The 144179-nt window shown below is 38.1% G+C and overlaps 1 protein-coding gene across 1 annotated transcript; it reads left to right on the forward strand.

Annotated features, from left to right (window-relative positions):
• Positions 1 to 11877: 11877 nt before the first annotated feature.
• On the forward strand, positions 11878 to 112478 carry LOC111169479 (centromere protein V-like protein 3). The gene is given in 6 exon segments (XM_089904928.1): positions 11878 to 11974; positions 23890 to 24171; positions 111641 to 111757; positions 111760 to 111812; positions 111815 to 111948; positions 111950 to 112478. Coding segments are annotated over 6 exon segments (1212 nt in total).
• The last annotated feature ends 31701 nt before the right edge of the window (positions 112479 to 144179 follow it).

Here is a 144179-nt window from a genome sequence, read left to right on the forward strand (position 1 = left end):
CCAAAAATGGGCCGAAGACCTAAATAGACATTTCTCCAAAGGAGATATACAGACTGCCAACAAACACTTGAAAGAATGCTCAACATCATTAATCATTAGAGAAATGCAAATCAAAACTACAATGAGATATTATCTCACACAAGTCAGAATGGCCATCATCAAGAAATCTAGAAACAATAAATGCTGGATAGGGTGTGGAGAAAAGGGAACACTCTTGCACTTCTGGTGGGAATGTGAATTGGTACAGCCACTATGGAGAACAATATGGATGTTCCTTAAAAAACTACAAATAGAACTACCATATGACCCAGCAATCCCACTACTGGGCATATACTCTGAGAAAACCATAATCCAAAAGCAGTCATGTACCAAAATGTTCATTGCAGCTCTATTTACAATAGCCCAGAGATGGAAGTAACCTAAGTGTCCATCATTGGATGAATGGATAAAGAAGATGTGGCCTATATATAAAATGGAATATTACCCAGCCATAAAAAGAAAAGAAATTGAGCTATTTGTAGTGAGGTGGATGGATCTAGAGTCTTTCATACAGAGTGAAGTAAGTCAGGAAGATTAAGAAAAATACTGTATCCTAACACATATATATGGAATTTAAGAGAAATAATGTCATGTGGAACCTAGGTGCAAGACAGGAATAAAGACACAGACCTACTAGAGAATGGACTTGAGCATATGGGGAAGGGGAAGGGTGAGCTGTGACAAAGCAAGAGAGAGGCATGGACATATATACACTACCAAATGTAAGGTAGATAGCTAGTGGGAAGCAGCTGCATAGCACAGGGAGATCAGCTCGGTGCTTTGTGACCGCCTGGAGGGATGGGATAGGGAGGGTGGGAGGGAGGGAGACGCAAGAGGGAAGCAATACAGGAACATATGTATATGTATATGATTCACTTTGTTATAAAGTGTAAACTAACACACCATTGTAAAGCAATTATACTCTAATAAAGATGTAAAAAAAAAAGAAGAAGATGTGGCACATATATACAATGGAATATTGCTCAGCCATAAAAAGAAACGAAATTATTTGTAGTGAGGCGGATGGACCTAGAGTCTGTCATACAGAGTGAAGTAAGTCAGAAAGAGAAAAACAAATATCATATGCTAACACACACACACACACACACACATACACACACACACACATATATATGGAATCTAGAAAAAAATTGTTCTGAAAATCCGAGTTGCAGGATAGACATAAAAAATGGACTTGAGGACATGAGGTGGGGGGTGCGAAGCTGGAGCAAAGTGAGTGTAGCATCGACATATATGCACTACCGAATATAAAATATTTGGCTGGTGGGAAGCAGCATAGCACAGAGAGATCATCTCGGTGCTTTGCAATGACCTAGAGGGGTGCGATAGGGAGGATTGGAGGGAGACTCAAGAGGGAGGCAATATGTGGACGTGTATTCATATGACTGATTCTCTTTGTTGTGCAACAGAAACTAACACAGTATTATGAAGCAATTATACTCCAATAAACATCTGTTAAAACAAAATATATTTGTTTATTTTTTTAACCAGACATAACACAGTCTCTTTATTTCTAAATGAAGAAACTCCAGCAGTTGGCAGTCCCCAACCTCCACCCTCAACCTCAGGATCAAATGTAGAGAATTTTCACTTTATCTCCTCAGGCTTGTTTTGCCTGCACTTTCATTATTTATTCAGTGTCCTGGTGCTTCCTTTTTGCTTTCATATAAAAATATGGGGACCTGATCTAGAGCTTCAGTCAGCCTTTTGAAAACAGCCCCAATGCAGGGGAAGTCACCTTCAGAAAGGGTGTGGAAATCTATTTACAACTCTCTAGAGTGTAATTCTGGACCATAGGGAAAAATATCCTTCTGCCCTTTGCAGCTAAAAAATTTAATGCACCACAGCTGTCTTTCCCACTCAGAGGCAAGATACCGCCTCCAGCTGAAAATCTGGATTCTGAAGAGAAAGACTTATAGGAAAATTAATCACAAAGAGGAGATTTTCTCCAAAGCACTCACCTTTGAGTTCTGAGTGTCTAGTTGTGTGTGTGTGTGTGTGTATGAGTATGTAGACATGTGTATGCATGAATACATATTTGCAGGAGTGTATATAAGTAAATAAATATATGTAGAGTGAATTAAGTGTGTGCAAGTATGCATACATGCGTATATAAATGTGTGTGAATGTGTTTGTATGTGTGGGAGTGTATGTAAGTGTATGTGTATACGTGTTGGTGTGTGTTCACATATGTGAGATTATGAGTGAGTGTGTGAATGTATGGGAGTTCATGTTTGTGCACGTTGTGTGTGTGACAGCATTTGTATCAGTGTGAGTGTGTTTACTAGTGTGTGTGGGGGGGTGTTTTTTAAATTAATTTTTATTGGATTATAGTTGCTTCACAATGTTTTGTTAGTTTCAGCTGTACTTCAAAGTGAATCAGCTACAAGTATATATATATATATATCCCCTCTTTTTTGGACTTCCTTCCCATTTAAGTCACAACAGAGCATTGAGTAGAGTTCCCTGTGCTATACAGTAGGTTCTCATTAGTTATCTATTTTATACATAGTAGTGTATATATGCCAATCCCAACCTCCCAGTTCATCCCACCCCCACCTTCCCCCCCAGTAGCCATATGTCCATTCTCTATGCCTGTGTCTCTATTTATGCTTTGCAAGTAAGTTCATCTGTATCATTTTTCTAGATTCCACATATAAGTGATATTATACGATATTTGTCTTTCTGTTTCTGACTTAACTTCACTCAGTATGACAATCTCTAGTTTCATCCATGTTGGTGCAAATGACACAATTTCATTCCTTTCTATGGCTGAGTAATATTCCATTGTATATATGTACCACATCTTCTTTATCCATTCCTCTGTTGATGGACATTTAGGTTGTTTCCATGTCCTGGCTATTGTAAATAGTGCTGCAATGAACATTGGGGTGTATGTATCTTTTTGAGTTATTGTTTTCTCTGGGTATATGCCCAGGAGTGGGATTTCTGGGTCATATGGTAGTTCTATTTCAGTTTTTTAAGGAACCTCCATACTGTTCTTCTAGTAAGTCCTTATAAGATACTTGGTATGCAAAGATTTTCTCCCATTCCACAAGTTGCCTTTCCTTTGTTGATGGTTTCCTTCCCAGTACAGAATCATTTCAATCTGATGTAGTCCAACCTGCTTATTTTTGCTTGTGTTGCCTTTGCTTTTGGTGTCAAATACAAAAAATCACTGACAAGATCATTGTCAAGGAGTTTATCCCCTATGTTTTGTTCTAGGAGCTTTATGGTTTTAGGTCTTACTTTTAAATCTTTAATCCATATTACACTGATTTTTGTGTATGGTATAAAATGGGTCCATTTTCATTCTTTTGCATGGAGATGTCTGATTTTCCAAACACCATTTACTGAAGAGCGTATCCTTTCACCTTTGTGTAGTCTTGATGATTTTGTCAAAAATTAATTGAACATATAGGCGTTTATTGGGTGACTATTTTGTTTTATTGATCCATGTATCTGTTTTTATGCCAATGCAATACTGTTTTACTTACTATACCTCTGTAATATACTTTGAAATCAGATGTTATGCCTCCAGCTTTCCTCTTTTTTCTCAAGATTGCTTTAGCTATTTGAGGCCTATTTTGTGTGTGTGTGTTTTTAATTTTATAATTGTCTCGTGTTTCTGTTAAAAATGGCACTTTAAATTTGATAGGGATTTCAGTGACTCTCAAGGTCATTTTAGGTAGTATGGATATTTCAACAATATTAATTCTTCTGACCTATGAACATGGGACATTTTTCCATTTATTTGTGTCTTCTTCCATTTCTCTCATCAATGTTTTATATTTTTCAGTATACAGATTTTTCACCTCCTTGATTACATTTATTTCTAAGTATTTAATTGTTTCTGATGATATTGGAAATGGGATTGTTTTCTTAATTTCTCTGATAGCTCATTGCTAGTGTATAGAAACACAACTGATTTTTGTATATTGGCTTTGTATCCTACAACTTTACTGAATTTGTTTACTAGTTCTAACAGTTTTGCCCCTTCAGATGCCTAATGCAGGCTAATTAAAAGGCTGACCTTCAGGATGCTGCTGGGAAAGTCAGGACATTAAATATGCGGTCTAGCTGCTATCAAGGAAAACCTGAGAGCTGGATGTTTGTGCCTTCTCTGCTGAGATGGAGGGAAGAGTTGCTGGGGGTGCCTGTGTGCCATGTAGAAATGTCTCTTTGTTTTGAGTGATCCTGGTAGATTCCTGAATGTCAATCCCTGTTGGCTCCCCAAGCTAGGTGATTTGTGAGCCAGTCACTCAGGTGACATCCATAACTTGTGGGATGCTAGATGTATGGACAAGTTCCCTCTTGGGAGAAACTGGAGACTTGGTTTTACTGTGAGTGAGCCAGAGGAAGGAGGTGCCCACCAGCTCTTTTAGGAGGATCCTAGTCAGCTCTCAGTTTCAGGCTGACTAGAAGCCAGGTTCTCAGTCACTAGTTGGGAAATGATGAAATCAAATCCCTGCCAGGGAGAAAGAAGGAAATGGGCATTTTTGCCTGCTCCCTCTGCAATGAGCCCCAATATAGTTGGGACTGCGGGGATAGCCCTGGGACATGCTCATGCACCCATTTAAAAACGGTCTCTTTGTTTACTATGGTCCTGTGAGATTCATGAATGCCAAGCTCTGTCATGTCTCGGACAAGGTGATCTGCATGCCCATCTCTCAGATACCGGCCTTTGTTGTGGTATGTGTTGTCCAACCCCTCTGCTCCTCAAGGAGAAACTGGGAGTTGGGGATTCCTTACCAACTGTAAGGTGCTGTGCTGGGGGGATGCCTTATGGTGAATAAGTGTCTCAGCCTTTCTTACCTATTTCTATGTGGGTATTTTTTTAGTCACCCAATGTGTAGGGGTCACTTAACTAGTTTCTGGACTTCTCACAGAGGGAATTGATCTACATGTAGGTATATTCAGTTTGTCCATAGAAAGAGGAAAATATGGGAGCCTTCTATCCCACCATCTTGATTATGTCCCCCTCAAAGTATTTTCTAATTTCCAATATTTCTAATTTTATAGTTTAGGGCAATGATACTATTACAAGTGATAATGTAATGGTGGTTACATGAGACTATGCTTTTGTCAATTTCCATAGTAATTTACAGCACAAAAATTGAGACTTAATGTATGCAAAATTTAAACATAGTATTAACAATAACAGGGGATATCAGCAGGATGGAATGCAGAATGTAAAAAAGTAACCTAACCATAATTCAAATGTATAGAAATATTACACTAAAGGGGGGAGGGAAAGAGTGCTAATGTAAGTACCTGTGGAAATGAAAGAAGTTTGAAAATCTAAACAGAAAAGAAAATTTACATATGCAATACACTCGAGTGGACAACTTTTCTGCCTATGGTTGTATAGGTTTAAAAAACTGATACCAGGGAGGGGGAAGATGGTGGAAGAGTAAGACGTGGAGATCACCTTCATCCCCACAGATACACCAGAAATACATCTACACATAGAACAACTCCTACAGAACACCTACTGAATGCTGGCAGAAGACCTCAGACCTCCCAAAAGATAAGAAACTCCCCATGTACCTGGGTAGGGCAAAAGAAAAAGAGGAAAAACAGAGACAAAAGAATAGGGACGGGATCTGCACCAGTGGGAGGGAGCTGTGAAGGAAGAAAGGTTTCCACACACTAGAAGCCCTTTTGCGAGCGGAGACTGCGAGGGGCAAAGGGGGGAAGCTTCAGAGCCGCGGAGGAGAGCACAGCAACAGGGGTGCGGAGGGCAAAGCGGAGAGATTCTCGCACAGAGGATCGGTGCATCCCTTCTGGGGAGACTGTGCAGCCGGCCACCGCCAGGGTCCTGTGATCCAGGGAAAATTTCCAAGGGAGAACGCACGGCATGCCTCAGGCTGGTGAAACGCCCTGCCAGCCTCTGTCACCACAGGCTCACCCCACATCTGCACCCCTCCTTCCCCCCGGCCTGAGTAAGCCAGAGCCCCCGAGTCACCTGCTCCTTTAACCCTGTCCTGTCTGAGCAAAGAACAGACACCCTCCACCGACCTACATGCAGAGACGGGGCCAAAGCCAAAGCTGAGCCTCGGGAGCTATGTGAACAAAGAAGAGAAAGAAAAATCTCTCCCAGCAGCCTCAGAAGCAGCGGATTAAAGCTCCAGAATCAACTTGATGTACCCTGCAACTGTGGAATACATGAATAGACAACGAACCATCCCAAATTGAGGAGGTGGACTTTGAGAGCAAGATTTATTATTTTTCCCCTTTTCCTCTTTTGGTGAGTGTGTATTTGTATGCTTCTGTGTGAGATTTTGTCAGTATAGCTTTGCTTTCACCATTTGTTCTAGGGTTCTATCCATCTGTGCTTTTGTTGTTGTTTTCTGTTTGTTTTTTTCGTTAAAATTTTTTTCTTTATTAATAATTATTTTTTATTTTAATAACTTTATTTTATTTTATCTTTATTTTACTTTATTTTATCCTCTTTCTTTCGTTCTTCCTTTCTTTCTACTTTTTCTCCCTTTAATTCTGAGGTGTGTGCATGAAAGGCTCTTGGTGCTGCAGCCAGGAGTCAGTGCTGTGACTCTGAGGTGGGAGAGCCAACTTCAGGACACTGGTCCACAAGAGACCTCCCAGCTCCACATAATATCAAATAGCTAAAATCTCCCAGAGATCTCCATCTCAACACCAACGCCCAGCTTCATTCAATGACCAGCAAGCTACAGTGCTGGACACCCTATGTCAAACAATTAGCAAGAGAGGAACACAACTCCACCCATTAGCAGACAGGCTGCCTAAAATCATAATAAATCCACAGACACCCAAAAACACACCAACATATGTGGACCTCCCCACCAGAAAGACAAGATCCAGCCTCATCCACCAGAACACAGGCGCTAGTCCTCTCCACCAGGAAGCCTCCACAACCCACTGAAACAACTTAAGCCACTGGGGACAGACACCAAAAACAACAGGAACTATGAACCTGCAGCCTGCAAAAAGGAGATCCCAAACACAGTAAGATAAGAAAAATGAGAAGACAGAAAAGCACACAGCAGATGAAGGAGCAAGATAAAAACCCACCACACCTAACAAATGAAGAGGAAATAGGCAGTCTACCCGAATAAGAATTCAGAATAATAATAGTAAAGATGATCCAAAATCCTGGAAATAGAGTAGAGAAAAAGAAAGAAACATTTAACAAGGACCTAGAAGAACTAAAGAGGAAACAAGCGATGATGAACAACACTATAAATGAAATGAAAAATACTCTAGATGGGATCAATAGCAGAATAACAGGCAGGAGAACGGATAAGTGACCTGGAAGATAAAATATTGGAAATAACTACTGCAGAGCAGAATAAAGAAAAAAGAATGAAAAGAACTGAGGACAGTCTCAGAGACCTCTGGGATAATGTTAAATGCACCAACATTCGAAGTATAGGGGTTCCAGAATAAGAAGAGAAAAAGAAAGGGACTGAGAACATATTTGAAGGGATTATAGCTGAAAACTTCCCTAATATTTAATAAAGTCCAGGAAGCACAGAGAGTCCAATACAGGATAAATCCAAGGAGAAACACGCCAAGATACATATTAATCAAACTGTCAAAAATTAAATACAAATAAAGCATATTAAAAGCAGCAAAGGAAAAATAACACACAAGGTTACACCTTACACACCTTACACAATAACACCATAAGGTTAACAGCTGATATTTCAGCAGATACTCTGCAAACCAGAAGGGACTGGAAGGACATATTTACAGTGATGAAGGAGAAAAACCTACAACCAAGATTATTCTACCCAGCAAGGATCTCATTCAGATTTGATGGAGAAATTAAAACCTTTACAGACAAGCAAAAGCTGAGAGAGTTCAGCACCACCAAACCAGCTTTACAACAAATGCTAAAGGAACTTCACTAGGCAAGAAACACAAGAGAAGGAAAAGATCAACAATAACGAACCCAAAACAAAATAAGAAAATGGGAATAGGAACATACATATCGATAATTACCTTAAATGTAAATGGACTAAATGCTCCCACCAAAAGACACAGATTGGCTGAATTGATACAGAAACAAGACCCATATATATGCTGTCTACAAGAGACCCACTTCAGACCTAGAGACACATACAGACTGAAAGTAAGGGGATGGAAAATGTATTCCATGAAAATGGAAACCAAAAGAAGCCTGGAGTAGCAATTCTCATATCAGACAAAATAGACTTTAAAATAAAGACTATTAGAAGAGACAAAGAAGGACACTACATAATGATCAAGGGATTGACCCAAGAAGAAGATATAACAATTGTAAATATTTCTGCACCCAAAATAGGAGCACCTCAATACATAAGGCAAATACTAACAGCCATAAAAGGGAAAATCAACAGTAACACATTCATAGTAGGGGATTTTAACACCCCACTTTCACCAACAGACAGATCATCCAAAATGAAAATAAGTAAGGAAACACAAGCTTTAAATTATACATTAAACAAGATGGACTTAATTGATATTTATAGGACATTCCATCCAAAAACAACAGAATACACATTTTTCTCAAGTGCTCATGGAACATTCTCCAGGATAGATCATATCTTGGGTCACAAATCAAGCCTTAGTAAAATTGAAATTGTATCAAGTATCTTTTCCGACCACAACGCTATGAGACTAGATATCAATTACAGGAAGAGATCTGTACAAAATACAAACCCATGGAGGCTAAACAATACATTACTTAATAACAAAGTGATCACTGAAGAGAACAAAGAGGAAATAAAAAAAATACCTAGAAACAAATGACAATGGAGACAAGACGACCCAAAACCTATGGGATGAAGCAAAAGCAGTTCTGAGAGAAGTTTGTAGCAAAGCAATCCTACCTTAAGAAACAGGAAACATCTCGAATAAACAAGCTAACCTTGCACCTAAATTAATTAGAGAAAGAAGAACAAAAAACCCCAAAGTTAGCAGAAGGAAAGAAATCATAAAGATCAGATCAGAAATAAATGAAAAAGAAATGAAGGAAATGATAGCAAAAATCAATAAAACTAAAAGCTGGTTCTTTGAGAAGATAAACAAAATTGATAAAACATTAGCCAGACTCATCAAGGAAAAAAGGGAGACGATTCAAATCAACAGAATTAGACATGAAAAAGGAGAAGTAACAACTGACACTGCAGAAATACAAAAGATCATGAGAGATTACTACAAGCGACTCTATGCCAATAAAATGGACAACCTGGAAGAAATGGACAAATTCATTGAAATGCACAACCTGTCAAGACTGAATCAGGAAGAAATAGAAAATATGAACAGACAAATCAGAAGCACTGAAATTGAAACTGATAAAAAAATCTTCCAACAAACAAAAGCCCAGGACCAGATGGCTTCACAGGTGAATTCTATCAAATATTTAGAGAAGAGCTAACACCTATCCTCAAAATCTTCAAAAATATAGCAGAGGGAGGAACACTCCCAAGCTCATTCCACGAGGCCACCATCACCCTGATACCAAAACCAGACAAAGATGTCACAAAGAAAGAAAACCACAGGCCAATATAGCTGATCAACATAGATTCAGAAATCTTCAACAGAATACTAGGAAACAGAATCCAACAGCATATTAAAAGGATCATACAACATGATCAAGTGGGTTTTATTCCAGGAATGCCAGGATTCTTCAACATATGCAAATGAATCAACGTGATACACCATATTAACAAATTGAAGGAGAAAAACCATATGATCATCTCAATAGATGCAGAGAAAGCTTTTGACAAAATTCAACACCCATTTATGATAAAAACCCTACAGAAAGTAGGCATAGAGGGAACTTTCCTCAACATAATAAAGGCTATATATGACAAACCCACAGCCAACATCATCCTCAATGGTGAAAAACTGAAAGCATTTCCACTAAGATCAGGAACAAGACAAGGTTGCCCACTCTCACCACTCTTATTCAACATAGTTTTGGAAGTTTTAGCCACAGCAATCAGAGAAGAAAAGGAAATAAAAGGAATCCAAAACGGAAAAGAAGAGTAAAGCTGTCAGCGTTTGCAGATGACATGATACTATACATACAGAATCCTAAAGATGCTACCAGAAAACTACTAGAGCTAATCAATGAATTTGGTAAAGTAGCAGGATACAAAATTAATGCACAGAAATCGTTTGCATTCCTATACACTAATGATGAAAAATCTGAAAGTGAAATCAAGAAAACACTCCCATTTACCATTGCAACACAAAGAATAAAATATCTAGGAATAAGCCTACCTAAGGAGACAAAAGACCTGTATGCGGAAAATTATAAGACACTGATGGAAGAAATTAAAGATGATACAAATAGATGGAGAGATATACCATGTTCTTGGATTGGAAGAATCAACATTGTGAAAATGACTCTACTAACTAAAGCAATCTACAGAGTGAATGCAATCCCTATCCAGCTACCACTGGCATTTTTCACAGAACTAGAACAAAAATTTTCGCAATTTGTATGGAAACACAAAAGACCCCGAATAGCCAAAGCAATCTTGAGAATGAAAAATGGAGCTGGAAAAAGCAGGGTCCCTGACTTCAGACTGTACTACAAAGCTACAGTAATCAAGACGGTATGGTACCGGCACAAAAACAGAAATATAGATCAATGGAACAGGATAGAAAGCCCAGAGATAAATCCACGCACATATGCTCACCTTATTTTTGATAAAGGAGGACGGAATGTACAGTGGAGAAAGGACTACCATAGAACTACCATAGACCCATAGAACTACTAGAATAGAACTACCATATGACCCAGCAATCCCACTACTGGACATATACCCTGAGAAAACCATAATTCCAAAAGTGTCACCTACCAAAATATTCATTGCAGCTCTATTTACAATAGCCAGGAGATGGAAACAACCTAATTGTCCATCATTGGATGAATGGATAAAGAAGATGTGGCACATATATACAATGGAATATAACTCAGCCATAAAAAGAAATGAAATCGAGTTATTTTTAGTTAGGTGGATGGACCTAGAGTCTGTCATACAGAGTGAAGTAAGTCAGAAATAGAAAGACAAATACCATGTGCTAACAAATATATATGGAATTTAAGAAAAAAGTGTCATGAAGAACCTAGGGGTAAGATGGGAATAAAGACACAGACCTACTAGAGAATGGACTTGAGCATATGGGGAGGGGGAAGTGTAAGCTGTGACAAAGTGAGAGAGTAGCATGGACATATATACACTACCAAACGTAAAATAGATAGCTGGTGGGAAGCAGCCGCATAGCACAGGGAGATCAGCTCGGTGCCCTCTGACCCCCTGGATCAGTGGGATAGGGAGGGTGGGAGAGAGGGAGACGCAAGAGGGAGGATATATGGTAACATATGTATATGTATAACTGATTCACTTTGTTATAAAGCTGACACTAACATGCCATTGTAAAGCAATTATACTCCAATAAAGATGTAAAAAAAAAACTGATACCTTTATGCATGTGCAGTGAAATTGGACAATCAGTAAATGGATTGTGGATGGTGAGGTGCAGACATCTTACTGCTGGTTGGGAGATTACAGATAATAAAGGGGCAGAGGCAAGAATGATCCATGAAATAATAGATTAGGGTTGGTGACATCAGTATGAACTCAGATTAATATATAGATTGATGCTTCCATATAGATATATTTATAGAAATGTACATATACATGAGCTAATATACACACATATATTTCCTTGTTTTGTCAGCTAAGAGGGAGTAGAAGCCAGTTTATCCTACTAGCATCACCAACACCTGTTGCATAGATATTGGTTTCTAATATCATTTCCTAATGAAAGGAAACAATGTTCCTTGGAGAACTGGCTGATTCTAGGGACCTGAAAGTTTGGAAGATGAGACTGGAACTTATGCAAGATGAAAATGTGCAAGAGGAGTCTGAAAGTAAGGCATTGTTCTAAAAGAAACCCAATGCAAGAGGGAAGAGATATGGGGACATATGTATATGATTCACTTTGTTATAAAGCAGAAACTGACACATCATTGTATAGCAATTATACTGTAATAAAGATGTTTAAAAAAGACAAAACAAATTTTTTAATTTAAAAATTAAAAAAAAAAGAAATCCAAATATACCAAAGGGACCTAGGAGCCAACTGGAAGTGCTCTCAATGGCCAAAACTGGAATGATTTAAGGAAAAAACAAAAACCAAACAGAAAGAGAAATTACAGAATATTGGCATATAGGCCAAATCTTTTTTAAAATCCTCTATGATATTAATTAGTTAATTTGTTAATAAATAAGGAAATATAGGTAGGTATTTCATGCAGAAGAATTCCATATAATTTATATATATGCTCTGCCTTGGTGGAAATATGCATAGCACTCCACCAGTTAAGTGCCATTTTTTCTTTATGACTTCCTTCCAAAGAGTAAAGTGTGAAAAAGGGTAATAAGAGTCACTTTACATTGGAGAAACCTGAAAAACACTATTTCAGCCAGGTGATTAGGATCAGCTTCAACACTTAAAAATTATTTTATTATGTATTTATATGATTTGATGAAAATGGCATTTTACCTCTGTGGGTTTTGTTCCATAACTTATAACACCAGTTTAATCATGAGGAAAACATCAGACAAATCCCAGATGAATGATATTCTACAAAAGATCTTACCTGTAACCCTCTAAACTGGCAAGGTCATCCAAAACAAGGGAAGTCTGAGAAACCATCACAACCAAGAGGAGCCTAAAGTGACCTGACAACTAAATGCAGTATGGTAGGCTGGATGGGATGCTGGAACAGAAAAGAGACATTAGATAAAGATTTTAAAAATCTGAATAAAGTGTAGACTTTAGCTTTTTCTGCCTCTCAGCATGGAGCAGTTGGGGCCACAGCAGCACCAGATAAAACAAGCAGGCAACTAGCACCTCAAAGTCTCTGAAAATTATATTTTCTTAGAAACCAGAGCCTCAAAAAAGAGGCCAGGATCTGCATGCTAAACCTAAACTAGGTGACCGTCTTCTAAAATAAAATATTTAAGTTGGCTCCAAAGACTCCTATCATAATGGCCAAAGAATCCGGGTTACAACAGAAAACAACTCATGATAGCAAGAACCAGGAAAATCACAACTTGAATGAGGAAATATAATCAAGTAGAACCAACAAAGAGATAAGTCAGATGTTGCAATTACCTGACAAATATTTTAGAGCACCCATAATAAAAATGCTTTAATAAACAATTACAAATTATCTTGAAACAGCTGAAAAATGGAAATCTCAGAGGTAAACAGAGGTTATAAAAACCAAAAAGAAACTATGGAACTGAAAAAAAGAACAGCAACAAATTTTGAAACATTGCTGGCTGGGCTCAAAAGTAAAGTGCTGATTATAGAAGTTAGCATTACTGTACTTGAGGATTGATCAATAGAATTTACCCAATCTGAGCAAGAGGGAGGTAATAAACTGGAAAATAAATGAACAGACCCTGCCTCAGGGAATTTTAGGACAATAACAAAAGTTCCAAAATTCCATATAGTCAGAATCCCAGAAAAAAAGACAGTGGAGATGAAAAAGTGTAATAAGAAATGATGGCTCAAAATGTCAAAAATTTAGTGAAAAAATATAAACCATGAGAGTCTAGAAATTGAGTGAACCATATATATGACAAAGCTAAATAAATCTACACCAGTCTAGACTAAATCTACATCATAGTCAATCTTTTATAACTGAAGGCAAAAAAAAATGCAAGCCGTGATACCAAAATGGGGCATTGATTACAAGGGAACACCAATTTTAGTGACAGCAAATTTCTCATCTGATTAATAGGGGCAAGTAAGAAGTGTCATGACATTTTTTAAGTGTTCAAAAAAAGCACTGTCAACTATTAATTTTGTATCCAGTAACACTACACTTGAATTTAGGAGAAATCAAGACATTCTCAAGCAAAGAAAACTAAAGAGATTTTATCACTAGAAGATCTATGCTGAAAGAACAGATAAAGTAGGTGCTTAAAACAAAAGAAAATGACAAAGGGAGGACTTGGAGAGAATGAAAAAGGAATAAAGTGTGTAGAAAGAGCATATATATGGGACATAAAATAGTCTATCATTTTCCTCACAAGTTGTAGAAATCATATTATATGATTAAAACAAAAAACATAAAAACATCAGATAATCTAGATGATTTTGTTTAAAAGTGGGGGAAAAGGGCTTCTCTGGTGGCACAGTGGTTAAGAATCCACTTGCTAATGCAGGGGACACGGGTTTGAGCCCTCATCTGGGAAGATCCCACATGCCGCAGAGCAACTAAGCCCGTGCACCACAGCTACTGAGCCCGTATGCCACAACTACTGAAGCTCACGTGCCTAGAACCCATGCTCCACAACAAGAGAAGCCACTGCAATGAGAAGCCCATGCACCAAAATGAACAGTAGTCCCATGTGGCAACAACTAGAGAAAGCCCATGTGCAACAACAAAGACCTAACACAGCCAAAAATATATAAAATAAAATAAATAATTTTTTTAAAATAAATAAATAAAAATGGGAAAGGAAAAGGAACCTAAATGGGACTGAGGTCTCATTACTCAAAGTGATGAAACTTGATACCAGTGAACCCTGGTAAGTCACATATGTATACTGAAAATCCCAGAGCAATCAATGAGAAAATTTTACAAATCAAAACACTTAAAAACACTATAAAGAGAGAGAAGACAGCACAAGTGAGAAGAACTACAATCCTTCAGTGTGTGGAACAAAAACCACATTCACAGAAAGATAGACAAGATAAAAAGGCAGAGGGCTATGTACCAGGTGAAGGAACATGATAAAAACCCCAGAAAAACAACTAAATGAAGTGGAGATAAGCAACCTTCCAGAAAAACAATTTAGAATAATGATAGTGAAGATGATCCAGAACCTAGGCAAAAGAATGGAGGCAAAGGTCGAGAAGATGCAGGAAATATTTAACAAAGACCTAGAAGAATTAATGGAAAAACAAACAGAGATGAATAACACAATAACTGAAATGAAAAACACACTAGAAGGAATCAATAGCAGAATAACTGAGGCAGAAGAATGGATAAGTGACCAGAAGACAGAATGGTGGAATTCACTGCTGCAGAACAGAATAAAGAAGAAAGAATGGAAAGAAATGAAGAGAGCCTAAGAGACCTCTGGGACAACATTAAACATACCAACATTCACATTATAGGGGTCTGAGAAGGAGAAGAGAGAACGGACCCAAGAAAATATTTGAAGAGATTATAGTCGAAAACTTCCTTAACATGGGAAAGGAAATAGCCAGCCAAGTACAGGAAGTGCACAGAGTCCCATACAGGATAAACCCAAAGAGAAACATGCCAAGACACATAGTAATCAAGTTGGCAAAAATTAAAGACAAAGACAAATTATTGAAAGCAGCAAGAGAAAAACAACACATAACATACAAGGGAACTCCCATAAGGTTAACACCTGATTTCTCAGCAGAAACTGTACAAGCCAGAAGGGAGTGGCATGACTTACTTAAAATGATGAAAGGGAAGAACCTACAACCAAGATTACTCTACCTGGCAAGGATGTCATTCAGATATGATGGAGAAATCAAAAGCTTTACAGAAAAGCAAAAGCTAAGAGAATTCAGCACCACCAAACCAGCTCTAAAACAAACGCTAAAAGAACTTCTCTAAGTGGGAAACACAACAGAAGAAAAGGACCTACAAAAACAAACCCAAAACAATTAAGAAAATGGTAATAGGAACACACATATCAATAACTACCTTAAATGTAAATGGATAAAAAGCTCCAAGCAAAAGACACAGACTGGCTGAATGGATACAAAAACAAGACCCATATATACGCTGTCTACAAGAGACCCACTTCAGACCTAGGGACACATACAGACTGAAAGTGAGTGGATGGAAAAAGTTATTCCATACAAATGGAAATCAAAAGAAAGCTGGAGTAGCAATACTTATATCAGATAAAATAGACTTTAAAATAAAGAATGTTATAAGAGACAAGGAAGGACATTACATAATGATCAAGGGATCAACCCAAGAAGAAGATGTAGCAATTATAAATATATATGCACCCAACATAGGAGCACCTCAATACATAAGGCAACTGCTAACAGCTATAAAAGAGGAAATCAACAACAACACAATAATAGTGGGGGACTTTAACACCTCACTTACACCAATGGACAGATCATCCAAACAGAAAATTAATAAGGAAACACAAGCTTTAAATTACACAATAGACCAGGTAGATTTAATTGATATTTATAAGACATTCCATCCAAAAACAGCAGATGACACTTTCTTCTCAAGTGTGCATGGAACATTCTCCAGGATAGATCACATCATATGTCACAAATCAAGCCTCAGTAAATTTAAGAAATTTGAAATCAAGTCAAGCACCTTTGGAGGCTAAACAATACATTATTAAATAAACAAGAGATCACTGAAGAAATCAAAGAGGAAATAAAAAAATACCTAGAGACAAATGACAATGAAAACATGAGGATCCAAAACCTATGGGATGCAGCAAAAGCAGTTCTAAGAGGGAAGTTTATAGCAATACAATCCTACCTCAAGAAACAAAAAGCATCTCAAATAAAAAACCTAACCTTACACCTAAAGCAATTAGAGAAAGAAGAATAAAATAATCCCAAAGTTTGCAGAAGGAAAGAAATCATAAAAATCAGATCAGAAATAAATGAAAAAGAAATGAAGGAAACGATAGCAAAGATCAATAAAACTAAAAGCTGGTTCTTTGAGAAGATAAACAAAATTGATAAACCATTAGCCAGACTCATCAAGTAAAAGAGGGAGAGGACTCAAATCCATAAAATTAGAAATGAAAAAGGAGAAGTTACAACAGAGACCACAGAAATACAAAGCATCCTAAGAGACTACTACAAGCAACCCTATGCCAATAAAATGGACAACCTGGAAGAAATGGACAAATTCTTAGAAAGGTATAGCCTTCCAAGACTGAACCAGAAAGAAATAGAAAATATGAACAGACCAAACACAAGTAATTAAATTGAAATAGTGATTAAAAATATTCCAACAAACAGAAATCCAGGACCAGAAGGCTTCACAGGTGAATTCTATCAAACACTTAGAGAAGGGCTAACACCCATCCTTCTCAAACTCTTCCAAAAAACTGCAGAGGAAGGAACACACCCAAACTAATTTTATGAGGTCACCATCACCCTGACACCAAAGCCAGACAAAGATACTACAAAAAAAATTACAGACCTATATCACTGATGAATATAGATGCAAAAATCATCTACGAAATACTAGCAAACAGAATCCAACATATTACAAGGATCATACAGCATGATCAAGTGGGATTAATCCCAGGGATGCAAGGATTCTTCATTACACGGAAATCAATCAATGTGATACACCATGTTAACAAATTGAAGAAGAAAACTATCTCAATAGATGCAGAAAAAGCTTTTGACAAAATTCAACATCCATTTATGATAAAAACTCTCCAGAAAGTGAGCATACAGGGAACCTATCTCAACATAATAAAGGCCATATACGAGAAACCCACAGCAAAAATCATTCTCAATGGTGAAAAACTGAAAGCATTTCCTCTAAGATCAGGAACAAGACAAGGATGTCCACTCTCACCACTATTATTCAACATAGTTTTGAAAGTCATAGACACGGCAATCAGAGAAGAATAAGAAATAAAAGGAATCCAAATTGGAAAAGAAGAAGTAAAACTGTCACTGTTTGCAGATGACATGCTACTATACATAGAGAATCCTAAAGATGCTACCAGAAAATTACTAGAGCTAATCAATGAATTTGGTAAAGTTGCAGGATACAAAATGAATGCACAGAAATCTCTTGCATTCCTACTAATGATGAAAAATCTGAAAGAGAAATTATCGAAACACTCTCATTTACCACTGCAACAAAAAGAATAAACAACCTAGGAATAGGGCTTCCCTGGTGGCGCAGTGGTTGAGGGTCCGCCTGCCGATTCAGGGGACACGGTTTCATGCCTCGGTCCGGGAAGATCCCACATGCCACGGAGCAGCTTGCCCGTGAGCCATGGCCACTGAGCCTGCGCGTCCGGAGCCTGTGCTCCACAACGGGAGAGGCCACAACAGTGAGAGGCCCATGTACCACAAAAATCAAAACAAAACAAAACAAAAAAACCTAAGAATAAACCTATCTAGGGAGACAAAAGATGTGTATTCAGAAAACTATAAGACACTAATGAAAGAAATTATAGATGACACAAACAGACCGGGAGATATACCATGTTCTTGGACTGGAAGAATCAATATTGTGAAAATGACTGTACTACTCAAAGTAATCTACAGATTCAATGGAATCCCTATCAAATTACCAATGGCATTTTTTTACAGAACTAGAACAAAAAATCTTAAAATTTGTATAGACACACAAAAGACCCAGAATTTCCAAAGTGGTCTTGAGGGAAGAAAATGGAACTGGAGGAATCAGACTCCCTGACTTCAGACTATACTACAAAGCTACAGTAACCAAGACAATATGGTACTTGCACAAAGAGAGAAATATAGATCAATGGAAGAGGATAGAAAGCCCAGAGTTAAACCTACGCACCTATGGTCAACTTGTCTATGACAAAGGAGGCAAGAATATACAATGGAGAAAAGACAGCCTCTTCAATAAGTGGTGCTGGGAAAACTGGACAGCTACATGTAAAAGAATGAAATTAGAACACTCCCTAACCCCATACACAAAAATAAACTCAAAATGGATTAGAGACTTAAATGTAGGACTGGACACTATAAAACTCTTAGAGGAAAACATAGGAAGAACACTCTTTGACATAAATCACTGTAAGGACTTTTTTGATCCACCTCATAGAGTATTGGAATTAAAAACAAAAATAAACAAATGGGGTCTAATGAAACTTAAAAGCTTTTGCTCAGCAAAGGAAAGTACAAACAAGGTGAAAAGACAATTCTCAGAATGGGAGAAAATATGTGCAAACGAATCAATGGACAAAGGATTAATCTCCAAAATATATAAACAGCTCATGCAGCTTACTATTAAAAAAAAAACAACCCAATCCAAAAATGGGCAGAAGACCTAAATAGACATTTCTCCAAAGAAGACATACAGATGGCCAAGAAGCACATGAAAAGCTGCTCAACATCACTAATTATTAGAGAAATGCAAATCAAAACTACAATATCACCTCACACCAGTTAGGATGGGCATCATCAGAAAACCTACTAACAACAAATGCTGGAGAGGGTGTGGAGAAAAGGGGACACTCTTGCACTGTTGGTGGGAATGTAAATTGATACAGCCACTATGGAGAACAGCATGGAGGTTCCTTAAAGAACTAAAAATAGAATTACCATATGACCCAGCAATACCACTACTGGGCATGTGCCCAGAGAAAACCATAATTCCAAAAGACACATGCACCCCAAAGTTCATTGCAGCACTATTTACAATAGACAGGACATGGAAGCAACCTAAATTCCCATCTACAGACGAATGGATAAAGAAGATGTGGTACATATACACAGTGGAATATTCATCAGCCATAAAAAGGAACAAAATTGGGTCATTTGTAGAGATGTGGAATGATCTAGAGACCGTTATACAGAGTGAAGTAAGCCAGAAAGAGAAAAACAAATATCGTATATTAATGCATATGTGTGGAACCTAGAAAAATGGTACAGATGAACTTGTTTGCAGAGCAGAAATTGAGACACAGATGTAGAGAACATACGAATGGACACCAAGGAGGGAAAGTCATGGTGGTGGTGGTGGGGTGGAGTGATGAATTGGGAGATTGTATTGAAATATATACACTAACATGTATAAAATGGATAACTTATCAGAACCTATTGTGTAAAAAAAATAAATTAAATTCAAAAGAAAAAAATGATCAGGAGACATATTATGTCATTATGTGGATTTTGAATGTTTGATAAAACTCTATAGGACTACTTACTTCAGTGAGGTGACTTTTGCAAAAGAACATTTATCACTGTTCTGATTTTTCATGATCTAGTCATGTTTTCCACTTCTCATGTCAATTTTGAATGTTCATTTTTTAATTAAGAATATTATCCATTTTTAAATAGTCATTTCTCCAAAGAAGATATACAGACTGCCAACAAACACAGAAAAGAATGCTCAGCATCATTAATCATTAGAGAAATGCAAATCAAAACTACAATGAGATATCATCTCACACCAGTCAGAATGGCCATCATCAAAAAATCTAGAAACAATAAATGCTGGAGAGGGTGTGGAGAAAAGGGAACACTCTTGCACTGCTGGTGAGAATGTGAATTGGTACAGCCACTACGGAGAACAGTATGGAGGTTCCTTAAAAATCTAAAAATAGAACTACCATATGACCCAGCAATTCCACTACTGGACATACACCCTGAAAAAACGATAATTCAAAAAGGGTCATTACCAAAATGTTCATTGCAGCTCTATTTACAATAGCCAGGAGATGGAAACAACCTAAGTTGTTCATCCATCAGATGAATGGATAAAGAAGATGTGGCACATATATGCAATGGAATATTACTCAGCCATAAAAAGAAATGAAATTGAGCTATTTGTAATGAGGTGGATGGACCTAGAGTCTGTCATACAGAGTGAAGTCAGAAAGAGAAAGACAAATACCGTATGCTAACACATATATATGGAATTTAGGGGGAAAAAATGTCATGAAGAACCTAGAGGTAAGACGGGAATAAAGACACAGACCTACTAGAGAATGGACTTGAGGATATGGGGAGGGGGAAGGGTAAGCTGTGACAAAGTGCGAGAGTGGCATGGACATATATACACTACCAAACGTAAAATAGATAGCTAGTGGGAAGCAGCCGCATAGCACAGGGAGATCAGCTCGGTGCTTTGTGACCACCTAGAGGGGTGGGATAGGGCAGGTGGGAGGGAGGGATATGCAAGAGGAAAGAGATATGGGAACATATGTATGTATGGCTGATTCACTTTGTTATAGAGCAGAAACTAACACACCATTGTAAAGCAATAATACTCCAATAAAAATGTAAAAAAATATCAATTTTACCTATATTTTCAAGTTTACTGGCAGATGAAAAAGAAGTGCTCTTTTATTTCCCAGAACTCATGGGATTTTTAACATATGTATTATCATTGATTTCAAATTTCATTGCAGTCTGATCCAATAACATAGCTTTTATATATCAGTTCTGTAAAATTGTTCGGAATTCTTTTATGATCTCTACATGGTCAGTTTTAAAATTTGTGTTTGATACAAGTACATTTTCTATTGAGGTATAAAATTCCACTTTTTAAATCATTTTATCCAAATGTTATTGTTGCTTATTTTTATATGCATGTCTCAAAAGTTCTGAAAGGACTGTATAATATCTCAAAATTATAGGTATTTTTCTGTATCCTTTCAATTTTTACTTTACCTCAAGGATATAACATTGCTTTTATGTACATGTCACTTAAAATGACATCTCTTGTTGCATAATATGGGAGAGGGAGAAACCTAATACGTGGTCATAAAAAGTGTTGGGTGGGAGGGAAAAAATGACAGCATCATCCCTGGTTTAGTATACGAGTGTTTATCATGTATTATTGAGTTTATAAAAGATGTAATAGAATTAGCCTACCTTCTGCAATAGTTAACATTCTGGGCTTAGAGGACAACATTAATCCTGAAATCGATTTCAAAATAAATATAAAGCCATTAAAAAACACTATAAAAAGTCAATATGGAGTAGTTTTCAAAGTAAAGCACAGAAAGGCAAGAAACGTGGAACAGTTGAGTGAGATACAAGGGAAACAAAAAATAAAATAAAACAAAATAAATTGCCAGACATAAACACTAGCATACCAATAGTTACAATAAGGTAAATTGACTAAATGAATCAATTAAAAGGTAGATATTTGCTGTATCAGTAAGACACACAACCTAACATTACAATATTTATATGAAAATCATTTCAATTTCAATGATATAGGTAAATTAAACATAAAAAGGATAGAAAATGTCATATCATGTAAACATTAATCATAAAACAGGTGTGTTTGTCAGGTCTGTCCACTGTAATGTTACCTTCCCCCCCTTTCCATACTGTACCCTTTGGGAAGAATGACTATGGGCAGTCCACACTTAAGGAGTGAAGACTTATGCTCTACCACCTTGAGGGCAGAGTATTTACATAAAATATTTCATATTCTAATGTACAAGAGATTTGTCTCTCTCCATTTTTTAATTTATTCAGTCATTATTTCTATCAGTATGGACTCATGGAGTTTTTATACTTTGAATTACAATAATCCAACACTATTTTTTAAACATCTTTATTGGAGTATAATTGCTTTAAAATGGTGTTTTAGTTTCTGCTTTATAACAAAGTGAATCAGCTATACATATACATATATCCCCATATCCCCTCCCTCTTGCATCTCCCTCCCACCCTCTTTCTCCCACCCCTCTAGGTGGTCACAAAGTACTGAAATGATCTCCCTGTGCTATGTGGCTGCTTCCCACTAGCTATCTATTTTACATTTGGTAGTATGTATATGTCCATGCCACTCTCTCACTTTGTCCCAGCTTACCCTTCCCCCTCCCCATGTCCTCAAGTCCTTTGTTTGGTTGCTTAAATTTCTATTTGGGCCATAAAGATAAAACAAAACAAAAAGCAGGAGTATCTATATTAATTACATAATGTAGACTTCATTGCAAAGAAAATTAGTAGAGATCAAAAAAAAAACATTATATAATAATAAAGGAATCAATCCTCCAAAAAGTCTTTCCTGATCCTATCCACTCCTTCTATTAGTGTGTATGGGTCTTTCTCTGTGTTCCAGACCCACCTGTCCTTACCCCTGTCCGAGCAAACATCATGCTATTTTGGTAATTATATATTTTTATAACTGACCCTAATAGATTGTAAGTGCTTTGGAAAGCCTTATCCATCTCCACATCATCAGACTCCAACATGGTACCTGGTGCCCAGCAGGTGATCAGTAAATTATTGCCTTACTGAGGTAGAAGATAGTTAGGCCCCAGGCTGAGCAGCTGCAACTGGTTTCCTGCTGCCCTGAGACCAAAAATAGGCACAAATGAGATGACTGGCCAAAGACAACCCAGAAAACTATCCCCATATGAGCAACTTAAGCTGACCCTATTACACACAACTCACTCCAAATTCACCTGTGTGCTCTTCCATAAGTACTTTGCTTCTAATAACTGTTGTCTCTATTTCACAATCTTGGTCTCTTTGCTGAATTCTTTCTTCAAAGAGTACAATGATTGGGGTCCTTCTTCCAGCCATCTCACTGGCGGAATCATTACAACTGAAATTCAAGCAGTAAACGTTGTTTCTCTTTTTTTAATTGAAGTATAGTTGATTTACAATATTATGTTAGTTTCAGATGTACAGCAAAGTGATTCAGTTATACATATATATACATATTTTTTCAGATTCTTTTCCATTTTAACTTATTACAAGATATTGATTGTAGTTCCCCATGCTATAAAGTAAATACTTGCGTTTTTTTTAAATCTGTTTTATGTATAGTGGTGTGTATCTGTAAACCCTATACTCCTAATTTATTCTTTCCTCCCTTTCCCCTTTCGTGACCCTAAGTTTTTTTTCTATGTCTGTGTGTCTATTTCTGCTTTGTAAATAAATTCATTTGCATTAGTTTTTTGATTCCACATATAAGTGATATCATATAATATTAGTCTTTCTGTCTCTGACTTGCTTTACTCAGTATGATCATCTCTAGGTCCAGTCAAGTTGATGAAAATGGCAATATTTCATTCTTTTTTATGGCTGAGTAATATTCCTGTGCAGGAAGAATCAGTACCAGACACTTCCTCATCCCAGCATCATGCTTCATCCTCCTCCTGGGTTCTGAGAGCATCACCAGGCATGGATCCCTCGCACACAGGGTGCTGCACAGCTTCTGCAACCGTTGCAGGGTGCAGAGTTTCCACGCATCAGTCTCTGACCCCAGAGTTTACGGCATCACCCTGCACTGCCTGTACGCGGGCACCGTGTGCAGCATGGTCGTTGAAGAGGTCATCGTTAGAGATGTGGGGGAGGAGGCCATGAAGGAGCACAAAGTCATCCAGAGTGGGTCCATCAAGTGAGCCCCTGCCTCTCTTCCTGAGGAGGGGCAGGCACTGCGTCCACAACACACCTGAATCAGAAGGGAACCACCTCAGTGCTTGTCAAAGACAGTGTGTGAAAGAGGTCTGTTTCTGGACTAGTGAACCCATGATGTTGCTCCAAGCTTCTACCCCTTCCCTGCCAGTATTTTTCAAGGGACTTGCTCATAATAATAATAATAATAACAAAAAACCCTAGCATGAATTTGTCTGGATACAATGATAATAATTTTCCAGTCCAATCAGCAAGTAGTGGCTCTACTTTTTCAAGTCATCTTTTACATCACCCAGTTCTCACAAATCACTTGCAGATTGTTCATATGTACTGTACAGTTATGGCGCTATTGTGAACAGGATTCTCTTTAGCAGTTGCATCTGGTACATAGGACCTCTACATCTAAATGGTTTCCTAAACATTTTTAGGATGTTTTCTATTGCTTGTCCCTGTGTGTGTTCTAGGTAGGCAATCACATTTTTGCTACTTAGAAATAGGCTTTATTTCCAGCTATATTGTTTATTTAATGTGTTTTATATAGTATGTTTAAGATTAATTAGTGTTACATACCTCGTTGTACTTATTTTTCAAATGATGTTGCTATTTTGCTTGGTTTTGTTTTGGAATCTGTCTCTGGGTAGGGGGACAAGGAGATGGAAGGGTGAGAGAGATGTCTGTGGACTGTGTGTCCTGTTTGATGTTCTGAAATTCTTGTACATGTGTTAAGTATTCAAAAATTAGTAAATACTTTAAAAATGAGATTAGGTATTTTGATTTATATACAATAGGGCTTGTCTATGGGAATGGTTGGTTGTTGAATGTATTTGGTCTCAGATTATTTGAGAAAATGGTGGTGTCCAGATCCTCTAAATTCTTGAAAAGGAGAAATAGCAGAATGTTTACAGATTCAAACTCTGGGGCAGACTACCTGTGTTTGAATCCAGGCACTGCTACCTACTAGTTAAATGACATGTCAAGTTGCTTAAACTCTGTATTCCTCAACTTTATCTTCTGTAAATAGTGTTAACAACTAACAGTTTTGTCTTCAGGGTAGCATAGTACTTTGTACTTACTAAGTTGTTAATGAATGCTTGTTTTCTTTTTTCCACTGATTTAAAATCTCAAAACCTCCTACTATCAAGTCATCCCATAATGTAGGAGCATCTCCATGATAGCTGAGATTTAGCCATAATATTTACACTATCTCATGCTGGGTTAATATTTAGAGCAGAAGGCACGATGATACTAGGTGAAAGTAATTAATATGGCAATATTTTTAAATCCTAGATCCAGACAGAAATCAGGAGGAGGCAATTGTTTCCATAAAGATCATTTAGAGGGCAACAAGGAGGTACTCTCAGAAAAACTGAAAGGAAATAAGATTTTTCTCTACATGTGAAACACAAAAATCAGAGCAAAGATATTCAAATTTTCTTTAAGGAATTAAACATATTCACAGTGTGATTGCATGTATAAAAATATTTTTGAAAACAAGCAATACTAAACTGTATTGTTTAGGTGTATATATGGTTGGACAACTCTAATGAAATGCAAAGAAATAATTTAAACAAGGATCTGATTAGGGCTTAAGTCTATGGAGGAGGGATGGCTTTATGACTTGAGTGGGGAACATGTCATATATTTCTGTTACTCTTGCTATATAACAAACTACCCCAAACTTAGTCCACACACACAAAAAAAAACCCATTTTATTTTATGCTTGGAGTTTCAGAGTAAGTAATTCAGAAAGAGCATAGTGGATATGACTTGTTTCATATGATGTCTGTGGCCTCAGTGGGAAAAAAACAAATGGCTGGGGGCTGGAACCATCTGAAGGCTCATTCATTTGCATGGCTGGCACCTGTATTGAGAACACTGGAAGACTAGGACTGAAAAATAGAGTGCCTTCATATTACGTCTCAGTGTATTGTGGCTCCTTCACAGCATGACAGGCTTCACAGTAGTCAGGCTGCATATTTCATAATTCAGGCTCCAAAAAGGACCGTTCCAGTAAATGAGGTAGATGTGGCATCACTTTGTATGATCAACGCTCAAAAGTCACGTCACATCACTTCTGTCACACTCTATGAATTACAAGTGAGTCACAAGCCCTTTCAGATTCAAGTAGAGGAATTAGACTTCATTTCTTAAGGCAGAGAGGTGGTAACTTTTATAAGAGCATGAGAGGTGGAAGATATCGTTGTGGCCATCTTTGGAAAATCCAGTCATTCACAGTGGGCTTTTAGGTAGCTCTTTATGTTTTATTCAGCTGTTTTCTGTATAATTATTTAACGGTTCACAGAGAGTTTAGGTACAATTAGTGTATGATTTAATTAACAATATAAAAAAGGGTGATTCTGACTCTAATCTCAGAGCAAGATCAAGACCAGGCTAAATGTATTACTAGAGTTACAGAGATAATATGACAGCCAGAAGGAGGCTGCTTGGTTAGGCCTAAAGGAAACCTTGGAAATGCCCATATAAGAACAGTCCAGGGTAGAAAAATTCTTGTCCAGAGGATTATAAATATTCCTCATCTCACTGGAAAAGTTTAACCTATTACTACTTGGACCTATTGAACTATCTTGACATGATTTCACTGAATGACACTTACTCTGTCCTTTCTAAGTGTTCATTCACTCCAAAAATATTTACTGAGTGTTTATCATGTACTAAATAGAATGTTAGAAGGACTCAAGGCTATGGGAAAAAAGTGGAGATAGATAAAGATGCTCAAGTACCAATGCTTAGGGTAAATATTAAATGAGTGTTGGGTTAGACAAACTTAGTAAGTCCATAATGACCACAAAGAAAAATATCTATAGAATACACACAAAAGGAAATGAGAAGGAAATGAAAGTATGTCACTACAAAAAAATAAAATAAACATAAAGGAAGGCAATACAGCCAGAAATCAGAGACATTAAAAGCTATAAGATGCACAGAAAACAATTAACAAAATGGCAATTCTAAGTCCTTCTTTATCAGTAATTCTTAAAATGTTAATGGATTACACTTGTCAATCAAAAGACATATTGGCAGAATGAATTTTAAAAGAGGATTCAACTATATGCTGTCTACAAGTGATTCACTTTAGCTCTAAGAATATCTACAGGTTGAAAGTAAAATGATTGAAGAAGATATTCCATGCAAGTAGTAAATCAAAGAGAGCATGGGTGGCTATATTAATATCAGATAAAATATACTTTATGTCAAAAACTATCACAAAAGACAAAGAGGGACATTATGTAATTATAAAAGGGTCAGTTTGCCAAGAAGGTGTAACAATTTTAAATATACATATATCAAAGACCAGAGCTATTAATATATGAGGCAAATAATGACAGAATTGAAGGGATAAATAGGCAGCTTTTTAATAATAGTAGGATATTTAAGTACCCATCTTTCAATAATGGATAGTTCCAACAGGCAAAAAATCAATAAGGAAACAGAGACCTTGAATAAAACTATAGACCAATTGGACCTAATAGTCATATACAGAACATTCCACCACCAACACCAGAATACACATTTTTATGAAGTTTACATGGAACAGTTCTCGAGGATAGACTATATGTTAGTCCCCAAAACAAGTCTTAGTAAATTTTAAAAGATTAAACTCATACAAATTATCTTTTCCAATCACAATGGAATGAAACTATAAGTCAATAGCAGAAGGAAAACATGAAAATTCACAAATATGTGGAAATTAAATACTACACACTTAAACAAATGGGTCAAAGAAGAAATCACAAGGAAAATTAGCAAATACCTTGAAACAAATGAAAACAAAAATACAGCATAGAAAAACACAGATTGGGGTAAAAGTAGTGGTAAGAGGGAAATTTATAGTTATAAATACATCCATTAAAAAAGAGGAAAGATCTCAAATCAACAACCGAACTTTACACTTTATGGAACTAGAAAAATAAGGAAAAATTACATCTGAAACTAGCAGGATGAAGGAAATAACAAAGATTAGAGAAGAGAGAAATGACTAGATAATCAACAGAACCAAGTGTCGGTTCTCTGGAAAGATCAACAAAATTGACAAATTTTTAACCAGATTGACTATGATAAAAAGAACACTCAAATAATTAAAATCAGAAAAGAAAGAGGGCACATTTCAACCTATTTTGCAGAAATAAAAAGTACTATAAAAGAATACTATAAAGAACTGTACACCAAAAAACTGGATAATCTAGATGCAACAGATAAATTCTTAAAAATACACAACCTATAAAGTCTGAATCATGAAGAAATAGAAAATCTGAACAGATGAATAACTGGCAATGAGATTGAATCAGTGATAGAAAATCTCCCAACACAGAAAAACCCAGGACCAATGGCTTCATTGGTGAATTCTACCAAACATTTAAAGAAGAATTAACATGAATCCTCCTCAAACACTTGCCCAAAAAAATGGAAGAGAAGGGAACATTTCCAACTTCATTATATGAGGCCCGCAGTACCCTGACACCACAGCTAAAGACATTACAAGAAAAGAAAATGACAGATCAATATGTCTCATGAATATTAATGTAAAAATACAGAATAATATACAAGCAAATAGAGTTCAACAGCACATTAAAATGATTATACACCATGAACAAGTAGGATTGATTCCTGGAATGCAAGGATGTTTCAATATAGGAAAATAAATCAAAGTAATTCACCACATTGAGAGAATGAAGAAAAAATTACCACATAATAATATCAATTATACAGAAAAATCATTTGAGTAAATCAATACTTCATAATAAAAGCACTCAACAAACCAGGAACAGAAGGAAACTACCTCAACATTTTAAAGGTCATATATGAAAAGCCCACAGCTACGATCATACTCAATGATGAAAGACTGAAATCTTGGCCCCCTAAGATCAGGAACAAGATCAAGAGGACTGCTTTTATCACTTCTATTTAACATAGTACTGGAACTCCTAGCCATAGCAATTTTGTAAGAAAAAAAAGGCATCCAAATTAGAAAGGAAGAAGTAAAATTATCTGTTTGTTGATAACATGATCTTATATGTACAAAACTCAAGATTCCACAAAAAATTATTAGCACTAACCAATAAATTTATCAAAATTGCAGGATATAAAATAACTCTCAAAAAACTATTATGTTTCTAATACACTAACAATAAAAAAAATCTAAAAAAGAAATCAAGAAAACAATCCTATTTACAATATAGCATCAAAAATAACAAAATATTAAGAAAAAAATTACCAAGGAGCCGAAAAACTGGTACACTGAAAACACAAAGCATTGCTGGAAGAAATTAAAGAAGCACACACAAAAAATGGAAAGACTTCCATATTCATGAATTGGAGGACAATATTATTAAGATATCAATACTATCTAATGTGATCTAAAGATTTAACACAATCGCTATCAAACTCCTAATGGCAATTTTTTGCAGAAATAGAAAAATCCATGCTAAAATTCATGTGGAATCTCAGGGGACTCCAAATAGCCAAAACATTGTTTAAAAAAGACCAAATTTGGATGACCCACAATTTCTGATTTCAAAGTTTACTACAAAGCTACAATAGTCAAATCAGTGTGATACTGGCATAAAGACAGACATATTGACCAATGGAATAGAATGGAGACTCCAGAAATAAACCTGAGTCTATTTGGTCAAGTCACTTTCAACAAGTGTGCCAAGACCATTCAATAGGGAAAGGGGTGTCTTTTAAACAAATGGTTCTTGGAAAATTCAATACTCCCATGCAAAAGAATGAAAAATGTGTCTTACCTTACACAAAAAAATAACTCAAAATGGATCAATGACCTAAGGATAAAAGATAAAACTATAAAACTCTAAGATGAAAACATATGGGAAAATCTTCATAACACTAGATTTGGAAATGATTTTTTTTAACATCTTTATTGGAGTATAACCGCTTTACATTGTTGGGTTAGATTCTGCTGTATAACAAAGTAAATCAGCTATATGCATATGTATATCCCCATATCCCCTCCCTCTTCCATCTCCTTCACACCCTCCTTACCCCACCCATCTAGGTGGTCACAAACCAGCAAGCTGATCTCCCTGTGCCATGCAACTGCTTCCCACTAGCTATCTATTTTACATTTGGCAGTGTATATATGACAATGCTACTCTCTCATTCGTCCCAGCTTATTCTTCCTCCTCACCATCTCCTCAAGTCTTTTCTCTACATCTGTGTCTTTATTCCCGTCCTGCCCTTAGGATCATCAGAACCTTTTTTTTTTTTTTAGATTCCATATATATATGTTAGCATAAAATATTTGTTTTTCTCTTTCTGACTTACTTCACTTTCTATGACAGACTCCATGTCCATCCACCTCATAACAAATAACTCAACTTCGTTTCCTTTTATGGCTGAGTAATATTCCATTGTATATATGTGCCACAGCTTCTTTATCCATTCATCTGTTGATGGACATTTAGGTTGCTTCCATGTCCTGGCTATTGTAGATAGATCTGCAATGAACATTTTGGTACATGACTCTTTTTGAATTATGGTTTTCTCAGGGTATACACCCAGTAGTGGTGTTGCTGGGTCGTATGGCAGTTCTATTTTTAGTTTTTTAAGGAACCTCCATACTGTCCTCCATAGTGGCTGTATCAATTTACATTCCACAAACAGTGCAAGAGGGTTCCTTTTTCTCCACACCCTCTCCACCATTTATTGTTTGTAGATGTTTTGACAATGGCCATTCTGACTGGTGTGAGGTGATACCTCATTGTAGCATGGATATGAATTTCTTTAATGATTAGTGATGTTGAGCATCTTTTCATGTGTTCTGTTGTCAATCTGCATATCTTTTTTGGAGAAATGTCTATTTAGATCTTCCACCCTTTTTTGGGCTGGGATGTTTGTTTTTGTGATATTGAGCTGCATGAGCTGCTTGTATATTTTGGAAATTAATCCTTTGTCAGTTGCTTCATTTGCAAATATTTTCTCCCATTCTGAGGGCTTTCTTTTCGTCTTGTTTATGGTTTCCTTTGCTGTGCAAAAGCTTTTAAGTTTCATAAAGTCCCATTTGTTTATTTTTTTAATTTCCTTTTCTCTAAGATGTAGGTAAAAAAGAATCTTGCTGTGATTTATGTCATAGAGCGTTCTGCCTATGTTTTCTGCTAAGAGTTTGGTAGTGTCTGGCCTTACATTTAGGTCTTTAATCCAGTTTGAGTTTATTTTTTTGTATGGTGTTAGGGAGTGTTCTCATTTCATTCTTTTACATGTAGCTGTCTAGTTTTCCCAGCACCACTTATTGAAGAGGCTGTCTTTTCTCCATTGTATATTCTTGTCTCCTTTATCAAAGATAAGAGACCATATGTGCATTGGATTATCTCTGGGCTTTGTATCCTGTTCCATTAATCTATATTTCTGTTTTTGTGCCTGTATCATACGATTTTGATTACTGTAGCTTTGTAGTATAGTCTGAAGACAGGGAGCCGGATTCCTCAAGCTCTGTTTTTCTTTCAGAAGAATGCTTTTGCTACTCGTGGTCTTTTGTGTTTCCACACTAATTGTGAAATATTTTGTTCTAGTTCTTTGAAAAATGCCATTGGTAGTTTGATAGGGATTGCATTGAATCTGTAGATTGCTTCGGGTACTATAGTCATTTTCACAATGTTGATTCCTCCAATCCATCTGTTTGTATCATATTGAATTTCTTTCATTAGTGTCTTATAGTTTTCTGCATATAGGTCTTTTTTCTGCTTAGGTAGGTTTATTCCTAGATATTTTATTCTTTTTATTGCAATGGTAAATGGGAGTGTTTCCTTAAATTCTCTTTCAGATTTTTCATCATTAATGTATAAGAATGCAAGAGACTTCTGGGCATTAATTTTGTGTCTTGCTAGTCTACCAAATTCATTGATTAGCTCTCGTAGTTTTCTGGTAGCATCTTTAGGATTCTCTATATATAGTATCATGTCATCTACAAACAGCGAGAGTTTTATTTCTTCTTTTTGTATTTGGATTCCTTTCATTTCTTTTTCATCTCTGTTGGCTATAGCTAAACCTTCCAAAACTATGTTGAATAATAGTGGTGAGAGTGGCATCCTTGTCTTGTTCCTGATTTTAGGGGAAATGATTTCAGTTTTTCAACATGGAGAATGATGTTGGCGGTGGGGTGTCATATATGGCCTTTATTATATTGAGGTAGGTTCCCTCTATGCCTCCTTTCTGAAGAGTTTTTATCATAAATGGGTGTTGAATTTTGTCAAAAGATTTTTCTGCATGTATTGAGATGATCATATGGTTTTTATCCTTCAATTTGCTTAATATGGTGTATCATATTGTTTCATTTGCATGTATTGAAGAATCCTTGTATTCCTGGGATAAACGCCAGTTGATCATGGTGTATGATCCTTTTAATGTGTTGTTGGATTTTGTTTGCTAGCATTTTCTTGAGGATTTTTGCATCTATGTTCGTCAGAGATATTGGCCTGTAGTTTTCTTTTGTTGTGACATCTTTTCTGGTTTTTGTATCAGGGTGATGGTGGTCTCATAGAATGAGTTGGTGACTGTTTCTCCCTCTGCTATATTTTGAAGAGTTTGAGAAGGATAGGTGTTAGCACTTCTCTAAATACTTGAGAGAATTTGCCTGTGAAGCCATCTGGTCTTAAGCTTTTGTTTGTTGGAAGATTTTTAATCACAGTTTCATTTTCAGTGGTTCTGATTGGTCTGTTTATGTTTTCTCTTTCTTCCTGGTTCAGTCTCAGAAAGTTGTGCTTTTTAGGATTTTGTCCATTTCCTCCAAGTTGTCCATTTTATTGGCATATAGTTGCTTGTAGTAATCTCTCATGATCCTCTGTATTTCTACAGTGTCAGTTGTTACTTCTCCATTTCAGTATCTAATTCTGTTGATCTGAGTGCTCTCACTTGTTTTCTTGTTGAGTCTGGCTAATGGTTTATCAATTTTATCTTCTCAAAAAGCCAGCTTTTACTTTCATGGATATTTGTTATTGTATCCTTCATTTCTTTTACATTTATTTCTGATCTGATCTTTATGATTTTTTTCCTTCTGCTAACTTTGAGGTTTTTTGTTCTTCATTCTCTAATTGCTTCAGGTGTAAGGTTAGGTTGTTTATTTGAGATTTTTCTTGTTTCTTGACGTAGGATTGCATTGCTATAAACTTCCCTCTTAGAACTGCTTTTGCTGCATCCTGTAGGTTTTCAGTCATCGTGTTTCCATTGCCATTTGTTTTTAGGTATTTTTTGATTTCCTCTTTGATTTCTTCAGTGATCTCTTGGTTATTTATTAGCGTATTGTTTAGCCTCCATATGTTTCGGTGTTCTACACTTTTTTTCCTGTAATTGATATCTAGTCTCATAGTGCTATGGTCGGAAAAGATACTTGATACAATTTCAATTTTCCTAAATTTACCGAGGCTTGATTTGTGACCCAAGATATGGTTTATCCTGGAGAATATTCCATGAGCTCTTGAGAAGAAAGTGTATTCTGTTGTTTTTGGATGGAATGTCCTATAAATATCTGTTAAGTCCATCTTGTTTAATGTGTTGTTAAAGTTTGTGTTTCCTTATTTATTTTCATTTTGGATGACCTGTCCATTGGTGAAAGTGGTGTGTTACAGTCCCCTACTATTATTTTGTTACTGTTGATTTCCCCTTTATGGTTGTTAGTATTTGCTTTATGTATTCAGGTGCTCCTATGTTGGGTGCATAAATATTTACAATTGTTATATCTTCTTGGATTGACCCCTTGATCATTATGTAGTGTCCTTTTTGTCTTTTGTAATAGTCTTTATTTTAAAGTCTATTTTGTCTGATATGAGAATTGCTACTCCAGCTTTCTTTTGATTTCCATTTGCATGGAATACCTTTTTCCATCTCCTCATTCTCAGTCTGTATGTGTCTCTAGGGCTGAAGTGCGTCTCTTGTAGACAACATATATACGGGTCTTGTTTTTGTATCCATTCAGCCAATCTATGTCTTTTGGTTGGAGTATTTAATACATTTACATTTAAGGTCATTATTGATATGTATGTTCCTATTACCATTTTCTTAATTGTTTTGGGTTTGTTATTGTAGGTCTTTTCCTTCTCTTGTGTTTCTTGCCTAGAGAAGTTCCTTTAGCATTTATTGTAATGCTGGTTTGGTGTTGCTGAATTCTCTTAGCTTTTTCTTCTTTGTAAAGGTTTTAATCTCTCCATCGAATTTGAATGAGATCCTTGCTGGGTAGAGTAATCTTGGTTGTAGGTTTTTCCCTTTCCTCATTTTAAATATGTCCTGCCACTCCCTTCTGGTTTGCAGAGTTTCTGCTGAAAGTTCAGCTCTTAACCTTATAGGGATTCCCTTGTATGTTATTTGTTGTTTTTCCCTTGCTGCTTTTACTATTTTTTCTTTGTATTTAATTTTTTATAATTTGATTCATATGTGTCTTGGCATGTTTCTCTTTGGGTTTATCCTGTATGGTACTCTCTGTGCTTCCTGGACTTGCTTGACTAATTCCTTTCCCATGTTAGGGAAGTTTTGGAGTATAATCTCTTCAAATATTTTCTCAGCCCCTTTCTTTTTCTCTTCTTCTTCTGGGTCCCCTATAATTCGAATGTTGGTGTGTTTAATATTGTCCCAGAGGTCTCTGAGACTGTCCTCAATTCTTTTCATTCTTCTTTTCTTTTTTATTCTGCCCCCTGGCAGTTATTTCCACCATTTTATCTTCTAGCTCACCTATCTGTTCTTCTGCCTCAGTTATTTTGTTATTGATTCCTTCTAGAGCATTTTTAATTTCAGTAATTGTGTTGTTCATCATTATTTGTTTGCTGTTTAGTTCTTCTATATCCTTGTCAAATGTTTCTTGTATTTTCTCCATTCTATTTTCGAGATTTTGGATCATATTTTATATTATTACTGTGAATTCTTTTTCAGGTAGGTTGCTTATTTTGTCTTCATTTATTTGGCCTTGCATGTTTTTACCTTGCTCCTTAGTCTGTAACATATTTTTTTCATTTCACTTTTTTATTGTTGGGTGGTGCTGTATTCCTGTCTTTCTTACTGGTTTTTTGGCTTGAGTCATCCAGTACTGGAATTTGCAGGCAGTTGGACAGAGCTAGGTCTTGGTGCTGAGATGAGGACCTCTATGAGGACTCACTCCGATTGATATTCCCTGGGGTCTGAGTTGCTCTGTTAGTCCAGCAGTTTGAACTTTGTGCTCCCACCATGGGAGCTCAGCCCAACCTCGAGCTTGGGAACCAAGACCACAAAAGTTTTGTGGCATGGTAAAAAAAAAAAAGTAATAAAGAAAGAAAAAAAGAGCACTACAATATTAAAGAATAAAAAACAAAATAAAATTAGAAAGATAAAAATTATTTTAGGAAAAATAAAACTATAATTGAAACAACTGCAACAAGGTAAAATAAAACCACAATAGAAAAAATAAAATAAAAGTGGGAGGGGGACAAACCAAAAGGAGAGAACAATAACAAAGTATAAATAATAAATTAAAATTAGAAAAATAAAAGATTTATTAGGAAAAATAAAAATATAAAAGAATCAACATCAATTAATCAACAAGGTAAAACAAAACCCCAATCTAAAATAAGAAAGAAGAAAAGAAAAGAAAATAGCCTTGGCTGTTTTGGCTTAGTTTAGGTGTGGGTGGAACTTAGGCAGGGGCTGGGTTTAGGGTGGGGTGAGACCTAGGTGCATGGGTAGGAGATGTTTGAGTGTGGGGCAGGGCCTAGGAGGGATGATGTTCAAGCATGGGGCGGGTCTCTGCCTAGGACCTGCGTGGAAGGGGAGAGGCAGCACATTGAAAGGTGGGCCTCCAGATTGTGGAGTTCCAGAGTTTGGAGGTAGGGCCCTGAGTGAAGGTGTGTGGGTAGGGTTTAGGCCTAACTCATTCAAGGGGGTCTCCAAGTGTAGAGGGAGGGCACTGGGTGGGGGTGGTTCTTCACAGCAGGAGGGAGGCCGTGAGGGCAAAGGAATAGGCGCGAGAGCCCAACAGGCTTCCTGGTGCCTAAGTGGACAGGGAAAGCACTGGCCCCATTCCCTTCCATTCCTTCATGCCCCTCCCCCACTGTCTCCCCTGGGCTCTCCCCCATCACCCTGGACCCCTAACCATGGGTGGATCCCACTGGGTGTAGGGACTCCTCTCCTCCCCCAGCCACCCCTCAGGGGTGCCAGTCCCAGAGGTCCAGTCTTTACTTTTGCTCTCCCTTTCCTCCCTCTCACTCCCTCAGGACCCACGCAGCTGGAGGGGGCATAGGTGGGCAGAGGATCAGGCCCAGGATCTCACCAGGTTCCCGGGGGCCCAAGTGGGCAGGGGAAACCTGGCCATGCTCCCTTTTGATCCTCTGCCCTCCCAGTGGTCTCCCAATTTCCCCCCTTTAGGCGTGGGATCCCTTCCCCACCCCCAGCCGCCCCTCAGGGATACCAGTCCCATCCCACCTCCACTTCTCCTCCCCCTTCACTCCCCCCACACCCCATGTCTTACCCAGTCACTGGGGGTTCCTCCCAACCCCTTAGGTGTCCGTGGTCTCCCTCCAGTGCCTGGTAGGTGCCCTAATTGTGAGGAGACGTGAATTCCAAGTCCTTCTAGTATATCATCTTTGGCTGACTGTCAGAAATGATTTCTTGAATATGACACCAAAAGCACAGGCAACAAAAATAAAAATAGATAAATTGGGCTACATCAAAACTAAACCTCTGTGCATCATAGGACACAATCAACAAGGTGAGAAACCAACCTATGGAATGGAATAAAATATTTCTAAATCATGTATCTGTTAAGGATAATATCCAGAATATATAAAGAACTCCCAGACCTCCTACAATAACAATAGCAACAAAAACCAAACAACCTGGACCTAAGACTTGAAGAAACCTTGATCTAGCAGATGTCAGTTGTAGAAGATGTGAATGCTTCTCCACCAAGCAGAAAACCAAAGGAAGTATGCTAAGAGGCAGTGGTCTAGTGGAAGGTAGATGGGCAAACTGGCTGGAGCACCATAAAGAAGACAGAAGGAGAAAGGAAAACCAGATTGGAGGGACTCAATGATTCTTCTCCAAGGTATTTCTAAATGGGCTTAGGAGATTAACATGCTTAATTTCCAGAATGTTTCTGCAGTGATTTAGTTGTAAGGATGATCCTAGTTGGAGACAAGGTGGTGTAGTAGGACGTGAGCTCACCGATTCTTACGAAAACACCAAAATCACAACTAACTGCTGAACAATGATCCACAAAACATGCTGGAACCTACCAAAAAAGAGAACCTTCTTCCAAAGACAAAGACGAAGCCACAATGACTTGGTAGCAGGGGTGCAATTGCAATAAAATCAAATCCCAGACCCACCGGTTGGGTGACCCACAAACTGGAAAATAATTATACCACAGAAGTTCTCCCACAGGAATGAAAGTTCTGAGCCCCACGTCAGGCTCCCCAGCCTGGGGTTCTGGCAACAGGAGGAGGAGCCCCCAGAGAATTTGGCTTTGAAAGCCAGCAGGGTTTGATTGCAGGAATTCCACAGGACTGCGGGGAAAAGAAATTCCACGTTTGGAGGGCACACAGGGTCTTGTGCACACCAGAACCCAGGGAAAAAAACAGTATGACCTCATTAGAGAATGGGCCAGACCTACTTGCTAGTATTGGGGGGGTCTCCTGTTGAGGCAGGGAGTGGCTGTGGCTCATTGTGGTGATAGACTGGAAACAGCAGTTCCAGAGAGTATTCATTGGCATGAGCCTTCCTGGAGGCCACCATTTTCTTAACAAGACCTGGCCCCACCCAACAGCCTGCAGGCCCCAGTGCTGGGATGCCTCTGGCCAAACAACTGACAGGGTGGGAACCCAGCCCCACCCATAAGCAGACAGGCTGCTTAAAGTCTTCCTGAACCCACAGGCCTCTAGGCATGCCCTTTGGCACAGCCCTGCCTACCAGAGGGACTACACCCAGCTCCATCCACCATTGGGCAGGTCCAGTCCTTCCCACCAGGAAGCTTGCACATGCTTCTTAGACAACCTCATCCACCAGGGGGACAGAGAGTGGAAGTAAGAAAAACTACAACCCTGCAGCCTGTGGAATAGAAACTGCAATCACAGAAAGTTAGACAAAATGAGACATCAGAGGAATATGTCCCAGATGAAGGAACAAAATAAAAACCCTAGAAGAACAACTAAGTGAAGTGGAGATAAGCAATCTACCTGAAAAAGAATTCATAGTAATGATAGTAAAGATGATCCAAGATCTCGGAAAAACAATGGGGGCACAGATCAAGTAGATACAAGAAATGTTTAACAAAGACCTCAAAGAACTAAAGAACAAACAAACCGAGATGAACAATACAATAACTGAAATGAAAAATACACTAGAAGGAATCAATAGCAGAATAACTGAGGCAGAAGAACGCATAAGTGAACTGAAAGAATGGTAGAAATCACTGTCACAGAACAGAATAAAGAAAAAATAATGAAAAGAAATGAGGACAGTCTAAGAGACTTCTGGGACAACATTAAAGGCACCAACATTCCCATTATAGGGGTCCCAGTAGGGGAAGAGAGAAAGGAAGGTCCTGATAAAATATCTGAAGAGATAATAGCTGAAAGCTTACCTAACATGGGAAAGGAAACAGTCACCAAAGTTCAGAAAGCACAGAGACTCCCAGGCAGGATGAACCCAAAGAAGAACATGTCAAGACACTTATTTAGTAAAAAAATTGACAAAAATTAAAGACAAAGAAAAAATACTAAAAGCAACAAGGGAAAAATGACAACATATAAAGGAACTCCCATAAGATTATCAGCTGATTTCTCAGCAGAAACTCTGCAGGCCAGAAGGGAGTTGCATGATATACTTAAAGTGATGAAAGAGAAGAATCTACAACAAAGAATACACTACCCAGCAAGGCCCTCATTAAGATTTGATTGAGAAATCAAAAGCTTTACAGACAAGCAAAAGCTAAGAAAATTTAGCACCACCAGACAAGCTTGGTAACAAATGCTAAAGGAACTTCTCTAGGTGGAAAAGAAAATGCCACAACTAGAAAAAAGAAAATTACGAATGGAAAAGCTCTCTAGTAAAGGCAAACAAATGTAAATGTCAGACATAATCCACACAAAAATATGATATAAAAACCAGCAATTGTGAAAAGAGGAGTGCACAAATGCAGGATATTGGAAATGCATTTGAAAATAAAAGACGAGCGACTTAAAACAATCTTGTGTATATATAGTCCACTTTATCAAAACCTCATGGTAACCACAAACAAAAACTCTACAATAGATAAACACACACAAAAAGTAAAAGGAAACAAAACAACACTAAAGTTATTTACCAATTCACAAGAGAAGAGAAAAAAAAGGAAGGGAAGAAAAAAGACCTGCAAAAACAAAAACAAAACAATTGACAAAATGGCAATAAGAACATACATATTGATAATTACCTTAAACATAAATGGATTAAATCCTCCAACCAAAAGACATATACTGGTTGAATGGATACAACAACAACACCCATATACATGCTGTCTACAAGAGACCAACTTCAGATCTAGGGACACATACAGACTGAAACTGAGGGGATGGAAAAATGTATTCCATGTAAATGAAAATCTAAAGAAAGCTCGAGTAGTAACACTCATTCAGACAAAATAAACTTTCAAAACAAAGACTGTTACAGGAGACAAAGAAAGACACTACATAATGATCAAGGGATCATTCCAAGAAGAATATATAACAATTGTAAATATATATGCACCCAAAATAGGAGCACCTCAATATATAAGTCAAATACAGCCATAAAGATAGAAATCAACAATGACACAATAATAGTGGGGGAATTTAACACCCCAGTTTCATCAATGGACAGATCATCCAGACAGAAGATCAATAAGGAAATACAGACATTATATGACACAATAGACCAGATGGACTTAATTGATATTTATAGAGCATTTCATCAAAAAGCAGTAGAATACACATTCTTCTCAACTGCACATGGAACATTCTCCAGGATTTATCACATCTTGGGCCACAAGACGAGCCTCAGTAAATGTAAGAAAACTGAAATCATATCAAGCATCTTTTCTGACACAACACTATGAAATTAGAAATAGACTACAAGATAAAAGTGTAAAAAACACAAACACATTGAGGCTAAAAAAAAATATGCTACTAAAACACCAGTGGATCACTGAAGAAATCAAAGAGGAAATCAAAAGACACCTAGAGACAAATAAAAACGAAAGCAGGCTGAGACAAAACCTATGCGAGGCAGCACAAGCACTTCTAAGTGGGAAGTTTATAGCAAAGAAAAACTTAACTCAGGAAACAAGAAAAATCTCAAATAAACAGCCTAACCTGATACCTAAAGCAACCAGAGAAAGAAGAACAAACAAAACCCAAAGTTAGTAGAAGGAAAGAAACAAAAAAATCAGAGCAGAAATAAATGACATAGAGATGAAGAAAACAATCCCAAAAAATCAATGAAAGTAAAAGCTGGTTCTTTGAGAAGATAAACAAAATTGATAAACATTTAACCAGACCCACCAAGAAAAAATGGAGAGGACTCAAATCAATAAAATTAGAAATGAAAAGGGAGAAGTTACAACAGACACTGCAGAAATACAAAGGATCATAAGAGACTACTACAAGAAACTATATGCCAATAAAATGGAAAACCTAGAAGAAATGGACAAATTCTTAGAAAGCTAGAAGCTCCCAAGACTGAACCAGGAAGAAAGAGAAAATATGAACAAGCCAATCACAGGTACTGAAATTCAAACTGTGATTAAAAACTCCCAACAAACAAAGGTCCAGGACCAGATGGCTTCACAGGTGAATTTGATCAAGCATTTAGAGAAGAGTTAACACCTACCCTTCTGAAATTCTTCCAAAAAACTACAGAGGAAGGAACACTCCCAAGCTCATCCAATGAGGCCGCCATCACATGATACCAAAAACAGATAAAGATAACACAAAAAAAGAAAATTATAAGCCAATATTACTGATGAACATAGATGCAAAAATCCTCAATAAAATACTAGCAGTCTGAATCCAACAGCACATTAAAAGGATCATACATCAGAATCAATGGGATTTATTCCAGGGACACAAGTATTTTTCAATATCTGCAAATCAAACAGTGTGATACACTTCATCAACAAATTGAAGAATAACAACCATATGATCTTCTCAATAGATACAGAAAATGCTTTTTGATAAAATTCAACATACATTTATGATAAAAACTCTCCAGAAAGTGGACATAGAGGGAACATACTTCAACATAATAAAAGCCATACATGACAAATCCACAGCAAACATCATTCTCAATGGTGAAAAACTGACAGCATTTCCTCTAAGATCAGGAACAAACAAGGATGTCCATTCTTGCCACTACTATTCAACATACTTTTGGAAGTCCTAGCTATGGCTATCAGAGAAAAAAAAGAAATAAAAAATATCCAAATTGGCAAAGAATAAGTAAAACTGTCACTACTTGCAAATAACATGATACTATATATAGAAAACCCTAAAGATGCTACCAGAAAACTGTTAGAGCTCATCAACGAATTTGGTAAAGTTGCAGGATAAAAAATTAATACACAGAAATCTCTTGCATTCCTATAACAAACAACAAAAGATCAGAAAGAGAAGCTAAGGAAACAATCCCATTTACCATTACATCAAAAAGAATAAAATACCTAGGAATACACCTACCTAAGGAGGCAAAAGAACTGTACTAAGAAAACTGTAAGATACTGTTGAAAGAAATCAAAGATGACACAAACAGCTGGAGAGACATACCATGTCCTTGGATTGGAAGAATCGATATTGTGAAAATGACTGTACTACCCAAAGCAATCTACAGATTCAATGCAATCCCTATCAAATTACCAATGGCATTTTTCACAGAATTAGAACAAAAAATTTTACAATTTGTGTGAAAACACAAAAGACCCCGAATAGCTAATGCAATCTTAAGAAAGAAAGATGGAGCTGGAAGAATCAGACTCCCTGACTTCAGACTATACTACAAAGCTACAGTAATCAGAAAAGTAGTATCATACTGGCACAAAAACAGAAATATAGATCAGTGGAACAGGATAGAAAGTCCAGAAGTAAACCCACGCATATATGGTCACCTTATCTTTGATAAAGGAGGCAAGAGTACACAATGGAGAAAAGGCAGCCTCTTCAATAATGGTTCTGGGAAAACTGGACAGCTACATGTTAAAAAGTGAAATTAGAACACTCCCTAACACCATACACAAAAATAAACTCAAAATGGACTAAAGACCTAAATGTAAAGCCAGACACTATAAAACTCTTAGAGGAAAACATAGGCAGAACACTCTATGACCTAAATCACAGCAAGATCCTTTTTGACCCACCTCCTAGAGAAATGGAAATAAAAGCAAAAATAAACAAATGGGACCTAATGAAACTTAAAAGCTTTAAGGAAACCATAAGCAAGATGAAAAGACAACCCTCAGAATGGGAGAAAGTACTTGCAAATGAATCAAAGCACAAAGGATTAATTTCCAAAATATATAAACAGCTCATGCAGCTCAGTATCAAAAAAAAGACCTAAATAGACATTTCTCCAAAGAAAACACACAGATGGCCATGAGCCACATGAATAGATTCTCAACATCACTAATTATTAGAGAAATTAAAATCAAAACTACAATGAGTTGTCACCTTATGTCAGTTAGAATGGGCATCATCAACAAATCTACAAACAACAAATGCTGGAGAGGTTGTGGAGAAAAGGGAACCCTCTTGCACTGTTGGTGGGAATGTAAATTGATACAGCCACTATGGAGAATCATATCGAGGTTCCTCAAAAAAGTAAACATAGAATTACCATATGACCCAGCAATCCCACTCCTGGGCATAGGCCCAGACAAAACCATAATTCAAAAAGACACATGCACCCCAATGTTCATTGCAGCACTATTTACAATAGCCAGGTCATGGAAGCAACCTAAATGTCCATCGACAGACAAATAGTTGAAGAAAATGTGGTACATATATACAATGGAATATTACTCAGCCATAAAAAGTAACAAAATAATGCCTTTTGCAACAATATAGCTAGACCGAGAGATTGTCATACTGAGTGAAGTAAGTCATAGAAAGAAAGACAAATATATATCATATCACCTACATGTGGCATCTTAAAAAAGGGTACAAATGAACTTATCTACAAAGAGTTATGGATGTAGAAAACAAACTTATGGTTATGAGAGGGTAATAGCAGGGGGAGGAATAAGTTGAAAGACTGGGATTGACATATACACACTACTATATATAAAACAGATAACCAATAAGGACCTACTGTATAGCACAAGGAACTCTACTCAATACTCTGTAATTGCCTATTGGGAAAAGAATCTAAAAAAGAGTGGATATATGCATATGTACAACTGATTCACTTTGCTCTACATCTGTGACTAACACAACATTGTAAATCAACTATACTCCAATAAAAAATTTTTAAAAAAGAATATTAAGAGGATTGAGTAATCATAGAGATGAGAGAAACTAGGTAAGCCCCATGAGCAATATACATGTTAGGAGAGTGAAAATGTTTACAGCCTGATACTAAAGAAGTTGTTTTACAGATTCAAATAGATCACTGCAGGAGACAAGGGGTATTTTTTTTTTCTTTTAACGGTTGGTGCTAGGATGTAGGGCTGCTGACTGGATTTCAATGTCACCTTTGCTGACAGTGTTGAATTGAGTCATTAGAGGAGCATGTTCATTGCCTGTCTGTTGAGGTTCTTGGGGTCTGGCTAGTGAGATAAGATTGAAAGATGTAATAGACTTCACAGGGTCATTTAGTGTTTATTTCCTCTCTTTTTTCGGTTCTAAATATACACATATAAACATCGTTTGGATTGTTTTCTTGGAGAAGAGTACCTTTTGAGATGCATCTGATGATTAACTTTATCTGTCATCATAAGAGGGGAAGGGCAAGATGCCCTTTCTATCCACTAACAAGTTCTTTGCCATTTGAAGAGAAAGTGAAGTCTCTCATCTTACAAGCTCAGTGGTGCTACTTACTGCCTGAGCCACTGGAGCAAAAGAATGCAGCAAGTGAAAACATTTCCTCAGATCACAGCAGCCAGGACAAGAGCATTACAGGGTAATTAACTCAGATCTGTTACTGTATCTAGTGTGTGAATTCTTTTAACTTATTACTAACTGTGATATTGTGTAACATTGGGGAAGGGAAAGTACAAAATGCAACCTGGCAAAAAATATTAAAAATAAAATAGAAACATATACAAGCAAATGAGAAGGGATTTATAGTTGATAAAAATCTGGATTAACTTTCAGAAGCACATTGTATTCCTTCCAGTTCTAGATATTTGTAACTTGGAGGCTGTGGCACATCACTCAAGGACATGAGAAAAACAAAAATAGGAGAATTATGAAGCATAATGTTATTGGCATTTTAGATTAACATTTCATGTTTTGTTCATATAATAAATAATATTCATATTCACTCTAATACATTTTCTATATGAAGTGCTGAGCAAATAACTTCATTTTCCAAGTATTTATAAATACAAGATTATCTTCCATAAAGTTAGATCATTCTTAAAAATAAATGACACATTTCATTACACGATATTTTATTAACTGAGCATCCTTTACGATTCCATTTGTCAGGCAAGATGAATTTGAATTGCTATGGTATAAATTGTATATCAGAAACTTACTTGTTAACTTACATTGTTCATGGGGGGGTCTGTATTTTGTTTACTTGATCACAAATAGATATTATCTTTAAGAAGAAAACTTACAAATTCAGGTGAATAATAATTAAACGTAATGGTTAAGAAGCTGAAAATTCTCTGTGAATCAAATGCAATTTCCAGGAACAGACAAAGGATTCATCCCCAAAATATACAAGCAGTTCATGCAGCTCAATATCAAAAAAACAAACAACCGAATCCAAAAATGGACAGACGACCTAAATATACAATTCTTCAAAGAAGATATACAGATTGCCAACAAACACATGAAACGATTCTCAATATCACTAATCATTATAGAAAGGCAAATCAAAACCACAATGAGGTATCACCTCAAACCAGTCAGAATGGCCATCATCAAAATATCTACAAAAAATAAATGCTGGAGAGGGTGTGAAGAAAAGGGAACATTTTTCCACTGCTGGTGGGAATGTAAATTGATACAGCCACAATGGAGAACAGTATGGACATTACTTAAAAAACTAAAAATAGAACTACCATGTGACCCAGCAATCTAACTACTGGGCATATACCCTGAGAAAACCATAATTCAAAAAGAGTCATGTACTCCAATGTTCATTGCAGCTCTATTTACAATAGCCAGGACATCGAAGCAACCTAAGTGTCCATTGACAGATGAATGGATAAAGAAGATGTGGCACATATATATAATGGAATATTACTCAGCCATAAAAAGAAACGAAATTGAGTTATATGTAGTGAGGTGGATGGACGTAGAGTCTGTCATACAGAGTGAAGTAAGTCAGAAAGAGAAAAACAAATACCGTATGCTAACACATATATATGGAATCTAAAAAAATAAAAAAGGTTCTGATGAACCTAGGGGTAGGACAGGAGTAAAGATGCAGATGTAGAGAGTGGACTTGAGGACATAGGGAGGAGTAAAGGTAAGCTGGGATGAAGTGAGAGAGTAGCACTGACATATATACACTACCAAATGTAAAATACATAGCTAGTGGGAAGCAGCTACACAGAACAGGGTGGTCAGCTCGGTGCTTTGTGACCACTTAGAAGAGTGGGATCCGGAAGGTGGGAGGAAGATGCAAGAGGGAGGGGATATGAGTATATACGTATACATATAGCTGATTTACTTTGTTATACAGCAGAAATTAACACAACATTGTAAAGCAACTATACTCCAGTAAAGATGTTAAAAAAAAATAAAAACAAATGCAATTTCCATTTGTTGGAAAGGAAAGACTTATACTGGTGACATGCTTACACAAAAATACATTATATTTTAAATTACTACCAGATGCATTACAGAAAATGCTGCAGAAGTAGATGGATTTCACATGTTTTATACATATTAGAATTACATTAAAATTAGTTATATTAACTTAAAAAAGGGAGAGAGCTTAAATCAGTAAAATTAGAAATGAAAAGGAGAAGTTAAAATGGACACCGCAGAACTACAAAGGATCATAAGAGATTACTACAAGCAACTATATGCCAATAAAATGGACAATCTAGAGGAAATGGACAAATTCTTAGAGAAGTACAAGCTCCCAAGACTGAACAACGAAGAAATAGAGAGTATGAACAGACCAATCACGAGTACTGAAATTGAAACTGTGATTTAAAAACTCCCAACAAACAAAAGTCCAGGACCAGACACCTTCACAGGTGAATTCAATCAAACAATAAGAGACGAGGTAACATCTATGCTTCTGAAACTGTTCCAAAAAATTGCAGAGGAAAGGACACTTCCAAGCTCATTCTATGAGGCCATCACCCTGATACCAAAACCAGAAAAAGATACCATACAAAAAAGAAAATTAAAGACCAATATCACTGAAGAACACAGATGCAGAAATCTTCAACAAACTACTAGCAATCCGAATCCAACAGCACATAAAAAGGATCATAAAACATTATCAAGTGGGATATATCCCAGTGATGCAAAGATTCTTCAATATTCACAAATCAATCTGTGTGATACAACACATCAACAAACTGAAGAATAACAACCATATGATCACCTCGATACATGCAGAAAAAGCTTTTGACAAAATTCAACATCCATTTATGATAAAAAAAAAATCTCCAGAAAGTGGGCATAGAGGGAACATACATCAACATAATACGGACCATATATCACAAATCCACAGGTAATATCACACTCAACAGGGAAAAGCTGAAAGCATTTCCTCTAAGATGAGGAACAAGACAAGGATGTCCACTCTCACCACTATTATTCAACATAGTTTTGGAAGTCCTAGCCATGTCAATCAGAGAAGAAAAAGAAATAAAAAGAATAGAAATTGGAAAAGAAGTAAAACCGTCACCGTTTACAGATGACATAATACTATACATAGAGAATCCTAACGATGCTACCAGAAAACTTCTAGAGCCAATCAATGAATTTGGTAAAGTAGAAGGATACAATATTAATGAACAGGAATCCCTTGCATTCCTATACACTAATGATGAAAAATCTGAAAGTGAAATTAAGAAAACACTCCCATTTACCATTGCAACGAAAAGAATAATCTATCTAGCACTAAACCTACCTAAGGAGACAAAAAAACTGAATGCAGAAAATTATAAGACACTGATGAAACAAATTACAGATGATACAAACAGATGGAGAGATATACCATGTTCTTGGATTGGAAGAATGAACATTGTGAAAATGACTCTACTACCCAAAGCAATCTTCAGATTCAATGCAATCTCTATCAAACTACCACTCGCATTTTTCACAGAACTAGAACAAAAAATTTCACAATTTGTATGGAAACACAAAAGACCCCGAATAGCCAAAGCAAACTTGAGAACGAAAAATGGAGCTGGAGGAATCAGGCTCCCTGACTTCAGACTATACTACAAAGCTACAGTAATCAAGACAGTATGGTACTGGCACAAAAACAGAAATATAGATCAATGGAACAGGATAGAAAGCCCAGAGATAAACCCACACACGTATGGTCACCTTATCTTTGATAAAGGAGGCAGGAATGTACAGTGGAGAAAGGACAGCCTCTTCAATAAGTGGCTCTGGGAAAACTGGAGAGGTACATCTAAAAGTATGAGATTAGATAACTCCCTAACACCATACAAAAAAATAAGCTCAAAATGGATTAAAGACCTAAATATAAGGCAAGACACCATCAAACTCTTAGAGGAAAACATAGGCAGACCACTCTATAACATAAACCGTGGCAAGATCCTTTTTGACCCACCTCCTAGAGAAGTGGGAATAAAATCAAACATAAACAAATGGGACCTAATGAAACTTAAAAGCTTTTGCACAGCTAAGGAAGCCATAAACAAGACACAAAGACAACCCTCAGAATGGGAGAAAATATTTGCAAATGAAGAAGCTAACAAAGGGTTAATCTCCATAATTTACAAGTAGCTCATGCACTATGGCAAACAGTATGGAAGTTCCTTAGAAAACTACAAATAGAACTGCCATATGACCCAGCAATCCCACTACTGGGCATATACACTGAGAAAACAATAATTCAAAAAGAGTCATGTACCAAAATGTTCATTGCAGTTCTATTTACAATAGCCAGGAGATGGAGGCAATCTAAGTGTCCATCAACAGATGAATGGATAAAGACGACGTGGCACATATATACAATGGAATATTACACAGCCATAAAAAGAAACGAAATTGAGTTATTTGTAGTGAGGTGGATGCACCTACAGTCTGTCATACAGAGTGAAGGCAGAAAGAGCAAAACAAATAACGTATGCGAACACATATATATGGAATCCAAGAAAAAAAAAGGTCATGAAAAACCTAGGGGTAACACGAGAATAAAGACACAGACCTACTAGAGAATGGACTTGAAGATATGAGGAGGGAAGGGTAAGCTGTGACAAAGTGAGAGAGTGGCATGGACATATATACACTACCAAACGTAAAATAGATAGCTAGAGGGAAGCAGCCGCATAGCACAGGGATATCAGCTCGGTGCTTTGTGACTGCCTGGAGAGGTGGGATAGGGAGGGTGGGAGGGAGGGAGATGAAAGGGGGAAGAGATATGGGAACATATGTATATGTATAACTGATTCACTTTGTTATAAAGCAGAAACTAACACACCATTGTAAAGCAATTATCCTCCAATAAAGATGTTATTTACAAACAAACAAACACATCCAAAAATGGGCAGAAAAACTAAATAGACATTTCTCAAAAAAGGATATACGGATTGCCAACAGACACATGAAAGAATGCTCAATATCATTAATCATTAGAGAAATGCAAATTAAAACTACAATGAGATAACATCTCACACCGGTGAGAATGGCCATCATCAAAAATTTACAAACAATAAATGCTGGAGAGGGTGTGGAAAAAAGGGAACCCTCTTTCACTGTTGGTGTAAATGTAAGTTGATACAGCCACTATCAAGAACAGTATGGAAGTTCCTTAAAAAAATAAAACTAGAACTACCATACGACCCAGCAATCCCACTACTGGGCATGTACCCTGAGAAAACAATAATTCAAAAAGAGTCATGTACCAAAATGTTCATTGCAGCTCTATTTACAATAGTCAGGACATGGAAGCAAACCTAAGTGTCCATCTGCAGATGTATGGATAAAGAAGGTGTGGCACATATATACAATGGAATATTACTCAGCCATAAAAAGGAATTAAACTGAGTTGTTTGTAGTGAACTGGATAGACCTAAAGACTGTCATACAGAGTCAAGTAAGTCGGAAAAAGAAAAACAAACACCATACGCTAACACATATATATGGAATCTAAAATAAAATAAAAGGTCATGAAGAATGTAGGGGCAAGACGGGAGTAAAGATGCAGACCTACTAGAGAATGGCCTTGAGGATACAGGGAGGGGGAAGGGTAAGTTGTGACAAAGTGAGAGAGTGGCATGGTCCTATATACACTACCAAACGTAAAATAGATAGCTAGTGGGGAGCAGCCACATAGCACAGGGAGATCAGCGTGGTGCTTTGTGACCAGCTAGAGGGTGGGATAGGGAGTGTGGGAGGGAGGGAAATGCAAGAGGGAAGAGATATGCTGACATATGTATATGTATAACTGATTCACTTTGTTATAAGGCAGAAACTAACACACCATTGTAAAGCAATTATACTCCAATAAAGATGTTTTAAGAAAAAGAAAAAAGAAAATAAAAAGTACTATATTGGACTTCCCTGGTGATGCAGTGGTTAAGAGTCTGCCTGCCAATGCAGGGGAAAAAATTAGTCATTTTAACTCAAAAAAATGGGAGAGGCCTCAAATCTTTAAAATAGAAATGAAAAGGGAAAGTTAAAACGAACACCGCAGAAGTACAAAGCATCGTAAGAGGCTACTACAAGCAACTATATGCCAATAAAATGGACAACCTAGAGCAAACGGACAAATTCTTAGAAAGGTACAAGCTCCCAAGACTGAACAAGGAAGAAACAGAGAGTATGAACAGCTCATTCATAAGTACTGAAATTGAAACTGTGATTTAAAAACTCCCAACAAACAGAAGTCCAGGACCAGATGGCTACACAGGCAAATTCAAACAAACATTTAGAGAAGAGATAACATGTATCCTTCTGAAACTGTTCCAAAATAATTGCAGAGGAAGGAACACTCCCAACAAAATTCTATGAGGCCATCACCCTGATATCAACACAAAGATACGACACAAAAAAGAAAATTACAGGCCAATATCATTGATGAACACAGATGCAGAAATCCTCAACAAAATACTAGCAATCCAAATCCAACAGCACATTAAAAGGATCATAAACCATGATCAAGTGGGATTTACCCCAGGGTTGCAAGGATTCTTCAATATCCACAAATCAATCTGTGTGATACACCACATCCACAAACTGAAGAATAAAACCATATGATCATCTCGGTACATGCAGAAAAAGCTTTTGAAAAAATTCAACATCAATTTATGATAAAAACTCTCCAGAAAGTGGGCATAGAAGGAACATACGTCAACATAATACGGACCATATATCACAAATCCACAGGTAACATCATACTCAACAGGGAAAAGCTGAAAGCATTTCCACTAAGATGAGGAACAAGACAAGGATGTCCAGTCTCACCACTATTATTCAACATAGTTTTGGAAGTCCTAGCCATGTCGGTCAGAGAAGAAAAAGAAATAAAAGGAATAGAAATTGGAAAAGAAGTAAAACTGTCACCGTTTGCAGATGACATGATACTATATATAGAGAATCCTAACGATGCTACCAAAAAACTTCTAGAACTAATCAGTGAATTTGGTAAAGTAGCAGGATACAAAATTAATGCACAGAAATCTCTTGCATTCTTATACACTAATGATGAAAAATCTGAAAGCGAAATTAAGAAAACACTCCCATTTACCATTGCAAACAAAGAATAAACTATCTATCAATAAACCTACCTAAGGAGACAAAAAACCTGTATGCAGAAAATTATAAGACACTGATGAAACAACTTACAGATGATACAAACAGATGGAGAGATATTCCATGTTCTTGCATAAGAAGAATCTACATGGTGAAAATGACTCTACTAGCCAAAGCAAACTAAAGATTCAATGCAATCCCTATCAAACTACCACTGGCATTTTGCACAGAACTAGAACAAAAAATTTTCACAATTTGTATGGAAACACAAAAGACCCCGAATAGCCAAAGGAATCTTGAGAACGGAACAGGAAGAATCAGGCTCCCTGACTTCATACTATACTACAAAGCTACAGTAATCAAGACAGTATGGTACTGACACAGAAACAGAAATATAGATCAATGGAACAGGATAGAAAGCACAGAGATAAACCCACACACATATGGTTACCTTATCTTTGATAAAGGAGGCAAGAATACACAGTGCAGAAAAGACAGCCTCTTCAATAAGTGGTGCTGGGAAAAATGGACAGCTACATGTAAAAGAATGAAATTAGAACACTCCCTAACACCATACAAAAAAATAAACTCAAAATGGATTAAAGACTTAATATAAGGCCAGACACCATCAAACTCTTAAAGGAAAACATAGGCAGAATACTCTATGACATAAATCACGGCAAGATCCTTTTTGACCCACCACCTAGAGAAATGGAAATAAAAGCATAAATAAACAAATGGGGCCTTAAAAGCATTTGCACAGCACAGGAAGCCATAAAAAAGACAACCCTCAGAATGGGAGAAAATATTTGCAAATGAAGCAACAGACAAAGGGTTAATCTCCATAATTTACAAGCAGCTCATGCACTATAGAGAACACTATGGAAGTTCCTTAGAAAATTACAAATAGAACTACCATACAACAGAGCAATCCCACTATTGGGCATATAAACGGAGAAAACCATAATTCAAAAAGAGTCATGTACCAAAACGTTCATTGCAGCTCTATTTACGATAGCCAGGAGATGGAATCAATCTAAGTGTCAATCAACAGATGAATAGATAAAGAAGATGTGGCACGTATATACAATGGAATATTACTCAGCCATAAAAATAAACGAAATTGGGCTATTTGTAGTGAGGTGGATGGACCTAGAGTCTGTCATACAGAGTGAAGTAAGGCAGAAAGAGAAAAATAAATACTGTATGCTAACACATATATATATGGAATCTAAGAAAAAAAGAAGGTCATGAGGAACCTAGGGGTAATATGGGAATAAAGACACAGACCTACTAGAGAATGGACTTGAAGATATGGGGAGGGGGAAGGGTAAGCTGTGACAAAGTGAGAGAGTGGCATGGACATATATACACTACCAAACGTAAAATAGATAGCTAGAGGGAAGCAGCCGCATAGCACAGGGAGATCGGCTCAGTGCTTTGTGACCACCTAGAGGGGTGGCATAGGGAGAGTGGGAGGGAGGAAGACACAAGAGGGAAGAGATATAGGAACATATGTATCGGTATAACTGATTCACTTTGTTATAAAGCAGCAACTAACACACCATTGTAAAGCAATTATACTCCCATAAAGATGTTAAAAACAAATAACCACATCCAAGAATGGGCAGAAGACCTAAATAGACATTTCTCCAAAGAAGATACACAGATGTCAACAGACACATGAAAGAATGCTCAACATCATGAATCATTAGAGAAATGCAAATCAAAACTACAATGAGATAACATCTCACACCAGTCAGAATGGCCATCATCAAAAAATATACAAACGGGAAATGCTGGAGAGGGTGTGGAGAAAAGGGAACCCTTTTGCACTGTTGTTGGGAATGTAAATTGATACAGCCACTCTCGAGAACAGTATGGATGTTCCTTAAAAAAATAAAAATAGAACTACCATACGACCCAGCAATCCCACTACTGGGCATGTACCCTGAGAAAACCATAATTCAAAAAGAGTCATGTACCAAAATGTTCATTGCCACTCTATTTACAATAGCCAGGACATGGAATAACATATGTGTCCATCTGCAGATGTATGGATAAAGAAGGTGTGGCACATATTACTCAGCCATAAAAAGGAACGAAACTGAGTTTTGTAGTGAGGTGGATGGACCTGGAGACTGTCATACAGAGTGAAGTAAGTCAGAAAGAGAAAAACAAATACCGTATGCTAACACACATATATGGACTCTAAAAAAAAAATGGTCATGAAGAATGTAGGGGCAAGACAGGAATAAAGATGCAGACCTACTAGAGAATGGACTTGAGGATACAGGGAGTGGGAAGGGTAAGCTGGGATAAAGTGAGAAAGTGGCATGGACATATATACACTACCACATGTAAAAGAAATAGCTAGTGGAGAACAACCGCATAGCACAGGGAGATCAGCGTGGTGCTTTGTGACCACCTAGATGGTGGGATAGGGAAGGTGGGAGGGAGGGAGATGCAAGAGGGAAGAGATATGGGGACATATGTATATGTATAACTGATTCACTTTGTTATAAAGCAGAAACTAACACACCATTGTAAAGCAATTATACTCCAATAAATTGTTTAAAAAAAAGAAAAAAGAAAATAAAAAGTACTATATCGGACTTCCCTGGTGACGCAGTTGTAAAGAGTCAGCCTGCCAATGCAGGGGAAAAAGAAAATTAGTTATTTTAACTTTAAAAAATGGGAAAGGGCTCAAATCAGTAAAACTAGTTATGAAAAGAAGTTAAAATGGACACCGCAGAAGTACAAAGCATCGTAAGAGACTACTACAAGCAACTATATGCCAATAAAATGGACAACCTAGTGGAAACGGACAAATTCTTAGAAAGGTACAACCTCCGAAGCCTGAACAAGGAAGAAACAGAGAGTATAAACAGCCCAATCACAAGTCCTGAAATTGAAACTGTGATTTAAAAACTCCCAACAAGCAAAATCTAGGACCAGACGGCTTCACAGGCAAATTCAAACAAACATTTAGAGAAGAGATAACATCTATCCTTCTGAAACTGTTCCAAAATAATTGCAGAGGAAGGAACACTCCCAACCACATTCTATGAGGCCATCACCCTGATATCAACACAGACAAAGATACGACACAACAAAGAAAATTACAGGCCAATATCACTGATGAACACAGATGCAGAAATCCTCAACAAAATACTAGCAATCCGAATCCAACAGCACATTAAAAGGATCATAAACCATGATCTAGTGGGATTTATCCCAGGGATGCAAGGATTCTTCAATATCCACAAATCAATCTGTGTGATACACCACATCCACAAACTGAAGAATAAAAACCATATGATCATCTCGATACATGCAGAAAAAGTTTTTGACAAAATTCAACATCCATTTATGATAAAAACTCTCCAGAAGGGCTTCCCTGGTGGCGCAGTGGTTGGGAGTCCGCCTGCCGATGCAGGGGGGCGGGTTTGTGCCCTGGTCCGGGAGGATCCCGCATGCCGTGGAGCGGCTGGGCCCGAGGGCCATGACCGCTTGGCATGCACGTCCGGAGCCTGTGCTCCGCGGTGGGAGAGGCTACAACGGTGAGAGTCCCGCATACCGCAAAAAAAAAGAAAAAAGAAAAAAGACTCTCCAGAAAGTAGGCACAGAGGGAACATACGTCAGCATAATAAAGGCCTTATATGACAAACCCACAGGTAACATCATACTCAACAGGGAAAAGCTGAAATCATTTCCTCTAAGCTGAGGAACACGACAAGGACTTACACTCTCACCACTATTTTTCAACATAGTTTTGGAAGTCCTAGCCATGCAATCAGAGAAAAAAAAGAAATAAAAGGAATAGAAATCGGAAAAGAAAAAGCAAAACTGTCACCGTTTGCAGATAAGATGATACTATACATAGAGAATCCTAAACATGCTACCAGAAAACTGGTAGAGCTCATCAATGAATTTGGTAAAGTTGCGGGACACAAAATTAATATACAGAAATCAGTTGCATTTCTATACATTACCAATGAAAGATCAGAAACAGAAATTAAAGAAACAATCCCATTTACCATTACATCAAAAAGAATAAAATACCTAGGAATAAACTGCCTAAGGAGGGTTTGTAGTAAGTTTTGAAACCAGGAAGTGTGAGGCTTCCAAATTTGATCTTATTTTTCACCTGTGAATATGATGTTAACTGTGAGTTTGTCATATATGGCATGTATTACATTGAAGTATGTTTCCTCTATGCCCACCTTCGGGAGAATTTTTATCATAAATGGATGTTGAATTTTGTCAAAAGCTTTTTTGCATCAATTGAGATGATCATATGGTTTTTATTCTTCAGTTTGTTGATGTGGTGTATCACACAGGTTGACTTGTGGATACTGAAGAACCCTTGCATCCCTGCAATAAATCCCATTTGATCATGGTGTATGATCCTTTTAATGTATTTTTGGAGTTGGTTTGCTAGCATTTTGTTGAGAATTTTTGCATCTATGTTCATCAGTGATATTGGCCTGTAGTTTTCTTTTGATGTGAGATCTTTGGCTGGTTTTGGTATCATATATGACTTTTATACTTATGCTTCTATTTCTATAGAACACATATCCATGTGTTAGATTACTGAGTCAAGGGGTGTGTGTGTGTTTGGGGGTTTTATTTTTTGTTTTTATTTATTTATTGGCTGCTCTGGGTCTTAGTTGCAGCATGTGGGATCTAGTTCCCTGAACAGGGATCAAAACTGGACCCCCTGCATTGGGGGCATGGGGTCTTAACTGCAGCACTACCAGGGAAGTCCCCATGTATAGTTTTTTTTTAGTACATCTTTAATGGAGTATAATTGCTTCACAATACCGTGTTAGTTTCTGTTGCACAGCAAAGTGAATCAGCCATATGCATACAAATGTCCCCATATCCCCTCCCTTTTGAGCCTCCCTTCAATCCTCCCTATCCCACCCCTCTAGGTCATCGCAAAGCACCGAGCCAATCTCCCTGTGCTATGCTGCTGCTTCCCACCAGCCAGCTATTTTACATTAGGCAGTGTATATACGTCAATGCTACTCTCACTTCTCCCCAGCTTCGCTCACTCACCTCATGTCCTCAAGTCCATTCTGTATGTCTACCTCTTTATTCCTGCCCTGCAACTAGGTTCATCAGCACCTTTTTTTTTAGATTCCATATATATGTGTTAACATATGGTATTTGTTCTTCTCTTTCTGACTTACTTCACTCTGTATGACAGACTCTAGGTCCATCCATCTCACTACAAATAACTCAGTTTCATTTGTTTTTATGGCTGAGTAATATTCCATTGTATATATGTGCCACATCTTCTTTATCCATTCATCTGTCGATGGACACTTAGGTTGCATCCATGTCCTGACTATCGTAAATAGAGCTGCAATGAACATTGTGGTGCATGTCTCTTTTTGAATTATGGTTTTCTCAGGGTATATGCCCAGTAGTGGGATTGCTGTGTAATACGGTAGTTTTATTTTTAGTTTTGTAAGGAAGCTTCATACTGTTTTCCATAGTGGTAGTATCAATTTACATTCCCACCAACAGTGTAGGAGGGTTCCCTTTTGATCACACTCTTTCCAGTATTTATTGTTTCTAGCTTTTTTGATAATGGCCATTCTGACCGGTGTGAGGTGATATCACATTGCAATTTTGATTTGCATTTCTCTAATAATTAGTGATGCTGAGCATCTTTTCATGTGCCTCTTGTCCATATGTATGTCTTCCTTGATGAAATGTCTATTAGGTCTTCCAACCATTTTTTAACTGGATTGTTTGGTTTTTTGATATTGAGCTCCTTGAGCTGTTTGTATATTTTGGAGATTAATCCTTTGTCTGTGTTTCATTTGAAAATATTTTCTCCCATTCTGAGGGTTGTCTTTTTGTCTTGTTTATGGCTTCCTTTGCTGTGCAAATGCTTGTAAGTTTAATTAGTCCCATTTGTTTATTTTTGTTTTTATTTATGTTACTCTAGGAGATGGGTCAAAAAAGATCTTCCTGTGGTTTATGTCAGAGTGTTTCTCCTATGTTTACCTCTAAAAGTTTTATAGTGTCTGTTCTTACATTTATGTCTTTAATTCATTTTGAGTTTATTTTTGTGTATGGTGTTAGGTAGTGTTCTAAGCTCATTCTTTTACATGTAGCTGTCCAGTTTTCCCAGCATCACTTATTGAAGAGGCTGTCTTTTCTCCGTTGTATGTTCTTGACTCCTTTGTCATAAATTAGGTGCCCATATGTGTGTGGGTATATCTCTGGGCATTCTATCCTGTTCCATTGACCTGTATTTCTGTTTTTGTGCCAGTACCATACTGTCTTGTTTACTGTAGCTTTGTGATATAGTTTGAAGTCAGGGAGCCTGATTCCTCCAACTCAGTTTTTCTTTCTCAAGATTGTTTTGGCTATTCGGGGTCTTTTGTGTTTCCATATGAATTGTAAGAATTTTTGTTCTAATTCTGTGAAGAATGCCATTAGTAGTTTGATAGGGGTGCATTGAATCTGTATATTGCTTTGGGAAGTATAGTCATTTTCACATATTGATTCTTCTAAACCAAGAACATGGTATATTTCTGCACCTGTCTATGTCATCTTTGATTTCTTTCATCAGTGTTTTATAGTTTTCTGAGCACAAGTTTTTCGCCTCCTTAAGCAGGGTTATTCCTAGCTATTTTATTCTTTTTGTTGCAATGGTAAATGGGAGTGTTTCCTAAATTTCTCTTTCTGATTTTTCATTGTTGGTATATAGGAATGCCAGAGATTTCTGTGCATTAATTTTGTATTCTGCAACCTTACCAAATTCATTGATTAGTTCTAGTAGTTTTCTGGTGGAATCTTTAGGATTTTCCATGTATGGTATCATGTCATTGGCAGATAGTGAGAGTTTTACTTCTTCTTTTACAATTTGTAATCCTTTTATTTCTTTTTCTTCTCTGATTGCCATAGCTAGGACTTCCAAAATTATGTTGAATAATAGTGGTGTGATTGGACATCCTTGTCTTCTCCTGATCCTAGTGGAAATGCTTTCAGTTTTTCACCATTGAGTATGATGCTTGCTGTGGCTTTGTCATTTATGGCCTTTATTATGTGGAGATAGATTCCCTCTATGCCCATATTCTGGAGAGTTTTTATCATAAATCAGTGGCGAATTTTGTCAAAATCTTTTCCAGCATCTATTGAGATGATCATATGGTTTTATTCATTAATTTGTTAATATCGTGTATCACATTGATTGGTTTGCATATATTGAAGAATCCTTGTGTCCCTAGGAGAAATCCAACTTGATCATGGTGTATGATACTTTTAATGTGCTCTTGGATCCTGTTTGCTAGTATTTTGTTCAGGATTTTGCATCTATGCTCGTCAGTGTTATTAGTCTATAATTTTCTTTTTTGTGTGTGATATATTTTTCTGGTTTTGGTATCAGGGTGATGGTGGCGTCATAGAATGAATTTGAGAGTGTGTCTCCCTCTGCAATTATTTGAAAGAGTTTGAGAAGGATCAGTGTTAGCGCTTCTCTAGATATTTGATACAATTCACCTGTGCAGCCATCTGGTCCTGGACTTTTGTTTGTTGGACAATTTTTAATTATTGTTTCAATTTCATTACTTGTGATAGGGCTGTTTATATTTTCTAATTCTTCCTGGATCAACCTTGGAAAATTGTACCTTTCCACGAATTTGTCTATTTCTCCGTGCATGTCCATTTTATTGGAATATAGTTGTTTTTTGTAGTCACTTATAATCCTTTGTATTTCTGCAGTATCAGTTGTGATTTCTCCTTTTTCATTTCTAATTTTATTGATTTGTTTCCTCTCCCTTTTTTTCTTGATGAGTCTGGCTAAGGGTTTATCAATTTTGTTTATCTTCTCAGAGAACCAGCTTTTAGTTTTATTGATCTTTGCTACCTATTGTTTTCTTCATTTCTATTTCATTTATTTCTGATCTGATATTTATTATTTCTTTCCTTCTACTGACTTTGGGTTTTATTTGTTCTTCTTTCTCTAGTTGTTTTAAGTGTAGGGTTAGATTGTTTATTTGACATTTTTCTTGTTTCTTGAGGTGAGATTGAATTGCTATAAACTTCCCTCTTAGAACGGTTTTCTGCATTCCATAGGTTTTGGGTCACGTTTTTTCATTGTCATTTGTTTCTATGTGTTTTTTTTTACACCTTTATCGGAGTATAATTGTTTTACAATGGTGAGTTAGTCTCTGCTTTATAACAAATTGAATCATTTATACATATACATATGTTCCCATATCTCCTCCTTCTTTCATCTCCCTCCCTCCCACACTTGCTAACCCACCCATCCAGGTGGTCACAAAGCATCGAGCTGATCTCCATGTGCTATGCAGCTGCTTCCCACTAGCAACCTATTTTACGTTTGGTAGTGTATATATGTCCATGGCACTCTCTCACTTTGTCAAAGCTTACCCTTCCCCCTCCCCATATCCTCAATTCCATTCTCTAGTAGGTCTGTGTTTTATTACAGTCTTACCCATAGGTTCTTCATGACATTTTTTTCCTTATACTCCATATACATGTGTTAGCATATGGTATTTGTCTTTCTCTTTGTGACTTAATTCACTCTTATGACAGTCTCTAGGTACATCCATCTCACTACAAAGAACTCAGTATCGTTTCTTTTAATGGCTGAGCAATATTCCATTGTATATATGTGCCACATCTTCGTTATCCTTTCATCCGATGATGGACACTTAGGTTGTTTCCATCTCCTGGCTATTGTAAATAGAGCTGCAATGAATATTTTGGTACATAACTATTTTTGAATTATGGTTTTCTCAGGGTATATGTCCAGTAGTGGGATTGCTGGGTCATATGGTAGTTTTTTTTTTTTTTTTAGGGAACCTCCATACTGTTCTCCATAGTGGCTGTACCAATTCACATTCCCACCAGCAGTGCAAGAGTGTTCCCTTTTCGCCACATCCTCTACAGCATTTTTTGTTTCTAGATTTTTTGATGATGGCCATTCTTACCAGTGTGAGATGATATTTCATTGTAGTTTTTATTTGCATTTCTCTAATGATTATTGATGTTGAGCATTCTTTCATGTGTTTGTTGGCAATCTGTATATCTTCCTTGGAGTAATATCTATTTAGATCTTCTGCCCATTTTTGGATTGGGTTTTTTTTTGTTATTGAGTTGCATGAGCTGCTTATAAATTTTGGAGATTAATCGTTTGTCAGTTGCTTCATTTGAAAATATTTCTCCCATCCGGAGGGTTGTCTTTTGGTCTTGTTTATGGTTTCCTTTTTTGTGCAAAAGCTTTGAAGTTTCATTAGGTCCCATTTGTTTATTTTTGTTGTTATTTCCGTTTCTCTAGGAGGTGGGTCAAAAAGGATCCTTCTGTGATTTATGTCATAGAGCATTCTGCCTACGTTTTCCTTTAAGAGTTTGATAGTTTCGGGCCTTACTTTTAGGTCTTTAATCCATCTTGAGCTTATTTTTGTGTATAGTGTTAGGGAGTGTTCTAATCTCATACTTTTACATATACCTCTCCAGTTTTCCCAGCACCACTTTTTGAAGAGGCTGTCCATTCTCAACTGTGCATTCCTGCCTCCTTTATCAAAGATAAGGTGACCATATGTGCGTGGGTTTATCTCTGGGTTTATCTCTGTTCCATTTATCTATATTTCTGTTTTTGTGCCGGTACAATACTGTCTTGATTACTGTAGCATTGTAGTATACTCTGAAGTCAGGGAGCCTGATTTCTCGAGCTCCATTTTTAGGTCTCAAGATTGCTCTGGCTATTCGGGGTCTTTTGTGTTTCCATACAAATTGTGAAATTTTTTGTTCTAGTTCTGTGAAAAATGCCAGTGGTAGTTTAATAGGGATTGCATTGAATCTGTACATTGCTTTGGGTAGTAGAGTCCTTTTCACAATGTTGATTCTTCCAATCCAAGAACATGGTATATCTCTCCATCTATTTGTATCATCTCTAATTTCTTTCATCAGTGTCTTATAATTTTCTGCATATATGTCTTTTGTCTCCTTAGGTAGCTTTATTCCTAGATATTTTATTCATTTTGTTGCAATGGTAAATGGGAGTGTTTTCTTGATTTCACTTTCAGATTTTTCATCATTAGTGTATAGGAATGCCAGAGATTTCTGTGCATTAATTTTGTATCCTGTTACTTTACCAAATTCATTGATTAGCTCTTGTAGTTTTATGGTAGCATCTTTAGGATTCTCTATGTATAGTATCATGTCATCTGCAAAGAGTGACAGCTTTACTTCTTCTTTTCTGATTTGGATTCCTTTTATTTCCTTTTCTTCTCTGATCGCTGTGGCTAAAACTTCCAAAAGTATGTTGAATAAGAGTGATGAGGTGGGCAACCTTTTGTTGTTCCTGATCTTAGTGGAAATGCTTTCAGTTTTTCACCATTGAGGACGATGTTGGCTGTGGGTTTGTCATTTATGGCCTTTATTATGTTGAGGAAAGTTCCCTCTGTGCCTACTTTCTGCAGGGTTTTTGTCATAAATGGGTGTTGAATTTTCTCAAAAGCTTTCTCTGCATCTTTTGAGATGATCATATGGTGTTTGTCCTTCAATTTGTTGATATGGTGTATCACGTTGATTGATTTGTGTATATTGAAGAATCCTTGCATTTCTGGAATAAACCCCACTTGATCATGGTGTATGATCCTTTTAATGTGCTGTTGGATTCTGTTTGCTAGTATTGTGTTGAGGATTTTTGCATCTATGTTCATCAGAGATATTGGCCTGGAGTTTTCTTTCTTTGTGACGTCCTTGTCTGGTTTTGGTATCGGGGTGATGATGGCCTCGTAGAATGAGTTTGGGAGTGCTCCACCCTCTGCTATATTTTGGAAGAGTTTGAGAAGGATAGATTTTAGCTCTTCTCTAAATGTTTGATAGAATTCGCCTGTGAAGCCATCTGGTCCTGGGCTTTTGCTTGTTGGAAGATTTTTAATAACAGTTTCGATTTCAGTGCTTGTGATTGGTCTGTTCATATTTTCTATTTCTTCCTTATTCAGTCTTGGCAGGTTGTGTATTTCTAAGAATTTGTCCATTTCTTCTAGGTTGTCCATTTTATTGGCATAGAGTTGCTTGTAGTAATCTCTCATGATCCTTTGTATTTCTGCAGTGTCATTTGTTACTTCTCCTTTTTCAATTCTAATTCTATTGATTTGAGTCTTCTCCCTATTTTTCTTCATGAGTCTGGGTAATGGTTTCTCAATTTTGTTTATCTTCTCAAAGACCTAGCTTTTAGTTTTATTTATCTTTGCTAACGTTTCCTTCATTTATTTCTGATCTGATCTTTATGATTGCATTCCTTCTGCTAACTTTGGGTTCTTTTGTTCTTCTTTCTCTAGTTGCTTTAGGAGCAAGGTTACGTGGTTTATTCGAGATGTTTCCTCTTTCTTAAGTTAAGATTGTATTGCTATAAACTTCCCTCTTATAACTGCTTTTGCTGCATCCCATAGGTCTTGGGTCGTCGTGTCTCCATTGTCATTTGTTTCTAGGTATTTTTTTATTTCCTCTGATTTTCTCAGTGATCACTTCGTTACTAAGTAGTGTATTGTTTAGCCTCAATGTGTTTGTATTTTTTACAGATCTTTTCCTGTAATTGATATCTAGTCTCATGGCGTTATGGTCAGAAAAGATACTTGATACGATTTCAATTTTCTTAAATTTACTAAGGCTTGATTTGTGACCCAAGATATGATATATCCTGGAGAATGTTCCATAAGCACTTGAGAAAAATGTGTATTCTGTTGTTTTTGGATGGAATGTCCTATAAGTATCAATTAAGTCCATCTTGTTAAATGTATCATTTAAAGCTTGTGATTCCTTATTTATTTTCATTTTGGATGATCTGTCCATTGGTGATAGTTGGGTGTTGAAGTCCCCTACAATGAATGTGTTACTGTCGATTTCCTCTTTTATGGCTGTTAGTATTTGCCTTATGTATTTTTTTTAATCTAAAGAAAAAATTGCATTTAATAGGGGAAAAATTCTAATTCAGATAACTACGGATTTAACATGCCCATTTTGACAAAACATTTTGGAAAATGTGGTTTTCATTAAATGCTAAGCAGGAATATAACAGATGCTTACATTTTTTTTTATATCTCTATTAGAGTACAATTGCCCTACAATGGTGTGTTATTCTCCGCCCCACAACAAAGTGAATCAGCCACACATATACACACGGTCCCATATCTCCTGCCTCCTGCGTCCCCCCCTCCCTCCCCATCTCACCCTTCCAGGGGGTCACAAAGAACTGAGCTGATCTCCTGGAGCTATGCGGCTGCTTACCACTAGCTATCTACCCCACGCCCGGTAGTGCACACATGTCCATGTCCCTCCCTCGCTTTGTCACAGGTTAACATTCCCCCCCCTATATCCTCAGGTCCATTCTCTAGTAGGTCTGTGTCTTTATTCCTATCTTACCCCTACGTTCTTCATGGCATTTTTTTCCTTAAATTCCATATATATGTGTTAGCATACGGTATTTGTCATTGTCTTTTTGACTTACTTCACTCTGTATGACAGTCTCTAGTTCTATCCACCTCACTACAAATAGCACAATTTCATTTCTTTTTATGGCTGAGTAATATTCCATTGTATATATGTGCCACGTCTTCTTTATCCATTCATCCAAAGATGGACACTTAGTTTGTTTCCATCTCTGTGTTATTGTAAATAAAGCTGCAATGAACATTTTGGGACATGACTCTTTTTGAATTATGGTTTTCTCAGTGTATATACCCAGTAGTAGGATTGGTGGGTCATATGTTAGTTCTGTTTTTAGTGTTTCAAGGAACCTCCATACTGTTCTCCACAGTGGCTCTATCAGTTTGCATTCCCACCAACAGTGCAAGAGGATTCGCTTTTCTCCACACCCTCTCCAGCATTTATTGTTTCTAGATTTTTTGATGATGGCCATTCTGACAGGTGTGAGATGATATATCATTGTACTTTAGATTTGCATTTTTCTAAAGATTAATGATGTTGAGCATTCTTTCATGTGTTTGCTGGCAGTCTGTATATCTTCTTTGGAGAAATGTCTATTTAGGTCCTCTGGCCATTTTTGGAATGGGTTGTTTGATTTTTTGTTATTGAGCTGCATGAGTTGCTTATAAATTTTGGAGATTAATCCTTTGTCAGTTACTTCATTTGTAAATATTTTCTCCCATTTTGTCTTTTGGTCTTGTTTATGGTTTCCTTTGTTGTGCAAAAGCTTTGAGGTTTCATTAGGTCCCATTTGTTTATTTTTGTTTCTACTTCCATTTCTCTAGGAGGGGGGTCAAAAAGAATGTTGCTGTGATTTACGTCATAGAGTGATCTGCCTATGTTTTCCTCAAAGAGTTTGATAGTTTCTGGCCTTACATTTAGGTCTTCAATCCATTTTGAGCTTATTTTTGTGTATGGTGTTAGGGAGTGATCTAATCTCATAGTTTTACATGTACCTCTCCAGTTTTCCCAGAGCCACTTATTGAAGAGGCTGTCTGTTCTCCACTGTACATTCCTGCCTCCTTTATCAAAGATAAGTTGACCATATGTGCGTGGGTTTATCTCTAGGCTTTCTATCCTGTTCCATTGATTTATCTTTCTGATTTTGTGCCAGTACCATAATGTCTTGATTACTGTAGCTTTGTAGTATAGTCTGAAGTCAGGGACCCTGATTCCTCCAGCTCCATTTTTCGTTTTCAAGATTGCTTTGGCTATTCAGGGTCTTTTGTGTTTCCATACAAATTGTGAAATTTTTTGTTCTAGTTCTGTGAAAAATGCCAGTGGTAGTTTGATAGGGATTGCATTGAATCTGTACATTGCTTTGGGTAGTAGAGTCATTTTCACAATGTTGATTCTTGCAATCCAAGAACATGGTATTTCTCTCCATCTATTTGTATCATCTGCAATTTGTTTCATCAGTGTCTTATAATTTTCTGCATTCAGTTTTTTTGTCTCCTTAGGTAAGTTTATTCCTAGATATTTTATTCTTTTTCTTGCAGTGGTAAATGGGAATGTTTTCTTAATTCCAGTTTCAGATTTTTCATCATTAGTGTATAGGAATGCCAGAGATTTCTGTGCATTATTTTTTTATCCTGCTACTTTACCAAATTCATTGATTAGCTCTAGTAGTTTTATGGTAGCATCTTTAGGATTCTCTATGTATAGTATCATGTCATCTGCAAAGAGTGACAGCTTTACTTCTTCTTTTCTGATTTGGATTCCTTTTATTTCCTTTTCTTCTCTGATTGCTGTGGTGAAAACTTCCAAACTGTGTTGCAATACAGTGGTGAGAGTGGGCCAACTTGTCTTGTTCTTGATCTTAGTGGAAATGCTTTCAGTTTTTCACCATTGAGGATGATGTTGGCTGTGGGTTTGTCATATATGGCCTTTATTATGTTGAGGAAAGTTCCCTCTATGCCTACTCTCTGTAGGGTTTTTATCATAAATGGGTGTTGAATTTTGTCAAAAGCTTTCTCTGCATCTATTGAGATGATCATATGGTGTTTCTCCTTCAATTTGTTAATATGGTGTATCACGTTGTTTGATTTGTGTATATTGAAGAATCCTTGCATTCCTGGAATAAACCCCACTTGATCATGGTGTATGATCCGGTTTATGTGCTGTTGGATTCTGTTTGCTAATGTTTTCTTGAGGATTTTTGCATCTATGTTCACCAGTGATATTGGCCTGTAGTTTTCTTTCTTTGTGACATCCTTGTCTGGTTTTGGTATCAGGGTGATCGTAGCCTCGTAGAATGAGTTTGGGAGTGTTCCTCCCTCTGCTATATTTTGGAAGAGTTTGAGAAGGATAGGTGTTAGCTCTTCTCTAAATGTTTGATAGAATTCACCTGTGAAGCCATCTGTTCCTGAGCTTTTGTTTGTTGGAAGATTTTTAATCACAGTTTCAATTTCAGTGCTTGTGATTGGTCTGTTCATATTTTCTATTTCTTCCTGATTCAGTCTTGGCACGTTGTGCATTTCTAAGAATTTGTCCATTTCTTCCAGGTTGTCCATTTTATTGGCATAGCGTTGGTTGTAGTAATCTCTCATGATCTTTTGTATTTCTGCAGTGTCAGTTGTTACTTCTCGTTTTTCAATTCTATTGATTTGAATCTTCTCCCTTTTTTTCTTCATCAGTCGGGCTAATGTTTTATCAATTTTTTTTATCTTCTCAGGGAACCAGCTCTTAGTTTTATTGACCTTGCTATCATTTCCTTCATTTCTTTTTCATTTATTTCTGATCTGATCTTTATGATTGCATTCCTTCTGCTAACTTTGGGCTTTTTTGTTCTTCTTTCTCTAATTGCTTTAGGTGCAAGATTAGGTTGTTTATTCAGAATGTTTCCTCTTTCTTAAGGTAGGATTTTATTGCTATAAACTTCCCTCTTATAACTGCTTTTGCTGCATTCCATAGGTTTTGGGTCATGTGTCACCATTGTCATTTGTTTCTAGGTATTTTTTTATTTCCTCTTTGACTTCTTCCGTGATCACTTCGTTACTAAGTAGTGTATTGTTTAGCCTCCATGTGTTCGTATTTGTTACAGATCTTTTTCTGTAATTGATATCTAGTCTCATACCATTGTGGTCGGAAAAAATACTTGATACAATTTCAATTTTCTTAAACTTACCAAGGCTTGATTTGTGACCCAAGATATGATCTATCCTGGAGAATGTTCCATGAGCACTTGAGAAAAATCTGTATTCTGTTGTTTTTGGATGGAATGTCCTATAAATATCAGTTAAGTGCATCTCGTTTATTGTATCATTCAAAGCTTGTATTTCCTTATTTATTTTCATTTTGTATGATCTGTCCATGGGTGAAAGTGGGGTGTTAAAGTCCCCTACTATGAATGTGTTACTGTCGATTTCCCCTTTTATGCCTGTTAGTATTTGCTGTATGTGTTGAAGTGCTCCTATCTTGGCTGCATAAATATTTACAATTGTTCTATCTTCTTCTTGGATCGATCTCTTGATCGTTATGTAGTGTCCTTCCTTGTCTCTTCTAATAGTCTTTATTTTAAAGTCTATTTTGTCTGATAAGAGAATTGCTACTCCCGCTTTCTTTTGGTTTCCATTTGCATGGAATATATTTTTCCATCCCCTTACTTTCAGTCTGTATTTGTCTCTAGGTCTGAAGTGGGTCTCTTGTAGACAGCATATATATGGGTCTTGTTTTTGTATCCATTCAGGCGGTCTGTGTCTTTCGGTTGGAGCATTTAATCCATTTACATTTAAGGCAGTTATTGATATGTATGTTCCTATTACCATTTTCTTAAATGTTTGGTGTTTGTTATTGTAGGTCTTTTCCTTCTCTTGTGTTTCCTTCCTAGAGACGTTCATTTAGCATTTGTTGTAAAGCTGGTTTGGTGGTGCTGAACTCTTTCAGCTTTGGCTTGTCTGTAAGGTTTTTTAATTTCTCTCTCAAACCTGAATTAGTTCCTTGCTGGGTAGAGTAATCTTGGTTGTAAGTTTCTCTCCTTCATCACTTTAATATGTCCTGCCAGTCCCTTCTGGCTTGCAGAGTTTCTGCTGAAAGAACAGCTCTTAACCTTATGGGGATTCTCTTGTGTGTTTTTTGTTGTTTTTCCCTTGCTGCTTTTAATATGTTTTCTTTGTATTTAATTTTTGACAGTTTGATTATTATGTGTCTTGGCGTGTTTCTCCTTGGATTTAACCTGTATGGGACTCTCTGTGCTTCCTGGACTTGATTAACGATTTCCTTTCCCATATTAGGGAAGTTTTCAACTATAATCTCTTCAAATATTTTCTCAGTCCCTTTCTTTTTCTCTTCTTCTTCTGGAACCCCTATACTTCGAATGTTGGTGCGTTTAATGTTGTCCCAGAGGTCTCTGAGACTGTCCTCAGTTCTTTTCATTCTTTTTTCTTTATTCTGCTCTGCAGTAGTTATTTCCAATATTATATCTTCCAGGTCACTTATCCATTCTTCCGCCTCTGTTATTGTGCTATTGATCCCATCTAGAGTATTTTTCATTTTATTTATTGTGATGTTCATCATTGCTTGTTTCATCTTTAGTTCTTCTAGGTCCTTGTTAAATATTTCATGCATTTTCTCTATTCTATTTCCAAGATTTTGGATCATCTTTACTATCATTATTCTGAATTCTTTTTCAGGTAGACTGCCTATTTCCTCTTCATTTGTTAGGTCTGGTGGGTTTTTATCTTGCTCCTTCATCTGCTGTGTGTTTTTCTGTCTTCTCATTTTGCTTATCTTACTGTTTTGGGGGTCTCCTTTTTGCAGGCTGCTGGTTCATAGTTCCCATTGTTTTTGGTGTATGTCCCCAGTGGCTAAAGTTGGTTCAGTGGGTTGTGTAGGCTTCCTGGTTGAGGGGACTAGTGCCTGTGTTGTTGTGGTTGAGGCTGGATCTTGTCTTTCTGGTGGGAAGTTCGACGTCTGGTGGTGTGTTTTGGGGTGTCTGTGGACTTATTAAGATTTTAGGCAGCCTCTCTGCTAATGGGTGGGGTTGTGTTCCTGTCTTGCTAGTTGTTTGGCATATGGTTTCCAGCACTGTACCTTGCTGGACATTGAGTGAAGCTAGGTGCTGGTGTTGAGATGGAGATCTCTGGGAGGTTTTCGCCGTTTGATATTAAGTGGAGCTGGGAGGTCTCTTGTGGACCAGTGTTCTGAAGTTGGCTCTCCCACCTCAGAGGCACAGCACTGACTCCTGGCTGCAGCACCAAGAGCCTTTCATCCACATGGCTCAGAATAAAAGGGAGAAAAAGTAGAAAGAAAGAAAGAAAGAAAGAAAGAAAGAAAGAAAGAAAGAAAGAAAGAAAGAGGATAAAATAAAATAAAGTAAGATAAAATAAAATTATTTAAATAAAAATTAATTATTAAGAAAAAAATTTTTTAAGGAAAAAAAAAAAGAAAAGACGGATGGAACCCTAGGACAAATGGTGAAAGCAAAGCTATACAGACAAAATCTCACACAGAAGCATACACATACACACTCACAAAAAGAGGAAAGGGGGAAAAATCATAAATCTTGGTCTCAAAGTCCACTTTCTCAATTTGGGATAATTGGTAGTCTATTCAGGTATTCCAGAGATGCAGTGTACATCAAATTGATTGTGGAGATTTAATCCGCTGTTTCTGAGGCTGCTGGGAGAATTTTCCCTTTCTCTTCTTTGTTCTCACAGCTCCCAGAGGCTCAGCTTTGGATTTGGCCCCGCCTCTGCGTGTATGTCGCCGGAGGGCATCTTATCTTTGCGCAGACAGGACAGGGTTAAAGGGGCCGCTGATTCGGGGGCTGTGGCTCACTCAGGCAAGGGGGAGGGAGCGGCACGGAGTGCAGGGCGAGCCTGCGGCAGTAGAGGCCAGCGTGACGTTGCACCAGCCTGAGGCGCGCCGTGCGTTCTCCCGGGGAAGTTGTCCTTGGATCCAGGGACCCTGGCAGTGGCAGGCTGCGCAGTCTCCCCGGAAAGGTGGTGTGGATAGTGACCTGTGCTCGCACACAGGCTTCTTGGTGGCGACAGCAGCAGCCTTAGCGTCTCATTCCCGTCTCTGGGGTCCACGCTGTTAGCTGTGGCTCCCTCTGGGGAATTCCTTTAAGCAGTGCTCTTAATCACCTCTCCTCATGCACCTGGAAACAAAGAGGGAAGAAAAAGTCTCTTGCCTCTTAGGCAGGTCCAGACTTTTCCCGGGACTCCCTCCCAGCTAGTCGTGGTGCCCTAACCCCCCAAGCCTCAGCTCCTAGTCCCCGCCCTCCCCGGCGGGTGAGCAGACAAGCCTCTCGTGGTGGTGAGTGCCCTTCTGCACCAATCCTCTGTGCAGGAATCTCTCCGCTTTGCCCTCCGCACCCCTGTTGCTGCGCTCTATTCCGTGGCTCCAAAGCTTCCCCCCTTCGCCACCCACAGTCTCCGCCCGCGAAGGGGCTTCCTAGTGTGTGGACACTTTTCCTCCTTCACAGCTCCCTCCTGCTGGTGCAGGTCCTGTCCCTATTCTTTTGTCTCTGTTTATTCTTTTTTCGTTTGCCCTACGCAGGTACGTGGGGAGCTTCTTGCCTTTTGGGAGGTCTGAGGTCTCCTGCCAGCGTTCAGTAGGTTTTCTTTTGGAGTTGTTCCACGTGTAGATGTATTTCTGGTGTATCTGTGGGGAGGAAGGTTGATCTCCGCATCTTACTCTTCTGCCATCTTCCCTCTCTCTCCTCGTTTCTATGTATGTTTTTATTTCATCTTTGATTTCTTCAGTGATTTCTTGCTTATTTAGTTGTGCACTGCTTAGCCTCTATGCATTTGTGTTTTTTACTGTTTTTTTCCTGTAATTGTTTTCTAATCTCATAGTGTTTGGGTCAGAAAAGTTTCTTGATACAATTGCAATTTTCTTAAATTTTCCAAGGCTTGATTTGTGACCAAAGATGTGATCTATCCTGGAGAATGTTCCATGTGCACTTGCGATGAAAGTGTGTTCTGCCACTTTTGGGTGGAATGTTCTATAAATATCAATTTGATCTAACTGGTCTGTTGTGTCATTTAAAGCTTGTGTTTCCTTATTTATTTTCTGTTTGGATAATATGTCCATTGGTGTAATTGGGGTGTTAAATCCCCTGCTATTATTGTGTTACTGTCGATTTCTTCTTCTATAGCTGTTAGCATTTGTCTTATGTATTGAGACGCTCCTATCTTGAGTGCATAAATATTTATAATTGTTATATCTTCTTCTTGGATTGATCCTTTCCTCATTATGTAGTGTCTCTTGTAACAGTCTTTATTTTAAAGTCTGTTTTATCTGATAAGAGTATTGCTACTCCAGCTTTCTTGTGATTTCCATTTGCATGGACTATATTTTTCCATCCCTTCACTTTCAGTCTGTATGTGTCCCTAGGTCTGAGGTGGGTCTCTTGTAGACAGCATATACAGGTCTTGTTTTTGTATCCATTCAGCCAGTCTGTGTCTTTTGGTTGGGGCATTTAATCCATTTACATTCAAGGTTATTATAAATATGTATGTTCCTACTACCATTTTCTTAATTGCTTTGGGTTTGTTTTTGTGGGTCTTTTTCTTCTCTTGTTTTTCCTGCTTAGAGAAATTTCTTTAGCATTTGTTGTAAAGCCATTTTTTGGTGCTGAATTCTCTTAACTTTTGTCTGAAGAGCTTTTGATTTCTCCATCAAATCTGAATGAGATCCTTGCTGGGTAGAGTAATCTTGGTTGTGCGTTTTTCTCTTTCATCACTTTAAGTATATCCTGCCACTCCCTTCTGGCCTGCAGTGTTTCCACTGAAAAATAAGCTGATAACCTTATGGGGATTCCTTTGTATGTTATTTTTTGTTTTTCCCTTGCTGCTTTTAATATTTTTTCTTTGAATTTAATTTTTGTTAGTTGATTAATATGTGTCTTGGTATGTTCTTCCTAGGGTTTATCCTGTATGGGACTCTCTGTTCTTCCAGGACTTGGGTGACTATTTCCTTTCCCATGTTAGGAACGTTTTCCACTATAATCTCTTCAAATATTTTCTCAGACCCTTTCTTTTTCTCTTCTTCTTCTGGGATCCCTGTAATTTTAATGTTGGTGCATTTAGTGTTGTCCCAGAGGTCTCCGAGATTGTCTTCAATTCTTTTCATTCTTTATTCTGCTCCTTGGAAGTTATTTCCAACATTTTGTCTTACAGCTCACTTATTCGTTCTTCTGCCTCCGTTATTCTGTTATTGATTCTGCCTAGTGTATTTTTCGTTTTAGTTATTGTGTTGTTCATCTCTGTTTGTTTGTTCTTTAGTTCTTCTAGATCTTTGTTAAACATTTCTTGTATTTTCTCAATCCGTGCTTCCATTCTATTTCCGAGATTCTGGATCATCTTTACTATCATTACTCAGAATTCTTTTCAGGTAGATTGCCTATTTCCTCTTCCTTTATTTTGTCTTATAGGTTTTTACCTTGCTCTTCCTCTGTGACATATTTTTTTGCCATCTCTCTTTTTTTTTCTTTTTAGCTGGATTCTATTCCTGTTTTGCTGGTTGTTTGGCCTGAGGCTTCCAACACTGGAGTTTGTAGGCTATTGGGTAGAGCTGGGTCTTGGTGCTGAGATGAGTGACTCTGTGAGACCTCACTCCAGTGAATATTCCCTGGGCTCTGAGGTTCTCTGTTAGTCCAGTGTTTCAGACTCAGAGCTTCCACTGCAGGAGATTCTGCCAGACCCCGGGTGGTTCACTCTGGGGTTCCTCTCGTCTCCTTGGGGGTCAGAGTTCCCCACAGTGGCCGGCATGCACCCTAGTTGTGGGGAGACACTAACTCCACATCTTCCCACACCACCATCTTTATTCTAAACCTGTGTGTAGTTTTAATACATGATTTCACCAGTTTTGCCTTCTTAAGTCCAAAACTCTTAACACTTTGTAATATTACCACTAATATATATGAATAAAGTTTTCCTCATATCCTTGCCCATAATTGAAATTATAACTCTTATTGTTTGCAAATTTCATGAATGTAAAGTAGTAGTCTCATTATTTTTTTAATTTGCATTTATCTGACTACTATAGAATTTTAGCTTCCCCCCTCCCGATATTTATTGATTTATTGGTCATTTAGATCTGCGACTTTGTGAATTCCTTATTCTTATCCTCCTCCCATTTAAAAAAAATTAGGTTGCTTGCCCTTTTTCTAGTCAATTTGTAAAAGTACTTTCTATATAGTTTAGATATTAACCCTTTGTCATCTGTATTAAATTATATTTCCTGATATATTTTTTTAAATATTTATTTATTTATTTGGTTGCGGCAGGTCTTTTTTGCGGCAGGTGGCTCCTTATTTGTGGCTCCAGGGCTCCTTAGTTGTGGCTTACTGGTTCCCCGGCTCCTTAATTGCAGCACGTGGGCTCCTTAGTTGTGGCACATGAACTCTTAGTTGTGGCATGCATGTGGGATCCAGTTCCCAGCCAGGGATTGAACCTGGGCCCTCTGCATTGGGAGCATGGATTCTTATCCACTGTGCCACCAGGGAAGTCTCCCTAATTTTTTTTTGTTTATATATTAATGATATTATTTGTCATTCAAAGGTTTAAAATTGCATAGAGTCAAATGTGTCCGTTTTTATTTATTTTTTTTAACTTTCAGAGTTTCCAGTGTAGATTTCTCTGGCTCCTATATTATTCATACAAAGCTTCCTAGATCTTCTTGCAATATTCATTTTGTTTATTTAAAACTTTTTTTTATTTAAAACTTTTCTATATTTAAACTTTAGTTCATCTCAATCCTGTGATGTATGGTATTGTACATGCTGTAAGATGACAATTCAATTTTATTAATAGTCAGTTATACCATGAATTCAAGTACCACCTTTAGTTTATGTTATTACATATATATATATAATGATATTAGCATTATAATATAATGATATCCACTAAGGCAAGTCCTCTCACTATTCTTTTTCATAATGTCCCTGCCTATTCTTGTTAACTTATTTTTACAAATGAACTTTTGATTATTTTATAAAATTCCAACATAGTATATCCCGTGTATTATAGTTACTATCGAATGTTATATTTTAATTTTGGAGGATTTGATTCTTTGTGATATTAATTAAATCTTCTCATCAAAGAACATGGCTTATCTTTTTAATACCTCAGATTTTGTTTTCTGTCTTTCAATCAGACTTTATAGTTTTCTTCCTCTCATTCTGATTTTCTTGTTAAATTGATGTCTGAATATTTTATATTGTTTCACTATAATAAATGGGATGCTATTTTCCCCTTCCGACTTCCTTTCTCCTTAACTTAACTGTTTGTATTTAAGCCTTGCTCTGAGACTCTTGTTTTAACTGTTGTCAAAGTTTCACAGAAGCAGATTATTGATCACTTTTGAAGGTGGTAAAAAAAGCTAGAATCACAGGGTCATATAGTCCAATCCCTACCTGGACAAAACTAGGTAAATTTCTGCAAACTACCTAAACATGCTCTGCTGTTATGTCTTTATTCCCCATGCATTTGCACCCTGCTCTGTGCCCCAGGAGGGGACTTTGCCCTCTGGATTCATTTTTTGGTAATTTTTAAATTGAAGTATAGTTGATTTACAATGTTGTGTTTCAGGTTTACAGCAACGTGATTCATATATATATATATTTTTCTTTTTCATATTCTTTTCCATTATATGTTATTACCAAATATTGACTATAGTTCCCTGTGCCATACAGTAGGTCTTTGTTGTTTACCTATTTTATATATATAGTATTGTGTATCTGTTAATCCCTAACTCCTAATTTATCCCTCACTGCCCCTTTCCTCTTTGGTAACCATAAGTTTGTTTTCTATATCTGTGAGTTTATTTCTGGTTTGTAGCTAAGTTCATCTGTATCATTTTTTTAGATTCCACATATAAGTGATATCATATGATATTTGTCTTTGTCTGGCTTACTTCACTCAGTATGATAATCAGACTGGTGCTCTGTAAGAATGAGGCTCTATAACCAAGCCTACTCTTTATGCTTTCCCTAGGAAAGAATACGTGGAGATCCAAACAGACCTGCTGCAGTTCAGCAGAACGTTTAATGCTGTCCTTTGTATAAGCCATCACCAATATGGAGAAGTAGCAAGCCAAAACCCCTTGGGAGAGGAAGCAAGCTTGCCATTTTTATCGTTTTCTTTTTGTCCTCTCATCCAAGGCACAAATATGCTTTCGTTCTTAGGTGGTCTCTGCTAGGAAAGCTTATAAAAATAAGCTATAAATTATTCAAATTAGCCCTAACAATTCTTTTTGTAGTACCTAGTAACAGCGGTGACTTTGCACCCTCTGGTGGATTTTGTAGGAACAGACACAGCTCTGTGCAGTTACGGATCTTTGGTAGACATCAAAACGCACAGAAGAGAATTCTGGGAGCATCATCAGAAGTCAGCAGGCAGCTGATTCTTGTTTTCAAGGAAGACAGGAAGAAGGTCCTTGGCATCTGGTTAATACTTCAGTTATGTTAGTTTCATCTATAGTTACAGTTTCAGGCATCACATCCAGGCAAATCAGAGTCCAACAGAAAAAAGAGGAGCTTTTTCCCCTTGGGTATAGTTTTTGAAGAATGAGAAAATGTGTTCTATATCATTTGCCCCCAAATTCAGATTCTGCTTACCTTTCCCTAATTCTGATTGTGATCTTGATTCATTCAGGATAATAAATCTTATCCTCTATCATTTTCCATTCCAGGAAATCCTTTCACTATACCTTTACATCTATGTTTGCACTAGACCTAGGTGAATAGAAAAGGATGTTGGCGAATTTCTCCTATATTGCCCTAGTACTCCCATCATAACTACCTGATCTCACCTCTTGGATCTCTGGACCTCACACTTCTGTGCAGTGGATATTTGGGACTTCATGGTTGAGAAAGGCAGACATGGACCCTACTTTTAAGGAATTCACAGTCAGCTGGGAAGGCAGGCAATAAATAAATAAATAAATAAATAAATAATCTTCAACTGTGATGAGTGTACTGTGTAATGGGCAGAATTCTCCTTCACTCTGGAAGGAGAATGGCACTGGCAGCATATGGCAGGGGACTATAAACCTTGTTTAGGGTGTGTCATCTCCCTGAGTGAACAATAAATTCAGATATAAAGGATGAGTAGGAGTTAGTCCAAGGAGAAGTGGGTAGAGTTGCCAAAGCAAAGGAACAGCATGCATGTGGTCCCAGGGGCCAGAAATAGCGTGGCGTATTCAAGGGACAGATTTCATCCCTGACCCCAGTAGCAGATCGTAGAAAATACTGGTTTACCCGGCTCTTAAAAACTATGAAGTTCCCGTCGAATTAATGTGAATAAGTTAAAGAGCGTGAGCACAGGGCCAGACCACCTGGGTTCAAATCCCCTCCCCACCCCTTACTAGCAGTGTAACCTTCAGCATATAACCTGAGATGTCTCAGCATGTGCTTCTTCTTCCGCTACTGTGGAATTAGGAAAACTGTATCACCTATCTCATGTCAGAGAATAATTCATAATGCTCCTATGAGAATTAAATTAGTCAATTTAAGTGATTAAAACTGTGCCTAGTACACTGTAAGGACTCAAAATAGTGGTGTTATTATTAATATTTATGTGTAACTAGGTTGGGAGCTAATTGATTTGAAAGCTGTATTCAAAAGCTTCAGACATCATTGTTTATTTGACATACACATCCAAGGTGGAACAGATAGTTCCAACATTAACAGTATGTAAAATTCTTTTTCTAGAGTGTGTGTGTATGGGGGTGGCTGTAAACATATGCTCCCATTTAGGCAGCCTGTGATGTAGGATTAGGAGTACATCTGATTTTTGGAACGTTTTTATGTTAGTTAATTTCAAACTTATACAAATGTTGCAAGAATAGTACAAGGAATTCTCCAGTTGTTAATATTTTACCACTTTGGTTTATCATTCTCTCTTTCTCCCTCTCTCTCTCTCTCTGTCAATAGTTACACACATACGTAACTATATTTATTCCTGAATCATTTGAGAATAAGTTTCAGACTTCATGCCCTTTTATGCCTATATATTTATCATGGTTCCTAAGGACAAGTATAATTATCAAAATAAGGAAATGTGCATAAATGAAAATAATATTATTAATAAATAATGAAATAAATAACGAAATAAAATATTTCATTATTGTACTTAGTCTACAGATTTTATACAAACTTCACCAATTTTCCCAATAACACCTTTTATAGAATTTTTTCCTGATCAATGATTCATTTCATGGTCATGCATTGTATTTAATTGACATGTTACTTTAGACTACTTCACTCTGGAACAGTTCATCTTCCACACCTTGACAATTTTCAAAACTTTGGGCTAATTATTTTTCACAGTGTCCATCATTTGGGGATTATCTAATTGTTTTCTCATGATTCAAATAAAATTAGGCAAATTTGACAGGAACATCACAAAAATGATAGCATGTCTTTCTCATTATATCATAAAGGCAGGTGTGTCCCAATATAAATACTGATCACTTTGTTAAAGTGGTGTCCAATAGGTTACTCAAATGTAAATGTACTACTTTCCCTTGTAACTGTTAAGTTTTATTTGGGGAGCTAATTTTAGAATATGTACATATTCCTTTGATCATAAAACTTCCATGTAGCAATTTTAGTGTTCAATGATGATTCTTGTCTTTGACAATTATTATATAATAGATACAAAATGGTGTTTTTCTAACTCCAACATTTCTTCTATATTTATTAGATGGCACTCGTCTGTAAGGAAGAGCTTTTCTTTTATTTATGTATTTATTTATATATAGTACAGATTCATAGATTCTTATTTTATTCAATTAGATATAAAACATTATTATTATTTATTCTCATTTTGGTTTTTGATTTCCTCCTTATTTTATTTTATTTTTTCCAGTTTTATTCAGATATAATCGACATACAACATTGTATAAGTTTAAGGTATACAATGTGATAATTTGCCACATATGTATATATTTATTTAACATCTTTATTGGAGTATAATTGTTTTACAATGGTGTGTTAGTTTCTGCTTTATAACAAAGTGAATCAGCTATACATAAACATATATCCCCATATCTCCTCCCTCTAGCGTTTCACTCCCACGCTCCCTATCCCACCTTTGTCTAGGTGGTCACAAAGCTCCGAGCTGATCTCCCTGTGCTATGTGGCTGATTCCCACTAGCTATCTGTTTTACATATGGTAGTGTATATATGTCCATGCCACTCTCTCACTTCGTCCCAGCTTACCCTTCCCCCTCCGCGTGTCCTCAAGTCCATTCTCTATGTCTGCAGCTTTATTCCTGTCCTACCCTAGGTTCTTCAGAATACTTTTTTTTTTAAGATTCCATATATATGTGTTAGCATACGGTATTTGTTTTTCTCTTTCTGACTTACTTCACTCTGTATGACAGACTCTAGGTCCATCCACCTCACTACAAATAACTCAGTTTTGTTTCTTTTTATGGCTGAGTAATATTCCACTGTATATATGTGCCACATCTTCTTTATGCATTCATCTGTCGGTGGACACTTAGGTTGCATCCATGTCCTGGCTATTGTAAATACAGCTGCAATGAACATTGGGGTACATGACTCCATTTGCATTATGGTTTTCTCAGGGTATATGCCCAGTAATGTGATTGCTGGGTCGTATGGTAGTTCTATTTTTAATTTTTTAAGGAACCTGCATACTGTTCTCGAGAGTGACTGTATCAATTTACATTCCAACAAACCGTGTAAGAGTGCTCCCTTTTCTCCACACCCTCTCCAGCATTTATTGTTTCTAGATTTCTTGACGATGGCCATTCTGACTTGTATGAGGTGATACCTCAATGTACTTTTGATTTGCATTTCTCTAATGATTAGTGATGTTGAGCATCCTTTCATGTATTTGTTGGCAATCTGTATATCTTCTTTGGAGAAATGTCTATTTATGTCTTCTGCCCACTTTTGGATTGGGTTTTTTGGTTTTCTGATATTGAGCTTCATGTGCTGCTTGTAAATTTTGGAGATTAATCCTCTGTCAGTTTCTTGATTTGAAAATATTTTCTCCCATTCTGAGGGTTGTCTATTCATCTTGTTTATGGTTTCCTTTGCTGTGCATAAGCTTTTAAGTTTCATTAGGTCCCATTTGTTTATTTGTTTTCATTTCTATTTCTCTAGGAGGTGGGTCAAAAAAGATCTTGCTGTGATTATGTCATAGAGTGTTCCGCCTATGTATTCCTCTAAGAGTTTTATCATGTCTGGCCTTACATTTAGGACTTTAAAAATTTTTGAGTTTATTTTTGTGTATGGTGTTAGGGAGTGTTGTAATTTCATTCTTTTACAGGTAGCTGTCCAGTTTTCCCTCTTGCTGAAGAGGCTGCCTTTTCTCCATTGTATATTCTTGCCTCCTTTATCAAACTAAGGTGACCATATGTGTGTGGCTTTATCTCTGGGCTTTCTACCCTGTTCCATTGATCTATATTTCTGTTTTTGTGACAGTACAATACTGTCTTGATTACTGTAGCTTTGTAGTATAGTCTGAAGTCTGGGAGCCTGATTCCCACAGCTCCGTTTTTCTCTCTCAAGATTGCTTTGTAGTATAGTCTGAAGTCCAGGATCCTGATTCCTCCAGTTCTATTTTTCTTTCTCAAGATTTGTTTGGCTATTCAGGGTCTACTGTGTTTCCATACAAATTGTGAAATTTTTTGTTCTAGTTCTGTGAAAAATGACATTAGTAGTTTGATAGGAATTGCATTGAATTTGTAGATTCCTTTCGGTAGTATAGTCATTTTCACAATGTTGATTCTTCCAAGCCAAGAACATGGTATATCTCTCCATTTGTTTGTATCATCTGTAATTTCTTTCATCAGTGTCTTACAGTTTTCTGCATACAGGTCTTTTGTCTCCTTAGGTAGGTTTATTCCTAGGTATTTTATTCATTTTATTGCAATGGTAAATGGGAGTCTTTCCTTAATTTCTCTTTCAGATTTTTCATCATTAGTGTATAGGAATGCAAGAGATTTCTGCACATTAATTTTGTATCCTGCTACTTTACCACATTGATTCATTAGCTCTAGTAGTTTTCTGGTAGAGTCTTTAGGATTCTCTATGTGTAGTATCATGTCATCTGCAAACAGTGACAGCTTTACTTCTTCTTTTCTGATTTGTTTTCCTTTTATTGCCTTTTCTACTCTGATGGTGGCTGTGGCTAAAACTTCCAAAACTATGTTAAATAATAGTGGTGACAGTGGGCAACCTTGCCTTGTTACTGATCTTAGTGGAAATAGTTTCAGTTTTTCACCATTGAGGACTATGTTGGCTGTGGGTTTGTCATACATGGCCTTTATTATGTTGAGGTAAGTTCCCTCTATGCCTACTTTCTGGAGAGTTTTTATAATAAATGGGTCTTGAATATTGTCAAAAGCTTTTTCTGCATCTATTGAGATGATCATATGGTTTTTCTCCTTCAATTTGTTAATATGGTGTATCACATTGCTTGATTTGCCAATATTGAAGAATTCTGCATTCCTGGGATAAACCCCACTTGGTCATGGTGTATGATCCTTTTAATGCGCTGTTGGATTTTGTTTGGTAGTATTTTATTGAGGATTTTTGCATCTACATTCGTCATTGATATTGGCCTGCAGTTTTCTTTCTTTGTGACCCGTGTTTCTGGCTTTCGTATCAGGGTGATGGTGGCCTTGTAGAATGAATTTAGGAGTGTTTCCCCCTCTGCTATATTTTGGAAGAGTTTGTGAAGGATAGGTTTTAGCTCCTCTCTAAATGTTTGATAGAATTCGCCTGTGAAGCCATCTGAGCCTGGGCTTTTGTTTGCTGGAAGATTTTTTTTTTTTTTTTTTTGCGGTACACGGGCCTTTCACTGTTGTGGCCTCTCCTGTTGCGGCGCACAGGCTCATGACGCACAGGCTCAGCAGCGATGGCTCACGGGCCCAGCCACTCCATGGCATGTGGGATCCTCCCAGACCAGGGCACGAACCCATGTCCCTTGCATCGGCAGGAGGACTCTCAACCACTGCGCCACCAGAGAAGCCCTGCTAGAAGATTTTTAATCACAGTCTCAATTTCAGTGCGTCTGAATGGTCTGTCTATATTTTTTATTTCTTCCTGGTTCAGTCTCGGAAGGTTGTGCTGTTCTAGGAATTTGTCCATTTCTTCCAGGTTGTCCATTTTATTGGCATATAGTTGCTTGTAGTAATCTCTCATGATCCTTTGTATTTCTGCTGTGTCAGTTGTTACTTCTCCTTTTTCATTTCTAATTCTATTGATTTGAGTCTTCTCCCTTTTTTTCTTGATTAGTCTGGCCAATAGTTTACCAATTTTGTTTATCTTCTCAAAGACCCAACTTGTAGTTTTATTGATTTTTGCTATTGTTTCCATCATTTAAAAAAATTTTTTTTTCTGATCTGAACATATGATTTCTTTCCTTCTGCTAACTTTGGGGGTATTGATTCTTCTCTCTCTAATTGCTTTAGGTGTAAGGTTAGGTTATGTATTTGACATGTTTCTTGTTTCTTGTGGTTGGATTGTATTGCTATAAACTTCCCTCTTAGAACTGCTTTTGTTGCATCCCATAGGTTAGGGGTCATCGTGTTTTCATTGTCATTTGTTTTTAGGTATTTTTTGATTTCCTCTTTGATTTCTTCAGTGATCTCTTGGTTATTTAGTAGTGTATTGTTTAACCTCCATGTGTTTGTATTTTTTACAGATTTTTTCCTGTAATTGATAGGATTGTGGTCGGAAAAGACACTTGATATGATTTCAATTTTCTTAAATTTACCAAGGCTTGATTTGTGACCCAAGATATGATCTATCCTGGAGAATGTTCCATGAGTGCTTGAGAAGAAAGTGTATTCTGGTTTTTTTTGAATGGAATGTCCTATAAATATCAAATAAGTCCATCTTGTCTAATGTATCATTTAAAGCTTGTGTTTCCTTATTTATTTTCATTTTTTATGATCTGTCCATTGGTGAAAGTGGGGTGTTAAAGTCCCCTACTATGATTGTGTTACTGTCGATTTCCCCTTTTCTTGCTGTTAGCATTTGTCTTATGTATTGAGGTGCTTGTATGTTGGGTGCATAAATATTTACATTTGTTTTATCTTCTTCTTGGATTGGCCCCTTGATCATTATGTAGTGCCCTTCTTTGTTTCTTGTAATAGTCTTTATTTTAAAGCCTATTTTGTCTGATATGAGACTTGCTACTCCAGCTTTCTTTTGATTTCCATTTGCATGAAATATCTTTTTCCATCCCCTCACTTTCATTCTGTATGTGTCTCTAGGTCTGAAGTGGGTCTCTTGTAGACAGCATATATATGGGTCTTGTTTTTGTATCCATTCAGCCAATCTATATTTTTTGGTTGCATCATTTAATCCATTTACATTTAAGGTAGTTATCAATATGTGTGTTCCTGTTACCATTTTCTTAATTGTTTTGGGTTTGTTATTGTAGGTCTTTTCATTCTCTTGTGTTTCCTGTCTAGAGAAGTTCCTTTAGCATTTGTTGTAAAGCTGGTTTGGTGGTGCTGAATTCTCTTAGCTTTTGCTTTTCTGTCAAGCTTTTAATTTCTCTAATTTTTTTTTTTTATTCCTGTACGCAGGCCTCTCACAGTTGTGGCCTCTCCCGTTGTGGAGCACAGGCTCCGGACGTGCAGTCTCAGCAGCCATGGCTCACGGACCTAGCCGTTCCACGGCATGTGGGATCTTCCTGGACTGGGGCACGAACCCGTGTCCCCTGCACCAGCAGGCGGACTCTCAACCACTGCACCACCAAGGAAGCCCTCTCTGTCTAATTTGAATGAGATCCTTGCTGGGTAGCGTCATCTTGGTTGTAGGTTTTCCTCTTTCATCACTTTAAGTACGTCCTGCTACTCCCTTCTGGCTTGCAGAGTTTCTGCTGAAAGATCAGCTGTTAACCTTATGGGGATTCCCTCATATGTTATTTGTTGTTTTTCCCTTTCTGCTTTTAATATTTTTTCTTTGTATTTAATTTTTGATAATTTGATTAATATGTGTCTTGGCATGTTTCTCCTTGGATTTGTCACATATGGTACTCTCTGTGCTTCCTGGACTTGATTGACTATTTCCTTTCCCATATTAGGGAAGTTTTCAACTATAATCTCTTCAAATATTTTCTCAGTCCCTTTCTTTTCTTCTTCTGGGACCCCTATAATTCGAATCTTTGTGCCTTTAATGTTGTCCCAGAGGTCTCTGAGACTGTCTTCAATTCTTTTCTTTCTGTTTTCTTTATTCTGCTCTGCAGTAGCTATATCCACTATTTTATCATCCAGGTCACTTATCCATTCTTCTGCCTCAGTTATTCTGCTATTGATTCCTTCTTGTGAATTTTTAATTTCATTTATTGTGTTGTTCATCATTGTTTGTTTGCTGTTTAGTTCTTCTAGGTCCTTGTTAAAGGTTTCTTGTATTTTCTCTATTCTATTTCCAAGATTTTGGATCATCTTTACTATCATTACTCTGAATTCTTTTTCAGGTAGACTGCCTATTTCCTCTTCATATGTTTAGTCTGGTGGGCTTTTGCTTTGCTCCTTCATCTGCTGCATATTTCTCTGTGTTTCCATTTTGCTTAAGTTTTTGTGTTTGGTGTCTCCTTTTCACAGGTTCCATGTTCGTAGCTCCCCAGTGTGTAAGGTTGTTTCAGTGGGTTGTGTAGGCTTCCTGCTGGAGGGGACTAGTGCCTGTGTTCTGGTGGATGAGGCTGGATGTTGCCTTTCTTGTGGGCAGGATTGCATTTGGTGGTGTGTTTTGGGGTGTCTGTGACCTTATTATGATTTTAGGCAGCCTCTCTGCTAATGGGTGGGGTTGTGTTCCTGTTTTCCTAGTTGTTTAGCAAAGGGTGCCCAGCATTGTAACCTGCTGGTCGTTGAGTGGAGCTGGGTTTTAGCATTGAGATGGAGATTTCTGGGAGAAGTTTTGCTGATTCGTATTACATAGAGCTGGGAGTTCTGTGGTGGACCATTGTCCTGAACTCAGCTCTCCCACCTTAGTGGCACAGGTCTTACACCAGGCCCCAGCAACAAGACCCTGTCAGCCACATGGCTCAGAAGAAAAGGGAGAAAAAAGAAAGAAAGAAAGAAAAATAAATTAAAATTATTAAAATACAAAATAAAAAATTATTAGAAATTTTAAAAATTAATAAAAAAACAAAAGAAAGAAGAGAGCAACCAAACCAAAAAACAAATCTACCAATGATAACAAGCACTAAAAACTATACAAAAAAAGACAGACAGAACCCTAGGAGAAATGGTAAAAGCAAAGCTATACAGACAAAATCACACACAGAAGCATACACGTACACACTCACAAAAAGAGAAAAAGGATATATATATATATAAAAGGGAGAGAGTAACCAAATCAATAAACAAATCTACCAATGATAATAAACTCTAAATACTAAACTAAGATAAACATAAAACCAGAAACAAATTATATGCAGAAAGCAAACCCCAAGTATGCAGTTGCTCCCAAAGTCCACCGCCTCAATTTTGGGATGATTCATTGTCTATTCAGGTATTCCAGAGATGCAGGGTACATCAAGTTGATTGTGGAGATTTAATCTGCTGCTCCTCAGGCTGCTGGGAGTGATTTCCCTTTCTCTTCTTTGTTCCAAAAGCTCCTGGGGTTCAGCTTCAGATTTGGTCCCGCCTCTGCATGTAGGTCGCCTGAGGGCGTCTGTTCTTCACTCAGACAAGTCGGGGTTAAAGTAGCAGCTGATTAGGGGACTCTGGCTCACTCAGGTCAGGCAGAGGGAGGGGTAGGGATTGCAGGGCAAGCCTGCAGCAGCAGAGGCTGGCGTGACATTGCACCAGCCTGAGGTGAGCCATGTGTTCTCCCAGGGAAGTTGTCCCTGGATCACGGAACCCTGGCAGTGGTGGGCTGCACAGGCTCCCTGGAGGGGAGGTGTGGATAGTGACCTGTGCTTGCACACAGGCTTCTTGATGGCTGCAGCAGCAGCCTCAGCGTTTCATGCCCGTCTCTTGTGTCCGGGCTGATAGCCGCGGCTCGCACCCTTCTCTTGAGCTTGTTTAGGCAGTGCTCTGAATCCCCCCTCCTCACCCACCCTGAAACAGTGGTCTCTTGCCTCTTAGACAGGTACAGGCTTTTTCCCGGACTCCCTCCTGGCTAGCTGTGGCACACTAGTCCCCTTCAGGCTGTGTTCACACAGCCAACCCCAGTTCTCTCCCTGGGATCTGACCTCCGAAGCCAGAGCCTCAGCTCTCAGCCACCACCCGCTCTGGCGGGTGAGTAGAAATGCCTCTCAGGCTGGTGAGTGCTGGTTGGCAGTGGTCCTCTGTGCAGGAATCTCTCTGCTTTGCTCTCTGCACCCCTATTGCTGTGATCTCCTCCTTGGATCCGAAGTTTCACCCCTGCCATCCCCCGTCTCCGCCAGTGAAGGGTCTTCTTAGTGTGTGGGAACTTTTCCTACTTCACAGCTCCCTCGCAGTGGTGCAGTTCCCGTCCCTAATATTTTGTCTTTTTTTTTTTCTTTCTTCTTTTGCCCTACCCAGGTATGTGGGGAGTTTCTTGCCTTTTGGGAAGTCTGAGGTCTTCTGCTAGTGTTCAGTAGGTGTTCTGTAGGAGTTGTTCCACATGTAGATGTATTTCTGATGTATTGGTGGGGAGGAAGGTGATCTCCACGCCTTACTCCTCCACCATCTTGAAGGTCTCTTCCACATATGTATATTTTAAAATGATTACAAGATACGGTTAATTAACACATCTATCACCTCACACAATTACATTTTGTGTGTGTGGTGAGAACATTTCAGATCTAGTCTCTTAGCAACTTTCAAATATTTAGTACAATATTGTTAACTATAGTCATCATCATGAATATTAGATCCACAGACTTATTCATCTTATAATTGGAAGTTTGTAACCTTTGACTAACATCTACCCATTTCCCCCATCCCCTAACCCCTGGCAACCTCCATTATATACTTCATTTCTGTGAGTTTGGCTTTTTTGTAAGATTCCACATATGAATGAGATCATATGTATTTGTCTTTCTCTGTATGGCTTATTTCACTTAGCATAATGTCCTCATAGTCTTTCTATGTTAATGCAGATGACAGGAATTCCTTATTTTGTATGGTTGGGTAATATTGCATTGTGTGTGTGGGCATGTGACACATTTTTTTTATCCATTCATCTGAGGATGGACACTTAGATTGTTTCCAAATCTCGGCTATTGTGCCTAATGCTGAAATGAACAGGTGGGGGCAGATCTCTTTGAGACCTTGATTTCTTTTCTTTTAATATATACCCAGAAGTGAGATTGCTGGATCATGTGGTAGTTCTCTTTTTAATTTCTTGAGGAACCTCCATTCTGTTTTGCATAGTGGTTGTACAAATTTACATTCCCAGCAACAGTGCACTTGTGTTCCCTTTTCCCCACACCCTTGACAATGCTTCTTATCTTTTGCCTTTTTTTATAATAGCCATTCTAACAGATGTGAAGTGATATCTCATTGTGGTTTTGATTTGCATTTCCTTTATGATTAGTGATATCAAGCCTCTTTTTATGTACCTGTTTGCCATTTGTTTGCCTTTGAAAAATTGCCTACTCAGTTCCTCTACCCATTATAAATTTGATTCTTTGTTGGGTTTTTTGTTGTTTTTTTAATGTTTATTTATTTATTATTAGTCACCCATTTTATACACATCAGTGTATACTTGTAAGTTCCAATCTCCCAATTCATCACACCACGACCCCACCCACTGCCGCTTTCCCCCCTTGGTGTCCATACGTTTTTTTCTTTACTTCTGTGTCTCAATTTCTCCTCTGCAAACCAGTTCATCTGTACCATTTTCTAGGTTCCACATATATGCATTAATATACGATATTTGTTTTTCTCTTTGACTTACTTCACTCTGTATGACAGTCTCTAGATGCATCCACGTCTCTACAAATGACCCAATTTCGTTCCTTTTTATGGCTGAGAAATATTCCATTGTATATATGTACCACATGTTCTTTATCCATTCATCTGTCAATGGGCATTTAGGTTGCTTCTATAACCTGGCTATTGTAAATAGTGCTGCAATGAACATTGGAGTGCATGTGTCTTTTTGAAATGTGGTTTTCTCTGGGTATAGCCCAGGAGTGGGATTGCTGGGTCATATGGTAATTCTATTTTTAGTTCTTTAAGGAACTTCCATACTGTTCTCCATAGTGACTGTATCCATTTACATTCCCACCAACAGTGCAAGAGGGTTCCCTTTTCTCCACACCCTCTCCAGCATTTGTTGTTTGTAGATTTTCTGATGAGGCCCATTCTAACTGGTGTGAGGTGATACCTCATTGTAGTTTTGATTTGCATTTCTCTAATAATTAGTGATGTTGAGCAGCTTTTCATGTGCTCCTTGGACATCTGTATGTCTTCTTTGGAGAAACGTCTATTTAGGCTTTCTGCCCTTTTTTTGGATTGGGTTGTTTGTTTTTTTAATATTGAGCTGCATGAGCTGTTTATATATTTTGGAGATTAATCCTTTGTCTGATGATGCATTTGCAAATATTTTCTCCCATTTTGAGGGTTGTCTTTTTGTCTTGTTTATGGTTTCCTTTGCTGTGCAAAAGCTCTTAAGTTTCTTTAGGTCCCATTTGTTTATTTTTGTTTTTATTTCCATTTCTCGAGGACATGGATTAAAAAATATCTCGCTGTGATTTATGTCAAAGTGTGTTCTTCCTATGTTTTCCTCTAAGAGTTTTATAGTGCCTGGACTTACATTTAGGTCTCTAATCCATTTTGAGTTTATTTTTTTGTAGGTGTTATGGAGTGTTCTAATTTCATTCTTTTACATGTAGCTGTCCAGTTTTCCCAGCACCACTTATTGAAGAGACTGTCTTTTCTCCACTGTATATCCTTGCCTCCTTTGTCATAGATTAGTTGACCATAGGTGCGTGGGTTTATCTCTGGGCTTTCTATCCTGTTCCATTGATCTATATTTCTGTTTTTGTGCCAGTACCATATTGTCTTGATTACTGTGGCTTTGTAGTATAGGCTGAAGTCAGGGAGTCTGATTCCTCCAGCTCCGTTTTTTTCCCTCAAGACTGCTTTGGCTATTCAGGGTCTTTTGTGTCTCCATACAAATTTTAAGATTTTTTGTTCTAGTTCTGTAAAAAAATGCCATTGGTAATTTGATAGGGATTGCATTGAATCTGTAGATTGCTTTGGGTAGTATAGTTTTTCACAATATTGATTTTTTCATAATATTGATCCTTCCAATCCAAGAACATGGTATATCTCTCCATCTGTTTGATTAATCTTTAATTTCTTTCATCAGTGTCTTATAGTTTTCTGCATACAGGTATTTTGTCTCCTTAGGTAGGTTTATTCCTAGGTATTTCATTCTTTTTGTTGCAATGGTAAATGGGAGTGTTTCCTTAATTTCTCTTTCACATTTTTCATCATTAGTAGGAATGCAAGAGATTTGTGGACATTAATTTTGTATCCTGCAACTTTACCAATTCATGGATTAGTTCTAGTAGTGTTCTGGTGGCATCGTTAGGATTCTCTATGTATAGTAGCATGTCATCTGCAAACAGTGAGTTTTACTTCTTCCCAATTTGGATTCCTTTTATTTCTTTTTCTTCTATGATTGCTGTGGCTAGGACTTCCAAAACTATGTTGAATAATAGTGGTGATTGTGGACCTCCTTGTCTTGTTCCTGATCTTAAAGGAAATGCTTCCAGTTTTTCACCATTGAGAATGATGTTTGCTGTGGGTTTGTCATATATGGCCTTTATTATGCTGAAGTAGGTTCCCTCTGTGCCCACTTTCTGGAGAGTTTTTAGTATAAATGGGTGTTGGATTTTGTCAAAAGCTTTTTCTGCATCTATTGAGATGATCATATGGATTTTCTTCTTCAATTTGTTAATATGGTGTATCACATGGATTGATTTGCATATATTGAAGAATCCTTGTATCTCTGGGATAAATCACACTCGATCATGGTGTATGCTGTATTCTGTTTGCTAGTATTTTGTTGAGGATTTTTGCATCAATATTCATCAGTGATATTGGTCTGTTATTTTCTTTCTTTGTGATATCTTTGTCTGGTTTTGGTATCAGGGTGAGGTGACCTCATAGAATGAGTTTGAGAGTGTTCCTCCCTCTGCTATATTTTGCAAGAGTTTGAGAAGGATGGGTGTTAGCTCTTCTCTAAATGTTTGATAGAATTCACCTGTGAAGCCTTCTGGTCCTGGACTTCTGTTTGTTGGAAGATTTTTCATCACAGTTTCAATTTCATTGCTTGTGATTGGTCTGTTCATATTTTCTATTTCTTCCTGGTTCAGTCTTGGAAGGTTATACCTTTCTAAGAATTTGTCCATTTCTTTCAGGTTGTCCTCTTTATTGGCATAGAGTTGCTTGTAATATTCTCTTAGAATGCTTTGTATTTCTGCCATGTCTGTTGTAACTTCTCCCTTTTCGTTTCTAATTTTATTGATTTGAGTCCTCTCCCTCTTTTCCTTGATGAGTCTGGCTAATTGTTTATCTTTTTGTTTAACTTCTCAAGGAACCAGCTTTTAGTATTACTTATCTATTGTTTTGTTTCTATTTCATTTATTTCTGCTCTGTTCTTTATGATTTCTTTCCTTCTGCTAACTTTGGGTTTTGTTTGTTCTTCTTTCTCTAGTTCCTTTAGGTGTAATGTTAGATTCTTTATTTGAGATCTTTCTTGTTTCCTGAGGTAGACTTGTATAGCTATAAACTTCCCTTCTAGAACTGCTTTTGCTACATCCCATAGGTTTTGGATCATCATGTTTTCATTGTCATTTGTCTCTAGGTATTTTTTGATGTCCTCTTTGATTTCTTCAGTGATCTCTTGGTTATTTAGTAACATATTGTTTAGCCTCCATATGTTTGTGTTTTTTACATTTTTTTCCCTGTAATTGATTTCTAATTTCATAGCGTTGTGGTCAGAAAAGAGGCTTGATATGATTTCAATCTTCTTAAATTTATTGAGGCTTGATTTGTGACCCAAGATGTGATCTATCTTGGAGAATGTTCTGTGTGCACTTGAGAAGAAAGTGTAATCTGCTGTTTTTGGATGGAATGTCCTATAAATATCAGTGAAATCTATCTGGTCTATTGTGTCATTTAAAGCTTGTGTTTCCTTATTAATTTTCTGTTTGGATGATCTGCTCATTGGTGTAAGTGAGGTGTTAAAGTCTCACACTATTTTTGTGTTTCTGTCAATTTTCTCTTTTAGAGATGTTAGCAGTTGCCTTATGTATTGAGGTGCTCCTATGTTGGGTGCATATATATTTATAATTGTTATATCTTCTTCTTGGGTTGGTCCTTTTTTATTTTTTTTTTAAAGATGTTGGGGGTAGGAGTTTATTAATTAATTAATTAATTTTTTGCTGTGTTGGGTCTTTGTTTCTGTGCGAGGGCTTTCTCTAGTTGTGGCAAGTGGGGGCCACTCTTCATCACGGTGTGTGGGCCTCTCACTATAGCGGCCTCTCGCTGCGGAGCACAGGCTCCATAAGTGCAGGCTCAGTAGTTGTGGCTCACGGGCCTAGTTGCTCCACAGCATGTGGGATACTTCCAGACCAGGGCTCGAACCCATGTCCCCTGCATTAGCAGGCAGATTCTCAACCACTGCACCACCAGGGAAGCCCTTGGGTTGTTCCTTTGATCATTATGTAGTGTCCTTCCTTGTCTCTTGTAACATTCTTTATTTTAAAGTCTATTTTGTCTGATATGAGTGTTGTTACTCCAGCTTTCGTTTGATTTCCATTTGCATGGAATATCTTTTACCGTTCCCTCACTTTCAGTCTGTATGTGTCCCAGGTCTGAAGCAGGTCTCTTGTAGACAGCATATATGTGGGTGTTCTTTTTGTATCCATTCAGCAAGCCTGTGTCTTTTGGTTGGAGCATTTAATGCATTCACATTTAAGGTAATTATCAATATGTATGTTCCTATGACCATTCTCTTAATTGTTTTGGGTTTGTTTTTGTAGGTCCTTTTCTTCTCTTGTGTTTCCCACTTAAAGAAGTTCTTTTTAGCGTTTGCTGTAGAGCTGGTTTGGTGGTGCTGAATTGTCTTAGCTTTTGCTTTTCTGTAAAGCTTTTGATTTCTCCATCGAGTCTGAATGAGATCCTTGTTGGGTATAGTAATCTTGGTTGTATGTTCTTCCCTTTTATCATTTTAAGTAAGTCATGCCACTCCCTTCTGGCTTGTAGAGTTTCTACTGAGAAATCAGCTGTTAACCTTATGGGAGTTCCCTTGTATGTTATTTTATTTGTCATTTTTCCCTTGCTGCTTTCAGTAATTTTTCTTTGTCTTTAATTTTTGCCAATTTGATTACTATGTGTGTCAGTGTGTTTCTCCTTGGGATTATCCTGTATGGGACTCTGCACTTCCTGGACTTGGGTGGTTATTTCCTTTCTGATGTTAGGGATGTTTTTGACTATAATCTCTTCAAATATTTTCTTGGGTCCTTTCTCTCTCTCTTCTCCTTCTGGGACCCCTATAATGCAAATGTTGTTGTGTTCAATGTTGTCCCAGAGGTCTCTTAGGCTCTCTTCATTTCTTTTCATTCTTTTTTCTTTATTCTATTCCGCAGCAGTGAATTCCACCATTCTGTCTTCCAGGTCACTTAACCGTTCTTCTGCCTCAGTTATTCTGCTATTGATTCCTTCTAGTGTATTTTCATTTCATTTATTGTATTGTTCATCTCTGTTTGTTTGTCCTTTAATTATTCTAGATCTTTGTTAAACATTTCTTGCATCTTCTCGATCTTTGCCTCCATTCTTTCTCCGAGGTCCTGGATGATCTTCACTATCATTATTCTGAATTCTTTTTCTGGAAGGTTGCCTATCTCCATTTCATTTAGTTGTTTTTCTGGGGTTTTATCTTGTTCCTTCATCTGGTGCATAGCCCTCTGCCTTTTCATCTTGTCTATCTTTCTGTGAATGTGGTTTTTGTTTTGCAGGCTGCAGGATTGTAGTTCTTCTTGCTTCTGCTGTCTGCCCTCTGGTGGATGAGGGTATCTAAGAGGCTTGTGGAAGTTTCTTGATGGCAGGGACTCCTGGTAGGTGAGCTGGCTGTTGCTCTGGTGGGTAGAGCGCAGTAAAACTTTAATCTGCTTGTCTGCTGTTGGGTGGGGCTGGGTGGGGCTGGGTTCCCTCCCTGTTGTTTGTTTTGGCCTGAGGCAACCCAACACTGGAACCTACCCGGTGTCTTTGTTGGGGCTAATGATGGACTCTGGGAGGGCTCACGCCAAGGAGTACTTCCCAGAACTTCTGCTGCCAGTGTCCTTGTCCCTTGGTGAGCCACAGCTGCCCCTGCCTCTGCAGGGGACCCTCCAACACTAGCAGGTAAGTCTGGTTCAGTCTCCTATGGGGTCACTGATCCTTCTCCTAGGTCCCAATGTGCACACTACTTTGTGTGTTCCCTCCAAGAGTGGAGTCTCTTTTTCCCCCAGCCCTGCCGAAGTCCTGCAATCAAATCCCACTAGCCTTCAAAGTCTGATTCTCTAGGAATTCCTCCTCTGGTTGCCAGACCCCCAGTTTGGGGAGCCTGACGTGGGGCTCATAACCTTCACTCCAGTGGGTGGACTCCTGTGGTATGTGTTCAGTTTGTGAGTCACACACCCAGCAGTTATGGGATTTGATTTTATTGTGATAGTGCCCCTCCTACCATCTCATTGTGGCTTCTCCTTTGTCTTTGCATGTGGGATATCTTTTTTGGTGAGTTCCAGTGTCTTCCTGTCCATGATTGTTCAGCAGTTAGTTGTGATTCCCATGTTCTCGAAAGAGGGAATGAGAGCATGTCCTTCTACTCTGCCGTCTTGAACCAAATCCGGCTTTTTTGTTGTTGTTTTGTTTGTTTGTTTTGCTATTGAGTTATATGAATTCCTTATATATTTTGGATATAAACCTCTTATCTGATATATGGTTTCCAAAAATTTCCTCCCATTTTGTTTGACTTTTCATTTTGTTGATTGTTCCTTTTGCTGTGCAAATGCTTTTTAGTTTGATGTAGTCCCAAATTTTAATTTTTGCTTTTGTTGCTTGTGCTTTTGGTGTCGTTTCCAAAATCTTATTGACAAGACCAATGTCAAAGAGCTTTTTTCCCTATGATTTCTTCCAGGAAATTTATGGTTTTGCATTTTACATTTAAGTCTTTAATCCATTCTGAGTTAATTTTTGTGAGTGGTGTAAGATAGGGTTGCAATTTCATTCTTTTGTATGTGAATATCCATTTTCCCTACACCATTTATTGATTGCCTTTTCCCCATTGTATATTTCTATATTCCATGTAAAATATTAGTTGAACATATATGCATGTGTTTATTTCTGGGGTCTAAATTCTATTCCATTTTTCTATATGTATGTTTTTTATGCCAATACTATACTGTTTTGATTATTAGAGCTTTTTAGTATATTTTGAAATTAGGAAGTGTGATGCTACCAATTTTGCTCTTCTTTCTCAAGATTGCTTGGTTACTCAGGATCATTTATGGTTCTATGCAAATTTAGGATTGTTTTTTGTATTTCTGTGAAAGATGTCACTGGAATTTTAATAGAAAATCTATAGAAGGCTTTGGGTAATATGTACATTTTAAAAATATTAATTCTTCTGATTCACTAATGTGGGATATATTTCTATTTATTTGTGCCCTCTTCAATTTCTTTCATTAATGCCTTACAGTTTTCAGTGTAGAGATCTTTTACCTCTTTGGTTAAATTTATTCCTAAGTATTTTATTGGTTTTGATGCTATTGTAGATGGGATTGTTTTCTTTATTTCTCTTTCAGATATATTATTGTCAGTGTATGGAAATGTAACTGACTTTTGTAAGGTTGATTTTGTATCCTGCAACGTTACTGAGTTCATTTGTTCATTCTAACAGTTGTTGGTGATGTTACAAATCATGCCATCTGTAAAAAAAAGACAATTTTTCTTCTCTTCTGATTTGAATACCTTTTTTTTTTCTTGCCCAATTTCTCTAGCTAGGACTTCCAGTACTACTTTGAATAGAAATGGCGAGAGTGGGCACCCTTGTCTTGTTCTTAATTTTAGAGGATAAACTTTCAGCTTTTCACCATTGAGTATGATGTTAGCTGTGGGCTTGTCATATATGGCCTTTATTATGTAGAGGCATGTTCCTTCTATACCAAATTTGTTGAGAGCTTTTATCATTAAAAGATGTTGAATTTTGTCAAATGCTATTTCTGCATCTGTTGAGAGGATCATATGATTTTTGTCCTTCATTCTATTAATGTGGTGTATCACATTTATTCATTTGCATATGTTGAACCATCCTTCCATCCCAGGGATAAATGCCACTTGGTCATGGTGTATGATCCTTTTAATGTGCTGTTGAATTTGGTTTGCTAGAATTTGTTGAGAATCTTTTTCATTTAAAAGACTTTATTTTTTATTGACATATAGCCGATGTACAATATTATATGTTATAGGTGTACAACATAGTGATTCACAGTTTTTAATGGTTATACTCCATTTATAGTTATTATAAAATATCCCTGTGTTGTACAATATATCCTTGTATTTTGCATCTGTATTCATCAGGGATATTGGCCCATTGTTTTCTTTTCTTGTAATGTCCTTATCTGGCTTTGGTATCAAGGTAATGCTGGCCTCACAAAATAAGTTTGGGAATGTTCTCCCCTCTTCAATTTTTTGGAAGAATTTAGTAGGATTGGCATTAATTCTTCTTTACATTTTGGTAGAATTCACCAGTGAAACCATCTGGTTGAGGGCTTTTATTTTTGGGGAGGGTTTTGATTTTTGCTTCAGTATCCTTAGTCATTATTGGTTCAAGTTTTCTATATCTTCATGATTCAGTCTTGGTAATTTGTGTGTTTCTAGGAATTATGTCTTGTAGGTTATCCAAATTTTTGGTATATAACTGTTCATAGTAGCCTCTTATCCTTTGTAATTCTGTAGTGCCAGTTGTAATGTCTCCTCTTTCATTTATAATTTTATTTATTTGAATCCTCTCTCTCTTTTTTCTTCATTAGTGTAGATAAAGGCTTCTTAATTTTGTTTCTTTCCAAAAAAAATAACAACTCAGTTTCATTGATTTTTTTCTATTGTTTTTCTAGTCTCTATTTCATTTATTTTGCTCTGTTCTTTATTTCCTTCCTTCTGCTAACATTGGGCTTACTGTGTTCTTTTCCTAATTCCTTGAGGTATAAAGTTAGGCTGTTTATTTGATATCTCTATATTTTTTCTTATGTAGGCACTTATTGTTATAAATGTCCCTCTTAGAACTGCTTTTGCTGTATCCATTATGTTTTGGTATGTTGTATTTTCATTTGTCTCAAGATACTTTCTAATTTCCCTTTTGATTTCTTCTTTGACACATTGGCTGTTCAGCAGCATATTGTTTAGTTGCCATGTATATGTGGATTTTTCAGTTTTCTTCCTGTTTCTAGTTTCATACCATTTTGGATAGTAGACATGATTTCAATCTTAAGTTTGTTAAGGTTTGCTTTGTGGTGCAACATATGATTTATCCTAGGGAATGTTCTAAATCATTATCTATTCTAATCCTCATATTGTGCATATTTAGGCAGTGTGAGCCCCATTCAAGCTGCCTCCTGTGTTCTTTTGACAACCCCACATAAGTTTTTTAAGCACTTCTTTATTTTCTGTCCTACACTAATCTTAGACTTTCCATATGCCTTCACAGGAATCAATGATTTGTCCAAGGAGCTGTGATTCCTTTCATTAGGAAATAGCATTCAGAAACAATGATCTGGGTGCTAGATGTTCTCATGGCAACTGGGATACAGCCATCTTTATTACATTCCATGTTTCCTGCCTTACTGTGTCCTGGAGCTGCAAGTGTTTATAATAAAAATGAACTAGCTCCAGTATAATACCTAGAGAACTAGTTGGATCTCGGTTTTCCTTTATTGCTGGAGTAGAGCAGACCCTGGAGAATTAAACCAAAATGTTTTTAGATACTTGTTGTATGACTTACCACTGATTTCCACTTGCATTCCAGGAATAATTTCCCTCTGGGACTGAGAGTTTTATTTTGTCTAAAATGCAAAACCTTTCTTGGCTGGAGCCAAGGGAGTAGAAAACAATGATATTTAGATCATAGTATGTCAAAATTAGTCATTATAGTCTGTTTATGGGACAATGGCATGGGCTCACTTTTCTCTGATCCTCCTCTCTAAATACAACTAAAGATCCTGAAAATAATTAAATAGACTCTAAAAGATAGAAGAAGATGGACTGAATAGTGAACTCAGAACTTGAAGAATGACAGCACAGAGAGTTCCCTGGGTTTTCTTTATATCATTCCCATAACCCAGACTGGGTCTGCAACCCCCAAACTGCTAACAGGTACAGACCAAAAAATCTCCAAAAAAAAAAAATGGAAAAGGAAAAAAAGCTTTTTCTCTCTGAACAAAAATCTGGGAAAGGGAAAGCTTAGCAGGGAGATCCATACCCAGTGGCAGCAGCTGGCTTATCTGTCTGTGGTAGCTTCACCAGCTGAGTTGAGAGAGAGAGGACAATCTATCTCCCACGCTTCACACTAGCCAGCAGCAGCAGCAGAATCTGATCTACTCTAAGCAGTAACAGCAGAACTAGGGAGAGCTGACACACTCCCAGCTCCACATCATGAGGCAACAGATGAGTCCTTCCACCTGCAGTGGTAATGCCAGTTGCCCTAGTGTCTCCCAGTCCTCTACTGAAATGCAGAAGGCAGCCCAAGGCAATGTTTCCTGAACTTATACTCACTGGCAGCCAGCCGCCTAGGTCCAGGGGTCCTGGCCTTCCATCCAACGTCTGAAGGCATCCTAGGCCTGGTGCCTCCTGGGTCTATACTCAGTGGCAGAAAATGAACAGGGCCAGGGTCTCCTGACCCACCACCCAGACCCATGGCTCTGGCCTTCCACACAATGGCAAAAGGCAGCCCATCCCTGGCTGCACTATCAGAGATAGAGTGGGAAGCTCCTGGCAGTGAGTGGCTGGAAAACAGGTCAGGAGAAATGTTTTCTGTCCTATGGGTCTGGATTTCCCCACAACTCACTTTAACTACACTGGGAGATGAGGAAGCACCTTCTTTCCCTGCATGTGGTAACAATGGAAGCTCAAGCAGAGTCAGAAGAATAAAGCAGATCAAATGGCATTGAAAAATCTCAGGAGACTAAATTGTCATTGGAATTACAGGCCAGAACCTATACACTAAACCTAACAGCGTGGTTGCCTGATAAAATAGAAGATATAGAAAGGGCAAAGAGTCTCTTAACCTAATGTTTAAAGTGTTCAGAAAACAATTGAAAATCACTTATTATACCAAGAATCAGGAAGATAAAAACTTGAACAAGAAAAGACAATCAAATGACACCAAATACTGAGATGAATTAGATGTTGGAACTATCTCATAAAGATTTTAAAGCAGTCACTATAAAACTGCTTCAAAAAGTAATTACAGGTAACCTACAGAATGGGAGAAAATATTTGCAAATCATATATCTAATAAGAGGTTAATATCTAAAATATATAAAGAACTTACCCAACTCAATAGCAAAGAAACAAGCAATCTTATTAAAAAGCAGGCAGAAGATCTGAATAGACAATTTTCCAAAGACATACAGGTGGCCAACAGGTACATGAAAACATGCTCAACATCACTAATCATAAGGGAAATGCAAATCAAAACCACAATGAAATACCATCTCACTCCTGGTAGAATGGCTATTATCAAAAAGACAAGAAATAACAAGTGTTGGTGAGGATGTGGTGAAAAGAGAACATTAGTGCACTGTTGGTAGGAATGTAAATATGTGCCACTACTGTGGAAAACACTATGGAAATACTTTAGAAGTTAAAAATAGAGCTACCATATGATCCAGCAATTTCACTTCTGAGTATTTAGTCATAAAAGAAAAACAAAAACCCACGAACTTAAAAAGATACCTGCACTCCCATGTTCATTGCAGCATTATTTAAAATAGCCAAAATGTTAAAACAACCTAAATGTACATTAACAGATGAATGGATAAAGAAGATGTGGTACACATATACAATGGAATACTACTCAGCTATAAAAAAGAATGAAATAATTCCATTTGCAGCAACATGGATGGACCTAGAGATTATCATATTAAGTGAAGTAAGTCAGACAGAGAAAGACGAATACCATATGATATCATTTATATGTGGAATCTAAAAAAAACAAAACAAAACAATAAGCTCATAAATGTAGAGAACAGGAAAACAGATTGGTGGTCACCAGAGGTGGGGGGAGGAGAGAGTGGGGAGGTGAGAGAATTGAGTGAAGGGAATCAAAAGGTACACATTTCCAGTTATAAAATTAGTTAATAATAATGTTCTGTATATTTGAAAGTTACTAAGAGAGTAATCTTTTTCTTTAAAGATCTTTATTGGAGTATAATTGCTTTACAATGGTGTGTTAGTTTCTGCTCTATAACAAAGTGAATCAGTTATACATATACATATATCCCCATATCTCTTCCCTCTTGCATCTCCCTCCCTCCCACCCTCCCTATCCCACCCCTCTAGGTGGTCACAAAGCACCGAGCTGATCTCCCTGTGCTATGCGGCTGCTTCCCACTAGCTATCTATTTTACGTTTGGTAGTGTATATATGTCCATGCCACTCTCTCACTTTGTCACAGCTTACCCTTCCCCCTCGTCATATCCTCAAGTCCATTCTCTAGTAGGTCTGTGTCTTTATTCCCGTCTTGCCCCTAGGCTCTTCATGACCTTTTTTTCTTTTTTTTAAGATTCCATATATATGTGTTAGCATATGGTATTTGTTTTTCTCTTTCTGACTTACTTCACTCTGGAGAGTAAATCTTAAAAGTTCTCAATACAAGAAAAAAAATTATGTAACTATATGAGGTGATGGATGTTAACTAGAATTATTGTGGTGATCATTTCTCAATATATACAAATATATCATTTTGTTGTACACCTGAAACTAATAGAAAGTTGCATGTCAATTATACCTCAATAAAAAGTTAATCAATTTTTAAAAAGTAATCAAAATTTGCTTGAAAAAAGGAAAAAAAACTAAGAAAAGAAGTACAAGTATATAAAAGAAGGAAATAGAAATTATAGAACCAAAAAACATAATAACAGAACAAAAAGTTCACTGGATGGGCTCAATAGTAGTGTAGAGATGACAGAAAATAGAATCAGTGAGCTTGTGGAGAGATCAATAAATTTTACTGAATCTAATGAACAGAAAGTATATGCCTGAAAAAATGAAATGAGCAGAGTATCAAGGAATTGTTGAAGTCTAGCAAAAAATCTAATATTCATATCATTGATGCCCCAGAAGGAGATGAGAAAGAATGTGGGGCTGAAAAAGTATTTCTATTAGTCAGGGTTCTCCAGAGAAACAGAACCAATAGGGTGTGTGTGTGTGTGTGTGTGTGTGTGTGTGTGTGTGTGTGTGTGGCCTTATTATAAATAATTGCCTCACACGATTATGGAGGCTGACAAATTCAAAAAATGCAATGTTGGCTGGCAGGCTGGAAACACAGGAGAGCTGATGGCGCAGTTCCTGTCTGAAAGCCAGCAGGTGGAGACCTAGGAAAGCCAATGGTGCTTAAGAGGTCCAAAGACAATCTGCTGCAGAATTCCCTCTTGCTCTGGAAGGCCAGTTTTTTGTTTATTCAGGCTTTCAACTGATTAGGTGAGTCTTACCCACATTATGGACGACAATTTGCTTACTCAGAGTTCATTGATTTAAATGTTAATCTCATCCAAAAACACCCTCCAGGTTGACACATAAAATTAAGCATTACAAGTTCACCCCATGTCAACTTGGCACCTGTATGCATCTCCTTAAACCATACTTAATCTCCAAATAAAGAAAATAACAAGGTCATCCTTCTACCTAACATGATATAGCTATCCTGCCTACAACTGAAAATGCACTAACATTTTCCTCAAAAAAGATACAAACTTCTTGGGTGATGGTTACTCGTCTCCTTGATCAACCATACTTAAATACCATGATGTATTAGTTTCTGCTTTATAACAAAGTGAATCAGTTATACATATACTTATGTTCCCATATCTCTTCCCTCTTGCATCTCCCTCCCTCCCACCCTCCCTATCCCACCCCTCTAGGTGGTCACAAAGCACCGAGCTGATCTCCCTGTGCTATGCGGCTGCTTCCCACTAGCTATCTATTTTACGTTTGGTAGTGTATATATGTCCATGCCACTCTCTCACTTTGTCACAGCTTACCCTTCCCCCTCGTCATATCCTCAAGTCCATTCTCTAGTAGGTCTGTGTCTTTATTGCCGTCTTGCCCCTAGGTTCTTCATGATCTTTTTTTCTTCCTTAGATTCCATATATATGTGTTAGCATATGGTATTTGTTTTTCTCTTTCTGACTTACTTCACTCTGTATGACAGATTCTAGGTACATCCACCTCACTACAAATAACTCAATTTCATTTCTTTTTATGGCTGAGTAATATTCCATTGTATATATGTGCCACATCTTCTTTATACAGTCATCTGTTGATGGACACTTAGGTTGCATCCATGTCCTGGCTATTGTAAATAGAGATGCAATGAACATTTTGGTACATGACTCTTTTTGAATTATGGTTTTCTCAGGGTATATGCCCAGTAGTGAGATTGCTGGGTCATATGGTAGTTCTATTTGTAGTTTTTTAAGGAACCTCCATACTGTTCTCCATAGTGGCTGTACCAGTTCACATTCCCACCAGCAGTGCAAGAGTGTTCCCTTTTCTCCACACCCTCTCCAGCATTTATTGTTTGTAGATTTTTTGATGATGGCCATTCTGACCGGTGTGAGATGATATCTCATTGTAGTTTTGATTTGCATTTCTCTAATGATTAATGATGTTGAGCATTCTTTCATGTGTTTGTTGGCAATCTGTATATCTTCTTTGGAGAAATGTCTATTTAGGTCTTCTGCCCATTTTTAGATTGGGTTGTTTGTTTTTTTGATATTGAGCTGCATGAGCTGCTTGTAAATTTTGGAGATTAATCCTTTGTCAGTTGCTTCATTTGCAAATATTTCCTCCCATTCTGAGGGTTGTCTTGTAAAGCAATTATACTCCAATAAAGATGTTTTTAAAAAAAAGATTCACACACACACACACACACACACACAATAAATAAATAAATAAAATATTATTCAACCATGAAAAAAACAAAAGAATAATGCGACTGCATTAGGAGGTTATGGGTTGAATTATGCCCACCCCCCACAAAAAGATCTGTCAAAGTCCTAACCCCCAGTATCTCAGAATGTGACCTTATTTGGAAATAAGGTCTTTGCAGATGTAATCAAGTTAAAATAAGGTCAGGATGGGCCTTAATCCAATATGACTGATATTGTCATAAGGAGAAATTTGGACACATAGACAGACACAGAGGGAAGACAATGAGAAGACACCCAGAGAGAAGGCCATGTGAAGACAGATAATTTTAGTGATGTATCTACAAGCCAAGGGATGCCAAAGACTTCTGGCAAATCACCAAAAGCTAAGAAGAATCGAAGCCTCCCCTATAGGTTTTAGAGGGAGCATGGTCCTGCTAACACCTTCATTTTAGACTTCTAGTCTCCAGAATGGTGGGACAATGGAATTCTATTGTTCCAAGTCATCCAGTTTGTGACAATTTGTTATAGCAGCCCTAGGAAACTAATATAGGCATCTTACGCTTGCTACCGGGAGTAATAATGACAGATCTGGTTACATTTTTCTGTTGTTTTCTTGTCTCTACTCCTAGGCACTTAGTTGTAAGGCCAGAAGTCTTGTTTAGGGCCAGGTTGTTGAATCTGTGGTTGAAAACCAAACTCTCATTTTCCTATATTTCTCTGTCCTGTGAATTTTTACCACACCCCTAAGGATATTTTCTAAGAATAACTGTGAATTCATAAAGAACATATGGCAGTAACCAGACATAATCAGAAGGGGCAACAAAATATACATTTTATAGCAGCTTTTGGTATTCCAGCCAGATTCCCTAGAGCCAGCAGATGTCCCATGTAGAGGGAAGGACGGTTTGGAATACAGTTATATAAAAGCTCTCCCCTGTAGGCAAATTCAAACTTAGTAACTGTCCTGATTTGTTGCTCAAAACCCATGGAGTTTAGGTAGCCATGACGATCTTGGTCTTCCAAATAAAACGAGACTGGTTTCTGCTCAAAAAAAAAAAAAATTACCATGATGTAAAATTAAAAACATTTAAATATTATCATATGAAGTTAATACATCTTACATCATATGATAAGGAGGTAAGAAAGGAAAGAAAAAAGATACATGCTTATTTTATGTATATATACACAAAAAGAAATTCATAACAAAATAAGGAGAAAATACTCATGACAATTACAGTCCCCATTTCTGTAACTGGTCACATGGTTGTAGTTGGTATTTGCAACTTCCTTCTTCTACTACCCATTCCATATTCCCTATGCCTTCAGCAGACACCTCAGCTGGTCATGGTTATTTATATGGTGGGGTGACCCAAACTTTTGTTCCTGAAGGGTCTGGGCCATTAGCAATCCTGTCTGAATTGGGTTTTTGTAATTCTTCATTGCCCTTAATCACAGGGTGTGGAAATATTAAGGGATCTCCTGTGTTGCAGACATGCTCTTTCTTTTTCTTTTTTTTGGCTATTTTTTTAACATCTTTATTGGAGTAAAATTGCTTTACAATGGTGTGTTAGTTTCTGCTGTATAACAAAGTGAATCAGTTATACATATACATATGTTCCCATGTCTCTTCCCTCTTGCATCTCCCTCCCTCCCACCCTCCCTATCCCACCCCTCTAGGTGGTCGCAAAGCACCGAGCTGATCTCCCTGTGCTATGCAGCTGCTTCCCACTAGCTAAAGATGCAGATGTAGAGAATGGACTTGAGGACACGGGGAAGGGGAAGGGGAAGCTGAGATGAAGTGAGAGAATGGCATGGACATATATATACTACCAAATGTAAAATAGACATGCTCTTTCTTACCTCCATTATAGAGTAGTGGTCCAATGTCCCCTTGGTAGTCAGGATCAGCCACCCAGCCAGCACAGTAACTCCCTTCTTTACATTGATTCAGAGGCACAAAAAGATCAAAGTGGTGTGGCAGCAGTCTTAACTTACAGGTCAGAGGAGTCATTGTTGTGTCTCCTGGTGGAAGCATTCTTCCCTTTGGAACTAAGGCCTTTAGGCCAGCTGAGCATAAGGTCACAGGAACAGGAAGCAAAAATTTTACTAGTGGGTCACTAGGAGTAACAGTGTGTGTTGCCACTCCCATTTCCACCCCCTGATTCCTGAACCCATGAATCCTGGCTATGGAAGAAACAGCACCACATATTGGACTCTTATTCAGAGCATATACAGCCTTCTTGAGAAACTTGCCTTAGCTCTGCAATGTATTGTCACTTAGCTGGAGTTGTAACTGAGTCATTCCACTGTTCTATCAAAATAGAACAGCACGGTTTGAAACATGGTAAGACCAGTGAATTCCATGAGCATGGGCCCATTGCTGCACTTCATTTGCTATAAAGTTAGTAATTTAATCAGAAGCACAAGCACTGTTATGTAGAACACCATGACAGTGGATAAGTAATTCTGTAAGCCCACATATGATAGTTTTGGGAGAAGCACCGCATGCAGGGAATGTAAATCCATATCCAGAGTAAGTGCCTCTTCTGGTAAGAACAAAACACAGCTCCTCCCATGATAGAAGGGATCCCATTTAATCAACTTGCCACCAGGTAGCTGACTGGTCACCCTAGGGAATGGTGCCATATTGGGGACAATTGGTCTCTGCTTCTGGCAGATTGAGCACTCAGCAGTGGCTGCAGCCTGGTCAGCCTTGGTGAGTGGAAGTGCATGTGGCTGGGACCATGCATAACGTCCTTCCCTCACAACATGGTCACTTTGTTCATGAGCCCAATAAACAATGACAGGGATTGTGGTGTGGCTGGTGAAGGATGCTGACTGGTATTTAGAGAATGTGTCAGTGGATTATTAAAATCATCCTTTGCTGAGGTCACCCTTAAGAGGACATCTACAAGGGACACAAATAATTTTGTATTTTTTGCCCATTCAGAGAGGTCTATTCACATACCTCTTCCCCAAATTTCCTTGTCAACAATTTTCTATGTTCTTTCTAAATCCCTGACCATCCAGCCAAACCTCTGGCCATAGCCCTTGAATTGGGATATAATCACATATCTGACCATCTCTCCTTCAAGTCAAATGAACAACGAGATGCACTGCTCTAAGTTCTGTCTACTGGAGGATCCTCAAAAAACTTAAAACATAGAACTACCATATGATCCAGCAATTCCATTTCTGGCTGTATACCCAAAGGAAATGAAAACAGAATATCAAAGAGATATATGTACTCCCATCTTTATTGTAGCATTATTCACAATAGCCAATATATGGAAACAACCTAGGTATCCATCAATGGATGAATGGATAAAGAAGATGTAAGATGTGTGTCTGCTATGGACAGATAATAATATGGAATATTATTCAGCAATGAGAAAGAAGAAAATTCTGCCATTTGTGACAACATGGATGGACTTTGAGGACATTATGCTAAGTGAGATAAATCAGACAATGACAAATGCTGTATGCTGTCACTTACATGTGAAATCTAAAAAGGCCAAACTCATAAAAACATAGGGCAAAATGTTGGTTATCAGGGGTTGGGTATTGGGGAGAATGAGAGAGATGTTGTTTAAGGGTACAAACTTGCAACTAGTAGATAAATAAGTCTTGGAGATTTAATCTACAGTGTAGTGAATATAGACAACAATATTGTGTTATAATCATCTAAATTGCTAAGAGACTAGATCTTATTTATTCCCACCACAAAAAAGAAATGATAATTAGGTGATGGTGTAGAGGTGTTAACTATTGCTACAATGGCAGTCATATTATACTATATAAATGTATCAAATCACCATGTTGTATATTTGAAATGTACAGTTATATGTCAAATAAATTTCAATTTTTAAAAAAATTGAGGGAGAACCAAACCTCTAAGCAAGTTAAGAATAGAGGGGATGATTACCTGAACTTGGTAAAGAGCATCTACAAAAAAACTACTTCCAACAAAATAGTTAATGAAGAAAGACTGAATGCTTTCCCTCTAAGATTGAAAAGGAGGCAAAGATTTATGCCCTCACCACTTTTATTCAACATAATACTGGAATTCTACGTAGTGCAATAAGGCAAGATAAAGAAAAAATTATAAAAATTTGAAGGAAAAATAAAACTGTCTCTATTTGCAGATGACATGATGGTCTACATGTAACATTCCAAGGAATCTACCAAAAACGTCCTACTATTTAGTATAAGTGAGGTCAGCCATGTCACAGTATAAAAGATCAATGCATTAAAATCTATCCCATTTCTTTATACTGACAATGAATCTGTGGAAACCAAATTAAAAATACAATACCATTTACAATTATGCCAAAGAAAATGAATTACTTAGTTCTATGGCCTGAATTGTGTCCCCACCCAAATTCATATGTTGAAGCCCTAAGCCCCAATGTGACTGTATTTGGTGATAAGGCTTTTAGGAAGTAATTAAAGTTAAATGAGTTCAAAAATTCAGAGTCCTAATCCAGTAAGATTCATGGCCTTAAAAGAAGAGGAAGAGCTCTCCCCCTGCCCCTTCACATGCATGCACTGAGGAGATGCAATGTAAGCACTTGAAGAGAACTCTAACCAGAACCTGACCATGCTGACATCCTGATCTTGGACTTCCAGCATTCAGAAGGGGATGTGGGGATATATGTATGCATATGGCTGATTCACTTTGTTGTACAACAGAAACTAGCACAGCATTGTGAAGCAATTATACTCTAATAAAGATGTATAAAAAAGATAAAAGCCATCTCCCTCCAGGTTCTAAAAAAATAACAATAAGAAAATAAATCATCTAATTCTCAGGCTTTTTTTTTGGAGAAGAAAATAATTTGTATGGAAGAGTTGCCTGGTGGTCCAGCGGTTAAGACTCTGTGCTCCTACTGCAGGGGGCACAGGTTCAACCCCTGGTTGAGGAACTAAGATCCTGCATGCTGTGCGGTGTGGCAAAAAAAAAAAATTGTATGGAAAGGCACAGGCCTTAGAATAGCATAAATCATCTTGAAAAAGAAGAATAAAGTGCAAGGAATTAGTCTATCTGATATGAAGCCACACTATATAGCTACAATACTTAATACTGTGTGGTATTAGTGTGAGTATAGATACACAGATCAATAGAACAGGATAGAGATCCCAGAAATAGACCCACACAAATATGTTCATCTGGTTTTTGACAGTGGTGCAAGAACAATTCAATAGAGGAAGAACAGTTTTTTCATAACCTTTTCAAGAAATGGTGCTAAAAAATAAAAAATATTTTAATAAAATAAAATAAAATAGTTCTAAAAAAAGAAATGGTGCTGAAGTCATTGGACATCCATAGACAAAAAAAAAGAAACCTTAATCTAAACCTAACACTTTATATAAAAATTAAAGCGAATCACAGACTTAAATATAAAACTTTAAAACTTTGAGGACAAAACTTAAGAAAATCTTTGGGGTTTAGGGTCAAAGAGTTCTGAGGCCTGACAGCAAGTCATGATCAATAAAAGAGAAATTGATAAATTGGATGTCATGAAAATCCAAAACTTTTGCTCTGCAAAGCACATTGTAAACAGGATGAAAAAATTAGAACAGACTAGAAGAAAATATTTGTAAACCACATATCCAACAAAAAACTATCCAGAATATATAAATAACTCTTAAAACTCAACAGTAAAAATGCAAAACAAAAATATCCCAACCAAACCCAATTAGAAAATGGACAAAGACATGAGGATACACAGATGGCATATAAGCACATGAAAAGATGTCCTATATCATTAACCATGAGGAAGATGCAAGTGAAAACCACAATGAGATATCACTACACACCTATCAGAATGGCTAAAATAAAAATTAATGACAACACTAAACACCGGGGAGAATATGGAGACATCATTGGATCACATGCATTGCTGGTAAAATTGTAAAATTGTACAGCCACTCTGGAAAGTAGTTTGGCCGTTTCTTATAAAACTAAATATACAACTACCATACACCCCAGCAAATGAACTCTTTATCTTAAAGAAAACTTATGTTCATACAGAAACCTGTACATAGTGTCCATAGAAGATTTATTTGTGATAACTAAAAAATGGAAACATCACAGATGTCTTTCAACAGGTAAATTTTTAAACAAACTGTATAAAACAGACACCATGAAATACTGCTCAGCAATAAAAAGAATGAACTATTGATACTCCCAACAACTTGGACGTTACCCAGAGTATTATGCTGAGTGAATAAAAGCCAATCTCAAATAGCTACATATTGTTTGATTTCATTTATATCAAATTTTGGAAATGACAAAATTTAGAAATATTAAACAGATTTATCATACCAGTGGTTAATAATTGTGATGATGGGATACTTACCTATATATGTGATATAACTGCATAGAACTTGTTTTGTGCTGGTCTCAACCTATCAATAATCAATGTTGTGGCTGGACTGGCCCTTGTGTTTCTTATTATAATCACAAGACACACTCAGCAATAACCATCAAGAAACTTTGAAAAAAAGGTTTATTACTTACAGGTCCTGGAAATGACATAGCACACCTGGGGCCACACAGCAAGGTCACAGATAGAGAGAGCGGGCAAGATCTGGGGTTCTGCTTTTAGAGGTCTAGAGTGGGGGGCCTTGTGTTTTATGGGCTCCCTCTTGTCTTTGGAAGAAAAACACACAACCTAAAAGTTATGAGTTATGTTTTACTCAGGGAAATTACTGAGGACTATTGCCTGGGAGACAGCCTCTCAACTCTGAGGGAGTGTTCTGAAGAGGTAAAGGAGGAGCCGGGATATATAGGAGTTTTTGCTGAAAAAAAAAAATATAGTCGATCATCAGAAGATTACTGCTAATCACAAAAACAGACATCTCAAGTTGATTTTAGTGTTTTTCTATGTAGGGGAAGATGCAAGAAACTGGGGTCACTGAAATTTTTCCTTAGATATATATGCATCTTAACTATCTAAGGCCAGTATCCTGTTTTTCTCCATCCTGAATTCCCCTCAGCGTGCACCATTGCAGAGGAGGGGGGGTTGGCTGCAGTGGCTGATGGCTTGGTCGTGGGCAACATTTGTTGTTTACTGAAATGGCAAGAAACATTTTTTTGTCCGCACTTTATATTGGTGAATTTAAAACATAGGAATGGGAATTTAAAGGTCGGGAAGAGAAAAGACAAGCGGCCCAAACAGTCCGTTATAAAAATCATCCAAGATCTCTAAAAGGAGTTTGGGGTGACTATGGGGTTCAGCCAGGTTCTTTATGTAGTCACATAGGTGGCAATTGTGTTTATTGAGATAGCCACCTTTGAAGTGAATGCTTCTTTGAAGTGGATGCCTAGACAATCAAAGCTTAAGTCAGGTACTTGCATTACAAAAAGAAAAGCCAACTGTCAGGCTTATACTATAGGACTATCAATAAATACACACACACACACACACACACACACACACGAGAGAGTATACATAAAACTGGGGAAATCTGATGGATTTTATCAATAAAAATATCCTAGTTGTCATACTATAGTTTTGCAAAATGCTATCATTGGGGGAAATTGGGTAAGGGGTACAAGGAATCTTTCCATGTTATATATTACAACTGTATGCATATCTACAATTACCACAATAAAAAGTTCAGTAGTAAAAAGTGTGCCATGATGTATCCAGGCATTGTTCTGAATATAATGCTCCACTAAAAGAAACCAGAGCTCTTTGTAGAAATGTGTAAATCCAGGGCCAGGATAGTAAAAGTCCAAGGAGAGCCTGGGGCATCTAGTTGATTTGGAAAACAAGGAAGTGCTCAAAGATTAATGGGTAAATGCAAAAGGATACAGGAAGGAGCTGGTTTGAAAGGGTTCCCATGGGCCAAAGTTGGGACAATTTAAACTTTAAAAAATTGACTGTAAATTACTGAGTAAATAAAAATCCATGAGTCCAAAATAATACCCAGAGGAAAAGAGAGAAAGAGAGAGAGGGAATAATTTTCAGTAATTGGAGATAACTATTACTGCTACTCTTTTTAAATTTTTATTTATTTTTATTTTATTGAAGAATAGTTGATTTACAATATTGTGTTAGCTTCAGCGTACAACAAAGTAATTCATTTATACATATTTTCTGGTTCTTTTCCATTATAGATTATTACAAGATATTGAATATAGTTCCCTGTGCTATACACTAAATCCTTGTTGTTTATCTATTTTATGTATAGTGGTGTGTATCTGTTAATCCCAAACTCTTAATTTATCCCTCCTCCCCCTTCCCTTTTGGTAACCATAAGATTGTTTTCTGTGTCTGTGACTCTGTTTCTGTTTTGTAAATAAGTTCATTTGTATCATTTTTAGAAATTAGATTCCACATATGAGTGATATTATGTGATATTTGTCTTTGTCTGACTTACTTCACTTAGTATGATAATCTCTAGGTCCATCCATGTTGCTGCAAATGGTATTATTTCATTCTTTTTTATGGCCAAATAAAATTCTATTGTATATATATATATACACCACATCTTCTTTACCCATTCATCTGTTGATGGACATTCAGGTTGCTTCCATGTCTTGGCTACTGTTAATAGTGCTCCTATGACATTGGGGTGCATGTATCTTTTTGAATTAGAATATTACTCCTACTCTTTACCTATAATTATCAGTTTGCAGAGTAAAGAATAAAGTACATACCCTGCCTTTAAAGGAGAGATAGTCCATCTGCAGCTGATGAGAGAAAGATCATCTTTATGGATGAATGAAAGCTAATAAAAGTAGAAGGAAATCTAGAATCAGAAAATCACTATTTTGTAATTTAACAATAAAATAATTGGTTCAATCAAAGGTTATCAATGGATTCTTAAACCATTAGGCAAAGGGTTGGAAAGGAACAAGATAGTTACACAGTGTCAAAATAACACCTCTCAGATTACTTGTTTATTGCAAAGTAAAAACTGTACCTTCACAATGGAGAAACCTGGAAATCATCATTTTAATGAAGAATAACATTTAGTATCATTACTACTGGGATAACTTGACATCATGAACCTCTGATATGATGCAGTATGATGTATGCAACAACATCTGCCAAAACAACATACTTGCCAAAATGTGTAACTTGAATCTAATCAAACCTTTAGCCCTGAGTTTTAGCTGTATAGGAAATATACTGGGTAGAAGAACAATCTAAATGACACCACAAGGAAGCAATCAGGTAAAATCAGCAGGTAACTGACCTGGTCTGTTAAAAAAAAAAAAATCAGTATCATGGAGAAAAAAAAGGGTGGTGAGATTGTTCTAGATTAAACAGACTAATAAGACATAACCAAATTTAATGTGTGGTTTTTAATAGATCCCGTGTTGAGGGGGGAAATTTTAAAAACACATTTAGGAAACAATTTGGAAATTGAAAATATATACTGGTGTTACTGAGACCAAGCTTGTGCTGCTCACCGCACGACAGGCCAATAAATTGAGAGATGAGTTGTTGGGTGGGGCAAAGAATAGCAGCTTTATTCGGAAAGCCAGCAGACCAAGAAGATAGTGGACTAGTGTCCCAAAGAAACACCTTCCCTGAGTTAAAATTCAGGCTTCTTTTATACTAAAAGGGGAGGGGGTAAAGCCCTGGTTCCAGCCAGACTCCGGAGGGGATGTGTTAATTTGTTCCTTTGCACAGCCATTCACAGGTGGGCCTGGTCAGGACATTTCCTATGAGCTAAACGAAGGTATTTTAGCTTAACACTCATTACCTGGGAGGCAGGGTTCCCAGAGATGGGCCATTAGGTATAATTTAAGCTTTATAGGCAACATCCCTTTAGTGATTAACTTGTAATAGAATACAAAAGGTCTTCCCTATTACACTGGAAGTTAGATGAAATTAGAAAATTATCATTGACTTATAGGTGTGATAATGATATTGTGGCTATAAATTATGTCTTTATTCTTAGGCCAGGAGTGCTGAAGTACTGAGAGACGAAATGGCACTGATATGTGTATCTTACTTAAAAATGTTTTTGAAAAACTACATACATATATGCATGCATATAGATATGTGTATATGACAAAATGTTAAGAATGACTGAATTTAGATTGCCGGTGGATTTGTGCATCTCTGCTTGCAGCCAATATGTGTAGGTGTCACTACTTAATTCAGGAAGTAATTTTTTGAAGACTCCTCACTGTTTAACTGTTACACCTCAGGGAAGAGGATCTATGTTCATTTTGTGGGGTCTCTCCTCTGGCCATGCCCAATGATCACATCAATCTCCAGAGAATGGTTCAGCTTCCTATCTATGCTTCCCAGAGCTGTTAATTTGTTCTTGGTACAGATGGACAAATTAATGTATTGTTTCTTCTTTTACTTCCTGTTCTTAGAGAATGAACTTAAATAAGTGACTTTTTGTCCTATATTGAGGTTAACATCCAGTTTCTCTATGGATCCACTGGTGTGTTGTAACACAGTATTGTGGGTCATCATCTTTACTACTCCCAACTTTAGCACAACTACTCACACACTACACAGAAAGTCTTTTTGTATGCCTCAGTTTGACTCTACTAGGTGAACAATGCTTATTTTGAACTGTTCTGCCTGCTGCTGCATGCTAGCTAAAAGGTCTGCAGTATTTTCAGTGTTTCAATATTTTAAGGTTAGGCTGCTGATTTGCATCGACAATAGAAAACAGTAGTTAGGAGAAGAAGCAGCTGATGGGCTCAGCCAGAATTTCAGGCCAGTAAAGGCTGTTTCATAGGGGCAAGGGAAGGGTCTCTTCACAGCACAAGTGGTCAATCAGGCTGATGCAATGAGGCTGCTCAGTAACTTACTGGGAAACCAGGGGCCGTGGGCACACACTTGAAGGCTGCAGGCACTTTGGGCAGAGTGAGGAGCAGCGCGAACGTTCAGCCGCGGGTCCAAAAGGAAACCGGGGATCCTGCCGCCGCCTGTGCAGCCATCCGGTCAGGGACACGTGGTGCCCACCTATCCAAATCCGGGTGGGGAGCCACGCGCGGGGAGGAGGCCAGCGGCGGCCAGGTGGGATCTGGTAAGGATTCAGCAGAAGCGCTGGTGGCAGCGGGCCCGGGAGGCGGGCTCCAAAGGTGTGCCACAAGCCCCGAAGCTCCGGCACCCTCCGTGTCCCCCTCAACGAGATACACCTGGGCACGCAGCCAGAGTGCTGGAGACATTGGGGAAGCTGTGAGGCCTCAGCTGCATGCATACGGCCAAGTTTGTTGGACACCTTCGAGTCCCCAGGCCTGGTGAACTACACTGTGGGTGAACCACTGCCGCACGGTTAAATTTGAGCCTGGGCCCCTGCAAACCTGTGAGTTCTGGTTTGCAGCTGCAGGCTGTGCAGGAAGAAGCAGCACCCACACTTCCTTGTCCCAGTCTCGCGCTTCATGCTCTTCCTGGGCGCCAGGAGCATCATGATGTACCAATCCCACACCCACCCAGCTCTGCACAGCTTCTGCAGCAGGCGCAGGGTGCAGAGTTTCCACGCGTTAGTCTCTCACCCCAGAGTTTACAGCGTCGCCTCACACTTCCTGGACGCGGGCACGCACTGCCTGGACGCGAGCACCGTGTGCAGTGTGGTCGTCGAGGAGTTCAACAGCGGCGATTGGGGGGGAGGGGGTCATGAAGGAGCACAGAGCCGTCCAGAGTGGGTCTACAAGTGAGCCCCTGCCTCTCTTCCCGAAGAGGGGCAGGCACTGGGCCCGCAACACACCTGAAACACGAGGGAACCACCTCAGTGCTTGTCAAAGACAGTGTGTGAAAGAGGTCTGTTTCTGGACTGGTGAACCCGTGATGTCGCGCCAAGTTTCTACCCCTGCCCCACCAGTGTTTTCCAATGGACTTGCTCATAATGACAATAAAAACAAAAAACCTAAGCACACATTTGTCTGGGTACAACGATAATGATAATTTTCCAGTCCAATCAGCAAGTAGTGGCTCTACTTTTTCAAATCGTCTTTTACATCACCCAGTTCTCACAAATCATTTGCAGATTGTTCATATGTACTGTACGGTTATGGATTGTTTTTAGCAACAGGATTGTTTTTAGCAGTTGCAACTGGTACGTAGGACCACTATATCCAAACGGTTTCCTAAACATTTTTAGGACGTTTTCTATTGCTTATCCCTGTGTGTGTTTTAGGTCAGCACTCACATTTTCGCTACTTAGACATAGGTGTTATTTTCAGCTACATTGTTTATTTAATGTATTTTTATATACTATGTTTAAGATTTATTAGTATTACATACCTCATTGTGCTTATTTTTCAAATGATGCTGTCATTTTGCTTGGTTTTCTTTTGGAATCTGTCTCTGGGTAGGGGAACAGGGAGACAGAAGAGTGAGAGATATCTGTGCACTGTATGCCCTGTTTGATTTTCTGAAATTCCTATCTTGTACATGTGTTAAGTATTCAGAAATAAATACTTAATAAGTAGAAAATATGTATTATTATGTTGTATATGACAAAATCAGCATTAATTTATACGTAATTTCTTGATACTGGAGATTTTTATCAAACAATAGGTGGTCAGTGTCTTTTCATGCCAAATGATATGTATAAACATCATCACTTAATGGCTTCACAGAATTTTAAAATATGGCTCTTCCATAACTTATTTAACCAACTTCTGATGGATGTTTAGTTTTTTTTCCAGCTTTTCACTGAGGTAATAATATTTCATAGGAGTAAAGTTCCAATAAATATCTTCAGTGTTCTAGCACTTGGGTAAAAGTGTCTGGAGTTCTTTCAATTTGTCATTTTCTTGCTGTTTCTCTTCTGTACATATGTTTCATTAGATGGGCATACAATATGCATTGAATTGCTTAACTTGACTTATCAACAAATTAAAACCCAACTCAGGGGAATTCCCTAGCAGTCCAGTGGTTAGGACTCCTTGCTTTCACTGCCGAGGGCCTGGGTTCGATCCCTGGTCAGGCAGCTAAGATCCTACAAGCTGCACATGGTGCAGCCAAAAAATATAATAATAATAATAAAAGCATTTAAATTTATTTTTTAATAAATAAATAAATAAAACCCAACTAAGTAGATATGTTTCCATGTATAATTGTGAGTAACATGACTGTGCCATCACACAGAGAAGCTATCATCCTTCAATCCCTACACCTCATTTTTTCGTCATCCCCTGCCCCAAACTGGAAGGAGGGAATTTATGACCTGGTTTCTCTAACATGTCCCCCTACTCCACAAGCTTCCTCCTTTGTTATTTGGAATAGCTTGTCTCTTCACCATCTAGAGGTTGAGTTGAGCTAGAAAAGGTAGAAAGGGAGGGAGAACATTAACTTACATATATGCCCCAGGAGATTCCATCATCTTGGTGGTCAGAAAATACTAAATTGCACTTAGAGTTACACCTATATGACATTCCATTGCATGGATGGGATCCAGAGAGAGAAAGAAAAAAAATGGTTCAAGACTTCATGCTTCTATCATGTTAGTGTTTTTGTACAAAGAAATGTGTATATATGATTTTTCTCTTTTCCTCAGAGTGACTTTTCTTTCAAAGTGAATGTTGACTATTTTCTCCTTCTCTATGCCGTGTGCAAATCATTCATGAGTTTATTTGGTTAAAAACCCATGTTCAGGAGTTGCAGACAGCATTGTTAAGCTGGCATACAACGTATGTGTCCTGGGCTGGTGTGAGAATGAAAGTCGAGAACTGTTGTGCTGGTGAAAAGTGATGAGAGAAAGTGCTAGAACCTGACACTGGACAAGCTGTTGGGGCAAGGGGATGACCTCCCAGGTGTTTGGGGATGGGGAATTGGAGGGAAAGAGAAGCGATAAGCAGCTTAGACCCAGTGGGGAAAGGACAGAGGTGTTCAAGGGAGTATTTAAAGGGTCTTGCACAGGCTGTGTGATGTCAATGTTTTCCCCCTGCCTCCGAAGAAGGCCGCAATATTTCTTCATGTGTTAGCTGTCTTCTCTTCTATTGCACAAAAAATATAATATACTTTAAAATTGTATATGAGATGTTCATCCATGTACCATTAAAGTCATTGTGGACACTTACAGTGGTCTATGTGCCATGCTTTAGGCATCTCTTACTTCAAGGAAAGAGCAAGGATTTGGCATTTGGGCCTGGGCTGAAATCCCAAGTCTTCTACCTACTGATGTCTGGCTTTGTAAAATCTGGAAAAACCCACACTCAACTTCACTGTGAGGTTTAAATGAGGTCATGCATATAATCTCCTGGCACAGTGAGTGACACCTAGCAAGCACGCAATAAGAATTTGCTAGTGTTGTTGCTGTTATTATATCAGGGCATTGAAAAGAAGGATCAATGATCATGATTGTAGTTGGCTCTAGGATCCAGATAATTTAATATACATTCTCTCAGGTGCCATTTTTGGCCACTTAAAGTGAGAGTCAGAGCAGTCCAGTGATGGGATAGAAGAAGTAATAGGCTACAAGCCACTAACAGAGGAATCATGTCAGATAGAACCTCATCCTACCCCACCTCATACCTTATTATCTCTCCAGCTTTACTCCATTTTATGCCTACTAGCTGCCTAGCACTGCTCTCCATGCTAGGACAGAGCAGTGAACAAAATGCAGTCCCTACAGAAGCATAATTCGAAAAGATACATGCAGTCCTATGTTTATAGCAGCCCTATTTACAATAGCCAAGACATGGAAGCAACCTAAATGTCCATCAACGGATGAATGGATAAAGAAGATGTGGTATATATATACAATGGAACACTACTCAACCATCAAAAAAATGAAATAATGCCATTTGCAGCAACATGGATGGACCTAGAGATTATCGTACTAAGTGAAGTAAGTCAGAGAAAGACAAACACCATATGATATCACTTATATGTGGAATCTAAAATATGACACAAATGAAACAAAGCAGAAACAGACTCATGAATATAGAGAAAAGACTTGTGGTTGCCAAGGAGGAGGGGAGTGGGGGAGGGATGGATTGGGAGTTTGGGATTAACAGATGCAAATTATTATATATAGGATGGATAAACTACAAGGTCCTACTGTATAGCACAGGGAACTACATTCAATATCCTGTGATAAACCATAATGGAAAAGAATATGAAAAAGAATATATACATGTATAGCTGAGTCACTTTGCTGTACAGAAGAAATTAACACAACATTGTAAATCAAATCATACTTCAATAAAATAAACTTTTTAAATTTTTACTAATTTTTTTAAAATGCAGGGACTTCCTGATGGTGCAGTGGTTAAGAATCCGCCTGCCAATGCAGGGGACACGGGTTCGAGCCCTGGTCCGGGAAGATCCCACATGCCGCAGAGCTAAGTCCATGTGCTACAACTACTGAGTCTGTGCTCTAGAGCCTGCGAGCCACAACTACTGAGCCCGCGTGCCACAACTACTGAAGCCTGTGTGCCTAGAGCCCATGCTCTGCAACAAGAGAAGCCACCTCAATGAGAAGCCCGCTCGCTGCAACGAAGAGTAGCCCCCGCTCACCACAACTAGAGAAAGCCCACACACAGCAACGAAGACCCAGTGCAGCCAAAAATAAATAAATAAATTTATATATATAAAGAAAACCATTTGCATTTAAAAAAATGCAGTCCCTAGGCATCTATCACTTCTATCTAGTGGATGAGAAAGACAAATAACAGTCAGCTTACAACAGATTGTGGCTAGGGAAAGAACAGGGTACTGTGGGAGCACAGAGATGAGGCCCCTATTCTTGGACCAGATAATAAACTTCTCTGGGCTTCAGTTTCAGGGTCCTCATCTCTAAAATGGTTACAATAATAATATTCATCTCCTAATCTTGTCCTCTCTCCAGGATGAGATACAAAGGAACCTAAGAAGACCAGCTATACTCCAGGCGAAACCATTAACTCTGTGCCCTGTGTCACACATCAGTGTGGAACAGAAGCATTCCAGGACCCCTGGGAATCTAGTCTACCCTGGGACCATGGGTAAGGAAATGGGAGTGGGGGCAGGATTGGTGCCATTTACATCTTTTCCTCTATGTCTTTACATATATCGAAGGGGCGTCTTTTATTTTACTTAATTTATTATGTATTCTTAATACTATAAGTAACTAAAGTTAGTCCTTGCAGATTATGCAACAGGTGGTATCAGTAGGAGCATATCGCCCTCAGGTGGACATTGTAAGTAATGTCACATTACTGGATGATTTTGTTGCAACACTTGAGAAATTCAAAGGGAATGGGTGAAGCTTTCTTTCTCAGAGTCTCTGGGAAAGAACCCCAGTGGGTGGCATGCTTTCCTCTACAATAACTGTTCCAGGAATTACAACCAGGAAAAACAGTGTCAAGCAGAAAAAGAAGACCTCTCTTTCTGTGTGTCTCTTCTCATGAAATAGGAAATCTTTAATAAAATAATTGCTCCCAGATTCTATTTTCAGTTTTCCTTTTCTGAATAAGATCTTGCACTATTTAGTATCTTAAGAAAAGAACCTCTATCAATAAATTTCCAGTCCTTAGCCATGTCTATTCATCCACCTTTGCCTGTGACTTGTGAATAAGAAATTGACGTGGATGCATTATTTCTATCTGCTTTTTATCCTTACCCTATAAACTCAGACTTCCAGCTGTCATAGTGCCTTTTATTAATACTAGTGTGGTATGTACTTGTCGACTGAAAAAAATGCACAACCTAAAAGTTGAGAATTAAGTTTTATTTGGCAGACAAAACTGAGGACTTAACCCCGGGACACAGCCTCTCAGATAGCTCTGAGGGACAGTTCTGAAGAGGTAAGGGAGGAGCCAGGACATACAGGAGCTTTTGCAACAAGGCCAGGTAGTTTGGAACTTCAAAAGATTACTGTTGATTAAAGAAAACCAGACATCTCAAGTTAATGAATTTAGTGCTTTTCTATGTATGGGAAGATTCAAAATTCTGGGCTCAATTAAATCATTCCTTTGATATGCACCTCAGCTATCTGGGGCCAGTATCTTGTGCTTTCTCATCTTGAGTCTCCTGAGGGTGCACTGTTGCAGGGTGGATGCAGTGGTTGATGGCTTGACGGTGGGCATCCTGTTTATATCCTGAGTTTCCTCAGGGTTCACCGTCGGGGTGGTTGTAATATAGTGGCTTGATGGCTGCAACATCTTTTGTTTCCTGATATGGCAAGCGACATTTTTTCATTGACATCCTGAAGTAGGCTCTGGGATTATACCTGGTCTCAGTCCTTGCCAAGCTTGCAGCTTGTTGGAGGAGACAGAAACTACAACAAACTCTGGTAGGTGCTCACAGTGATGGGGGAATTCAACATGTCCTGATAACACAGATCAAGATGGGGGCAAGCTATAGACTTTCAAAGAAAGAGACTTGTCATATGAGACATAAGAAGTAAACAGGAGTTGGTCAGGTGTAAAATGGAACTAGAATTTTCCAGGGAAAGGAATAATATATATGATGTCTTAGAAGTTGTAGAGAGTGTGATGCACATGAGGAACAGACTTCTGGCCTCAATATCCGATCATAAATTGTATTTGTTTGTTGTTCTCTGCAAGCATGTTGAGGGTAAGGATCCGAACCAATTCTCTCTAAAGCCCAAGTGCTCAGTACAGCATCTGATACATCAGTATTCAATAAATATTTATGTATATATAAACTAAGGGCACCCACAATGTGCCAGACATTGAAGTAGAACTACTACTGGCTTTTCATAAAATTCAAACTTATTCAGAAAGTATGAAAATTAAAATACAGCTATTTCTTGCCAATGGTAAGAAATTCTGAAAAATGTATTTACCATTTGAGTACAAAATGTGGGGAAAGAACCAACCAGTGTTTTTGAAAATTCTTGAACATTTACTGTAAAAGCTGCCAAGTCTATGCTTTAACTTATTTAAAAATTAAATAAAATTCATTACATCTATCATATTTATATTCTTGAAATCTATCTGTGTGTGTACATTTGTGTACATGTATATATTTGGATCTGTATAGAATATGTTTTGAAGTTTGTAAACAAATGAATCTAAAGTAAACATTAGATATATATTCTCACACAGGTTTACTCATAGAAATGGCCTAACTCCTCCCCCTCTTCATTATTTTCTCCTTCCTCCTCCATTTGTACCCAACCCCCACCCCTTGCTTCAAGACCTTATGGCTCATTTTCTCTAATCATCTCTTCCGATGTCACCTACACTGCTCTGGAACCACTAATCAGTGCTGGGAGGCCAGGTTATTTTGTGTGTGTGTGTGTGTGGTGGGAGGGGGGGAGTTAAGGGTATTGACCCAATAAATACTGGTAAATACTTAACACGTGTCTCTCCAAGTGTAGTTCTGACATGAATTTTGGTTTTTAAGTTGTTTATGTTAACTAGTAAGACAAAACTCAAACAGAGGTGAAGACCTATATCAGAACTTCACTAATTCATTAATGACTTCCACGACTTCCTTACTGAATTCCACAATAGTTTTTCAAATACTAAAAGACTAGTTCCTCAATTCTGTGTGCTATTCTATTCACAATGTAATGGCTACAGAAACAAAACACATTTAAATTTAATCTGCATTAACATATTTTAAGGAATTCCCTGGTGGTCCAGTGGTTAGGACTTGGTACTTGCACTGCTGTAGGCCTGGGTTCAATGCCTAGTTGGGGAACTAACATCCCCCAAGTCTCACAGACAAAGAAAACAAAGACCCCCCACAAAAACAAAAACATATTTTACATCACTTTCTTAATTCTAGACAATCAACATAACAATCGATCAAACCCTGATTTCCTGATGTCTATGGTGTGCTGTAAATACCCTCATTATGGCCTGTTTCCAGCTACCAATGTAAAGGCACTGGATACATATCTAAGTAGAGATATGCAGTTGCATACCATTATATAACATTTCCACAATACAGATACAAAAGATATAAATAACTTCAAGAACATAGATAATAGTAAAATGTAATAAAATAATTAGGAAGCAATAAGTTTTGAGTATTTTTACCTATTTATATAATTAATTTATTGTAAGTTCAAATAATTTATTTTTAATCATCTGCTCTGAGTTGGTATGAGCTGCCTACAGCACACCACTGGTCTTACCCCCTTACTCCAGGCAGTCACCATCATCTTTGGGTGTATTGGACCAATGCAGAGACTCTACTATGCTTGGTGCTCTGTTCTCTATGGTTTTAACCCTTGTCTTTGCAGGGGTGGCTAGTCATTTTAAATGAATAATAAATACTTGTTACAGGAATAATCTGATCGATGAACCAGCTTTGGACACAAGGTCCATCCTAAACAACGATGAATTCTGAATTCTGAGTAGCATGGAAAGTGGCCAAGTTAAGCTGTAGGAAGTCCCAGAGTCTAGTAAAACCAATACAACAAAGAGTGCACGCTTCCTGCTTTAGGCAGAACTGGGATGGAATTCTGCCTCTCTCACTTGCAAGTTGTGTGACATTAAGATTGTTTTAGTCAAAGGTGACGAGGAAGATGGCGGAAGAGTAAGACGCGGAGATCGCCTTCCTCCCCACGGATACACCAGAAATACATCTACACGTGGAACAACTCCTACAGAACACCTACTGAAGGCTGGCAGAAGACCTCAGACCTCCCAAAAGGCAAGAAACTCCCCACGTACCTGGGTAGGGCAAAAGAAAAAAAGAAAAAAACAGAGACAAAAGAATAAGGACGGCACCTGCGCCAGTGGGAGGGAGCTGTGAAGGAGGAAAAGTTTCCACACACTAGGAAGCCCCTCCGCGGGCGGAGACTGCGGGAGGCGGAGGGGGGGGCTTCGGGACCGAGGAGTAGTGCACAGCGACGGGTGCGGAGGGCAAAGCGGGGAGATTCCCGCACAGAGGATCGGTGCCGACCGGCACTCACCAGCCCGAGAGGCTTGTCTGCTCACCGGCCCGGGCGGGCGGGGCTGCGAGCTGAAGCTCGGGTTTCGGTTTTGGACGGAGCGCAGGGAGAGGACTGGGGTTGGCGGCTTGAACATAGCCTGAAGGGGTTAGTGCACCACGACTAGCCGGGAGGGAGTTCGGGGAAAAGCCTGCACCTGCCGAAGAGGCAAGAGACTTTTTCTTCCCTCTTTGTTTCCTGGTGCGCGAGGAGAGGGGTTTAAGAGCGCTGCTTAAAGGAACTCCAGAGACGGGCGCGAGCCGCGGCTAAAAGCGCGAACCCCAGAGACGGGCGCGAGCCGCGGCTAAAAGCGCGGACCCCAGAGACGGGCGGGAGACGCTAGGGCTGCTGCTGCCGCCACCAAGGGGCCTGTGTGCGGGCGCAGGTCACTCTCCACACCCCTCTTCCGCGGAGCCTGTGCAGCCCGCCACTGCCAGGTTCCCGGGAACCAGGGACAACTTCCCCGGGAGAACGCACAGCGGGCCTCAGGCTGGTGCAACGTCATGCCGGCCTCTGCCGCAACGTCACGCCGCCTCTGACGCCGCAGGCCCGCCCCGCACGCAGTGCCCCTCCTTCCCCCCCCTCACCCCCGGCCTGAGTGAGCCTGAGCCCCCGAATTAGCGGCCCCTTTAACCCTTTCCTGTCTGAGCAAAAAACAGACGCCCTCCAGCGACCTACACGCAGAGGCAGGGCCAAATCCAAAGCTGAGCTCCTGTGAGCTGTGAGAACAAAGAAGAGAAAGGGAAATCTCCCCCAGCAGCCTCAGAAGCAGCGGATTAAAGCTCCACAATCAACTTGATATACCCTGCATCTGTGGAATACCTGAATAGACAAGGAATGATCCCAAATTGAAGAGGTGGAATTTAGGAGCGAGATCTATGATTTTTTTCCCTTTTCCTCTTTTTGTGAATGTGTACGTGTATGCTTATGTGTGAGATCTTGTCTGTATACTCTTGCTTCCACCATTTGTCCTAGGGCTCTATCCGTCCATGGTTTTTAAAAAAAAAATTTTTTTTTCTCAATAATTTTAATTGTAATAACTTTATTATACTTTACCGTCGTTCCTTCTTTCTTTCTTTCCGTCCTTCCCTCCTTTAGACAACGAATCACCCCAAATTGAGGAGGTGGTCTCTGAGAGCAAGATTTATGATTTTTCCCCCTTTACCTCTTTTTGTGAAGGTGTATGTGTATGCTTCTGTATAAGATTTTCTCTGTATAGCTTTGCTTCCAACATTTGTCCTAAGGTTCTATCCGTCCCTCTTTTTTTTTTTTTTTTTCTAAATATTTTTTAATTCAATAAATATATTATACTTTATTTTATTTTTACTGTATCTTCTTTCTTTCTGTCTTTTTTCCTTCTTTCCCTCCTTCCTTCCTTCCTTCCTTCCTTCCTCCCTCCCTCCCTCCTTTCTTTCCTTCTTTGCTTCTTTCTTCCTTCCTTCCTTTCCTCCTTTCCTTCTTTCTTTCCTCATACATCTACTAATTCTCTCTACTTTTTCTCCCTTTTATTCTGAGCCGTGTGGATGAAAGGCTCTTGGTGCTCCAGCCAGGAGTCAGGGCTCTGCCTCTGAGGTAGGAGAGCCAACTTCAGGACACTGGTCAACAAGAGACTTCCCAGCTCCACATAATATTAAACGGTGGAAATCTCCCAGTGACCTCCATCTTAACACCAGCACCCAGCTTCACTCAACGACCAGCAAGCCACAGTGCTAGACAACCTATGCCAAACAACTAGCAAAACAGGAACACAACCCCACCCATTAGCAGAGAGGCTGCCTAAAATCATAATAAGGCCACAGACACCCCAAAACACACCACCAGACGTGAACCTGCCCACTAGAGAGACAAGATCCAGCCTCATCCACCACAACACAGGCACTAGTCCCCTCTACCAGGAAGCCTACACAACCCACTGAAACAACCTTAGCCACTGGAGACAGACATCAAAAACAACGGGAACTACGAACGTGCAGCCTGCAAAAAGGAGACCCCAAACACAGTAAGATAAGCAAAATGAGAAGACAGAAAAACACACAGCAGATGAAGGAGCAAGATAAAAATGCACCAGACCTAACAAATGAAGAGGAAATAGGCAGTCTACCTGAAAAAGAATTCAGAATAATGATAGTAAGGATGATCCGAAATCTTGGAAGTAGAATGGACAAAATGCAAGAAGCAGTTAACAAGGACCTAGAAGAAATAAAGGTGAAACAAGCAATGATGAACAACGCAATAAATGAAATTAAAAGTACTCTAGATGGGATCAATAACAGAATAACTGAGGCAGAAGAACGGATAAGTGACCTGGAAGATAAAATAGTGGAAATAACTACTGCAGAGCAGAATAAAGAAAAAAGAATGAAAAGAACTGAGGACAGTCTCAGAGACCTCTGGGACAACATTAAACGCACCAACATTCGAATTATAGGGGTTCCAGAAGAAGAAGAGAAAAAGAAAGGGACTGAGAAAATATTTGAAGAGATTATAGTTGAAAACTTCCCTAATATGGGAAAGGAAATAGTTAATCAAGTCCAGGAAGCACAGAGAGTCCAATACAGGATAAATACAAGGAGAAATACGCCAAGACACATATTAATCAAACTGTCAAAAATTAAATACAAAGAAAGCATATTAAAAGCAGCAAGGGAAAAACAGCAAATAACACACAAGGGAATCCCCATAAGGTTAACAGCTGATCTCTCAGCAGAAACCCTACAAGCCAGAAGGGAGTGGCAGGACATACTGAAAGTGATGAAGGAGAAAAACCTGCAACCAAGGCTACTTTACCCAGCAAGGATCTCATTCAGATTTGATGGAGAAATTAAAACCTTTACAGACAAGCAAAAGCTGAGAGAGTTTAGCACCACCAAACCAGCTTTACAGCAAATGCTAAAGGAACTTCTCTAGACAAGGAACACAAGAGAAGGAAAAGACCTATAATAACGAACCCAAAACAATATAGAAAATGGGAATAGGAACATACATATCGATAATTACCTTAAATGTAAATGGACTAAATGCTCCCACCAAAAGACACAGATTGGCTGAATGGATACAAAAACAAGACCCTTATATATGCTGTCTACAAGAGACCCACTTCAGACCTAGAGACACATACAGACTGAAAATAAGGGGATGGAAAAAGATATTCCATGCAAATGGAAACCAAAAGAAAGCTGGAGTAGCAATTCTCATATCAGACAAAATAGACTTTAAAATAAGGACTATTACAAGAGACAAAGAAGGACACTACATAATGATCAAGGGATCGATTCAAGAAGAAGATATAACAATTGTAAATATTTATGCACCCAACATAGGAGCACCTCAATACATAAGGCAAATACTAACAGCCATAAAAGGGGAGATTGACAGTAACACATTCATAGTAGGGGACTTTAACACCCCACTTTCACCCATGGACAGATCATCCAAAATGAAAATAAATAAGGAAACACAAGCTTTAAATGATACATTAAACAAGATGGACTTAATTGATATTTATAGGACACTCCATCCAAAAACAACAGAATACACATTTTTCTCAAGTGCTCATGGAACATTCTCCAGGATAGATCATATCTTGGGTCACAAATCAAGCCTTGGTAAATTTAAGAAAATTGAAATTGTATCAAGTATCTTTTCTGACCACAACGCCATGAGACTAGATATCAATTACAGGAAAAGATCTGTAAAAAATACAAACACATGGAAGCTAAACAATACACTACTTAATAATGAAGTGATCACTGAAGAAATCAAAGAGGAAATAAAAAAATACCTAGAAACAAATGACAATGGAGACACGACGACCCAAAACCTATGGGATGCAGCAAAAGCAGTTCTAAGGGGGAAGTTTATAGCAATACAAGCCCACCTTAAGAAGCAGGAAACATCTCGAATAAACAACCTAACCTTGCACCTCAAGCAATTAGAGAAAGAAGAACAAAAAAACCCCAAAGCTAGCAGAAGGAAAGAAATCATAAAAATCAGATCAGAAATAAATGAAAAAGAAATGAAGGAAACGATAGCAAAGATCAATAAAACTAAAAGCTGGTTCTTTGAGAAGATAAACAAAATAGATAAACCACTAGCCAGACTCATAAAGAAAAAAAGGGAGAAGACTCAAATCAATAGAATTAGAAATGAAAAAGGAGAAGTAACAACTGACACTGCAGAAATAAAAAAAATCATAAGAGATTACTACAAGCAACTCTATGCCAATAAAATGGACAATCTGGAAGAAATGGACAAATTCTTAGAAATGCACAACCTGCCAAGACTGAATCAGGAAGAAATAGAAAATATTAACAGACCAATCACAAGCACTGAAATTGAAACTGTCATTAAAAATCTTCCAACAAACAAAAGCCCAGGACCAGATGGCTTCACAGGTGAATTCTATCAAACGTTTAGAGAAGAGCTAACACCTATCCTTCTCAAACTCTTCCAAAATATAGCAGAGGGAGGAACACTCCCAAATTCCTTCTACGAGGCCACCATCACCTTGATACCAAAACCAGACAAGGATGTCACAAAGAAAGAAAACTACAGGCCAATATCACTGATGAACATAGATGCAAAAATCCTCAACAAAATACTAGCAAACAGAATCCAACAGCACATTAAAAGGATCATACACCATGATCAAGTGGGGTTTATTCCAGGAATGCAAGGATTCTTCAATATACGCAAATCTATCAATGTGATAAACCATATTAACAAATTGAAGGAGAAAAACCATATGATCATCTCAATAGATGCAGAGAAAGCTTTCGACAAAATTCAACACCCATTTATGCTAAAAACCCTGCAGAAAATAGGCATAGAGGGAACTTTCCTCAACATAATAAAGGCCATATATGACAAGCCCACAGCAAACATCATCCTCAATGGTGAAAAACTGAAAGCATTTCCACTAAGATCAGGAACAAGACAAGGTTGCCCACTCTCACCACTCTTATTCAACATAGTTTTGGAAGTTTTAGCCACAGCAATCAGAGAAGAAAAGGAAATAAAAGGAATCCAAATCGGAAAAGAAGAAGTAAAGCTGTCACTGTTTGCAGATGACATGATACTATACATAGAGAATCCTAAAGATGCTACCAGAAAACTCCTAGAGCTAATCAATGAATTTGGTAAAGTAGCAGGATACAAAGTTAATGCACAGAAATCTCTGGCATTCCTATATACTAATGATGAAAAATCTGAAAGTGAAATCAAGAAAACACTTCCATTTACCATTGCAACAAAAAGAATAAAATATCTAGGAATAAACCTACCTAAGGAGACGAAAGACCTGTATGCAGAAAATTATAAGACACTGATAAAAGAAATTAAAGATGATACAAATAGATGGAGAGATATACCATGTTCTTGGATGGGAAGAATCAACATTGTGAAAATGACTCTACTACCCAAAGCAATCTACAGATTCAATGCAATCCCTATCAAACTACCACTGGCATTTTTCACAGAACTAGAACAAAAAATTTCACAATTTGTATGGAAACACAAAAGACCCCGAATAGCCAAAGCAATCTTGAGAACGAGAAAAGGAGCTGGAGGAATCAGGCTCCCTGACTTCAGACTATACTACAAAGCTACAGTAATCAAGACAGTATGGTACTGGCACAAAAACAGAAATATAGATCAATGGAACAGGATAGAAAGCCCAGCGATAAACCCACGCACATATGGACACCTTATCTTTGATAAAGGTGGCAGGAATGTACAGTGGAGAAAGGACAGCCTCTTCAATAAATGGTGCTGGGAAAACTGGACAGGTACATGTAAAAGTATGAGATTAGATCACTCCCTAACACCATACACAAAAATAAGCTCAAAATGGATTAAAGACCTAAATGTAAGGCCAGAAACTATCAAACTCTTAGAGGAAAACATAGGCAGAACACTCTATGACATAAATCACAGCAAGATCCTTTCTGACTCACCTCCTAGAGTAATGGAAATAAAAACAAAAATAAACAAATGGGACCTAATGAAACTTCAAAGCTTTTGCACAGCAAAGGAAACCATAATCAAGACCAAAAGACAACCCTCACAATGGGAGAAAATATTTGCAAATGAAGCAACTGACAAAGGATTAATCTCCAAAATTTACAAGCAGCTCATGCAGCTCAATAACAAAAAAACAAACAACCCAATCCAAAAATGGGCAGAAGACCTAAATAGACATTTCTCCAAAGAAGATATACAGAATGCCAACAAACACATGAAAGAATGCTCAACATCATTAATCATTAGAGAAATGCAAATCAAAACTACAATGAGATATCATCTCACACCAGTCAGAATGGCCATCATCAAAAAATCTAGAAACAATAAATGCTGGAGAGGGTGTGGAGAAAAGGGAACACTCTTGCACTGCTGGTGGGAATGTGAATTGGTTCAGCCACTATGGAGAACAGTATGGAGGTTCCTTAAAAAACTACAAATAGAATTACCATATGACCCAGCAATCCCACTACTGGGCATATACCCTGAGAAAACCATAATTCAAAAAGAGTCATGTACCAAAATGTTCATTGCAGCTCTATTTACAATAGCCCGGAGATGGAAACAACCTAAGCGCCCATCATCGGATGAATGGATAAAGAAGATGTGGCACATATATACAATGGAATATTACTCAGCCTTAAAAAGAAATGAAATTGAGCTATTTGTAATGAGATGGATAGACCTAGAGTCTGTCATACAGAGTGAAGTAAGTCAGAAAGAAAAAGACAAATACCGTATGCTAACGCATATATATGGAATTTAAGGGGAAAAAAAATGTCATGAAGAACCTAGGGGTAAGACAGGAATAAAGACGCAGACCTACTGGAGAATGGACTTGAGGATATGGGGAGGGGGAAGGGTGAGCTTTGACAGGGCGAGAGAGAGTCATGGACATATACACACTAACAAACGTAGTAAGGTAGATAGCTAGGGGGAAGCAGCCGCAAGGCACAGGGATATTAGCTCGGTGCTTTGTGACAGCCTGGAGGGGTGGGATAGGGAGAGTGGGAGGGAGGGAGACGCAAGAGGGAAGACATATGGGAACATATGTATATGTATAACTGATTCACTTTATTATAAAGCAGAAACTAACACACAATTGTAAAGCAATTATACCCCAATAAAGATGTTTAAAAAAAAAAAAAAAGATTGTTTTAGGAATACTCTTAGCCTGTTATCTCCTCTGCATAGTTGTATAAAATTCACAAAAGCTCTCATTCATTTATTCAAGAAGCACTTATCAAATGTCCTCTATGTACCAGGAACCTGTCATGGGTGCTGGGAATAAAAAGAGGAATAACTACATTTCCTTGCCTCTGGAAGGTCACAATGGTGAGATAGACAAGTTACCACTGTTTACAGTGCAATGGGATTAGGGCTCTGACAGGGATATTATAAGAGTGCCCCTGGCAGATGGAGTAAAAGAAGCTGCTGCTGTTCACATCCCTCCAACCTTTCTGGTAATAAAGTCATACACCTCTAAAAGGCCTCCAGCCTGCCTCTTGAATCATCTGTGTATAAAATTTAACATGGCAGAGAGAGTGACAAATTGTTTCTGGCTCAGCTCCATCCAAGTGTAGCTCATTAACTCAAATGACAGCAAAAGTCACAATGGAGCAAAATATACTTTCGTCTGTGGAGATGACCATCAATGCTGGCACATGAAAAGTTTCCATAGACCTCTAGGACGCAAGAAAGAAACTCCAAGATATGCAAGAAGGAATCTTCAAGATAAGCATTGTCACTTCGGAGCAGAAGCAGCTGAAACCTGGTTCAGAAAAATGGCATGAGAAATTAGACAGAGTGGCTATACTGGGCTGGACATATTTATGGGAATTTTCAGGTCACAGAGATGACTCAGAAAAGGTCCTTACACTCTGAGAACTTACAGTCTAACAATACAGAAACATAAACAGATCATCTCAATATGTGGATTTTTTTCTTTCCCAACTACTCTGAGAGGTATTTTTCAATACCCACCCCCTGCCTTCTACAGATGAGGAAACAAGCTGAAAGATGTTAGGTAACTTGGGTGGTAAGTGATGGAGTTGGGACCCACATCCAGGTTTGTCTGTTTCCAAAACCAGACCTTCATCCACTCACTATGACATTTCACTTACATTATACTTACTGAGTTATACCTGTCCTTCCTGATGAGACATGCATTATGTTTTCTGATAGGGTTCACACGTGCAAAATCTAGGAACCCATCAGGGAAGAGTTTCCCTGTAAAGTGCTAAGTTAGATCTCAAAATTGCTGCTCTGAAACCAATAGGCCTGAAACCAACAACTTTTCTCTATAGTGAGTCAGGAAAGAGAAGGCACCATGGAAGTGACAGCAGAGTGAGGGGGCAGTGTACATTTGAGCCCTGAATTAAAAGTGATGACACTGTTATAGGTGGGAGCTTGGGGTAATGTAAATTGCATGGACCACTAGTGATGAGAACTGACTACACCACTGTGTCCCTGACCAAGTTAAGCCTTTTTACAGCCTGATCACACTTGCCCACCGCTCAGCCTGGTGTTTAGAAGCCTTACTCTGTTTCCAGTGCTTTTTCTTCCTAACCCTGTCAAAACGCTTGTCAAATGTTTGGTGATGACATTTCTGTATAACTGTCTGTCCACTAGACTACAAGTATTTGTAGCCTTGTCTTGGTTCCTCTCCATGTCTAGAAATCCCAGTTGTGGTACACACAGGTGCTCAGTAAACATTTATTGTTTGACCCATCCCTCAGCAAAGGACAGCTGTTATCCCACCACTGTACTCAAACTTCCTTTCACTTAGAGGGAGATTTGTAGTTTTCATCATTACGTCATGTTTAGAACCCTCCAGATCTTCCACTCCTGACTTATTTGCTTATTAATGAATCTTGGACAATTTGGTATCATCCTATCCACTAATATGGCCTCAGGGTGAGAGCATCTTAGATGACTTACCGAAACTTTCCCAAATACAAACGGTGTTATACACAATGAGTCTTTAATAAATCCTTGTCGGGTGAATAAACTGTTGAATTCATGCAAGCCTAACAACTGTATTATTTAATTTTAGAATTTAAATTCATAAATAGAATTTTGAAAGAATTAAATCCTGGCAGAATTAAATTCATCAACATAATGATTAGTGAAACTGCCAATATAAGTGAACATTTTCACACTCACAAGGAGATAACTCTCCTGGTTTTCCTCCTACTCCTTTGGCCGCTCATTTTCAATCTATATGAATTAATCTTTTTCTTCCTGCAGTACTGGGTAAAGACTTCTTACTCACCTCCTACAGTCCTGTTTTTATGCTGTCCTGTGCATGCATCGGCCTCACGCAGGAAATCCAGACTGAAATATAGTAAGCATCATTGAATGTTTGTTGAAACCTGTCTTCCAATCTGGAATTAGTAAAGTCGGTACCATAATTTGGCTGCTGTGTATTAGGTGCCAAGTAAAGTTCTCTATTGCGCTATGAGGTAAAATAGAGAGGTGAATTCTTACCCATTTTCAGTGTCATCCTTCATTGTAGCCAGCAGTCCACACCACAGGGCATAAGATGGGTTAGCATTTCTCACAACTCAGTCACTCATTCCCCACTTTTAAGAATCTGACATATCTGGATGCCACTGTGCTGATTTTTTCTAATACTTTCAGGAAAATTGAATGACTTTTAAGATTGAAATGAAAAATCATGGTAATTGAAAGATAACTATAAAAATAAATACAATAAGAGAGCTGGAACTCCCGGCTCGGGGTCTCTTCCCTCCGCCGTCAGGGAACTGCCCCGGAGACCAAGGGGAGGGCGGGCTCACTGAGGCTGCCGGCTCTGGAGGGGCCCCGGCGCCCGAAGCCACTACAGTCGTGGGGACAGCGGGCCGGATACACCAGAAATACATCTACACGTGGAACAACTCCTACAGAACACCTACTGAACGCTGGCAGAAGACCTCAGACCTTCCAAAAGGCAAGAAACTCCTCACGTACCTGGGTAGGGCAAAAGAATAAAGAATAAACAGAGACAAAAGGATAGGGACGGGACCTGCACCAGTGGGAGGGAGCTGTGAAGGAGGAAAGGTTTCCACACACTAGGAAGCCCCTTCACGGGTGGAGACTGCGGGTGGCGGAGGGCAAAAGCTTCGGAGCCGCGGAGGAGAGCACAGCAACAGGGGTGCGGAGGGCAAAGCAGGGATTCCCGCACAGAGGATCGGTGCCGACCGGCACTCACCAGCCCGAGAGGCTTGTCTGCTCACCCGCCGGGGCGGGAGGGGCTGGGAGCTGAGGCTTGGGCTTCGGTTGGAGCACAGGGAGAGGTCTGGGGTTGGTGGCGTGAACACAGCCTGCAGGGGATTAGTGCACCACGACTAGCCGGGAGGGAGTCCGGGGAAAAGTCTGGACCTGCCGAAGAGGCAAGAGACTTTTTCTTCCCTCTTTGTTTCCTGGTGCTCAAGGAGAGGGGATTAAGAGCACTGCTTAAAGGAGCTGCAGAGACGGGCGCGAGCCGTGGCTAAAAGCGCGGACCCCAGAGACATGCATGAGATGCTAAGGCTGCTGCTGCCGCCAGCAAGAAGCCTGTGTGCGAGCACAGGTCACTATCCACACCCCCCTTCCAGGGAGCCTGTGTAGCCCGCCACTGCCAGGTTCCCGGGATCCAGGGACAACCTCCCCGGGAGAACGCACGGCGCGCCTCAGGCTGGTGCAACGGCACGCCGGCCTCTGCCACTGCAGGCTCGTCCCGCATCTGTACCCCTCCCTCGCCCCTGCCTGAGTGAGCCAGAGTCCCCGAACCAGCGGCTCCTTTAACCCCATCCTGTCTGAGCGAAGAACAGATGCCCTCCGGCGACCTACACGCAGAGGCAGGGCCAAATCCAAAGCTGAACCCCGGGAGCTGTGCGAGCAAAGAAGAGAAAGGGATATCTCTCCCAGCAGCCTCAGAAGCAGCGGATTAAAGCTCCACAATCAACTTGATGTACCCTGCATCTGTGGAATACATGAATAGACAACGAATCATCCCAAATTGAGGAGGTGGACTTTGAGAGCAAGATTTATTATTTTTTCCCCTTTTCCTCTTTTTGTGAGTGTGTCTGTGTATGCTTCTGTGTGACATTTTGTCTGTATACCTTTGCTTCCACAATTTGTCCTAGGGTTCTATCCGTCCATTTTTTAAAAAAATATTTTTTCTTAATAATTATTTTCTATTTTATTAACTTTTTTATAATTTATCTTACTTTATTTTATTTTACTTTATCTTCTTTCTTTCTTTCTTTCTTTTCTTCCTTCCCTCCTTCCTTCCTTGCTTCCTCCCTCCCTCTCTCCCTCCTTTCTTTCTTTCTTTCTTTCCTTTTCTTTCTTTCTTTCTTCCTTTCTTTCTTTATTTCTACTTCTACTAATTCTTTCTTTCTATGTTTTCTCCCTTTTATTCTGAGCCGTGTAGATGAAAGGCTCTTGGTGCTGCAGCCAGGAGTCAGTGCTGGGCCCCTGAGGTGGGAGAGTCAACTTCAGGACACTGGTCCACAAGAGACCTCCCAGCTCCACATAATATCAAATGGCGAAAATCTCCCAGAGATCTCCATCTCAACACCAGCACCCAGCTTCACTCAACGACCAGCAAACTAACTATAGTGCTAGACACCCTATGCCAAACAACTAGCAAGACAGGAACACAAACCCACCCGTTAACAGAGAGGCTGCCTAAAATCTTAATAAGTCCACAGACACGCCAAAACACACCACCAGACGTGGACCTGCCCACCAGAAAGACAAGATCCAACCTCATCCACCAGAACACAGGCACTAGTCCCCTCCACCAGGAAGCCTACACTACCCACTGAACCAACTTTAGCCACTGGGGACAGACACCAAAAACAACGGGAAGTATGAACCTGCAGCCTGCAAAAAGGAGACCCCAAACACAGTAAGATAAGCAAAATGAGAAGACAGAAAAACACACAGCAGATGAAGGAGAAAGATAAAAACCCAACAGACCTAACAAATGAAGAGGAAATAAGCAGTCTACCTGAAAAAGAATTCAGAATAATGATAGTAAAGATGATCCAAAATCTTGGAAATAGAATAGACAAAATGCAAGAAACATTTAACAAGGACCTAGAAGAACTAAAGATGAAACAAACAACAATGAACAACACAATAAATGAAATTAAAAATACTCTAGATGGGATCAATAGCAGAATAACTGAGGCAGAAGAACGGATAAGTGACCTGGAAGATAAAATAGTGGAAATAACTACTGCAGAGCAGAATAAAGAAAAAAGAATGAAAAGAACTGAGGACAGTCTCAGAGACCTCTGGAACAACATTAAACGCACCAACATTCGAATTATAGGGGTTCCAGAATAAGAAGAGAAAAATAAAGGGAATGGAAAATATTTGAAGAGATTATACTTGAAAACTTCCCTAATATGGGAAAGGAAATAGCGAATTAAGTCCAGGAAGCACAGAGATTCCCATACAGGATAAATCCAAGGAGAAATACGACAAGCCACATATTAATCAAACTGTCAAAAATTAAATACAAAGAAAACATATTAAAAGCAGCAAGGGGGCTTCCCTGGTGGCGCAGTGGTTGAGAGTCCGCCTGCCGATGCAGGGGACACGGGTTCGTGCCCCGGTCCGGGAGGATCCCACATGCCGCGGAGTGGCTGGGTCCGTGAGCCATGGCCGCTGGGCCTGCGCGTCTGGAGCCTGTGCTCTGCAACGGGAGAGGCCACGACAGTGAGAGGCCCGCGTACCGCAAAAAAAAGAAAAAAAAAAAAAGAAAAAGAAAAGCAGCAAGGGAAAAGCAACATATAACACACAAGGGAATCGCCATAAACTTAACAGCTGATCTTTCAGCAGAAACTCTGCAAGCCAGAAGGGACTGGAAGGACATATTTACAGTGATGAAGGGAAAAAACCAGCAACCAAGATTACTCTACCTAGCAAGGATCTCATTCAGATTTGATGGAGAAATTAAACCTTTACAGACAAGCAAAAGCTGAGAGAGTTCAGCACCACAAAACCACCTTTACAACAAATACTAAAGGAACTTCTCTAGGCAAGAAACACAAAAGAAGGAAAAGACCTACAAAAACGAACCGAAAACAATTGAGAAAATGGGAATAGGAACATACATATCGATAATTACCTTAAATGTAAATGGACTAAATGCTCCCACCAAAAGACACAGATTGGCTGAATGGATACAAAAACAAGACCCATATATATGCTGTCTGCAAGAGACACACTTCAGACCTAGAGACAAATACAGACCGAAAGTAAGGGGATGGAAAAAGATATACCATGTAAATGGAAACCAAAAGAAAGCTGGAGTAGCAATTCTCATATCAGACAAAATAGACTTTAAAATAAAGACTATTAGAAGAGACAAAGAAGGACACTACATAATGATGAAGGGATCGATCCAAGAAGAAGACATAACAATTGTAAATGTTTATGCACCCAACATAGGAGCACCTCAATACATAAGGCAAATACTAACAGCCATAAAAGGGGAAATCGACAGTAACACATTCATAGTAGGGGATTTTAACACCCCACTTTCACCAATGGAGAGATCAAACAAAATTAAAATAAATAAGGAAACACAAGCTTTAAATGATACATTAAACAAGATGGACTTAATTGATATTTATAGGACATTCCATCCAAAAACAACAGAATACACATTTTTCTCAAGTGCTCATGGAACATTCTTCAGGATAGATCATATCTTGGGTCACAAATCAAGCCTTGGTAAATTTAAGAAAATTGAAATTGTATCAAGTATCTTCTCTGACCACAACACTATGAGACTAGATATCAATTACAGGAAAAGAGCTGTAAAAAATACAAACACATGGAGGCTAAACAATACACTACTTAATAACGAAGTGATCACTGATGAAATCAAAGAGGAAATCAAAAAATACCTAGAAACAAATGACATTGGAGACATGACAACCCAAAACATATGGGATGCAGCAAAAGCAGTTCTAAGAGGGAAGTTTATAGCAATACAATCCTACCTTAAGAGACAGGAAACATCTCGAATAAACAACCTAAACTTGCACCTCAAGCAATTAGAGAAAGAAGAACAAAAAAACCCCAAAGTTACCAGAAGGAAAGAAATCATAAAAATCAGATCAGAAATAAATGAAAAAGAAATGAAGGAAATGATAGCAAAGATAAATAAAAATAAAAGCTGGTTCTTTGAGAAGATAAACAAAATTGATAAAACATTAGCCAGACTCATCAAGAAAAAAAGGGAGAAGACTCAAATCAACAGAATTAGAAATGAAAAAGGAGAAGTAACAACTGACACTGCAGAAATACAAAAGATCATGAGAAATTACTACAAGCAACTCTATGCCAAAAAAATGGACAACCTGGAAGAAATGGACAAATTCTTAGAAATGCACAACCTGCCAAGACTGAACCAGGAAGAAATAGAAAATATGAACAGACCAATGACAAGCACTGTAATTGCAACTGGGATTAAAAATCTTCCAACAAACAAAAGCCCAGGACCAGATGCCGTCACAGGTGAATTCTATCAAACATTTAGAGAAGAGCTAACACCTATCCTTCTCAAACTCTTCCAAAATATAGCAGAGGGAGGAACACTCCCAAACTCATTCTACGAGGCCACCATCACCATGATACCAAAACCAGACAAGGATGTCACAAAGAAAGAAAACTACAGGCCAATATCACTGATGGACATAGATGCAAAAATCCTCAACAAAATACTAGCAAACAGAATCCAACAGCACATTAAAAGGATCATACACCATGATCAAGTGGGGTTTATTCCAGGAATGCAAGGATTCTTCAATATACGCAAATCAATCAATGTGATAAACCATATTAACAAATTGAAGGAGAAAAACCATATGATCATCTCAATAGATGCAGAGAAAGCTTTCGACAAAATTCAACACCCATTTATGATAAAAACCCTGAAGAAAGTAGGCATAGAGGGAACTTTCCTCAACATAATAAAGGCCATATATGACAAGCCCACAGCCAACATCATCCCCAATGGTGAAAAACTGAAAGCATTTCCACTAAGATCAGGAACAAGACAGGTTGCACTCTCTCATCACTGTTATTCAACATAGTTTTGGAAGTTTGAGCAACAGCAATCAGAGAAGAAAAGGAAATAAAAGGAATCCAAATCAGAAAAGAAGAAGTAAAGCTGTCACTGTTTGCAGATGACATGATACTATACATAGAGAATCCTAAAGATGCTACCAGAAAACTACTAGAGCTAATCAATGAATTTGGTAAGGTAGCAGGATACAAAATTAATGCACAGAAATCGCTTGCACTCCTATACACTAATGATGAAAAATCTGAAAGTGAAATCAAGAAAACACTCCCATTTGCCATTGCAACTAAAAGAATAAAATAGCTAGGAATAAACCTACCTAAGGAGACAAAACACCTGTATGCAGAAAATTATAAGACACTGAGGAAAGAAATTCAGGATGATACAAATAGATGGAGAGATATACCATGTTCTTTGATTGGAAGAATCAACATTGTGAAAATGACTCTACTACCCAAAGCAATCTACAGATTCAATGCAATCCCGATCAAACTACCACTGGCATTTTTCACAAAACTAGAACAAAAAATTTCACAATTTGTATGGAAAAACAAAAGACCCCAAATAGCCAAAGCAATCTTGAGAACAAAAAACGGAGCTGGAGGAATCATGCTCCCTGACTTCAGACTATACTACAAAGCTACAGTAATCAAGACAGTATGGTAGTGGCACTAAATCAGAAAGATAGATCAATGGAACAGGATAGAAAGCCCAGAGATAAACCCACGCACATATGGTCACCTTATCTTTGATAAAGGAGGACGGAATGTACAGTTGAGAAAGGATAGTGTCTTCAATAAGTGCTGCTGGGAAAACTGGACAGGTCCACGTAAAAGTATGAGATTAGATCACTCCCTAGCACAATACACAAAAATAAGCACAAAATGGATTAAAGACCTAAATGTAAGGCCAGAAACTATCAAACTCTTAGAGGAAAACATAGGCAGAACACTCTGTGACATAAATCACAGCAAGATCCTTTTTGACCCACCTCCCAGAGAAATGGAAATAAAAACAAAAGTAAACAAATGGGACCTAATGAAACTTCAAAGCTTTTGCACAGCAAAGGAAACCATAAACAAGACCAAAAGACAAGCCTCAGAATGGGAGAAAATATTTGCAAATGAAGCAACTGACAAAGGATTAATCTCCAAAATTTACAAGCAGCTCATGTAGCTCAATTAGAAAAAAACTAACAACCCAATCCAAAAATGGGCAGAAGACCTAAATAGACATTTCTCCAAAGAAGATATACAGACTGCCAACAAACACATGAAAGAATGCTCAACATCATTAATCATTAGAGAAATGCAAATCAAAACTACAATGAGATATCATCTCACACCAGTCAGAATGGCCATCATCAAAAAATCTAGAAACAATAAATACTGGATAGGGTGTGGAGAAAAGGGAACACTCTTGCACTGCTGGTGGGAATGTGAACTGGTACAGCCACTATGGAGAACAGTATGGAGGTTCCTTAAAAAACTACAAATAGAACTACCATATGACCCAGCAATCCCACTCCTGGGCATATACCCTGAGAAAACCATAATCCAAAAAGAGTCATGTACCAAAATGTTCATTGCAGCTCTATTTACAATAGCCCGGAGATGGAAACAACCTAAGTGTCCATCATCGGAGGAATGGCTAAAGAAGATGTGGCACATATATACAATGGACTATTACTCAGCCATAAAAAGAATCGAAATTGAGCTATTTGCAATGAGGTGGATAGAACTATAGTCTGTCATACAGAGTGAAGTAAGTCAGAAAGAGAAAGACAAATACCATATGCTAACACATATATATGGAATATAAGAAAAAAAATGTCATGAAGAACCTAGGGGTAAGATGGGAATAAATACACAGACCTACTAGAGAATGGACTTGAGGATATGGGGAGGCGGAAGAGTAAGCTGTGACAAAGCAAGAGAGAGGCATGGACATATATACACTACCAAATGTAAGGTAGATAGCTAGTGGGAAGCAGCTGCATAGCACAGGGAGATCAGCTCGGTGCTTTGTGACCGCCTGGAGGGGTGGGAGGGAGGGAAGTGCAAGGGGAAGAGATATGGGAACATATGTATATGTCTAAGTGATTCAGTTTGTTATAAAGCAGAAAGTAACACATCATTGTGTAGCCATTATACTCTAATAAAGATGTAAATAAATACATAAATAAATACAATAAGATGTTTAAAAGTTTTTTTTACATTTTCATTTTAAATTTTAAACTGAAATAAAAAGAGTGAAATGAATTGATGTCCGTACTACTTAACATTTCATATGTATCCTCTCATCTAATTCTCATAAGACAATCAAGAATGCATAATACCATTTCCGTTTTTCAAGATGAGCAAACTGAGATCTGAGAAGTTTGGAGACACGCACAAAGTAAGAGAAGTGCTATGTCACACACTTAGGATGGAAACCCACAGTCATACCATGCCAAGGCCCACAAAGGCTGCTGAGCAGGCCGTGCAGGTGCTCCTCAGTTTAATTATCTACCAAAAATCGTCCCTTTCCTTTTCTCTCTGACATAGTTTTATGGAGTTTACATCCCATTTCCTCTCAATACTATCAGCCAATTTATCACCCCTGAGACATCTCCCCAGATCCTGTGGCAAGATGTTCACGACACCCCAATGAGATTAAGTATGGCATTATTCTTCCTGAAATGTAGTTATGTTTTCTGTCTTTTGGGGACAGGGTAATTTATTTGAACACTTTCTAAGAGGGAAAATTCATTGCTGTTTACAGTTGTCCTGCTGTCATCCAAAAAACTGTATTCTGAGGAGAGTCCTTTATTGCAGAAATGGTTTCTGGTAGAAAGTATGCAAATGAGACGCTTAGAGTTGGCTTCTGGAAAAACAGATGATAGAGGGGAAGGAAGGAGAGGCAGCTTCTATTCCTGGAGAATCAAGAAGTATGATAAGGGAGGGAGGATTGAGAGGAAGACAGGGAGAAGGAGTGAGAGTGGGGAGAGAGAAACTGGTCAATTGCCAATAAAGGAAGAAATCTGGGAGAAAGAGCAGAGATATTTAGAGGAAAATTTATGGTGATATTCCATGGAGTGTGTAATGTCAACGCACTCCTCATCATCCCACCAAGGCCTTGAAGTGGCTGTGATTAGCTATATGTTTACTGCCAAATAAAACACATATATTACTATTAAATTTTTTTTTGGCCATGCCACACACATGCCCCCTGCAGTAGAAGTGTAGAGTCTTAACCACTGGACCACCAGGGAAGCCCTACTATTAAGTTTTTAGTGTCCAAGTAGCACTAAAATTATTCTGGGTGTCACCAGTTTTCTGTGTTCCACACTTTTGAGAGCTCTTACTTTCAGGAAAGAGAAAGGGCTTTGCAGTTAGGCCTGGATTGAAAAGTTACACATGAAGGTGGTGGAATAGGTGAGCAAACAGTTAATAATCTTGTCTAGAATAAGCCATTTTGCACTTCACAGCTGGAGATAATCCCTCAGTCCTGGATTATGGCATCCTTTACATAGAGTTGCTGAATAGTACACGCCATTCCAGGAAGAGCATTCACACTGTGCCTCTGTCAGCCATGCATGAGTGTGGAGGGAAGCATGCCAGGACCCCAGGAGTCTTCAGGCCAGGGATGGGGGAAATAAGGCCAGTGGCAGGAACATTACAATTTCTATTTTATCTTTTTGTCCATACAACTAAATCCTGGACCTATTTTATTTTACATTTATGTGCTCTGTGCTATGAGCACTTATAATAAATAATAGGCTGTAAATGATTCACATTTACTCTCACTGGAAAATGGCAAATGATAGCAGCAATGGAGTAGCGACCTCCAGTGGATATTGGGGGGAATTGTACAATCCTGGATAGGTTCCTTGTGAAGCCAAAGTTTTGGCTGGCTCCTTTTCAGCAAGTCTGGAAAGATTCCCTGAAGCTGGCAGATAGATGGTTTCTGTCTCCAGAGGGTCAAAGAACTGAGCTTTCTGACATCAAAAGATATTTCACTTATGACGCTTTCCTCTGCCATAAGAGTTCCAGGCATCAAATCTAGGCACAACTACATTCAGCAGAGAAAGAAGGCTGCTCTCTCCTGTGTGTCCTTTCTGAGGAGCAAGAAAACCCTTCACAGAAATCCCAAATTCTATTTCCAATTTAATTCTTCTGAGCCCGAATAAGATCTTGGTCTTATTTGCTGATTTTTTAATTCTGTGAAAGACTTATAATCAGAAGTAAAACAACCAAATATGCAATTTGTTCACATGGTAGCAAACATAAACATAATAAAATGCACATAAAAATGGCGAAGTATAGCATCTATAATGCCTTCACTCAGAGATGTCCACAGTCAGCCATGATTGTGTTTGTGTATCTTTCCAAACTTCTGGCTATGCACATGCATGCACACTCACACAGACAGACACACATACACACACACAAACACATTTCTCTATTTCAAAAGTCACATTTTTCATTTGGCTTTATAAGGTGAATATACTTTTATGTCAAGTAATATATGCCTGCATCATCATTTTTAATGTTTCCATGATATCCAATTTCATGGTTATAATATAATTCACTTAATCACCACCCACACTGGTAAACATTTAGGGTTTTTTTCTGGTTGTCTACGGTTACAGTGCTAATTCCAAAGAGCAAGGTACAGAACAGTGTGTACAATGTGCTACACTTAGGTAAAAATGGATGGAGAATCTATTGATCAATACACTTAATTCCCTTGGAAAATTACTAAATTCTTTACCAAGTGAATATTATAAACTATTTGTGAAAATCCATAAAAATTCAAATGAAGAGTCATTTATTCCCACATGAGCATAGTAAAACAGAAATAACCTATAATGCCAGTTACACAGAGAAGCCCACCCCCTTCAACCCTCCCACCCTCCTCTGCCTCCCAAAGTCCCTGCCTGCCACCCAAAGAATTAAAAAAAAAAAAACAGGGTCTCCAACCTGTCCCTTTGCTGTAACTCCATGTCCAGTACCCTGTAACCTCTTGTACTTCACGAATCACCTGTCACCACAAATCACCACCCCAGGAGTGGCAGCCCTCTACTGTGCAGACACTGTCCAGTGCTAAGGGACGTAGTATTTTTGGAATCCAAAGAAGTAGTGATGTATTTTGTGTGGGGTAGAAACAATTAAGCCCTCACACAGAGATGCCCACCTTCCCTTTATGTCTGCCCCCCACGCTCTACCCTCATCCCTGCTCCTTTATCCACCCCTGCCTTAAGAATGAATTTAGGATCCATTTTCCCTAATACACCCTTTGCAGGTTATCTGACAACCAAGACATTTTGTTTTCAGGAGAAACTGCTATAGTCAATCACTCCCACTTTCTGGAGAGCCTCCAAGGGCTACACCTCCTTTAACATGCCAAAAAGACTCTTTGTCTCTGATATTAACCGTGTCTCTCCCAGAGTATCCATTTATTTTGAGGTTGTAGTCAAAGAATGTCAAAGGAGCACTTGAATTTAGAAGTGTGCAATATCACATAGCATGGATTTGATGGACTGTGGCAGCAAAGGGGAGGGAAAGAGAATGGTTTAATAAGAGAAAGTGTTATGTTCTTACCATGTCTGTATTTCTGTATTAAAATGTCTTTTAGTTTCTTCTTTTCACAAATAAGAAGGAAATAGTGTCCTGTAGTAGGCTAAGATTGTGGATATGGGGACCAGACTAGTGCTTGGATTCATAGCACCACCATTTGCTGGTTGTGTAAATTGACTAAGGTCCCCCATGTACCCATGTGTGATATTTAAAAAGTAATAGTGCCCACATTGAAGTACGGATTAAGTCAGTCCCTGAACATGAAGTACTTAAAGCAGTGCTGGCATATCCTAAGTAGTCAATAAGTATTAGTATCAATATTTCTGTGAAAATCAGTTCAGAGGTAATTGGTTTAAAATCAGTGTTCAGAGGTTTCCAACATCCCTGTTTGCTTAACACAGCATCTTCCATAAACAAACATTCCCAACGTAGAATTTATATGAGATTCTTTTGCTGTAATGCACATGCGTGTGTGTGTGTCCATCCAGGCTGTCTGGAATGAATGAACAGACAATGTTAAATTTTTAAAAATTATTTCTGTGCCTCTGGCCCAAGTCTGTCCTGGAGCTACACATTTTGTCAGTAAAATTTCTATGCTCCAGCATAATATTTAGGAAAAATAGTGGAACCTTGGATTCCAAGTTTGGTGAAGTGAAATGGATACTGGGAAACAGAACTATATTGTTCTTTAAAAGTATATTTTATGCTTAGCCACTGATTTCCATTTGCATCTTGCCCTTGGATACAAGAGATTATTTTGTTTAAAAAGAAAGTTTTGATGACTAACTGTAGATAGCGTGTTCCAGAAAGAGAGAAAAAGATAAAGATTTTAAATTGCAATATATCCAAAAGTAGTGACCATCAGGATTATTCTCAAAGAGGCTATTGTAGAGAGTGCGGGTGGGGGAGAGGTTACAGAGTTTAAATTCTATCTCAAGGACTTAGGCATGAGGAGGAGATATCTGCTGTAGACTCATGTAAGGGGATATTTTTCCAAATTAGCTTTTAATATTGAGGAAATTAAAAATATATATTTAGTTATTTAAAAATGGAAACAGATTTTATTATACTGCTAGGTACAATTTTTTGTCATGCAGTTAAGAACCTGAGTGCAATGGACCATTTTCCATTTCACAGCATGTAGATAAATATTCAGTTTTGGATGATAAAAGCAATTCAGTTATGTTAGAATTGCTGAGATACAGATGTCTTTGTTCCTAAGATAGTCATCCATTTCCAATACTATTTTTCCTGAAAAATATAGGCACCTCACAGGGCATAGCATCCCTATAAAGTATTCTTGACCAAAACTAAAAGGCTCTTCTGTGAAACCAACAAGATTGGGTTCTGTCTTTCTAAATTTCTACTGGTGAAGATGGAGCATGTGACCTAAACAACAAAAGTAAAAGACAGTACAAGATGGATGGGTACCTTATGGAGTTTAAAGGACTTGGGAAACAGAGCCACTTCTTCTGTTCTGCCCTTCAAATAGGGTCCATTCTTCAAAGAGAGCAGCTTCTCAATAACAGCTGTTATCTGGGAAAGAAGAGGTCATGTCTTACCTGAAAGCCCTGTGCCACTCACAGCTAAAGAGAATTGTCATCCACAGAATTCCCCTGTGGTGGCATGGGTAATTAAAAACCCAAGAGAACCTCTATCTTTATGGACAGAGGATTAGTTACAGGGGTCTTTGGAAGCCAGAGAATATGGAGAGGGGAATCTTGGAGAGGACAGTGTGCAAGAAGGGAATATCCTAATTCTGTGAATGAAATTTCTATACATTTCAGGCTTATTGTTAAGTTGCACATGCACAGCATAGACCCAAAGCAGCATAGTAAGATACTTTGAACTTAACTATGCCATAAACCACCACTCAAGTCTCAGACTAAATCCTGAGAGGTGCATGTGTGAGACAGTCAAAACAGCATAGCAATTTCTTTGCAAATTGAACTTAAAATGGAATAATCATCCAAAGGTGAGATAGGATTTTTACTTTAAACCTAACCAGGTTGATTTCTAGCTAAACCAAACAAACAAACAAAAAAGTATTCTCCAGAGGATATTAATAGGACCCAAAGTCAAACAATATAATATTCAGAATACAATACAACTATACAGTCAAGAATACAATCCAAAAATATACTACATATCAAGAACAAGGAAAGTTTGAAAAGAAGTGTAAGGGAAAATTCAACATGTGCCAACCTCAAGGTGACCCAGATATTGGAGTTGTCAGATAAAGATTTTAAAGAAGGTATTACAACCATCCTCCATGGGTGAAGGTGAAGTGAAGGTAGATGCTGTTGAAATGAAAGGAAAGGCAGATGTTCTAAGCAGAGAAATATAAATTATTTTAAAGACCAAATGGAAATTTCATAAATCAAAAATACAATATCAGATATTTAAAAGTTCACTAGATGGGCTCAGTAGAAGAACAGAAATGATAAAGACAGACTGAGTAACATCCAATCACATAAGCAAAGAGAAAAAAAGATGGAAATAAAATAAGCAGAGACTCATAAATTGTGGTATTCATTGGATTCTAAAAAGGAGAGGGAAAAGATACTAGTGCAGAACATACATTTCAAGAAATAATTTCTGAAAATTCCCCAAATAAGTGAAATACATAAATATACAGATTCAGGAAGCTCAGTGAACCACAAAGATTATAAACTCAAAGAAAATCATGCCCAGAACAATCAAAATCAAACTTCTAAAAACCAAAGATTAAAAAAAACCTTGAAAATGGCCAATAAAAAATAATGCAACACATATAAGGGGATAGTGATTCAAATAACAGTGCACTGCTCCTAGGAAACCATTGGGGCCAGAATAGAGTGTAGCA

This window comes from Delphinapterus leucas, chromosome X (assembly GCF_059928025.1).
Source record: "Delphinapterus leucas isolate spDelLeu-1000000601 "Yukka" chromosome X, BTC_Dleu_Yukka2, whole genome shotgun sequence".
Taxonomy (NCBI): Eukaryota; Metazoa; Chordata; class Mammalia; order Artiodactyla; family Monodontidae; genus Delphinapterus; species Delphinapterus leucas.